Consider the following 122,070-nt stretch of genomic DNA (forward strand, 5'->3'; position numbering starts at 1 on the left):
TAACCAAATCCATTCAGTAGTTTCAGAGGAGAAGATTTTTTAAAGTTAGCAAATATGATGAACAAATTGTGAAAAATTGTCATTAAAGGACAATAACCCCTTAAGGGGTCAATTGACAATTTTGGTCATATTAACTTATTTGTAGATCTTACTTTGCTGATAATTTTTGCTGTTTACAGTTTATCTTTATCTATAATAATATTCAAGATAATGACCAAAAACTGCAAAATTTCCTTAAAATTACCAATTAAGTGGCAGCAACCCAGCAGTTGGTTGTTTGATTCATCTGAAAATTTCAGGGCTGATAGATATTGACCTAATGAACAAATTTACCCCATGTCAGATTTGCTCTAAATGCTTTCGTTTTTGAGATATAAGCCAAAAACTGCATTTGACCCCTATGTTCTATTTTAAGTAACGGCGGCCATGATTTTTGACGGATCAAAAATCGAAGCGCACATATACTAAGGAACAATCATGCTAAGTTTTATTCAAATCCATTCAGTAGTTTCAGAGGAGAAGATGTTTGAAAAATTGTTAACGACGACAGACGACGACGACGACGGACGCCAAGTGATGAGAAAAGCTTACATGGCCTTTTAGGCCAGGTGAGCTAATAATAAAAGCACTTTTTCAGATTAACCTCTTTGTAAATGATCAAAAATTAAGACTTATGATGAATTGTGGATACATTATCATTTATGTAATACTAGCTATATATAGCTATAGTATTTATGGAATTTACAGATATCATACAGATATAAAGTATTTAAATAAACCACACATTTTACATGGGCTTGTTGGCAGATTGTTGAAACCATCAAGTATCAACCAAAATAAGTAAAATACTCAACCTGTGCAGATGGTTTTATTACTGGAAAATGTTCAGTAACAGCTGATCTGAAAGTGGCAAATGAGGCAACGCTTGGAGATATATCATTGTATCCTTCTCTTGGACTCAATGGTGGGGTCTGAAATAATGTGGAAATTAAAAGCTACATATCTGCAACAAAGAATGCCATTATAGGTACCCTCTTTAATTAAGGATTTGTAGAGTAATATACTAATCCTTTCTTTAAATTAAATCAATAAAAGAAATTTATGGCAAATATCACCTTATATCATCATGATCAAGTTGAAGCTCTTAACCAAAATCAGTGGAATCATCACAAATTATTTTGCATGGATACATCTACATGATTTAAAAATAAATTATCTTTACTTTTAAACTTGAACAAAATATTTTTGATAAAATCAAAAGGTTTCATAGAATTTCTCTTTTTCAAATCAAGAAATAAATATTCTATAAGGAGTTTGATACTATGAATAGTAATTTTGACACTTATTACTTTGACCTTGACCTTTGACTTGCTGTCTTGAAAATCCAAACAGTTCCTCCTTTCAAGTTATTAATTTATTGCTTAAGTTTTATTAAAATCCAGCAAGTCTACCTCCAAAATAAAAAAGGCTTCCTTTCTTTCCTTTACATTCCATCATTTAAAGTTTTGTTCCAATTAAAAAAGGGAAATCCTTAAAATTAAGCTTGTGTTCAAATAAATATATTTTCAGTGATAGCTACCTTGAACTTTGACTAATCCTCTTTACCCTATTCATAAAAAGAAAGGAACCTTCAAGCAGAGAAAAAAGGTGGAACATACAAAAAAAAATTTGTTGATGTTCAATCTACAGAAGCCTCTGCATGTTTATTTCATACACTCATTTTCTAAAATATAAATATTTAATATAAATTAAATCTTTGCATAATAGGTATGGGCACTCATCCATCTTTAAAAACCATGATAACCTTAAGATGTTTTCCCTTTTAACTGTTAGTATTCCTATTCATTTTTAATCTTAATTGTATTTGTTTAATTATTAGTTACCGTGTTCTGTTCTGCCCTGTGAAGTCTTGCCTGTTCTAACTGTGTGCTATTTACATCAACAAATGCAGGTTTGGCCCCTGATGGCTTCTCACTGATGGTCTTCATAGCCTTGTCAATTACTTTTCTCATCATTTCGTTGTGTGTCTTCCCACCGTCTCTCATTCTGTTGCAACTGTAAGTAAGACCTCCATGGAAGTTTTGGTTGTCTGTACTTCTGTGATTTCCATTGGGTGTAGTTGGTCTTATTTTTTTTCCTCCAGCAGTTGTAATTTTCTTTCCCACAAAAGCCATTTCACGTTTCCTTTTAATTTTATTGAATATTTCATTTCCTTGACTGTATGTGAGTTTTGGTATTATAACCCTTCCTGTGTTCATCTTTCTTCCCACCTCTGCATCTCTAACTCCTCCAGATGTCATTGGGTGATCTCTTTCTTTATCAATCACATTGTTGGTTATGATCCTTCCAGGGTTTATCCTACTATCAGAGTATGAGTTTCTGATATTAGGAGCTCCAACATCTTCCATCTCTGTATTTGTTTGTTTGCCTACTGTATTTACCCGATTATTCTTTTCTTTATTTCTGACACCTTGACCTTGAAATCTTCCCATGTCCTCTGTAGCATCCCCTTTGGTATTGTTTACTTCTACACCCATGTCAATATCATTTTCTATTTCTATGACTTCTGGCCCTTTAAATGAAACTGAGCTGAATGGCACGGATAGAAAAGATAAGGTATTTTTCTGTGTAACATCTGGTCTCACCAATAATGACAAGCTTTCATTTGAATCTGTGTTTTGTGATAAATCAATAGGTGAGGCTGGTGGTGCTACAGTAACTTTTTGTACTTGTTTACTTTTGAAATTATCACCACCAAAACTTGGTTTTTCAGCATTCTCATTCTGCAAGACTGACAAATGCTGGACTGGTTGTTTTAATAAATATTGCTTGACTGGACAGCATTGATTAAAGTTCCCATCATATAAAAACTTCTGCTGGCTTATTTGTAAATCAGATTCAATGCAGGGCTGATCCTGTATTTCTACCTGCTGAGCTTCTCTCCCAATCTTAATTTGTTCGGGCATAGCTTGCTTCATATTGTACATAGAACTCTTAAGCATGGGTATGCTTGTTACATTAAGTCCTGTTCTCTTCAAACTACTTTCTATTCCATCTCTCTCTTCGTCTCTTACATCCATATCCAAATCTTCATTATGTCTTGACTGCGTCACATTTCCATTAGTCCTATTATCTTCAATCTCACAATATAGTTCTCTTGTCCCATTAAAGCTTATGGTATAGTAAGGATCCTCTGTTAAAGGTCCAATATTTACAGCACCTTGGTCATTCTGTGATTTCTGAGCTGGGTTGTTGACATTCTTCTCCTCTACAAATTTCTTGTTTCCATTTCCTACTGATTTTGCAATATTTTTGTTCAAACCACCAACCATCTTTTTTACCTTTTCCCTGCAGCTTTTATCTGCAGTTTTTTGCACAACACCAAAGCTCTCCTTAAAATTTGGATCCTTTTTTATCAATCTAGTTATTTCTTTATGCTTCTGAAAAAGTTTGAATAGTGATTCTTGTCTAACACTCAGTTCTTGTAAGCTATGTTTTAATGCAATTTTTTCACTTTTTAATTTTCCACTTCTTTTAATGTCAATTGTTATTTTGTTTCTTTCCACTTTATGTCTTTCTGCTATCCTGATTAGCATACTTTTGATAGCATGGAGTTTTTGCTGTATTATATCAGTATCTGAAAGAGACAAAAGTTAATATCAAGGCATGAATCCAAGGGGACAAAAGGATGTGGAAAAGCACCTTTATGACAAAATATCAAACATTCATAGAAGTTGAAGCAGGGTCAATTATACAGCGAAAAAATAACACTTTGAACTCTAGGAGAAACTCTGATATCAACTTAAGGTGAACCAATAATTTTAATTCTTCATGAAGAATAAAATTTCAATAGTCTTGTATGAATAATTAAGCAAAACCATGAAATATGATATCAACAAAAATACCACCCCCTTTTAAACTTACCATGGAAAGAAAAGTAAAGAAACAAAATGAAAGTTAGTGACAAAAACTAAAACCTGTACCTGTTTACTGTAAATTCAGAAATTATTGCCAAAAATTGTAAAGGGATATATAGATATAGGAAGATGTGGTGTAAGTGCCAATGAGAAAACTCTCCATCCAAATAACAATTTAAGAAAAGTAAACCGTTATAGGTCAATTTACTGCCTTCAACACGGAGCCTTAGCTCACACCGAACAACAAGCTATAAAAGGCCCCAAAATTACTAGTGTAAAACCATTCAAACAGGAAAACCAATGGTTTAATCTATATGAAAAAAACGAGATGCTTAGCAAAAATAAACTCTCATTTTGAATTTTGAAAGCATTATATGGACCATAATTTGCTATTGGGCTCCGTTTCCTATAACTATAGAAAAGTGATAAAATGTGAATTACTGTAAGAAAAGTTGCCACTACATCTAAAGATGCCATTAATTTATCAACATACAAGTGTATGCTACTCTTCCCTAGAAAAAAAATTAAAATATACGAATTTCAAAGATTCTACAACCGTATTTTTGTGTCGTTTCTCGCGTTACTTATTGCTTCCGAAGAGCATAACGCTGACGGATTTATAGATAATCGTCACCGGCAAATTCGTAACTTTTGCTTTCAAATAACAAAGAACATCGACCAATAAGAATAGTGAGAAGAAAATGCCGAGAACTATAAGTATTTATTTAGCAGATGTAAGAACAGTGGCGTGATTTTTGAGTCCGATTTCGTAACGCAATTTTTAGATGATGTAATCTGCTTTGTTGTAATAGAATTCTTAAAAACAATATGCAAATATGAACTCTCGCGAGATGTTCAAACAGGTAAATCCGAGATGATTTATATTCTTGTTTTGATCTTCGTAATAATTAAGTAAGAAAATTACGTTGTCGTTATGTGTTACATTTCACACGAAACAGAAGTCCAGTTATTTATTTAAATTGTTTTTGTCCTTAAGTTCTAACCATTTCCGGTCATACGTGAAACACGTGACTAACATGTGATAACGCCATTACGGCCGGATGTACGAAATACTAGGTCTAAACATTGTTTTTGTTTCCAACGAGATGTTAGCAAACATAATCTGTAGGCTTGTTTCGTCTTGTTTAAAAGAGGAAAATACAATTGTCAAAGAGATTGCGCCGGTGGTCTGTTATTTTTCCAATGTGCATAATGTTACATACGATCCTGTGTGAAAATAAATGCCCAATGACTTGACAAAATCGATTTCATATTTGACAGACGTTAGAACACACTTCGTTTCCCGATAATGACGTGAAGAGTCCTTGGAAAAATCAATCGAAATTACGTCTCTTATCATTGTACCAATGCTCGTTGGATTGATTTAACTTCAGCAGTAAATATTACTGGATATTTTAGGTGAATAAATATAATTTAATAACAAATAAATGTTAATATACCGTTACACTTAGAATGTACAAAGTTGGAATCCTGTCACAGTTTTTAATTAATATTTTTTATTCATGTTCTGCAAACACTTATCAGAAACGCAATAAACTTGTCAAAGGAGAAGTAAACTTTTACCATGCATGACTTGAAAGGAAGTACTTTATTGATTTAAGCCCACTAAAGTAGGTTAAAATGTGGAAACCATGTAGATGGTGTACAGGTCACAAGTATCACATTGTGCCTATTTTAAAGATTTTAATTCCAAGTTAAAAGGTTTTTTCTTTACTGGATTTAAAGAATGTTACATTGCCAATGATTTGGAATAAATTGTATATAACTGGAATATCAAAACCAAATATAAATACATTTTTTTAAACATCAAGATACAACGATTATGGTATCCTGTATCAATGGAGAAAATATGGAAAATTCTGAATAAATTGTACTAATTGTTTTCAAAACAAGCACATATTTAGGAGTTTTATAATACTGTTACATTTAAGATGGATTTTAAGAAAAAGTATACTGTTCAGATTATTTTAAGCAGATTTTGCAATAAAATAAAACTAAAAAAATGCTTTCGGTTTCTTATGGTTTCCTGTCAGGTTTAAAAAAAACTTTAATATAATATTGAAAATAGATTTTAAATATTAACATGAAGCAAGTAACACTAGTAATGGTGCTTATTTATGCCTTTTGAATTATATTGTGCAAAATAAAGAAAATAAAGATTGGTTTCCTGTTTGGTTTCATGTCACGTAAACGGTGAATCAAAATGTATTAATTTTTTTTTTTCACGAAAAACTCAATTGTTCCATTCATACTATTCTAACACCAACACAACCCACAAAATAAAAGTTAAAATTTTAGAACTTATAAAAAAGGATACAAAAAGAAACCAAAGGCCGAATACCAAATTATGGTCCATATTTAAGTAACATTTTCTGTATCATACATAATCTCACAATTATGTTTATCAACAATCTCAATAGATAATAATTGCATGCCATTATTTCTGAATTGACAATATTTAATCATTCTGGTACCTTGTGCAGATGTTCTTGAAACACAGGATAATTTGTTTTGAATTTTATTCTGCATTTTTTCAATTTTACACAAAATGTCTTCTTCTTTTTTCTTGTACTGAAAAAGAGATGGACATGTACATAATATATGCTTTAACATTTGCCAAACAATAAAACCTTAACCCTCCAAGTTAACAAAAAGTTTTTTATTATGAGATAACATAAGGATTAGTTTTAAACAGTAAATTTTCCAATACTTCCCAAATATTAATTTATTTGCATTTATATTTACAAGTCCAAGTAAGCTTAAAGGTGCCATCTAAATCCATTGTTTTCAAAAGTCATATGTAGTCCAAACACATGGAGACCAAGTAGGCTAAAAGGGTATAAATATCTTACCACATGATGTCATCTTCTTTTTTATATATATACACCCTAAAAATGTTGTATAATAAAGACGAATAAATAAATTTGGTGTATTTACTGTCTTCTGATTGGTTTAAATTATTAGTTTTATTTTCAATGTTGTCAATTTTAATGGCGACACGCCCACTCTGACGTTGTGTATTCATACGCCAACATGTGTGTACGTTATTAATGTTAATACGAATGATATAAAAAGTTCTTTGAAACTTATTTTTAATAGAAATTTATTTATAATGAATGGCAATAATTTATTTTGATTTCATTGAACCATAAAACTAATTTTTGACTCTTCACATTTTACATAATCCGCTTCGCGGATTATTCAATGTGAAGAGTCAAAAATTAGTTTTATGGTTCAATAAATTCAAAATAAATAATAGCCATTCATTAAATGTAGTTCAGACACACTAATTATCCAGAATAGTACTAACATTGTTATCATTACTGTCATTGATGTCTCCTAGAGATGATATACTTGATGTTGACTGAGAGGCAACTAGATTTCCTGAAATAAAATATATTTTGTAAATCTAAACAAAAAAAAGGTAATGGGAACAATTAACAGATGTGTCCAAATTTCACAGAAATATAGCAATGCTCAAACTAAATAAACAAAAAAAGAATTAACTCTGAGTGGGAAATTTCTATGTGAGGGGACATAACTCAAAATGGTTAAAGCTGGAAAGCTGGAAAATAACATTTTTAAATACAAGGAATTTATCATGGTCCTTTCAATGCTTATTTGGGAAGATTTCACACCTTAGTCAGATTGTATGGGAATCATTTTGCTATGATGCTCATTGTGTTAACTTTTTTATATTGAAATTGAGAGAACAGACTAAAAATGCATGAAATATTTGCCACTGAATGATTATAAGTAAAGAACAATCAACCTTGATGCATTTTGTTAATCTATTAAATAGTCCTTTGTACATTTTAGTTTGCATTTTCTTATCTTGATATGAATTGAAATCAAGATTATAAGCATTATCCAAAAATAAAACATTGAATACAGGCCAAGATGAGGATATTTACAAAAAGAACCAGTTTGAACAAATGCCATACAGTAAATAAACTGTCCATATATATTGAGCATAATATACTAGTCTAAACTCCTGAAAGATACCTTGATGCAGGTTAACTTCACACTGGTTCATCTGTGTTTCTAAACCCGGCATACATGTTTCCTGTGACTCAGTAATGATCCCAGGACTTTCCCTCACTCTATCTGGACTATGAGCTCCAACTGGACTGTTTGGTATAAGGCTGACACTCCTCCCATCAAAGGACTCCTGTGAAATAAGTTTTGTTTTCTTTCCATCAGACTGTTGGATATTATCATCTACGGGATCATTCCTATCATTAATTTCCTTTGAACAGCCATCGTCTGACGAGTTAGATTCCATATCTTTGTTTCCATTTAAGTTTTTTCTTCTATCAACTAGAATATCTGTCCATTCATCTACCTTTTCATTAAATGGTATTACAGAAAAATTTAATGTGTTGCTTCTGTTGTTTGTTGTAAGCAATGACTGAGAGGCTGAGCTTGCATTAGAAGCATTATCTTCCTCAAGCTCCTGTAAGAGAATTTACTGAAAATTCACAATTTATTGTGCATTTTATTATTTCAATGTTTTACAAACAAGTGAAACTGCGAGCCACTGCTCACTGATGATACCCCCGCTGCAAGTGGATAATATTAATAGTGTAAAAATATGCAAGTGTTCGGTAAACAGGAAGTTGTAGAGTGATGAATCTGAAAACACATCACACAGTATAGCTGACTTATATAAATCCTGAAACCAAATTTCAGAAATCCTTGTATTGTAGTTTCTGAGAAAAATGTGACGAAAATTTTCAACTTGGCTATCATGTGTAAAATCATAGTAACAAGTGTTCGGTAAACAGAAAGTTGTCAAGTGATCAATCTGAAAAAATGCGACGAAAAATATTCATGGGATGGACGGAATGACTGACAGACTGACGGAAGGACAGACAGAGGTAAAACAGTATACCCCCCCCTTTTTTAAAGCGGGGGTATAAAGTGGGGGTATAATGAATAAAATTGCTATTTCAGCTATTCCGATATAAAAAAAAGTGCAAACAGGTATATATTTAGGATAATCAGAATGTGAGTTCTTGTTATTGCAATACTCACCCAGTCCAAATTAACAAAAACCTCCAAATAATTTCTGAATTTATAATATTGCTGTTGCTTGAATTTCTGACATCATGAAAGTGGATCAATCTGACAAATTAACAAATACTTTTATGCAAGCTGCTGATTACTTTATTAATTACCATTTAAGACCAAACACTGTTTGTCTGAGCTGGTTTGTCTAGTACAAAGCATGGATAACATGCATGCAACATTAACATACATGTTTTTGTCCTGATATCCATGAAATACTCGACACTGGACATCCTTCCATGAAAAGCATTAAACAGACTATGTTTGAATACATGTAATATCTTAATTAAAACATGCCCTTTTCATATATTATTTTACATGTTTAATGCTGTGTTCAGGATTGGCGCCCTGGCCTTTTGAAATCCTAGTTTGAAGACTGATTATAGTTTGAATATATCTAAGAGTATTCTTACCACATTCTTCAGACTGGCACATTTGATATTCCTCAAAAAAGTAGTTGCTATAGGTATGATTGGAGAACAAATTTCTGCTGAAACACATATAAATATTTTTCAAAATTCAGAAATTATTGTCTGCATTTATTATTGCAATTTTATCATTTAAGACTAAAAAGTGATTTAATTTCTGTTTGCTTTTTAATTCATACAAAAATTTCATAATGGGCATTTAAATTATTGCGATTAAAACCCTGTCACATTTTTCACAATAATAAAAACACCTAATAATTTCTAGATTTACAGTATAACACTGTGCATGTAATTAACTTGAACTCAAAATTATAATGCACAGAGATTTTTTTCAGCTTTTCTTGGGATTTTGTTCCATATTTTTTAAGTAATATCTAAAATTTCCTGTATTCAGTAAAACATGAAATAATTTTTAACACTTTTTAAATGGAATAAGTCACTCAAAAGCCACACAAACAAACTCAGAAGTGCTTCTAAATGCAGTATATACCTTAACAGAGTGAATTCTTGATGATGGTTTCAGAAAAACATTAGAAAAATTATTTGATTTAAGAAATTAAATTTTATCAGGCATAATTTATGTTTATTCTTTAAGCTTTTATTATTACAAATGTAACAGTAAAAAGAATTGCTGATAAATTATATAAAGTTTCTTAACTTTTTTTGGCCCTATTGAATCACCAGCTACTACAAATAGAAAAGGCAACACTTTTCATCCAATTATCTTCAAGAATAAATGTTTTAGAATACAACTTAAATTGATAATGGAAATGGCTAACGTGTCAAAGAGACAACAACCCAACAAAAGAACAGAAAATACCTAAAGGCAACCTATAGGTCTTCAACACAGCAAGAAAATCCCGCACCAAGGGGCAGGCTTCAGCTGGTCCCTTAACAAAAAATATGTGCTAGTCAGTCAAACTGTCAAAGTGGATGTAACACTACACTCCAACTCATATAAATGGACTAAAATTAAAAAAAACATACAAGACTAACAATGGCCACCTTGAGTTAGTCTAGAGGCTCCTGATTTGGGACAGGTGCAAACATGTTGTAGCGTTAGCAGGATGTCAACATGACATATCTGGTAAATTCAATTTTTTGTTTGCATAGAAGGTTGACCTTAGAATTATTTTGGAATCTATAAAGTTTAACTAATAATACAGTCAGTATCAATTTTTATTCAGTACCAATGACCAGAGAACATGCTGTACAAAATCCAAAGACCAAGTCTCCTTATATACTGATACAGAGTTTGTTTTGACCAAAATATGATCTTCTAATGAACTTTGTGATTAAGTGTTTTATAGTATACCTGGTAGTAACTGTTCATCTTTCAGGTGGCTGTAATCAACAAGACAAAACTTAATATAAGGTTAAATTGTATATTTTTCTGATAAAACGGTTGGTTCCATTTTTTTAAAATTTTGATATTTTTATCAAAGGGTCAAAGTAAATACTTTGTCAAAATTTCAAGAAAATTAAACGAGCCAAATTAATTTTAGTTTAAGTGTTGGGTACCACCTTAAAGTCAGGTACATTCCAGTTTAAAATGAAACATAATATAAAATGGATAAAACAAACAATACAAATGTATAGCTTGACATGGAAATCAGTACAGATTCTGCTTTATACCTTTTTAGAAAGCCTAAGATCACCCTCAGTCTTTGGTGGGGCTTGTTTGTTTAGTCTTAGTTTCCCATGTTTCTATGTATAGTTTTTTTGAAAATGTTGTATATATTGTCATCATTCTTCTTTGTGGTCATGTTGAAGCACTGTTGAAGGCCAGGTATTTGTTGGGTAATGTGGCTCAGGTCTTCCGTCTTGGATTTTGAAGTAGCAATACATGTATCTAGATCTTTAATACAATCATGGCAATGTGCAAATTTTGGTAGTAGAATGTCATGAATGTAATTCATGTGTAAGAGTTTTAAAATTAATATAGAAAGTTATGTGTTTTATCATATTTTATGGTGTATTTTTTTTTTATCACATAAAATTGGATTTTCCAAGCATAATCTATAAAAAATCTGACAATTCAGCACAACCCGTCTCAAAAAATTCTATTGATTTTAGTAAAGACACTCCACCCCAGCCACCTTAAGCACAACTTTAATCCAGGACTTTTAGCTATGTAAAATGTTTTAAAAAAATTATTTCATTAAAAAAAAAACATTTCCAGAGGTGAGGAGACAGGACACAAAGCATATTTGTTAAGTCCTTGGCCATTACCTTTCTTGTTTTCAGCAACTTTCCTTTAAAAATATGACCTTCCTTGATTGTAAAGTGATTTATGCGTTAATAATTCAGCTACTTACTGCTGTAAAGAGGGAATCATTTCTGTTGAAGGATCATTAAATGTTGAGTTCGTAACTACTGAATCATTATCGGAATTGTCAACATCCATTTCAAAATCTCATCTTCTGCAAAGATTGAAATAAGATAGAAATATCATTTTCACAGTGGATCAATTTTATTTAATTCTAATCATACATTTTAACAACCTAGCTGCAATCAAATTATGAAAATACTTGAAAAAGACCCAATACATTTGTACCTGATATTAGACTACTACCAGACTACTGGTAAGATTAATATCAAAATGATAGGAAAAGTAGGAATGTTTTTTAGTTTATATAGTGAATTTTAAAAAGCTATTTTGATCTCTTTTCATAGAGAATAAAAGTTTTTTTTATTTATGAACATGTGGTTTTTTATGCTTAAAGAACAAAATATCAATTTTTCATTTTTTGGGGGGCATTTCTCTTTAAAATTGATAACCAGGTGAAACTTCTTAAAGAATAGATACAAATATTTATTGTCAATAATGTTGGTATACATCTATATGTGGGTATCTTTTCATTCCAAAATACAGTACATGTACTCACAATAACATATCTGGTAAATTTATGTTTTTTTTTCTTCTTCAAAAACTGCCTTTTTCAAATTTATTCAGCAACAAATTAAACAAATTTATTTTTTATTCCCATACAAGTTTCTTTGTTTTTTAAACCGCATGTTGTATTTCTTTCCCCTCTTACTTTCAAGGGAAATGGACAATTTGTTCCCCTTCCCTTCTTTCCCCCTGGTCCAAGAAAAAAGGAATTGACATTTTCTAATAAATAATCATTAATAAAATGCTATACTTGATCATACTTGTTTATTTTTCTTGTTTTAATTAGGCCAATTACATATATGAGGCTATGAATAGGTCACAATTTATAAGGATATTTACATCAACATTATTGTGTCAATTATAAAAATCATTGTAATAAATTACTTTGCTCTCCTTTTGTGGGGAAAAATTTGGTTGATTATCATTATATAGGTAATCATTGAAGCATGATTGGAGCAGGCCCCCTCTTAGGTCAGTCAGGGGGCCCCCCTTAGGAAGGTTCTGGATCCGCACCTGGATCTTACAAGGATTTTAAGGAGTTTAACATGAAATTAAAATATTGTGCCAAAAGGTAAGTCTCGAACAGGAAGCAAAGCCAAAAGAATATAGATAAAAGAATATAGAGGTAATGAAATATTAAGAAAATATTGATTGATTGATGGTTGTTAAATGTTCAGTGGCAAATATTAGATGCTGTAGGATGAATATAATACCATTATACCATGTTTTTGCAATTTAGATAATTTTGATAAATTTAAATATTTAATGAACTGTTCGGAGACTGATATTCTCACCAGATTTCTTATATATATAGACAAATGTATTTTGATTAGACATTCATCAGTGGGAATAATTGCATAATATTGAAGTTTGAGTTCTTTCTCTTGCTTGTTATACGTGTCAAAATTGTCGGCTGTTATGTTTTATTGTTATTTTGTTTTGTATATGTTTTTTTATATGTGTACACATGTTTCAGCGATGATCCTTCTGTACTGGATTTTATACTGAATAAAATTAGTAAGTTTATAATAAAGATCAATTGGCAGGAAAATATTTTATAGTATAAGGTGAAACAACAACAAAAAAAAGATCTGGAAATACAAATACAATGATGTGAACCCCCCCCCCCCCCCCCAAAAAAAAAAAGAAGCAAAAAAACAACCCAACTTAAACTTGCACATGCATCTCTAGTCCAAATAATTATGACGTCTTGAAAGGCTATTATATTTTTTTTCTTTGACGCCTTACATCGACGTCGAATGCATAAATGTTTTGATTTCAAGGTATGCCCCCCCCCTTTTCCTCACAGTCCGAGATTACTCTGCCAGACAAGCTAGGACTGTCCAGCCCAGCTCAGACTCTGATATAAGACTTCATATTTTAATATTTACATGCATGTTTACGATTTTATTTCTTGTGCTTCAAGGATTTTAAGGAGTTTAACATGAAATTAAAATATTGTGCCAAAAGGTAAGTCTCGAACAGGAAGCAAAGCCAAAAGAATATAGATAAAAGAATATAGAGGTAATGAAATATTAAGAAAATATTGATTGATTGATGGTTGTTAAATGTTCAGTGGCAAATATTAGATGCTGTAGGATGAATATAATACCATTATACCATGTTTTTGCAATTTAGATAATTTTGATAAATTTAAATATTTAATGAACTGTTCGGAGACTGATATTCTCACCAGATTTCTTATATATATAGACAAATGTATTTTGATTAGACATTCATCAGTGGGAATAATTGCATAATATTGAAGTTTGAGTTCTTTCTCTTGCTTGTTATACGTGTCAAAATTGTCGGCTGTTATGTTTTATTGTTATTTTGTTTTGTATATGTTTTTTTATATGTGTACACATGTTTCAGCGATGATCCTTCTGTACTGGATTTTATACTGAATAAAATTAGTAAGTTTATAATAAAGATCAATTGGCAGGAAAATATTTTATAGTATAAGGTGAAACAACAACAAAAAAAAGATCTGGAAATACAAATACAATGATGTGAACCCCCCCCCCCCCCAAAAAAAAAAAGAAGCAAAAAAACAACCCAACTTAAACTTGCACATGCATCTCTAGTCCAAATAATTATGACGTCTTGAAAGGCTATTATATTTTTTTTCTTTGACGCCTTACATCGACGTCGAATGCATAAATGTTTTGATTTCAAGGTATGCCCCCCCCCTTTTCCTCACAGTCCGAGATTACTCTGCCAGACAAGCTAGGACTGTCCAGCCCAGCTCAGACTCTGATATAAGACTTCATATTTTAATATTTACATGCATGTTTACGATTTTATTTCTTGTGCTTCGTTTATCAACATTTTTTTTTTCATGCTAGGTTCGTCGTGAAAAACAAAGAATTTAATACTGATTAAAATATTTTCTAAAAGATATATATAACGTTAAACTTTACTACTGAAAACCCTAAATGGTGATTAAAAATTAATCATTACCATCGAGCTGATCAAACTCCATACAGCGTTATCGTTCGGGTCATACTTCCCTTTCTCTACAAAGAAGCGTAGCCAGATGTCACCACTGTTTCGGAGTTTGCGAGCTGATAGGCGGTAACTTTGCGGGATTTATTTAGTACAGGGAAAGAAACCAACTAGACGTTGCTAGATCCAAAAACCGCTTACAATGACGTCACACGGTAGACCGCATAGTCGAGGTGCGCATGGTAGTGATTAATTTATACAAATGATATCATAGGCTATCATTGGCGGATCCAGGAGGCTGCCCCCCTTCTGTGGGAAATATGGTTGTCACTTGATTATATAGGGATCACTGAAGCATGACCAGAGCGCCCCCCCCCCCCCCCTTTGCGGTCATTCACGGCGTGACCGCCCCCTTATGAAAAGTTCTGGATCTCCCACTGGATTTACCTATATAGATATAGGAAGATTTGGTGTGAGTGCCAATGTTTACTTTACACTACACATGTATACACCTGTTGAAAACCGATATCATTATGAAACACGTTGAAATTATTATGAAACTAAGGTTTCAACTCCCTGAGGCAAAGTTGGCTTTAGATGAATTTGGCTATTTATTTTAGGTATTGTTGACATATAGCAATTCAACTATTTTCGGTAATTATACATCTTTGGACTTCAAATGTTTGGCTTTGAGCGTTCCTGATGAAGGTAAATCCAGAAAAGCGCTTCGGATGCAATAAATTATTTAACGTGTGGTTTTCCATTTATCTATTCTTTAAACAATCAACCGTAAACGGTACCATTTCTACCAGTGTCTACAGACGTTTCCTTTTTTTTTAGACTTCTTTAAAATTTGTTAAATATTTGTTTGTTTTTATTGTGATTAAGATACTTGTGGTACTTGTACAGCCTGTCATTATTAATTGTGATATTCTCATAATTTTTATTCTTGTCTTTCATTTTTGCTAATGTTTTGTCTATAGTCCTCTCTATATGCCTTTTGGTGTTATTTCAATACATATAATATAGTGTGGCTCTGTACATCCCATTCTTGTGTTATTGTAAAACTTGTTTGTTGCTTGTCTTTCAATTTTAGTATGTTCTAAATTTGTTTATATGCCTTTTTATGTTTCTTTGTTACATATATGACGTGACCCTGTACTTTTACATCCCGTCATTGTGTTATTCTACTATTGTGAATTTGTATATTCTTGTCTTAAATTTTTGCTAATATGCTTGGTCAATATTACTTTTTGTGCTTCTTTGAAACGAATAAGAAAGTTTTATTAAGACCTTTTTACCGAATATAGAATAACATAAACACACATCATACAGACAAGATTTATAACAGCAAAGGCATTTTGAAATACATGCGAAACCACTACAAAATACATATTTAAACAAGCCAAAGCTGAAGCACAACCAAAATTATGCACAACTAAAATTAAGCACAAATAATATATAGCTGACATGCAAAAATAATACGATAGAGCAACTTCTAAAATATGAAAAAGCTTCATGCAGAACAACAACATTTGAACCATTCCAATAGATATAGGAAGATGTGGTGTGAGTGCCAATGAGACAACTCTCCATCCAAATAACAATTTAAAAATTAAACCATTATATGTTAAAGTACGGCCTTCAACACGGAGCCTTGGCTCACACCGAACAACAAGCTATAAAGGGCCCCAAAATTACTAGTGTAAAACCATTCAAACGGGAAAACCAACGGTCAAGACTGTTTAAGGCTCTTAAATTTAGAAAACAACTGTTTTCAGTCCTGAATACTCAGGTAGGATGTTCCATAGAGTAGCAGCTGCAAATTTTAAACTTTTTTTACCAAACTGGGTTGTTTTTACATGTGATATATCCAGTATATTATCTATAATGAGTTTATTTACAACATCTGAAAGAGTACTTAAAATCTTTCACATTTTTTAAATCGTGTAAACAGACAGGTGCTATTTGTTTTTTGTTTTTGTTTTTTGTGATTAAGATTATAACACAATGTTGGCTGCTGTATTTTAGACTGACATAATACATGTGTATGTCTGTTTGTTTTTTTTGTTCACGAATCGTTGTAAAGTCCTGCCTGCAGTGAAGTTAATGTAATGAGTTTATTTAATACTACCTTACGACAATAACGTAGTCATGGGCAAAAACATAACCATCGGCCTAATGTAAAAGAGTCTTCCAAATCTAGATCACCATTTGGGGGCTTTGATGATATTCTTTCACATCTTCATCATCCAATAGGGTTACATTACATTAGATCTATTATTTTTTCACTGCCTGTTAATTTTCTTAAATGTTTAAGAGATTATGCAATTGAAAAAGGATGCACCAGACTAGCCGGTAGTATTTGTGATGTAGCTCTTTTCCGTCTTTTCAAACAAGTAAGATCAGAACCTTTACACGAGGAAAAGAGGAAATTCCTTCCTGTTCACTTTACAAATAGAGGCATTGATACAATCAACATCTGAAACGTTCTACATCACAAGGAGGTAACTTCTAAAATTCCTATTTATTTTCAAAATCAGTTTGTTCCTATTGTATCCGGCAACAGTTATTCAAAAACCATTGCACCTAAAATATTTAACTATAAACAAGCATAATCTTTTAATTACCAAACGTGACTTATTCCCGATTGTGACTGTTTTGCTGAATGTGAATTCGCATTACTATAAGACGTGTTTCTGTACTTGTTTATCCCAAATTCATGTATTTAGTTTACATGTTTAATGTTATATTTGTAATTCTCATCGGATTTTGTCAAATGTGTTGTCGTCCTTTTATTATATTTAGGTGTTACGGATAGAAAAAATAATCGACGCCTTTATTAATTATATTAAATTTTGAACGATTATTTACGTTTGAAGTTGGATTCATAACAAACTGGACATATATATATTACAGTTAATTGCTATTAATAAGTATTGCTATATGCATTTTGTTTAAATGAATTATCAGTGATTATCAGTATTTAGTTCTAATATAATCTTAAATCAATCCTAATTCTATCTCACTTTGATAGTTTTTCATATATGACGTCATGATGTTTCTAAATTTCATGAATTATAAATTCAAATGTGACATAACGTTTGTGCCGTTTCGCCATCGTATGTGACGTCACATTTTTTTAATTACGTTGACGCCTGGACTGATTCGGTTGTGTCTATTCTGTGTTAAACTTTTAATAGCATTATGTATTCGGGTTCAGTTTTCTGTAATTAGTTAATACTTCAGTTTCATTATGTATATCTCTTTCATATTCATTTGTTAAAATTTACTGTTTGCAATAGCATGAATTGTTCTATATAAATAGGATGTTCTTATCCCGGGCATAAAAACAATGCCGTATTTGGCAAAACCTTTTCAACTTTTGATCTTCAGTGCTGTACAACTTTGTACCTTTTTCACTTTCGATCTTTTATATCTTGGCGTTATGTATTCGGGTTTAGTTTTCTGTAATTAGTTAATACCTCAGTTTCTTTATGTTAACTCTTTCATATACATTTGATAAAATTTACTGTTTGCAATAGCATGAATTGTTCTATATAATATGAATGTTCTTATCCCGGGCATAAAAACAATGCCGTATTTGGCGAAACCTTTTCAACTTTTGATCTTCAGTGCTGTACAACTTTGTATTTTTTTCACTTTCGATCTTTTATATCTGGGCGTCACTGTTGATTTTTGTGTGGACAAAGCGCGTTTTTATTCCCCTTTAAAAGTGTCCTGTACCAAGTCAGGAAGATGGTCATTGTTATATTATTGTTCGTTTAAGTGTGTGTTGCATTTTAACGTTGAGTCGTTTGTGTTTTCTCTTATTTTTAAGATATTGAGATAAGACGTGGCACGGTACTTGTCTATCTCAAATTCATGTATTTGGTTTTCATGTTATATTTGTTATTCTCGTGGTGTTTTGTCTGATGCTTGGTCCGTTTCTGTGTGTGTTACTTTTCGGTGTTATGTCGTTGTTCTCTTATATTTAATGCGTTTCCCTCGGTTTTAGTTTGATACCCCGATTTTGTTTTTTGTCCATGGATTTATGAGTTTTGAACAGCGGTATACTACTGTTGCCTTTATTGCAGGATTTTGACCTAGAACAATACCTTTAAAAAACCTACGACATGTGACTGTTCCCACTCGCCTTATAATTTAATTCCCTCTGGTTATGTTATAACTGGGGATCTAATAGCTTACCTATTATAACTTGTTATTTGGATGGAGAGTTGTCTCATTGGCACTCACTCTACATCTTCCTATACCTAACTTAACATAATTCAGCATGACAATCTCCTAAAGGTGACGTCTCATGGTCTAGTCCAGCAGCTAAGTCCAATATTTTGGGACAATTGATCACTTTATGGTAAAAGCATGAAACATGAAAATGGCCGACAAATTCAAAATGGCCGCCAAAAGTCTTATTATCAGAAACTATATCGTGTATATCTAGAAAGCTATTATCAATCAACAAATATTTATGCTTTGCAAAACTTTCAGGATTTCAGGTCATCAAATTCTTGAATTACATACTTTTTTTGGGGTCTTTTTAACTTTTTCGATTCAAGCGTCACTGATACGTCATTTGTAGAAGAAACACGCGTCTGGCATACAGTAGTTACCTACAAGTAATATATAAACCAATTTTCGGTCATAGTTCTTACAACATGGCTACTGAAAAGATATTCAGGATATCAAGTGTAGAATATGACAAACAAACTAAATCAAATAATATTGATTGGGCAAATTGCATCCTATGCCAAGGAATTGTAGATGAAAAACTTATATGCCCATTTGATTCTAAACGTCTCAATGTTGGTGCTGGTTATCAATCTTTAGCTGACAATATTAGCAAGTTTCATGAATTACGATTGATGCCTGAAGGCATTAATGTGTGCATTGAAAACTTAGATGAGGGATCTGGAATAGCATAGTCTTTCATTGACCAAAAGGCATGTTGGCACAAATCTTGCAACTTAGAACTGAACATGACAAAGTTGAATAGAGCAGAAAAACGAACCTCACATGAGAGAATAGATAAAAAAAGCAACCACATCTAAAAGAAAACTAGACATTATTAGACCGTTGGTTTTCCCGTTTGAATGGTTTTACACTAGTAATTTTGGGGCCCTTTATAGCTTGTTGTTCGGTGTGAGCCAAGGCTCCGTGTTGAAGACTGTACTTTAACCTATAATGGTTTACTTTTTAAATTGTTATTTGGATGGAGAGTTGTCTCATTGGCACTCACACCACATATTCCTATATCTAAAGCCTTTCAGTTAAGTCCACCAGTAACCTGTGTGCTTTTTCTGTAATGAAAATGGTCAAGAAACCCTTCATGAGTCCTCAACGTTTGGACAAGATACACGTGTGAGAGAATGTGCAGTAAAATTAAATGACACATTGTTACTTGCAAAGTGAAGTGCTGGTGATCTTATTGCACAGGAAGCAAAGTACCACTTTAAATGTTTAATTTCCTTATATAATCGTGCATCTTGAATTGCAACGAAAAATGATAATGTCGAATCTAAAAAGGAAAGTCAAATCCATGGTATTGCATTTTTAGAACTAGTCTCTTAAATAAATGAAACAAGGTCCTGGGATGAGACCATAAGTGTTTCCAAGTTGTCAGATCTATATAAACTTTATACGGAAAGAATAGCATGTCTAAGTGCAGATGTTTTATATCTCGAGTTAATAAAACACGACTGAAACACAGAATTGTATATAATTTCCCTAACTTAGATGCTTACAAACAAGGCCTTGAAAACATTCTTGCTTTCAAAGATGATATTGGTCCTACATTGAAGAGAGTCTGCTTAGAAGACTTTGATAATGAGTTTGTCAACATATCAAAAGCAGATAGGTTTGTTTGTAAAGATATTTTCGCATCAAATTCAAAATTTAAAGGAACATTCCCAAAGGGATGTAACAATAGGACAACTTCTGATGTATAGTTGTACAAAGAAACTATCCAACTGTCACATGAATGATCATGAACCTCCAGTTTGTGCTTATTTGGGATTTATGATCCACTGTAAAACTAGACAACGTGATCTTGTGGAAACTTTCTTTGAACTTGGAGTGTCTGTCTCCTACGACCGAGTGTTAGAAATGTCTACTTCCATGGCCAATGATGCTTGTCTTCGTTATGTCTAAGAAGGTATTGTTTGCCCTACCAATATACTACAAAATGTGTTTACTTCATATGTCATTTATCACAATCCAAGCAGTATCTTGTTAAAAAGATTCATTCCATGGTACAGGTATATCTTTATTCCAACATATTTCAGGGGATGTTCAAGGCGTTGTTCAAACATTTGACAAATCTGAACCCATGTTGAAATGCCAGTCAAAGAGAGTGTCTCTTTTATCAGAGAGTTATTCAAATCTTCCACCAGCTGTACTAAGATTCAGTGAACAAGATATCCCGTTAGTTGAAGGAGAACTTTCAATTGATATGTCCTTATTCCCAGCTGCATTAAAAGGGGAGTTCAAATAGCTGAACAGCTGTGGATAGGATTTGGCACTGGAAGGAACTTCCGATATTTTTCAATTCATGGATTGTGCCTTGCTCTAGGATCATTGAAATTGAAAGTCTTTCCACTGTTCCATTCATTTACCGGTTGTGACACAGTCTCAGCTTTTTCTGGGAAAGGTAAGAAATGAGCTTGGGACACATGGTCCGTATATATCAGAAGCATGCAGGTTATTGAGAATCCAAATGTAGTGGAAATTTTAAAAGTGTTTAAAAGTAATAGAACGATATGTTGTGCTTTTGTATGATCGGTCTAGTACAGCTAATATGGTGAATGAGTTAAGAAAATAGTTATTTACGCGGAAGACGAGAACAATTGACAATATTCCTCCAACACGAGATGCACTTCTTCATTGAACATACGAAACGTACAGCTTACCAAGGTAGTGTTATTTGGGGCATTTATTTAGTTGCGAATCCAAGTATGCCATGATCCGATTTATTTGGTTGGCAAAAACTTGATGGTACCATTCTGGTCTGTGCTTGCTGAAGTTTCAATGTCATGCATGTTAATTCTTGAAAGCAGCATTATGCAACTGCTCACCGGACTGTGAAAGAGAAATTGATTGAGACTCTGCTTTCTTTTGTTTTCCTGCATTTGTATCATATTTCAATTATAATTTTAATCTGTTGTTATGTTAAATAGTTACTTGTGAGTTTTTCTTTATTTCTGATCTCATTTCTAAAAAAAATAAAAGAAATACTCTTTGCACTGATTCAATACTGCAAATGTTGGATTTTTTTTCATTTCTGGAAAACAAGTTACCTGTAACTGTGAAAAATATGAACTCGTCAAAGACACCGTTTTGAGTTGTATCGGCCATTTTTATTTCATAGTTAATGTCACCTGTTACAATAAATAATAATATGTTCGTTTATATGTGCTTGTATTGAAATAATTGATCCATTATTTTTTAATTATTTTTATAACATATTTAAAAACAAACGTCAAATTTTGACATGTTAAACGGCGCCATTTTGAAAATATTATCTATGTACCCAGGTATTAATGATACATTGTTGGCCTTTGTCGATATCAAATAATCAGTTTCACGCATTTGGTAACTTTCTATCACACAATGATGATGTATACATACGAATACTGTCAAACTTAGACATTTTGACGCGCCATTTTGATGATTTCTGTATTATAAGGTTTAAACAAATAATAATTGACATATCTTAAGTTTGTGACATCTTCTGAACTCATTAAAATTGGAATACTTCATCAAGTGAATTATGTTATACTTATGTCGGCCATATTGAATTTGGCGGCCATATTGGATTTTTTTTTCGTGGCTCCATATCTGAATTTTTTCTATACCCCTAAATCTTTCATTATGTCAAGTTTCATGCTTTTACCATAAAGTGATCAATTATTCTGATATCCGCTGGACTAGTCGTAAGTTTAGAGAACCCAACACATCGATTGGAACCATAACCTCAAAATAATTATGGATTCTATTGAGGACTACGCTAGAGCATGGGCTTAACGAGAAGTTGAACTGAACACTTTGTCAGAATGGGTCAAAACTATCAGGTCTCTGATAAAACATCGCATTCATAAGTTGAAAAACTGTTTGAATGATCGATCAAAGTTCGTTTTCAGAGACAAAGAGGCTGTTAAATGAACATAACATTGCACACCAAATCGGAGGACTAACCTTGTTTGTATTGGATACATAAGCTTCATAAAATTCCGTACAAACAACGGTATATTACCGGCTCATTTTCATGTTCCACTAAATAATTGTCCTTTTAATTTAGATTGACTTAAATTCTGTCCGCAGTGAAAGAGGGTCTTTATAAATACTGTGAAACTGTTTACTCGCGTAGTGTTGATTCTAAAAAATTCTAAAGAACTTCCGGATAATTTCAAATCTCGGTCTTTTTCTGTGATTAGTTCTATCAAAACTTTTGATTTTTCATCCCTGTATACCACCATATTCTTTGTGAAATTAAAAAATCGCCCGAAAGAAATAATCCACAATGCCTTTCAACACTAAAATGGTAGCATACGCTATAAATTTGTTACTTTGGAATATTATAAGGCATATTTTGTTATGGTGAAAAACAATCGGGTAAAACATGCTACACCGAAGAACAAGTGATCAGTATGTTGGAGTTTCTTATCGATAACATATTTGTTGAATTTGGAAAAATTTGGCAACAAATTGTCAGCATTCCATGGGAACGAACTGTGTTTCTCTCCTTGCCGACATCTTTTTATTTTCATATGAAACGGAGTTCCTTCAGACCCTTGTCAAACACAAGAAGATCAAAGAAGCCAGATTATTTAATTTCACTTTCAGATATATTGATGTTGTTCTTTCCATAAGCAATCCAAACTTTTCAGATTTTGAAGTTTTGAAGTTATAAATTCCCCCCACCTTTAATAGTAGCAAAATACCAACTTCACCTGCATATGGGATATATATTTTCCCAACTTATTCGATATTCAAAAGCTTGCAGCTCATACTCAGACTTTCGAAAACGTCACTACTGTCTGAGCAGAAATTTGATGAACCAGGGGCATGTCAAAGAACGTCTAGTCCTTTGTCTAACAGTTCATCGGAAGGTAACAAGTACCAATTAGTTGGTATGGCCTGAAAGTGGTTGAAAACTGAAATGTACTGACAGCAATGTAAATTTATGGAAAATATTGTTTATTGTTTAGCAGTTCCTATCAAACTAACTTTATCAGAAAACTGAGAATTACAAAGTGTTGATTGATTGGATGTTATTAGTAAAGGCAACAGTAGTATACCGCTGTTCAAAACTCTTAAATCCATGGACAAAAACAAACTAAAACCGAGGGAAACGCATTAAATATAAGAAAACAACGACACAACATTAAAATGTAACACACACAGAAACGGACTAAGCATTAGACAAAATCCTATGAGAATAACAAGTATAACATCAAAACCAAATACATGAATTTGGGATAGATAAGTACCGTGACACGTCTTTTGGAAGTACACCACTAATTCATGGTCCCATTGCTTTCTATGTTAAATTCCTCCGTTTCAAAAAGGCACACCTCTTTTATTTTAAGTTCAAATAAAGTGGCAATCATTGCATTTCAAAGCAACACTTTATAGTGTCTTGTACTGAAAAAATCAACATACCTTGCATGGCATGTAAGAAAGAACTGGTTCCCGGAAGTTCAGATGTACCAAAACAGGTACTTCAGATCTGACAAACAGACAAAATGTACCCTCTTTTTAACATTTAAAACTAAAAGTCCAAAAGTGTTCTACAATGATCACCAGTCCTTAAGCTTTCATTTGATACCAAAAATACCTAAATATTCTACATATTTTGAAAGTTACACTCATGCGTAGGAACTATTTTGTGTTAAATATGTACTACTTTCTGGTATGTGCTTTCTGGCCGGGCCTGAATTAGTGGTGTTACACCTTATACAAATGTGAATTCTTACTCAAAAATAAGAGAAAACAAAAGACATAACGGAAACACAACGTTAAAATGTAACACACACAGAAACGAACTATAATATAACAATTGCCATATTCCTGACTTGGAACAGGACATTTTTAAAGGAAAAAATGGTGGGTTTGGACCTGGTTTTGTGGCATGCAAAATCACCCTCTTTTATGGACATGTGAAATATAACATTAAAATGACAACACAACATTACCGGACTACAATATAAATAAATAGGAGAACATAATTGGCAAAGAAACACACGAATAATAGCTTACAAAAGGCAACAAGTTTAAAATTTTAATACGCCAGAGGTGCATTTTGTACACACAAGACACAATCCCAGATATAAAAGTTTGAAAGCTGAAACAAGTACAAAGTTGAACAGCATCGAGGACCAAAAGTTCAAAAAAGTTGTGCCAAATATGCCCAGGGTTTCTGTGAGGTACCAGAACATTCCTATTATTTAGAATGATTTATACTATTGCAAACAGTAAATTGTATAAAATTACTATACAAAAGATATATGATAAAACTGAAGTATTAACTAATTACAGGAAATAACCGAAATACATTACATAACCCGACGAAATGCAACACATCCGAATAAGTTAAAACCTCAACGCCAAGTGACGTCATATTTGAAATTATAAAAAATGTCAAAGAAATGACGTCACATTTGTCAAATTTTAATTTGTAAAACAGATCATCAAAAAATGAAAAATGACGTCACATTAGAATTGCCATGAACTTAGGGAAAGAGCATTTATTTTTCTTATTGTAGCACAGTTTCGTAGAGATGTTCAAATTCCTAATGCTAGAGAAGGAGTTTTAAACAAGTGTGTTATCTCATCGTACCCAGCTACATCTTTAGTTGCCTGAACAACTGTACTGAAATGTGTAGGGTGTACAAACTCTGATAGTTTTGAGTCTTCCTTCTCAACAAGTTCCCTTAGTCTTATCAAAAGTCTCCGTAACCCTCCCAATATCTTAATTGGTCTGAATCATGCCTATCTTTTTTAGAAAGTTCTTCTCCTAGCTGTATACGTAGTATCATGAAATCTCTTTTCACAACTTTTCCAATATCGTCATTCGTAAGACTTGCTAGTATCTGATCTAATTCAGATGTTGTTTTTGTTGATTTGTTATTTTGAATTAGCAGACTTCATTTACTAACTACTCTTCCTTTTGTTGGTTTGTTTTCAGGTTTCATTACACATCTGTTCCTGTGTTTCCAGATATCCCAAATGAACATAATACCCGAGCCATTGGACACATGGAACATAATCTTCCCAAATATTTTCATCAGATGGAAAATACTTTACAACCAGTTTGTCTTTCCCTTCTTGCATTACTTCATTATTGTGTAAGTAGTTGCCTAAATTTCCAAGATTGCATATCATCTTTTCTATTTAACCTTATCTTTTTCAATCTCATATTTGATAACCCCAGTTTCTTTACCATGTTTTTGCAATGAGATGTCATGGTAGTTTTGACTGCGGTTTGGAACAGTATGGACATTATCTTTTATCATTAACATGGTAACCATCTTCTTACCACGGGTTCCAATTATTGTTATGAAAATCTTCTCATTTTCTAAATTCCAATCTGTGTCCTCGAACTCTAACCATCTTCTTACCACGGGTTCCAATTATTGTTATGAAAATCTTCTCATTTTCTAACTCCAATCTGTGTCCTCGAACTCAACTTTACAAGATATATCAAAATTCAATGTTAGCTTATCGATAATCATCTGATATATGTTTTCTATGCAATCTGATTCAGGGTCGTCCTCCTCACTCTTGGAGTTCTCTTTATAGTCAGAGTTATCCGAATTGTCATAATCTTATTCATCAGATGACATGGTATCTGAAAAAACACCGGTTTAAAAAGAAAATGTTTTTTTTTAAACCAGTGTTAAGCACAACTGATCATAAACAAGATTCCAACAATCATTCAAAACAAAAGTATGGCAAGAGTTGTTGTAGACCTCAAACCAGGTTATCTTTCATTACGATTTCAAAACTACGCCAGTTTTTAATCATAAAATAGGCTTGAATAAAATCAAGGGATCACACACATAAATAGATGCCTACTAAATGAGGGCATGAGGACATATTCATTTTAAAAAATTGCGCAAACATGAACTTCTATGGCCAGTTATAGATACATTTCATATAACACAATCCAACTGACAGACACACGATAGATCCCTACTAAATGAGGACATGTTTAGTAGAAACTTTGAGGAATCTTTAATTTTTACAAGAAGACGGTTCTCATGCGTTCAAAGTGCTCACCTGGCATTTTCACGAAAAGACTTTACAGTTTAAGGGAACACACTACCCATACTGATGTACTTACTCAAAGAAAATCAGCAAGATTGCGGAAAAAACACTTGTTTCGTGAGAAGTTCCAGAATTGTAAGACATAAGATACAACAGCTATTGCATACTTTCACTGATCTTCCTTGTAGTTTACGTCTTTACAGATTATATTTGAAATTGTCACAAATAACTCGCCTAAACAACCTCCGATGGTAATTCCTCTATAATTTGAAGGGGCGTCTTTTGAACCACTTTTAAATTATGCAACTATTTATCCCTTTGTCCAAAATTTTGGTAATTTCCTCAGTTTCAGATACTAATAAATGATTTTTGAAACAAGGATGCAAGTAAATTTGACTGGATCCAAGACTTTTCATTTAATTTTGAGTGAAAACCATTGGCTTTTTATTATATTTCTGTTTACTAAACGTCTTTTCTTTTTCTGTTTTTGAGATCAAATTATCGAGTTCGGTAAACTTTTTTATATTTTTTCCATATCTTTCAGCTTTTTATTTTTAAACATCACAGAACGGATTGGTCTCTTTTTAATTAAGATTTTTGAAATAAGAAAACCAATAATCTGAGTTAACCTGAACATACTGAGATGTGGAATTCTCACAATTTGAATCTGACAAATCAAGAGGCAGTGCCCAATATTGACGTGAAATCCGATGATCGTCTCATAAATTGTATAATAAAGGTATTAATATATTGTTGATGAATATAACGTATCAACGTTCTAAATAATTAACGATTGTCTATAAGTATAGATTCTGCGTACTGACTTTGTTTAGCAACTTAATACGTGTTATTGTTTTCGTTTGTTGGTCTTTCTTATTATTACTTTAAACTTACTGTTTGCTCTGTTTTTGGTGATATCCATTTGACGTGGCTCTGTACTGTGTGTTTGCATTATCTTTCATTGTTGCTATGTTTGTGTGAATTTTCGTGTTTCTTTTATACATATGACTTGGCTCGGGAATTAATCAAACATCTTGCTAATGTGTAAATAAACTCATCATAGATAACAGAACTAAAGGAGTAGGTGCAGTAAGACCCCTTTTTGGCCCCAAAATATAGCAGTTTTATTTTTTTAAATGTATACTTTTAGTTATTTATTTGACAGTAGAATGCTTCTGGCACTGCTTTATAAATATGGGCTGTGTTTGACAATACAATGCACATATAACAGGTACTAGAATAATTAAGTCATGCTAAATTACTGAAATCTTCACAATTTTAGCGTCTTAGTTATAATTTAGACGGTATCCATCTTAAATGAAAGTGGCTGCATTCGTGTTCATTCTTGATATTGAAATGTGAGTTATATTTGATGATAAAACATTACATATATAAAGGTTGAGGATGAACACGGATGCGGCTACTTTAAATTTTTTTTACAAAAACCATCTGAAAAGTGACAATGTTTGGCATATTTGATAGATTGTTATATTTAAGCTAGAATCGGGGCGTTTTTTAATGAGTAAATCAGTTAAAATCTTTTACTTATTGAATCAACTAAAAATAGACACTTAAGTGTTTAAAAAGTGTCTAAAATATTTCGTCAGATGAAATTTAAGCCCAAAATTGGCCCTTACCGGACCTACTCCTTTTGTATATAATTGTTCTATTATTACAATTTTGTATTCTGGTCTTTTATATTTACTAATGCTACGATATTTGCGCTTTAGTGTTTCTTTTAAACAAAATTTCAGAAGAAATGCACAATAAGCATAAAGACAAGCGACAAGAAGGAAAGGTTAACTTCTAATTCACATTCTGCAAAGAATATGCCTAAAGACTATTATTTTCATACTTGAAACGACAACATTATTTTATATTTTTACCTGTGTGACGTTTAAAATTCTGACGTCAAACGAGCGATTCTACGCTGCGTTCAATGTTAATATGCCAGATGATAAGGGACTTTCCGTTTTAAATACAGCGTGGTTCTGTACTTATAATTGTGCTATTCTAAACCTTGTTTGATGCTTTCTTTCATTTTTGCTTTGTGCTTTGTCTATACGCCTTTTTTTATGTTTCTTTGTTACACATATGACGTAGCTCTGTACTTATACATTCCGTCATTGTGTTATTGTACTATGGTAGATTTTTGTTTTCTTATCTTTATGGGGCCTCGGTGGCTGAGTGGTCTAAGTAGTTACTACTGTAATTACTGGCCAATCAACACTAGGTTGCGCGTTCGAACCCCGTTCGTTCGGGTGCGCTCGACTCCGATCTTAACTGACTAGGATGGTCAGTTTTCCTATCGAAGGTCGGTGGTTTTCTACGGGCACTCCGGCTTCCTCCACCAATAAAAACTGGCCGCCACAAAATAGCCTAAATGCGGAGCTTAAAAGTAGCGTTAAAGCACCATAAATCAAATCGTTTCTTATCTTTTATTTGACCTAATTACCCTGGTTTATGTTTAATGTTGTGTTTCTTTGTTATACATTTGTTTGTTTTTTGTGATAAAGATTATAACACAATGTTGACTGCTGCATATTTGATATATTTACCTATTATGTTTGTTTATTTTGTTAACGCATCGTTGTCAATATAACGGAAATTGATGAGACTGTCATACAAGTGTGTGGTTTAGCTAGCTATAAATAGTTATCAAAGGTACCAGGATAATAATTTAGTACGCCAAACGCGCGTTTCGTCTACATAAGACTCATCAGTGACGTTCATATCAAAATAGTTATAAAGCCAAACAAATACAAATTTGAAGAGCATTGTGGATCCAAAATTCTAAAAAGTTGTGCCAAATACGGCTAAGGTAATCTATGCCTGGGATAAGAAAATCCTTAGTTTTTCTAAAAAAGTAAAGTTTTATAAACAGGAAATTTATAAAAATTACCACATAATTGATTTTCATGTCAACCCCGAAGTGCTGACTACTGGGCTTGTGATACCCTCGGGGACGAACGTCCACCAGCAGAGGCATCGACCAAGTGGTGTAAATAGTTATCAAAGGTACCAGGATTATAATTTAGTACGCCAGACGCGCGTTTTGTCTATATAAGACTCATCAGGGACGCTCATATCAAAATAGTTATAACCCAAACAAATACAAATTTATAGCATTTAGGATCCAAAATTTCCAAAAAGTTGTGCCAAAATACGGCAAAGGTAATCTATGCCTGGGATAACTTAGTTTTTCGAGAAAAAAAGTTTTATAAACAGGAAATTTATAAAAATAACCACATAATTGATATTAATGTCAACCCCGAAGTGCTGACTAAAACCAGGTTCAATCCACTATTTTCTACAAACCTAAAATGCCTGTATCAAGTTAGGAATATGGCAGTTGTCCATTCGTTTGAAGTGTTTGGGCTGATGATTTTGCCATTTATTATGGATTTTCCGTTTTAAAATACCCGTGGTACTGTCTAATCGATCAACAATGTAATATTGCCTATGAAAATTGAGACTTTTAATTGAAGGATAGATGTATTCCAGGTATTTGAAAGCAAATGAACTTTTGCCAACGATATTTCGTGCCTCAAACTTCCATACATTTTCTGTAATGGGCCATTAAAATCTTGGATGATAAGCTTGAAATGAAAATAAAATGGACCATTATCGAAGATATCTTGTATAGAGTTAAGTGTTGAGATTGTGTGTGGCAGACTCACTATAGTTTTATGCGGATGTGATTCAAAATTTATATAAAAAGTTTCTTTTAACGAAACATCATAAAGAGGACTGTCACTAGATGATGCATATTGAGGATGACTATATATACCTGCATATGTCTGCGTTAACGCCTATGGACAAAAATGACAATTTCTAACGCATTCACTGTGCTGCAGTAGGGACTTCTCGTTTTTATATAGTTGAAATCGTTGTTTTTTTACGCTAAACATTTTAGGACCCTTTATAGCTTGCTATACGATGTGAGCCGTACTTTTAACCCATAATGGTTTTCTCAAAGATTACAAATTGTGACTTAGCTCATGGGCACTCATACCCCATTTTCTTATACCTATAAAACAACACCTATATTAAAGAAAGGAAACATTAGATAAGTATCTATAAATAAATCTTTATCAGTATAACTATTTTGATGTTAAATGAATAATATCAATATAATCTGAATTAACTATAACAATCGTAAAGGTTAAAAGCTAAAGAACTTCTGTTTATAAGTATAAAATTTCAAAACAATAACGCAGGTTAATAACATATTTACTTATCAACCGTTAGTGCATATATGCTTCAAAAAAGAATAGTACTATACGTGCGATATAAACTGGTCAATAAAGACAACAGCAGTATATATCGCTGTTCAAAAACTACAGTTTTACAGGTGACGAAGGTAAAGTAATTACAATAGAGGCTGTGTGTTTACACCCCCCCAATAAAAAGCAGTTCGATTTAAAAATGATAAGTTTTTAATTTTCTGATCCAAAAAAATATCTCGTGTTAGTTTATTTTTCGTAGACCAAGCAGTGTCGTGGTCTACGAACGTAATAGTCAGTCGATTTAGAAGTGTATTAGTTTGGCCAGGGGCTCCCAAATCTAGACAAGGTTTAATGTCTGACTTGCATTCAGGTACTAAGATGACTGTTCATACGTTTGTGGTATATACCAACATGAAAAAAATACACTTTTTTATTAGAGAAGTTATTTGTGAAACCATCATCTGTTATAAAAATTCAATAGACAGTTATTTTTTTTTTATTGGAAATAACAATGTGCTGTCCAGTCTGATTGGAGTGCATATTTTTGTAACAGTGCAAGGTCGTGTATAAATTTTATTACTATAGTATCTTTGACATATGAATTCAAATTATCCGAGGTCTTTGTCAATTTGGTTAATAATAAGAAACTTATAGTTACAGACTCCACCATTTCTTGCCCATAGCAATATGTGTCAATGTTTCAAAGTAAACTGTTGCCATTTAATGCAGTTAGAATAAACAAATGATAGATTTAAAATAGAAATAGGTTAAGTTTAAGAGTCCAGATATTTCAAATACGAAGAATAAAAAACAATTTACTTGTACATGCCTTGTGCTAAGAGGAAACGCAACACATTCCAATGTTTCAGACAATTTACTATGAACATTGGAAATTCATGAATGTATATTTTTATTGAAAGTGTTATTGATATATCATTACAAAATCAGATCATTAAAAAATAGACAATACAATATTAAATTTATATTTGAAACTAGAACCATTATAAAACATATAAATATGTTTGAACTATTGAACACAACTTATTTAAAGTCATATGGAACGAGTGAGTGGGGAAAAATAATGTTTGTCCAATTCTTGAACCAATGCATGTATACATCATAAACTTAGTCCTCTGTGCACGATTTTATCATAATTTTCGAAAATATATCATATAATCGCCAATTTTTTTTCTCTCTGTTTGTTATGATTGCACAAATATGGCTGCTCATTAAATGCCGAGTTTTGAAGCCGAGTTTAACCGATTGTCACCTTATAGTAAACAAATCACAAAAAGCATGGGTATTGATAACGTGTTTAACATGTATAATCAGATGTTTGTTTATTTCAATGACGGATCCATGCGTATTGTGGTCACCGGATTTTTTCGAGGAGGGTTACGCTCGGATCACTATGCATACGGAAAATATGTCGGCAAATTGCTTCCTGGAAGCAAGCAATTAAATATAAGTAAACTTCTTCTAAATGTGGACAAATTAAGGAATTTTCCTCAGAAAAAAGTATATGTAGTCTTCATAAGTTGTATAATGAATACTATTCCTTGAGTTATAAAAAAACATATTGCGTATTTTTTTTAATTTGAGGTTTCTTATGACTTTAATGTTATCTCTTAAAATTTTGCTTTTTTAGGACTAATACATAATGCTCGAGAGACAGAAGACTTCACCGTCACTTGTAATAAAATAAAACATAATTATAATCATTTTAATTTTACAATAGTGAGACAGGATCTCATATCACTAAACACTTGTATGTCATTTTCAGTTTTTACATATATAGTATCTTCAACCTGCAGTTCGACTGATACAACGGCTGTTCCTGTTCCAGCAGATGTATTGCCATCGCTATCATATGTTATATAAACTTTTGCTAGTGTGTTGTTGTTTCTGTAGACTCCAACTGTGGCAATGTTTGTGTCTGAAAGTACCCAAGAAGAAATTAGGTAAAGACCTTCCTTCTGACAGGTAAACTTTCCACTACTTCTAAAAGAAGATAGGTTGGTATTGCCTATTTCGGTCCGAATATCGTTGAATTTTATAACATGACCTGCTGAATAATACCTGTTAGAATTGTCACACGCAGTCATTGCCACTAAAAATATAACATTTTAAAAATATTTATCAAAACAAGTAAGTACTCTCATCTTATCATACAGATTTAAAACGGGAAAACTTTCTCTTTATGGAACTTCCATGGATGTATAAAAACCAAATAGTTGAGCTATGACCAAAGAAAACCAAAAAATTATAAAAATAAAAACTATGGAAAGTGCCTTTTAAGTAGCAGTCCAGCTAAGAATCATGCAAAGGGTGATACATCCATAGTGAAGGATATCCATCTACTATAGTTTAATTGATTCAACTTGAGGCAAAAATAATATAAATGGCAATTTGCACACAAAAAATCAAGCTGTTGCTATGGAAACGGCTGTTCTTAGCAACAAGGTGTTTAATGGCCTTAAATACCCAAAATTTGTATATATTTTCTAATTGGAAAAAGTGCAATACTGATGAACTGTATGAAAAGTATATACCAGATCCTTCAATCTATAATGTTCAACTTAAATAGGAAACATTTGAAAAGATGGATGCAAGAAGGGAAACTTGGTTACCATGACAACCAAATTAACAAATATTTTCAAGTTGGAAAATTGTCAAAAATTCGAAATTTTCAAACTCTATTATCTCCCTAGACCCTGATGATAGAATTGATTTGTTTGATCATTCTATTTCAGTTGACTCTTGTCTAAAACATATCAAAAATAAAAATATGTAGCCTAGTACAGAATTTTTGTAAAAATGTTGATCATGTCGTCACGTTTTTTACAATATTTATGCACTTTTTTTCTCAAAAATGATATAAATAAGCTTTCTATAGACAACCTTATTTACTTTTTATTGCTAGTTTAATGTGAATAATGTTTTTGAACCATTTTAAAAGATAGTCTGTTGCATTTTGAATCAAAAGCATATATAATTTTTGTGAATATGGACTTTTTAAGGTAAATACGATACGTTTTTTTGAGAAGTTGATTTTCAGGTTCATGAAGAAATTTAACTAAGTAGAATGGTACAAATTTATGTGGCTACACTTATTTAAAACAACCTTTTCTCAATAGATGAATTGAAAAAAGAGCATGTCTTTACATCTTAAGAATCAATTGCCGGAGGGGGGGACTTTCCTGAAATAACTTAAATTCATCAGTACTTGGACGTGTCAGAAGCATCATTGTTTTTAATACAAAATGGAAAGATAACCAATTGTCATACAAGTGGCAGGTTAACTTATGCTTGCTAAATAGCTAGGTTTGACCCAACATTCTCTTTGAATGATATCTGTATCATGCAAAAAAAGAAAGAGCAGATCCTTAACCCCCCCCCCCCCCCCAAAAAAAAAAGGGGGAGGTCTAATTCAGAAAGCAGGATATATGTTGTATACTGTTTAGCGGAGAAAAATTACACATTTTTTAATAAGATTAACTATATAATAGCAAAGTCAATTCATGACTTACTTTGAGATATTATTTTGTCTGGGAGACGTAATTGATGCCCGCACAGATGCATAAGTGTTATTCTAAAAATAACTTTAACATGTAATCCCTTATATCCTAAAAAATGACTCCCGCTGGTATCTCTCAGAAGATTAAAAATCAAACACTGACCACATGCACATCTTATATATATATGAACAAACAGAAAACTTCCTAGATTTCAAACTTTAAGATGAGTTAAGCTGAAAAACTATGTACCCATAAAGGGACGAACATGGGTATAACAATATCCCCCCCCCCCCCCCCCCAAACGTTCAGTTGCAGGGGCATACACATATTTATTTTCCATGGTATACGCCATCTACCCAACACAGGACGATTATCTGTTTCTGATTGTTAGTTTTTAGAACATCCAGTGGCAAATATTTCATGCGTGTTTCTGACAATTAATTTTAATGAAATATGTATGATAAAAGAACGACACTTAGTCTTTTTTTAACTGCAATATGTGCAAGCTGACAAGTTGAAAGACTCCACAAGAAGAAAAGTACCTAGACCAAAGTATTTTTCTGACTCCTAACAAACATTATTTAGTACTTATATTTGCTTCTACTCTAAAGATTTCAAATACTCTGTCTTGTCCCAGCTGGAGATGGAGGTAAGTAAGTACCCGACAACTCTCAAAATTATACACCTTCTAATACCTTTGGTCTCTAGAGGTGAGGTGTCTCATACCACATCTTCTTTTTTTTCATAACATATATTTCAACTCATAACACTTAAGATGCTGACCAAATATAGAATTCTGTTAAGTAGCGACGAAATTATTATAAGAGTAATCATGGCCATAAGGAAGACTAACAGAAGACGGATTTACAAACGTATGGACAACGTTTAGAGCACCTTGCCAAGGGTATGATTTTTGAAAAATGCACAAAACATGAGGTGAATTTTGAGGTTTAGACAGAAGTTTATTCATGCTGTTTGGGTCAAATTACAATGTAGTTAAATATTTGACACAGAAAGCTAAAAAAAACATTACTTATTGTTAGATCTGCAACTTCAAAACAAAGTCGATACCTATATTTTAGCATTGCACAAGCTTGTGTTTTTCCCTGACTGTTTAAAACGTCTAGATCTGTCCACTAGATTCATTGGATGTGTACTGTAAGTGTACTGACTGATATTTTAGTCTTTCATACATATTTTTGTACTTATTGTTATTGGCTATAGTCTAGCTCTTAGCAAGTGAGTATTCTCAGATCTGTACTTTAAATACTGATTGGCAATAGATATAATTATATTTTTTAAACTGTACACACTGTACCAGTGACCAGACTTCGACCGTTTACTTTCAGTATCAAACAAATCTCTATTTTGTTGGTGATGACTAGGCAGATGCTTTATCTTTCAGAAATGACATGATATTTGGAAAATAATTTTTTCGGCTTAAGACTTATATGATCATATCATTATTTGTTTGGTTCCACTATGTTCCTAAAATTTGAAAGTGCTATTGATGAAATTGAGTGAAATATTCTGACTAAAATAAAGTTATTTCAGTTTTCTTGCTTTGACATTAGCGGTCTGATAATTGTATCAATACAATTTGTATGGTATTCAAAAATAATTGTGACATATTTGTGTTGTTGAGTTGCTGTCTCCCTAGTGTATACTTCAGTTGTTAGGATTATCTCTTTTTCTTTTCTACATACCTTCTTCATGTTCTTGGTACCTTGTAAAACTGATGAGTTATCAGTATTAAGGTTGTTGGGAATAACATTGTTAAAAAAGGGAGCCACATTTTTTTGTATTAAACCAAATACATGTATCACTCATCTATTCAAACCATTGCCTTTCTCAATTGGCTTTGTTGTTTCATGATAGATGTGCTTGTGTTGTTTGTTTTCTGTTTCATTGACTTATACATTACAACCCACATCTCCTTTCTTTCATATTGACTTGATTTTTTTATTAGTTGTTAGTGGCTTTGAACTAGCTGTCAGATAACTGCAAGTACTCTCAGATCTGTTCATTGTGTCTTTTTGTGTCTGGATGTATAATTACCCGGCCACGTTCACTTGTATTTATGTCTATCTGATGAGTTAAGCCTTTTTCGACTGATTTTTATAGTTGGTTCTTATGTTGTACTGTCATACAACTGTCCCAGGCTGGGGGGAGGGTTGAGATCCCGCTAACACGTTTTACCCCGCCACATTATTTGTGTATGTACCTGTCAGGAGCCTGTAATTCAGTGGTTGTCGTTGGTTTATGTGTTACATATTTGTTTTTCGTTCATTTTTTTTTACATAAATAAGGCCGTTAGTTTCCTGGTTTGAATTGTTTTACATTGTCTTATTGGGGCCTTTTATAGCTGACTATGCGGTATGGGCTTTGTTCATTGTTGAAGGCCGTATGGTGACCTATAGTTGTTAATGTTTGTGTCATTTTGGTCTTTTGTGGATAGTTGTCTCATTGGCAATCATACCACATCTTCTTTTTTATATTGAAATAACAGCAAATGCCAAATGGTGACAATAGCACCTTTGGTCAGTTATGTAAGGGGGTAAGGAACAGCCAAGTACATTAGCTATAGCTTACAGCTGGTATTGTAATTGACTTTTCTAAAAACCCATTGCAGTATACAAAAGTCATGTACAAAAGATTATTCAAAACAAGAGGAAATGAAAATATGTCTTCTCAAAAGATTTATTATTCATTTAAAAAGTTAATATTTTGATATATTTTCAAAACAATGTGAGCAAAAATCTTTAAACATTTAACATTATATATTTATATATCTATATATATTATATTCAAATATCAGGCAAGTAAACTTTCAGCTTCATATTTTTTTTGTAATGTTTGCTTTGTATCTATAAGAATTTATTCTTTTAATTCTTATTCTGTGTTCTTAAGCTTCCTTCAATCAATCCCTCAATGTTCTGTGTACTGTAAAATGTACATCATTTGTAGATAAAGACAAGCAAGCACTTTCTCCAACAAATCACTTCTTCCTCTCACATGAACCAACATTGTGTGTGTGTGAAACCTGAAATAAAAGACAGAATTTCCTATTATAAAAGAATAAAGTCAGTGCATAATGTATTTATGTAACTCCCCTTTAAGATATATGAAAGTAATCATGAATGGGAAAACAAATATAGCTTGATCAAATGTAAAGAGTAGTAGATTAGAAACCTTGGTTAGCAAAGATGTTACCTAATGAAAACTGAAGAAATTTATTAACTGCTCTCATTCTCATACATACATGTATATACATACAATCTCCAAATTTAGAGAGAAAGTTGAGAAAATCAAGTGATGCTTGAAATCCAAGGATAGATGTACAATATTTTACATTACAAAATTCCTAACATGCTTTTTAAAGTTCATTGCAAACATGAACAATGTATAAACCAGTTTTTTTTTTTAAATATTAAGATAAATGTATATGCTTTAATGAAACAATTTCACTGTATACATTCATGACATTGTAGGTACATGTACACATGAATTGCTGAAAAATTGACCATCAGTTTTATAATCCATTTATTATCTATTTATTAAAAAAATATCACTTACCTTTTTCAGTACTAGTTTTCTTGGTAGACTTGGTAACACTGGTTAGAAATACCTAAAAAATAAGACATAAAATGTTGAACATAATTTACATGTACATCATGATCAGTACATATATATATAACATAGCAAATACAAGTTTTCATTTTGTTTAACAATGTTAAAAGATCAGGATGATTTTCAATCAGTAAACACAATAATTTGTAATTATAACATTTATTACATAACAATTAATAGAATTTATAACATACATGACATATGGGGAGGTGGCTTTTAGTATTTAGTCATTAAAAAAATGTCATTTGAGTGGTCATGGTATAAATTTAATAAAATTTCAATCAAACAGTTGTAAATCTCTCCAACAAAGAAAGGTAATTTAAATTAGCCAGATTTTTTTTTCCCCACAAATTTTAAAAATAGCATCAATTTTGTTGCTATGTTAGATGGGTAGCAGTTTATTTTTTTAATTTAATGACAGGTTCTGAATTTCATATCCATGCACAACTGATGTACATTATTAGGTATTATCAGACCTGTAACACTGTTACAGAATAAACACCTCACTTGATTTAAATATTTTTTCAAAAGGGATAGAAGGTACCTTTGTAGCTATTTTATTTGTTTGTTTACATTTATTTAAAAAGGAAAAGTTGGATGAGGGGCATTTGATACAATACATGTCATGCATGTTGTTGTCAGAAGGGGTAACCCAAATATGCAAAACTTCAAGAAAATGATTTAAAACTTTGACTCTTTGATATGATTATACATGTAATGTACATATATATAAATTTATTGTACATGTAACTGGTAACTGATATGTTTTTTAGTTATTTCTTTAGAATAAATGCAAGTAACTGTTAGTGTTACCAGAGACATATAATACATGTATTATATGTCTCTGGTGTTACTTTACATTTTATTTTATTATATTATGGCATGTATGGTCTGAAATATAATTTGGAGATGAGTGAGGTTTTGGCAATTATAAGATTATTAGGCTATACCCCATTTACAAAGTCAGGCTAAATCATATACATCATGTACATGTACAAATGTACATGAACATTTTAGTCACATTTTGCCAATTTACCCTTTTTTGTGTGTGATCATGGTGCTGGTCAACTCCCACAAAGTTTTAAGAGGTACATGTAGTTTCTAGTACTTGTTTTGAGATGAAACATAGAAAATGGAGGGGTTGGGTAATGATTTAGAGTGTATAAAACATTTGTTTTAGTTACTGTATGTAACAATAAGTTACATCATTATTATTAGACCTTTTACTGCACTCTAATATCATTTGAATTCATTATCTCAATATAAATCTATCCTCCATAAAAAAGAATATTTAAATTAAATTAAGTTAGTATTACTATTACTTACTATATATAGCTATTACTCCATGGTCTAGGGATCTTTCTGTTTTTGTCATGCCTGGATACTCCTGTTATTGCTCCACCTTTTCACATTGATAGAGGTGCATACACCATGTACAGTCAAGACAGTCAAGGGAAAAGCCACACATACAAAAATGTCTTTAGAAGTTATCAAGATACATGCTCCATTGCTTGATCATGCAGTCATGGACATTGACAATGATATTGTCTATGTAATCTTGGTACTTCTTTACAATTCATGAGTTGCTGTCTTATTGTCTGACAAGCTGGTCTACGTTGGGATGTCTTTTATCATGATACAGTCCTGATAAATTGAAAACTACAACAGGAATTCTCAAGCTTCTTTACTGGCATCGGACTCGGTAGCATGGTATACACATCAACAAGGCAACATGACATGCCACTGGAAAAGTTGTGAAAGGACTCGCCTTTGTCTAAAATTGTTCTAAAATATTTCCACATCATGCACAGTATCTTCTTAAAGAAGATATGGACTCACGTAACAGGGAAAACGGAATAAAACTGTGTAATATCTAATGAAACACAGCAGATGCAAAATCTTTGCAAACAGGAAATGAGTAATTGTAAACCTTGCAGTTCAGGGGTGAATTAAGAAAATATAGTCTTTATACTATTTATTCCTTGTAATTAAATAGGAAGCACTCTGTATTTTCATAAAAAGATAGAAAATAGTACAGCTATGTTTAATTCTATTAAAATAACGACTTTGGATATTTTTCCAGTCACATGGCAACTGTTGTTATGTAAGAGAAAGTAATGTTTCTTGAAAGGAGTTATCTCCCTTAGACCATTTTAAATAAAAAAGAAATCAAATTTACTCAAAATCAGGACTAGGCTACATATTTTATTTTTTGATATTTTTTAAAGAAAATTATTCTCTTTAGGTTGCATATAAACATTTTCCTTAAAACATCCGGTCTTAGGAGAAAATAGTGAAATTCTTATACTGCAATAAGAGGGGAAAGTTCATATTTGTCCAATATTCAATAAAGCACCAAGAAAAATATACAGTGTTCAATGGTTTAATATTACAAATTTAGCTCTTACTTCACAATATCTTTCAACACAAAAAGTATTGTGGATTTCTGTGATACAGTGTGTATCACTATTTCATCATTTTGCATGATTCTTAGCCAGACTGCTACTTAATGTGTCTGTCATTCTATATAACTAATTTCAATTTAAATGGAAACGTGTCTAGCATTACTAATGTTTTTGCAAAACGTTTTTGATCAGATGTTTTATTTAATATAGATTGATTTTTTAAAAAGCATTTTCTCAAGTGTTTGTGTATACATTTATTGATCAGTTCCAAAATGGTTTTATCTTTTGAAGTTAAAATCATTTTTTTCATATTTAGATGCATTTGAAGGAGTTCTGAATGTTTAGGAAATGTCATTAACATTCGAAATACTTCCCAAGTACATATACTTCACTTGAATGATACAAAATGGTACATATTTACTATACCTTTATCTCCATTATAACTGATCTGATATTCTAGATTAGTTAATGTTAAGTTCACATTTCTCTTTAAATCTTCCAGCATCCAGTCTTGACGTTTCTGTTTTTCTTGGGTCATGTTGTGGTTTTTCTGTATAAGGACTTCGATTTTTCTATTCAGCATATCAAGAGAAGCGTTTTCGCGGTTTTCAAAATAATAAAACTGTTGAGCAATTGACACATTTTGCTCCCTTAATTGCTCTAATGTATCTTTTTGTCCATTGACAGTTAAATTGTATAGTGCCCGAAAGTCTTCTCGTCTAGCATGATCGCTAACACTCAGAGCATGCAATTCCGTATTAACAGATTGTAACTGGTTCTTTACAATGGTTACATCACGCAAAGGTTGGATATTTTTTAAATTCCTTAAATCCGTTAATTCCTTCTCATGTTCAATAATATTATTTTTGCACTGTGCCAGTTCCTTGGTAAAATTCGTTTGTATCTCATCAAGCTTATTTTGAAGATGAATATACTTTACCCAAAGTTCTTGATATTTCCGCTCCAGTTCCTGTGTGCCGTTTGCTGCGTTTTGTACACTATCGTGTTTGGTTTTATTTTGCAACGAAACAAACATTTGTTGCATCTGTGACGTCAATAGAGCTAACTTTTTGTCTACATCATGGCGTAAATCGGACGTTTCCTTATGATTTTGATCCATCCTATTTTGAAAAATTGTTTTAGCGTCAAAGAAATCGGAAACAGTCAGGTACGTCTCTCTTGGTTTCTGTGGATTGTTTGTGTCCAACAAAAATCCAATGGTGAAGGGAAAAAATAGGATAACAAATATTTCCCGAAACATCTTAACGACTTATCCTTTGAAAAACAACCCAAAAAACTCTTCTAAAATATTTTATCTTTTATTATCATTTATGAATAAATAAACCTTTGATATTGCACATGTGTAAATAGTTTGATTAAAATTACAATATGTTGTGTGATAAAACTTTATCAAAGATCATACAAAATTATAAACATCGGCGTATTACACTTTCGAACATTATGTACCATGTTCTTATTTTCTTATATTACATGTGTTTATGAACCAAAAAGAAAATGCCTGCAATTTAGACGAATTCCGTCAACAGATTACTATTAAAAAGTAAAATCACAAAAATTCTGAACTCTGAGGAAATTTAAAACGGAAAGTCCCTAATCAAAGGCTCAAACACTTCAAACGAAGGGATAACTACTGTTATATTCCTGACTTGGTACAAGCATTTTTTTCTTATGTAGAAAACGGTTGATTTAACCTGGTTTTATACCAAGCTAAAACTTCTCACTTGCATGACAGCGCATCAAATTCCATTATATTGACAACGATGAATAAACAAAACAAACAGACGTAATAGGTAAAAATGTCAAAAATCGAGATATAGCAGTCAACATTGTGGTATAATCTACATCACTTTAAAAACAAACAAATATGTAGCAAAGAGGCACAAATAGGCATACAGATTGGGCCGTTGGTTTTACTAGTTTCAGTGGTTTTACACTTGTAATTTTTGGGGTCTGTATGGCTTGCTGTTCGATGTGAGCCAAAGCTTCGTGTTGACGGCCGTACCTTCACATAATGGTTTACTTATATCAATTGTTCCTTAGATGGAAAACTGTCTCATTAACCGGTGAACCGATGGAAGAACCGAATTTGGAATACAAAAAATGCTAACCAGTATCTGGACTTTTTTCATTTTTTATAGATTTGATATAAATGTGTATTGAACAATCTCATTCATTAACATTGCATGCTCGATTACGGTGTTTATATTTCAAAACTTGTTCGCTATGCCCGTGTCTGTTGTGACGTTTTTGATTTTAACGAACGCAACCTATGTATTACTGGTAAATTATTAAACCAGGGATATCGTTACCATAAATCACTTAAAACCTTTACTAAATTTTTCCATAGATATAAAGATTTGGTTTTGAAGTTTGGTTGTACATGTAGGAAACTCATTTCTAACGGAATAGCACATCCTCATTTTTACAGAAATGTTGTTAACCGTGCCCGGAAATTTAGAAATGATCCATGTAAACTTGTTGCTCCTTTAAATAAACTTATTCTAAAAGGTTATCTATTCAACACTGTTATAAGATCATTGAATATTGTTCGTTCTTATGTTGTACTGTTATACCACTATCCCAGGTTAGGGGAGGGTTGGGATCCCGCTAACATGTTTAACCCCGCCACATTATTTATGTATGTGCCTGTCCCAAGTCAGGAGCCTGTAATTCAGTGGTTGTCGTTTGTTTATGTGTTACATATTTGTTTTTCGTTCATTTTTTTACATAAATAAGGCCGTTAGTTTTCTCGTTTGAATTGTTTTACATTATCTTATCGGGGCCTTTTATAGCTGACTTTGCGGTATGGGCTTTGCTCATTGTTGTAGACCGTACGGTGACCTATAGTTGTTAATATTTGTGTCATTTTGGTCATTTGTGGATAGTTGTCTCATTGGCAATCATACCACATCTTCTTTTTTATATTGATGTTCATTTAATGATTTGAAACATGTTAATTTGGGTTGGTTTTTTTCTCCATCCGTCAGATTGTCACCTGACAAGTATCTAATGGCTTCAAAACATTGAGGAAATCGCAAAAACCGAAATGGGAACGAAATTGGTGGGTGCTTCCGCTATGGATTCACCACATGTCATGCGAATCCACACTCAGTCAATATAATGCAATCGTAAACAGAAGAAAGTCGGCGAAATTACAGAAGATACCACTATTCTGATATATAATTAAAGACGACTGCGAAAATATGTAACTACAGGTTGCATTTCTGTAAATATTGACAAAGCAATTTCCCATATGAACTCCATTTACGGCTAAAACTGTACCACTTTTACTATGCAGTTTTGAAAGTTCCTTTACGCCACAATTTTTTTCAAAGGTCAAAATATAGGGCTGTGCGGCATATTTTCCACGTTTATATGTCCTGAACTTCTCAGAGTTTATTAAACTAACACAAATTTTCTTAACTACCCCTGCCTTGAATGAAAGGTTACCACAGATTTCAATGTAAACAATGTGCAAATGATCATTACTGGTAACATTCCCATGTTTTGTATTTGTGAGATGGAACACAGAGAACATAACTGGGAACCAGTATGAAAACAAAATAAATTTTCTATGAATATTCAAGATCTCCCTAAAAGAGGCGTGTTTTGAGCAACTGCTATATTTACAAAGTGCAACCTATACAGACATTTATTCAAATAGAAAACTCTCTTAAATCAGTTTTTCTCAAATGAGAATTATAGTATTAAAGAAATCAATTTGTATACTCTAAGTTTTTCTTTACTTTGCATTTTATATCTCCTCCCCCGTTTCAATTTTTTAAAGAATTTGAAAACAAGACTTTAAGAGCAATTATCTGTAACCACCAAAAGAAATTCTAATAGGGTCTGGCACACATGGTCTCAGATTTTGATGAAACTTATATGTAATAGTCAGTACCTTACATAAAGGCAATAACAGGCAACAAATTGTTCCGAATTATTCCGGTTGCCATGGAAACCACATATGTTAATTTTAGCAAAAGAAGGTCATATTTTAACTCTAAAAAAGTGAAAAAACGACATTTTGCACTGTTTAGTTCTTTTTTCATTTATAACATAACCTTTTTTTCTGAATAATATAATACAAATGACCTTTAAGCTGTTTAAAATTCACATATGATTTACATTTACCATTATCAATTATTCTGCTACCAACTAGTAAAGATATGGTCAAATGGCAAATTTGGATTTCAGTGAAAAATGCGTAAATACAGGATATTCAAGTGGATTTTTTTCTTAAATGCAGCGTCTCCCAGTTAAATGTGAGATATATTTAGAAAGAACTTATAAAGGGCTTTCAAATTATGAAATAAAATCAATTAAAATTATTGCCAGCTAACCCTATTTGCATATTTTCTGATAAAAAAAATACCTAGAACCTGTTTAAAACTGTTTTGATAACATATTGAAAGCATATCAGAATACTATAAATGTAATGTTTAGCAGTCAATCATTACAACATTCAAGATTATATAAAGTATCCAATCCAGCCTCTGTCTCCAGTCCACATCTTACTGTATGCCTATATGTCAGTTAAAGAACACATTTTCTGCCTCAAATGGTCAATTTAGAATTCTTGTCACAACATTATCATCTGTAACCATATATCTGACACAATGCAGCTAATATATATACTAGAATTATTTAAACAAAGCCATATTTGAAATAGTTGTATGTATGCAGATACCAGTCTGAGATATAAATTTACTTAAAATTTTGTAGAGATGACTGCTTACATCTGATTTTTGCATAACTTCCAAGCATAGTTATTGTTATCAAGAACTTTAAAATCATAAAATCATAGCATTTACAAGTAATATTATTTGTTTTATGACCCAAGGGGTAGGCAATTTTCTATGTGTTTTGCACCTGGGGCCTCAACTTTCCTAAATCATTCTGCTGTTTCTAGAAATTTGGAATATTTAGTACATATTCAGGATAGAACACACTACTGTAAGTTTTCTTGAGATATTTTTGTTTTTCTAGCTTGTATTTATTATGCCGTGGTGACAAAAAAGCAGATTAAGGTGTTGCGGCTTACTTTTGGGTTATCGAAAGGACACAAATACCCCATAAATAATATTCAGGCAGGATCTATGAGTTTCAATGACTGTGAAGAGTAAATATAAGCACTTCTTAACAATTTAACTTACAAATAATGCAAATATTATGAATCAATTTTGTATCCAGGACTTTGAGTAAACTATGTAAACTGTGAATTTAAGGCCCAGGATTCTACCAATCTTCATTAAATATTTATAAAACTTTATATTTGAGTTCATTTATTTAAAATCTGCGAAATAAAGCTAATTTGGTTAAATTCTTAATGTTCCCCTTTTTCACCCTATATAGTGAGTTAAGACAAAATCACATTGGCTCGACCAATCAATGAGGGATGTAAGCTGTAAAGTCGCTAAAGATGGATACTCATAAAATACTTCTTCGGATAGACTTTTTTCTGTTTTTTGTAGATTAACCAGGCTGGTTTTTCAGGAAAAAAATGATAAAAGGAATTCGTCAGCGTTCAGTTTTTCAGGATAAAAGTTGTGCCAAAATTGCCCTATTTTGCTAAGATAATTCATGAAAAATAACAGACTTGTGTAATTAATAGTGTTGTCAAATCGTACACTTTTGCCTAGCCGGTTACTCGGATAATCGTTCGACCGATTAACCGGTTAACCGGTAGTTTTAAGTTGTCGTTTGAAAGCCTTTTCAATAGTACCATACATGTACACATAGTTATAAGATGTGGTAGAAGTGTCAATTTGACAACCTTTCATCCAAGTCATAATACTACGATTAAAGAATTGAAGTTTGTCCTTTGGCATTATAAGGCTTGTCTGTGAGGATTCCAGGAGAAGTTTGGTTTTTGATAAACAAATACGCCGTATCAACTATAGCATTTGTACCAACTTCAAATTGAAAAATATATTAAAAAAAAACGTCTTGATCCCGTAGAATTGAATTTTTCTGAAACCGATCATTGTTTAATTTTCTCTTGTCTTCGAAAATAATGTGGAGCGTTTCAATTTGAAATAATTAATTATAAAAAGAAGAAGATATGGTATGATTCCCAATGAAACAATTGTCCACAAGAGACTAAAATGACACAGAAATTAATAACTATAGCTCAACATACGACCAGTTTCTTTACTGTGTTTGCTTGTTTCTTTAAGCATGTTACTCGTACTATCACGTATACCTTGAGTACATTAACATTAGTTTGCATTTCACACTTTTTAAGGCAGCATTTCGTTTAAAGAAAGACTAAACCTTGCACTACTGAGTTTACACATTTAGATGTTTACACAATATTAGATCAAAAACGAAATAATGAACTAATTGGTAAAATTTAATCGCATCTCTGATTTAAAGTTATTGTTAAAAAAACATGTTTACAGATCATGTTTCTTTAAGGTCCTGCCCCGAGCTCTAATTAATTTTATGTATTTAGGATCAACAATAGCAATCAATATACTGGACAATTGATCTGTCAAATAAATAACTACGACGACATTTTTTAAATAAAACATAAATATTTAATGATTTCCATGCAAATTTATATCAAAACTATTAAAATTGAAAAAAAGTCCGGTTAACCGGTTAGCGTTTTTGGTATTCGGTATTCGGTCGTTCGACCGGTTAACCGGTTAACCGTTGACAACACTAGTAATTAATAAATAAAGGCAACAGTAGTATACCGCTGTTCAAAACTCATAAATCCATGGACAAAAAACAAAATCGGGGTAACAAACCAAAACCGAGCGAAACGCATTAAATATAAGAGAACAACGACACAACACCGAAACGTAACACACACAGAAACAGACCAATCATCAGACAAAACACTACGAGAATAACAAATGTAACATGAAAACCAAATACATGAATTTGGGATAGACAAGTACCGTGCCACGTCTTATCTCAATATCTCAATAATAAGAGAAAACACAAACGACTCAACGTTAAAATGCAACACAAAGAGAAACGAACAATATTATAACAATGACCATCTTCCTGACTTGGTACAGGACACTTTTAAAGGGGAATAAAAGTGGTGGGTTGAACCTGGTTTTAAGGCATGCCAAACCTCGCACTTTAATGGCAAAGTTAAATATAACATTGAAATGACAACATAATATTACAGGACTACAATACAAATAAATAGGAGAACATATTAGACACAGAAAAACATGATTAATAGATAACAAAAAGCATCAGGTTTAAAATTCAATACGCCAAAAACGCGCCTTGTCCACACAAGACTCACCAGTGACGCCTAGATATAAAAGATCGAAAGTGAAAAAAGTACAAAGTTGTACAGCACTGAAGATCAAAAGTTAAAGGTTTCGCAAAATACGGCATTGTTTTTATGCCCGGGATAAGAACATTCTTATTATATAGAACAATTCATGCTATTGCAAACAGTAAATTTTATCAAATGAATATGAAAGAGATATACACAAAGAAACTAAAGTATTAACTAATTACAGAAAACTAAACCTGAATACATAACGCCTAGATATAAAAGATCGAACGTGAAAAAGGTACAAAGTTGTACAACACTGAAGATCAAAAGTTGAAAAGGTTTTGACAAATACGGCATTGTTTTTATGCTCGGGATAAGAACATCCTTATTATATAGAATACTTAATGCTATTGCAAACAGTAAATTTTAACAAATGAATATGAAAGAGATATACATAATGAAACTGAAATATTAACTAATTACAGAAAACTAAACCCAAGTTTATCACAAAAAAGACACACATCCGAATCAGTCCAGGCGTCAACGTAATTAAAAAAATTGTGACGTCACATACGATGGCGAAAAGGCAGAAACGTTATGCCACATTTGAATTTATGAAATTTAGAAACAGCATGACGTCACATATGAAAAACTATCATTCAAAAATGAGATAGAATTAGGATTGATTTAAAACTATTGACCTTAATTTGCTTTTAATTGGTCTTGCTTTGTCTCAGAAAAGAAGGGACGACGTAGATATATGTACTTTGTCTTAAGGAGGGAGCGTACATTGTAAATAATCGCTCTGATTCAAACAAAAAAGTACTTTGAATCTAACATTATCAATATGCTTCATTTCCTTATATCAACATATTTGTTACGTCATGGATATAAGGTGTGCTTTTATTCGACTTGTTCTTTTATTAATGAGGGCGACTTCATACAGTAGCTTCTTATGAATATCGAAAAGAAGCTAGCATTATACATTGTTATAAAAGTTACCAGGATTATAATTTAGTACGCCAGACGCGCGTTTCGTCTACATAATACTCATCTGTGACGCTCATATCAAATTATTTATAAAGTCAAACAAGTATAAAAAGTTGAAGAGCATTGAGGATCCAAAAATCGCATGTCAAAATATTTATAAAGCCAAACGTGTACAAGTACAAAGTTGAAGAGCATTGAGATTCCAAAATTCCAAAAAGTTTCCGCTATCAAGATGATGGCCTATCATTACATATCTTAAAGTTTAACGACTATGTTGAACGGATATATCCCATTGAACTTGAAAAAAATGATACAACAGATATATACAGTTAGATAAACTCATCTTAGAAACTAGGATTAAATTCTGTATTTACGCCAGACGCGCATTTCTTCTACAAACGACTCATCAGTGACGCTCGAATTCAAAAAAGTTTAAAAAAGGCAAAATAAAGTACGAAGTTGAAGAGTAAAGTCTGCCTCATAGTTTGACTTTAATCTAGAAATTGACACGATAATCGGATAAGAATAAAACTTTGTGACCAAGCATTTCAAGTTCACAATTATGAACTTTCCATTATTGTGTAGCAACATTCATGTACCGCCTGCACATAAACTATATATCTCCGATGAACCTAATATCATCCTTTCGAAAAATTAACGGACGCAATTACGAGTTGGTGACGTCTGGCGTACTAAATTATAATCCTGGTACTTTTGATAACTATTGGACGCTCTGTTGAATTTGTTCCACAGATGCCCATAGTAATTTTCCAATTGTCATATCCATAATATCGTCCTCTGTTCATCTATTGTGACCTATACCAATTTAGACTTTTCGCCGACGGTGTACCTACATGAGCAAACCATATGGAATTGAAATTACCTATTGTATTTGGTGGGGGTCATGTGGTTTTCTCTGGTTTTATGTTTTTTTTTAACTGTTGTTCGTCTTTTTGTTATTTTTTCCATTTTAGCTATGGCATTGTCAGTTTGTTTTCGAGTAAATATATCCCATTGGTATTTCCCCCCTGTCTTTTGTCCGTAAGGAATTTAATCTCCGCCAATAAATGTAAGTGTAACAACCGATCACAGAAGCCACAATTCATAAGATAAGATGAAGTTAACAAAACAGGACAACAAGAAATTGTCGTCAGAATCAGGACAATAAGGATTTGAAAGAATAAAAAGCTTTAAAAACTTAACCAAGGGCAATATGAATAGTTATCAAAGGTACCAGGATTATAATTTAGTACGTCAGACGCGCATTTCGTCTACATTAGACTCATCAGTGACGCTCATATCAAAATATTTATAAAGCCAAACAAGTATAAAAAGTTGAAGAGCATTGAGGATTCAAAATTCCAAAAAAGTTGTGCCAAATACGGTTTAGTTTTTCGAAAATTCAAAGTTTTGTCAACAGGAAATTTATAAAATTACCACATTCTTGATATTCATGTCAACACCAAAATGTTGACTACTGGACCGGTGGTACCCTCGGGGGCGTTTCGTCCACCAGCAGTGGCATTGTAGTTATCAAAGGTACCAGGATTATAATTAAGTACTCCAGACGCGCGTTTCGTCTACATAATACTCATCAGTGATGCTCATATCAAATTATTTATAAAGCCAAACAAGTATAAAAAGTTGAAGAGCATTGAGGATCCAAAAATCCAAAACTTGTGCCAAAGACGGCTTAATATGAACAGTTTTGTTTGAAGTGACGTTTATAGCTATGTCTAAAAAAGCTTTGCCTTTACACACAGAAAATGTTTCTGTAAGATTTAAATATGGATATAGCATGTCAGTTTAACAATACATATATATCTACAATGGTAAGTCATGTGAGATAACAGTAAAACATACTGAAATCATACAAGTATTGACTTAATCACTAAAAGGACCAAGACGAATAAGATACAGTGCTTCAATGAACTTCGAGGTTTTTTTTATCAAATAAACTTAGGTGGGATCAACCATCGTATTTTACCGGCGTTATATTAAATTTAATTACAATATATTTTATATTACAATGCCAGTAATGAGTTACTTATAAATATTCCGTATCAACTTCATAAATAATACAGGCTCGATGATCTTGAAGTATAGATTCTGTGTACTGATGTTGTTTATCATCTAAATACTTTTTATAGTGTTTTTGTTTGTCTTTTTTAATATTACTTTTACTGCTTGGTCTGTTTTGGTGATATTCATTTGACGTGGCTCTGTACGTATGCACCCCGTGATTGTGCTACACGTTGAGCACGATGTTCCTACAACTCGACGTTTCACCAATATAATGTTTTCTGAAATTTGTAAGTCGATTAAATAAATGTGTAATTTTCATTCGTTTTTTTTTTTTTTATTTATTCTGTCTCTGTTATTTTTGTGATGTCTTTTTACCATGAATCACCTCATGTTGTGGAGATGTACATTTTTAAATTTGGTAATATTCTCCTGGATCGACCGTTAATCGGTTAATATAATCCTGGGTTGTATTATTTCAACGAAGGAGTTTTCGTCGTTGTTTGCTATAAGTCTTCCAGTTACCTTTATCTTGACGAAAAGGTCCGATTTCGCTAGTACAGGGATTAGTTTCAATACGACAGTTATAACATGGGTAGCAGGACAAATTGTAATTAAAACATTTTGAAGACTTTCTCTTTTAATTTGGTGAATGCATCTTACTAAAAGGACGACTTTAAATGATATCTATTTCGTGGCATTTCAACAATTTATCGAACAATTCGCCATTTACATATAGACGACACATATAGACGACTGTCTTGGTGGTTCTTTATTGTCTTTGCAAAAGTTAAAAATATCATTGACCTTCTGAATCAAACATTTGCCTCTTTCAAGAATCAATTGATAAAGCTTAAGGTGGTACCCAACACTTCCCCTAAATTAAATTTGACTCGTTTAATTCTCATTTAATTTTATCAAAGTATTTACTTTGACCCTTCAACAAAAAATAAAAAAAAAATAAAAAAAATTTGAACCAACCGTTTTGTCAGAAAAATTACACTGGTTATATAGCAGATTGACAAACACCAATTTTAATCATTGAGAAGCGTAATATTCTTTTTACAGCACAATGTAATTAAAACGTTTAGCTGACTTTACAGAGTTATCTCCCTGTAGTGTTAGGTACCACCTTAAAACGATTTATGAAGATACGATACAAAAAAATTATCTGTGTCGAATCTATGTTCCGAGTCTGTCAACTTGCAAAATTACTTTTTTTGACAGCCTTCAATATTTTTCTCTAAATTTCACCACACAATTTGTTTTAGTTATATATTTCAGGAACACATTATTGAAACAAGTTTAGCACATGTACTTCAATGTCGGAAATAAGCGATTTGAGGATTTTTGACGTTTTAAGACGTTTGAACAAAATGGCTACCGTTTTGTAGTGTTTCGTAGCATTTTATTTCTTTAAAGTGGTACCTAACACTACAGGGAGATAACTCGGTAATATCAGCTAAACGTTTTAATAACGTTGCCTTGTGAAGGCATTGAAAAGCTTCACAATGATCAAAATTAGTGTTTGTCAAACTGCTATATATAACCAGTGTAATTTTCTGATAAAACGGTTGGTTCAAATTTGGTCAAATTTTTTAATTTTTGTCAAAGGGTCAAAGTGAATAAATACTTTGTCAAAATATAAGGAAAATTAAACGAGCCAAATTGATTTTAGTTAAAGTGTTGGGTACCACCTTAAGGTGGTACCTAACACTACAGGGAGATAACTCTGTAAAATCAGGTAAACGTTTTAATTACGTTGCGTTGTTTAGGGAATATTAAAAGAGGGACGAAAGATACCAAAGGGACAGTCAAACTCATAAATCAAAAACAAACTGTCAACGCCATGGCCAAAAATAAAAATGACAAACAGAAAAACAATAGTACAATAAACAACACGAACCCCAACAAAAACTAGGGGTGATCTCAGGTGCTGCGGAAGGGTAAGCAGATCTTGCTCCACATGTGGCACCCGTCGTATTGCTTATGTGATATCAATGATCAAATTTAGTGTTTGTCAAACTGATATATAACCAGTGTAATTTTTCTGATAATTTGGTTGGTTCAAATTGTGGGAAATTTTTATATTTTTGTCAAAGGGTCAAAGTAAATACTTTGCCAAAATTTTATGAAAACTAAACGAGCCAAATTAATTTTAGTGAAGGTGTTGGGTACCACCTTAAGACCCAAACATGTAGTTAATAAAACAAAATTCTAGACATTTTGTACTTTTTGTGTGTCTAACTTTTGTTTTAATAGTTTATAAATTATTTATTGAAATATCAGTTAAAAAACATCGCATAAATTGCTTTTACAAATGAAATGTTAACTTGGACAAAATGACTTACGATTTAAAAACGACTGTAAAGAGAATTTTTATAGAATCTACTTTTTTGAACTCACGAACAATGAAGCAAATGTTTGTACTTTTGCTAGATGCTGTTATTAGCTTACTTTTTGAAGACACTTCCTGCTATATCTACTTTTAAAATTTACTTTCAGTCGTTGAGTCAACGAAAAACGTAGTTGGACATTTTTCTTACTCCAGCTTTATTAGCAGCCACCGAGTCAAATGAAGTTTGAAAAAATAACACCTTCAATGCCACGAAAAACCTGACACATGTCGTTGGTCCCGCCAAGTTTCACGATGATCAGAAAATATACCAAATAGGGTCACTTTATATAAGAGTTAAAACAGTTATTAAAAAATGTAACGTTGGACATCCGTTTATTTCACGTAGCATTGTTAATTTGATCTTCAAACAATACTAGATATTACTAAGCATATGGCCAAGAGCTATAAGAACATGATTGAAAACATATACTGAGTTTGTTTTTATAGTGGTAATTTTTGTGTTTTGTTTTGCAGCCGAAATTTCGAAGATTCTCTTTAAAATCATAGGAGTTTTAGGAACAGCGTGCGCAACGTTATATTATAATTTTTGTATTCATATTTGATATTTGCTAATGATTTGTCTATATGCCTTTTTTCTTTCTTGTATACATCGGGTTGTTGTCTCTTTGACACATTCCCCATTTCCATTCTCAATTTTATAATGGTTTTTTTTTAGAAGAAATATATACAATCAGCATATAGACAAGGGGCAAGAATGAAACTTTAAGGTAAACTTCTAAATATGCTGCAGAGGATATGCCTAAAAAGGAGCTACAAAACTATATTCTTTTTATACTTTTCGTCAAACGCGCGATTTTACGTCAGAGTCAATGTTAATCAATGTCTTATAATAATTTGGTCCGAATACTTAAAGTCTTTTAATCGTTTATTGGTGGATCAAACATACATAAATAAAATTCAAACAATGAATGGGGTTGTTTAATTTGATATATGCCTTTCTGTGCTTCTTTGTTACATATTTCCTTTTTTTAAGTAATAATGATTATTTCACTATATTGACTATCCCTATTTTTGACATGTTTCCTTGTTAGATCTATGCCTGTTTGTTTTGTACATAAATCGTTGTCAATATAATGTCATTTGATGCGACTGTCATACAAGTGAGAGGTCTAGCTAGCTATAAATCAAAACAAGATTTAATCCACCATTTTCTACATAAAAAATGCATGTACCAAGTCAGGAATATGACAGTTATTGTATTCATATTACATTCGTTTGATGTGTTTTAACTTTTGATTTTGTCATTCGATTTGGGATTTTCCGTTTTGAATTTTCCTGAGTTCCGAATTTTTGTGATTTTACTTTTTATTACTATGCTGAAGATACCCTTCGAATTGAATTAATAAAGGTATCTACCAAGTGGTAGTAATAGTACTAATTAACTAATTGTATACGATGCGCATTTTGACACTTAATTTACTTAAAGTAATGCTCGATGCAAAGTAATTAAAGATTCGAAGATTAATAAATGCGTTGAAGAGGTGATAAATCCTAAATACCGAATGTATACTCGTACAGTCTTAAGTAAAAAAAATCACCTTTCTGAAATTTAGTTGGCATTTCATACATGTCATATAAAAACAACTTTTTATTAACATTTTAAGGAGAAATTTAAGGTCAAAAATATTGCAACCTGATCCCATGCTATATGAAATTCGATAATACCAGTTCTTATTAAATTTCAACACAAATGTGACATTAATGAGAGTATATATAGTATCTATATACAAGGGGCTAACACAGGTGTTCTACAAAGTGAAGATGAATTCAATAGTCTTCCTGTTGACGTTCAGCTTAGGTTTTGTGTCTGTTTCTTCAAAGATGTGTGACGACTATATAATCACCAAACTGGAACGGGCGCTCAAGGACCTAAGAGATGATCTTCAACAAAGTAAGACAGGTTATTTTAATGTCCTCTTCTATAGAAGAAAAAACGTAAACACGTATATACCTTTTTGAAACCCTATAAGAATTGTATCAATTAAACTTATGTTGTCGCAAGAACATATTGACATAGAAGACCAAATATCTAAGTTTAACATGATTGCTTTATGGTGACTGGTCAAAATAACACTTTTATTGACCATTCTGTATTTTGTTTACCATGTTTACTAGTGGATATTGTATTAACTGATATAAGATTGTCTATTTAGACTTATATATATTACTTGAATTGAACTTTCATGAGAAACACAATATATGCCACCCTTCCGGTGAACCTGGGATCATCCCTGTCTTTTGGTGAGTTGTTTACCCTCATGGCGTTTGTCAGTTTGTTTCCAACTAATGAGTTTGAATGTCCCTTTTGTATCTTTCGTCTCTCTTTAAAAAAAATATTTTGCAATACAAAATTTACACTTGTACTTGCACAAGTAACATTTAAAGGGCCAATTATTATCACAAAAAAACGCACCACTGTTTCGTGTACTAGTATTTAAAAAAGCTAAAAATACTGTTTTTCTTTGAGTTGAGAATTTTTTTCAAGAAAGACACTTTTAATTATTTATTTTTAAAATCAATCAAAAAGTATTCCTACTTTATTTGGACTATCAATCTGATTATAAAATAAAAAAATCGTTCTCTGAAAAAATTTTATACTCTTATATGTGCAAGCACGCGAGTTTATTTGGGTTTGAATTTTTACTAGATGGTTTGGACAATAAACTTTCGTTAATAACAAAAAAGTATCTGATCAGTCTGTTGTGTCTGGCATACACATAAAGACTGTTTGAAAATGTTTACATTCTCTTTATGTGACCTATAGTTGCTTACATAGGTTTTTGGTTGAGAGTAACCATACCACATCTCAGTCTTATTTTAAAATGTATTCTGATGAAAGTTAAAAAGTTTGAATATATGTTATTTCAATCATAACTTAGTATGGAATTCAAATATAAAAGTGAAAAATATTGATATCAGTTTTGGTAGCATGTGTGTTTCGTAAGATATTTTTTTCATTTTAAGATATGAATAAAGACATTAAATTTGGTCCAACCTACATTCGCTGGGGAAGAAAACAATGTCCAAAGAAATCTTCATTGATATACGACGGTGAGTTTCCTATTATCAGTTTTTCAAATAATATTATAACGGCAGAATTTTTTTACATATGTAAATCAAACGGATCCTTAGATGTAATCGGTAAACTGAATAATGATATAAAAGTAATAACATCATAGTATATTCATCGACAGAGAACAGGAACAGTGATCATGACCTCTTTGTCTTTATTGGACAGTTTTCTGGACAGCTGTCTTATTGGCAATCAATCAACATTTTCTTCTGTTTATATTAAAAGAAGAAAAGGAACATATGAATTACTTTTGTTCAGATATATGAGGGCTTAAATTTTTGTTAGTTGATATGGCACTTGCTATTGCATTTGTGTGCAAAGGTTATTGGAAAAAGTATTTTAAAACGCATCAAACTGTCTGCAAGTATTATACATGGTATTTGTATGCGAAATACGGCAAAAATCAAAAGCAGAAGTATCTGGTGTCCAAATGGCATAAAAGGAAGTATATATATCACGAGTTTCATACTATCAGTTTAAACAACTTCATAGATATGTGAAGTGAAATCGTTGTCGTCTGTCATATAAATTTAAATAGACCACACTTTTTTGTCATTTTAGACTTTGAACTTTGAAATTTTTAGGTTACATGGCTGGGAAAAAGCAGAGTCTCAAATTAGGAGGATCTAATTATCTATGCCTTCCAAAAAACCCAGAGTACACAAATCTGGAGTCTCCAAATATAGCAAAGTCCTTGTTCGGTGTTGAGACCGACATTAATGGTTTTTATCCAGATATTGCGAACAAAGATGCATCTTGTGCCGTCTGCATCACGAAAAATAAAGCCTCGGTTTTGATGATACCTGGTCGCAAGTCATGTCCTGCAGGTTGGAATGTTGAATATTGGGGTTATTTGATGACGGAAGGTGTGCAGACAACTGAACAAGTTTGTGTAGATAACAAACCAGTTGGTGTTCCAGGAGGGGATAGAGATAATGGGGACTCTGTCGTTTACTTGGTTGGAGGAATGTGTGGATCACTTAAATGTCCTCCCTATGTCAACGGGAAACCTTTGACATGTGTTCTATGTTCAAAATAATTTAAATAAATATTTAAAAGTACTTATTTTCAGTGTAAATTGGCTTTATTGCATTTCAAACTAGCTAAGGCTTCAAAATAAAGACCGTACTTTGGCCTATATAATGGATTTTCTTTTTCAAATTGATACAGTACTTATACAATACATCCCGTCATTGTGTTATAGTTCTATGGTAAAAAATATGTATTCGTGTTCCTTTTTGCTAATGTGCGTTGTCTATATATGACTTTTGTGTTTCTCTGTTACATGACGTGGATATGTACTTATACATCCCGTCGGGCATGGGCGGTGACGACACATCTTCACGGAAATAAGATCAATGCCAATACAAATGCATACCAAATATCATTGATTACAAACATATTTTAAAAAAAAAATGATGACACTGTCGATGTCGAGAACAGCACGCGCATGTAGGCGAGACAAAATTACAAAAATCAGGTTGTGTGTTTAATTATAGAAATTTTCGACTTCCTCTCGCAAAACTGTGTATTAATAGGGCTGAAATTGTTACTTTGATGTAAAGTTATCTCATTGGCACTCATACCACATCTTCTTAAATCTATACACGATGGTCTTGAATAAAATTGAAAATGAAAATTGAGAATATGTCAAAGAGACAACAACCCTACCAAAGATCAGACAACAGCCGAAGGCCACCAATTTGTCTTCAAAGCAGCGAGAAAAGTTCTGCATCCGACGATGGGCATCAGCTTGCCCCACAATAAAAATGTGTACTAGTTCGGTAAAAATGGACGTCATACTAAATTCCAAAACATATTAATAAACTAATATTAAAAATACATACAAGATTTACAAAGATCAAGGGGTTCCTAACTTGAGCCAGGCGCAAAAACGCGGCGGGATTAAACCAGGGCCTTTCTATACTAACACTACAAGTAAAGAAAGTCCCCGATTAATATAAAAAAGAAGATGTGGTATGATTTCCAATGAGACAACTATCCACAAAAGACCAAATTGACACAAACATTAACAACTATAGGTCACCGTACGGCCTTCAACAATAAGCAAAGCCCATACCGCATAGTCAGCTATAAAAGGCCCCGATAAGACAATGTAAAACAATTCAAACGAGAAAACTAACGGTCTTATTTATGTAAAACAAATATGTAACACATAAACAAACGACAACCACTGAATAACAGGCATATTTCGTGAAGGTTTGGTGAAAAAAATGTTTAATAAACTATCTAATTGAAAGTTATAACAGTTTCCCCATATTGAACAACATTAATATAATTGAGGTAAAACGTAAGCTTTATACATTATTTATCTAGCTTTGTGATTTAATTATTGCTTTATCCTTTTAAGTAAAGAAGAGTTAGCTTTTTTATTATTATTATATATTCAATATGAGAAGACCAAGATAGTGATGCATCAACAAAAATACCTAGAACCTTTTCACATGTACTTTCTTTAATTTTTTGTCCATTTATTGTAAAATTTGTTTTCCGTTGATGTAACTGAAAGTATTCTTTTATTTGTCCTTATTGATATTACTTAATATACTGTTTAGTCTGATTTTGATGGTATCCATTTAGCGTGGTTCTGTACTTGTACATCCCGTCATTGTGTTATAGTTCTATGGTAAAAAATATGTATTCGTGTCTTTCATTTTTGCTAATGTGCGTTGTCTATATATGACTTTTGTGTTTCTCTGTTACATGACGTGGATATGTACTTATACATCCCGTCGGGCATGGGCGGTGACGACACATCTTCACGGAAATAAGATCAATGCCAATACAAATGCATACCAAATATCATTGATTACAAACATATTTAAAAAAAAATGATGACACTGTCGATGTCGAGAACAGCACGCGCATGTAGGCGAGACAAAATTACAAAAATCAGGTTGTGTGTTTAATTATAGAAATTTTCGACTTCCTCTCGCAAAACTGTGTATTAATAGGGCTGAAATTGTTACTTTGATGTAAAGTTATCTCATTGGCACTCATACCACATCTTCTTAAATCTATACACGATGGTCTTGAATAAAATTGAAAATGAAAATTGAGAATATGTCAAAGAGACAACAACCCTACCAAAGATCAGACAACAGCCGAAGGCCACCAATTTGTCTTCAAAGCAGCGAGAAAAGTTCTGCATCCGACGATGGGCATCAGCTTGCCCCACAATAAAAATGTGTACTAGTTCGGTAAAAATGGACGTCATACTAAATTCCAAAACATATTAATAAACTAATATTAAAAATACATACAAGATTACAAAGATCAAGGGGTTCCTAACTTGAGCCAGGCGCAAAAACGCGGCGGGATTAAACCAGGGCCTTTCTATACTAACACTACAAGTAAAGAAAGTCCCCGATTAATATAAAAAAGAAGATGTGGTATGATTTCCAATGAGACAACTATCCACAAAAGACCAAATTGACACAAACATTAACAACTATAGGTCACCGTACGGCCTTCAACAATAAGCAAAGCCCATACCGCATAGTCAGCTATAAAAGGCCCCGATAAGACAATGTAAAACAATTCAAACGAGAAAACTAACGGTTTTATTTATGTAAAAAAAAAATGAACAAAAAACAAATATGTAACACATAAACAAACGACAACCACTGAATTACAGGCATATTTCGTGAAGGTTTGGTGAAAAAATGTTTAATAAACTATCTAATTGAAAGTTATAACAGTTTCCCCATATTGAACAACATTAATATAATTGAGGTAAAACGTAAGCTTTATACATTATTTATCTAGCTTTGTGATTTTATTATTGCTTTATCCTTTTAAGTAAAGAAGAGTTAGCTTTTTTATTATTATTATATATTCAATATGAGAAGACCAAGATAGTGATGCATCAACAAAAATACCTAGAACCTTTTCACATGTACTTTCTTTAATTTTTTGTCCATTTATTGTAAGATTTGTTTTCCTTTGATGTAACTGAAAGTATTCTTTTATTTGTCCTTATTGATATTACTTAATATACTGTTTAGTCTGATTTTGATGGTATCCATTTAGCGTGGTTCTGTACTTGTACATCCCGTCATTGTGTTATAGTTCTATGGTAAAAATTGTGTATTCGTGTCTTTCATTTTTGCAAAGATGCGTTGTCTATATATGACTTTTGTGTTTCTTTTTTACATGACGTGGCTATGTACTTATACATCCCGTCGGGCATGGGCGGTGACAACACTTCTTCACGGAAATAAGATAAATGCCAATACAAATGCATACCAAATATCATTGATTACAAACATTAAAAAAATGATGACACTGCCGATGTCGAGATCAGTACGAGAACTGTCTCTCGGAAAACTGTATGTATTTATATGGCTGAAAATTCGCCTGTTAAATACTATACCTTTTCGGACTTTTAAAACGTTTTGCATGATATACGGTTTAAGATATGATAAGCAGGACATATTTTCCATCATGTTATTATTGTCATAAAAAATTGTCCATGACTCTGTCAAAATATCAAGTCTTGTTCCGCCTGTCAACCTAAACTGTAAATGGCTACATGGAGTAATCTGTTGCTAGATGTAAGACTACGAGGCAAAGTGGTATATAGGGTAGAAAAATCAAAATCGCAAATTATAAGCATGCAATTTATCAAGTACTTCACATTCCAATATTCCACTATTTTCAAAGGCCTTATTTGCACGACTTATTATCCGGTTTTTGTGTGTACCAAGTGTACTAGTAAGTAGAATACATAGTTAAGTAGTGTAACAATAGCTTATAAAGGACGAAATAATTCTTTGCTTGTAATGAGTTATGTGCAGCTTCGGAATCCAGTACATGGTTTGAACTTTCATTGTACAATGTATTTGGTTCTGCTTAGAAAAGAATCACAGATCTGAGTCTGTGTACTTTAAACTGGATATGAATATACGGAAATTTTCATGTCACTGTGGGAAGACATTTCCAGTGTAGATTTAAAATTGAAATTTTCTGATATAATAAAAATATAATTATGTTATAATATAAAATGTTAACTGGGAGTAAGGACCTACATGTAGTTCTTAATTGAGATCCTCATACTATGGAAAGCCAACGGGGTCAAACTCAGTCTTAATTCGTAACTTGTAGTTGTGTAATTTCTAAATTGTTAATTCGTAAATTGTTAATTTGTAAATTGTTAATTCTTAAATTGTTAATTTGTAAATTGTTACTGTGAAATTCATAATGCTTAATTGGTAAATTGTCAATTTGTAACTTTTAATGTACCTTTGTATGGAAAGCCAACGGGGTCAAAATTCTTAATTCGTAACTTGTAGTTGTGTAATTTCAAAATTGTTAATTCGAAAATTGTTAATTTGTAAATTGTTACTGTGAAATTCATAATGCTTAATTGGTAAATTGTCAATTTGTAACTTGTACCTTTGTAGTTTCAACATTCTTAATTGGTAAATTGTCAGTTTGTTACTTGTAACATAGACGTTGCGCACGATATTGGTGTCACTTTGGAAATGTGGGTTAGATGGCGGGTTAATCAAATTCAAGCTCTTATCCTATACAATAAATAGTCATGTTATGCATATCATTCGAAAGGAAATAAACCATAGAACTCAATAACATAGATGAATTTGTGCTTTGTGTATTTTTTTTACGAAAAAAATGCTCATTTCGATGCCTATAACGTCATTTTAAGGGTGTCCCGCTGTTACAATTTTGTTTTATGTGCGTCTTTGAAATCCCAGTGCGGATTCATTAGTAAGTAGAATGGTTTAAAATTTTACAACTATATTGTATACATTTAACGTTAAATAAAGTAATAGACGTTTTTAACTATAAGAGTAGAAAGATCGTCAGAAAAGTTTAAATAAAAAAGAGAAAAAATGTCCCAATTTGCTGCTCAACCCGTAAAAAAACTTTCGGTCTTCAATTTCATAATATATAACATACGAAAATGGATTTTAATAATATCAGAAGAGTTATACATGTTCCGAGGAAGCTATCTGAAGTCATCATTATGTAACTGCGGTCTTATTTTAAAAACACCGTCATTTTCCCCGTGTCCAATAAAATGTCCCGATGGACAAAATAACACAAAGAATAATTCAGAGGCTTTTTATCCAACGAAATTCTACTATATCTCAAATTTTTATCACCTGTTAACTGATATGAATGGAAAATACATTTAATTTTCTTTAAAATGATATGATATGTTCTTTTGTTTGAGTTGCAGGTAGAAAATCGGAAACGATCTAAGATGTCCAATGAAATGTCCCCGTACTGTAATTTGACGTTCGCTTTATAATAACGTTAAACTGTATACGACTTTTCTTGCATATTTGCCATAACATAATTTCATGAAATGGTCTGATCTATATAAAATAAAGTTCTCGTTCAATATGCATTTAAATGTAGATCTGCATTGTTTCAAGGATATAAGATGTCGAAATATTTAACTCGGATATTCCATAAAAACAAGGTCCCGGAGCTATAACAAAGGGAAAACTTACTAATGACCACACCCCCACTTTATAAAAGCAAGATACATTGAAAAAGGAAATGCAAACAAAAGTGAGACCTTCTTAATTTTACCCCTCAGCTAAAAAAATTAGGCAGTTAGTTTTTCTAGTCTTAATTGTTTTACGTTGTCATTTCGGGGCCTTTTATAGCAGACTATGCGGTATGGGCTTTGCTTTTGAAGGCCGTAAAGTGACCTATAGTTGTTAATTTCTGTGTCATTTTGGTCTCTTGTAGAGAGTTGTCTCATTGGCAATCATACCACATCACTTTTTTTATATATATATATTTCAATCATTTAACAAGACATCAAATTGTTATTTTGTGTTATTGTTGCATCTGTAATTCTTCGGAAAAAATAAAAATTGTTCATTTAATTAAAATTTTGTTCAAATTCAATGGAATTTTGTATTTGGACCGGCTTGAAAAAATAAAACCATATAAAGAAGCAACTTCGAAAATCTCTGTACTTTAAGCGACATTTCACATGAGTAGAATATGAGGTCAACGTTTAAAACTTTTCGTGGAACAACTTCAAAATCGTCTTTTTATTTGGAACGTCGTGTAACGCTAAGTGGCACCAATAACGTGCGTAACGTCACAAGGGTACCCAAATTGCACCTATTTAGAAAAAAATAGCAACAAAAATCTTACAAGATTTCCTAGAGACTAAACAATTTGTATTTTTATGATTTGATACTATGCACATCTTTCAACACAGGAAAACATATTTAGATATACATAAAACGTTCATAGTTTTTATCAACAGATGGACTGTTTACTGAAAAAAGCAAAATGTACGAAAACGTCACCATGCGACGTCATCAAAACGTCATCTTTTTAAAATTAGCAAATACAATATATTATAAGTATCCATTTCGTAAAAATGAAGAGTAAGCATGGACAAATATCCAATTGTTCAGAATATTTGAAGAAATTAAACAAAAGCCCGGTTATTAGACTTTTGACGATGTGAATCTAAGCATGGATGCAATTTGGGTACTCCTCATTACAGAATCATGGATAGTTTGGAGGTTGATTCAAACCCATTTTTCAATGACTCAATATGGAATATGGATTAAAATTTAAATTGGTGTACCTATACAATCAAGAAGGATAGGGCTACAAAATAAACACAGTATGGACATTTTTTTCTTGATCATAAAAAAACGTAGGTGAAAAAACTGTCAAAATAGGTGCAATTTGGGTACCGTCACGTTAACTGTGCAATTTCATAATGCTTCATTCGTAAATTTACGAATTAACAATTTAGAAATTACACAACTACAAGTTACGAATCGACAAGTTACGAATTAAGAATGTTGACCCCGTTGGCTTTCCATAGATAGATCTGTGGGAAAAGTTTCAAGTTATATTCCTCACTGAGCTGCCTTTACAAAATACTTGACAGTGGTAACGTTAACAGTTTCATATGGCATCCACGAAATGAAATGCAATTTGTTTTGTTATTGTATTCATTCAACCTGCGGCTACTTTTTGGAACTCTTTTAAAAATAGTTATGCCCCGCATATGAAAATTCGAAAAGGTCAAAATGTCAAAACTACAGCACATGAGAGGTGTGTCTGATGTAACCAATGAAATCTTGAGAAAATGGTCCGAGATATAACTACCCACTTGTCTTTGTATAAAGTGAAAATATGTTTCATAGAATCCCAATGAAGACTTTAAAAAAAACTTAAACAATTTTGTATTCCTTTTATTAAGTAAAATAATTCGTAAACTGTAACATTCATTCATTCCAAGTTGTATGTATGCACTATATTTTACAACTTAACCGGAAGTCGCCGTAAAAATATTTAGATGCAATTTGACTCCATAAGACACGTTGTGAACATCAACAAAACTGTACTCTGAAGTAGAAAATGGATTGCGCCGGTGACTCGGGTTGTTTAGTTCCGCCAATCAAATGGGAACCACAATGTTCTGAAAATACAAAGATAGACAAGCTTAGGAAGTTGATCAATGACAAATATTCAGTGAATTTAAGTGAGTGTCAGAAAAAATCTCTACTTTCATTTTGACTTTTTCGTCAGATTATCTTTACCAATAAGCTAACTGTAGTTGACTGTTGTCTTCATCAATAAGTGATGATCAATATTCATTAATCTAGTGTATGATTGAAATATAAGACAAAGACGATGATTTTGTAACCGAAAACACAATACTTATGTTTTTTAATAAATATATATTTTTTTTTATTTTGTTGGATTGCTGTCAACTATTTTTTTTTAACATTGTGTAATAATAACCAGTTATACATGTACATAAGTTGAAACACCCTTCATGGTTGACTTCACATTTGTGTCCTGATCAACAACAAAGTCTTAAAAGACCATACAATTATGATTGTTTTCTCAACATAAATTTGTATATCTTCTATAATCTCACACCAAATTTATGAAATACATTCTTGGTGTAAACAGAAAGTCAAGTAATATAGCTGTAATGTCAGAGCTTGGTAGATTTCCTATGTATTTTACTATAATTTTATCAATGTTAAAATATTGTCATAGACTGGAACATTTGACAGAAGGACTATTATACAAAAAATGTATGATGCGTTTATATGTTGTAAACAGTTATATAGCTCTAATGTAAATACAGGGTATTCTAGTATAGATTATATTCAGAGAGAAATTGAATTACCAAATTTTGACCAATCAATTGGTTCTTTATGTCAGTATGTTAAAAATAAACTATGTAAAAGTTATGTCACATTTTGGAATAAACTGAAGTATCAAACAATTAACTCTGAAAAAGGGAAGCTTGGTACTTATTTTTCCATAAAAAAATGTTTTAATAAAGAAAAATATTTAGAATTGCAGGACTTCAAAAAAAGGCAGTCAATTTGTAAATTAGGCCATAATAAATAATAGGTTTGTTTGCCCAAACGCTACCTACCCAAAAAAAAGCTGCCTACTCAAATTCTTTTATTGTCCTGATTTGAAGAAGTTTTTTTTTTAATCAAATAGGCATGAAGACTAATAAACATCTGATACTCCAATTTCTTTTTTTGAAAAAAAAAAAGAAAATGCCTACCTACCTACCCACTGTCTCAACCTTTGGGTAGGGTTTGGGCAAACCAAAATATTTTTAAGTGTGCTCACTCTTTAAAAATTGAAACAGACAGATATTCAAAAAAGCATATAGAAAGATCTGAGCGTCTTTGTACTAATTGCTCACTTGGTAAAGTTGAAGATGAGCTTCATTTTTTATTAGAATGCCCTCTTTATGATATTCAAAGGGACGATTTTTTTCAAGACATTTCTAACAATTGTTATAATTTTATAAACTTAAATAAATCTTCTAAATTTGTATGGCTCTTGACCCAAGAAAATGTTACTCTTATGGAAAAACTGGGTTGTTATATTTGTGACTGTTTTGAATTAAGGAGATCAGGCATGAGCACTGACATTAAGTCAAGTAAATAATTTGAAAATAAATACATATACATGTATAATGTAATTTTATTATTCTTTTATTCACAATATATATGTGGTTTTTAGCTTGATTCTGACCAATGCTTATATTCCAATTATATATGTATATGCCTCTATTATTGCTGTTGTTACTAATTAGGTAAATCAATTGTATCTGATTTTATGCCCTTTATGGGCCCTGTAATTTGGGAAATAAAAATATTCTATTCTATATTCTATTCTATTCTATTCTAAACACCCAGGCGCAGATCCAGAGGGAGGGTTCCGGGGGTTGGAACCCCACTTTTTTAGGATGATCAATGCATTTGAATGGGGACATGTAGTTGGAAACCCCCCTTTGTCCTGGGTCAGGAACCACCCCAGGAGGATTTTGAAAATAAATAACTCAGCCTTGATAATCAAAAAAATAAATGGTTTGTGGTAGTTTGAAAATAAATAACCTGACTTGCAATGTTTTGAAAATAAATAACTCAGCAGGTCTATAGCTTTTTGGGCCTTCAGCGGTTCCAAAACCCTTCAAAAATTTTTTGGCCTCGATCCGCTCGGCTAAATATGTTTGACAATACTTTAAAAGGAGGCTAGGTAAAACCAAACTATATTAACTTTAATACTATGTATGTATGCAATATTGCTTTGGAATATAAATGATTCATTTTGCGAAGAAAATTATAAAATACTTTTAAATCTAATTATACCAATTGTCTTTTATAATATACTTATTACTATGTATTTGGTCTTTTGTGGATAGTTGTCTCATTGGCAACATACCACATCTTCTTTTTATGCGACCGCAAATTTTGAAAAAATTTTCGTCGTATATTGCTATCAATTAGGAATTAGGGGCCAAAAAGGGCCCAAATAAGCATTTTCTTGGTTTTCGCGCTATAACTTTAGTTTAAGTTAATAGAAATCTATGAAATTTTGACACAAGGTTTATGACCACAAAAGAAAGGTTGGGATTGATTTTGGGAGTTTTGGTTTCAACAGTTTAGGAATAAGGGGCCAAAAAAGGGCCCAAATAAGCATTATTCTTGGTTTTCACACAATAACTTTAGTTTAAGTCAATAGAAATCAATGAAATTTAAACACAATGTTTATGACCACAAAAGGAAGGTTGGTATTGATTTTGGGAGTTTAGGTCCCAACAGTTTAGGAATTAGGGGCCAAAAAGGGACCCAAATAAGCATTTTTCTTGGTTTTCGCACCATAACTTTAGTATAAGTAAATAGAAATCTATGAAATTTAAACACAAGGTTTATGACCATAAAAGGAAGGTTGGTATTGATTTTGGGAGTTTTGGTCCTAACAGTTTAGGAAAAAGGGGGCCCAAAGGGTCCAAAATTAAACTTTGTTTGATTTCATCAAGAATTGAATAATTGGGGTTCTTTGATATGCGGAATCTAACTTTGTATGTAGATTCTTAATTTTTGGTCCCATTTTCAAATTGGTCTACATTAAGGTCCAAAGGGTCCAAAATTAAACTTAGTTTGATTTTGACAAAAAATTAATCGGTTGGGTTCTTTGATATGCTGAATCTAAAAATGTATTTAGATTCGTGATTATTGGCCCAGTTTTCAAGTTGGTTCAAATCGGGGTCCAAAATTAAACATTGTTTGATTTCATTAAAAATTGAATAAATGGGGTTCTTTGATATGCCAAATCTAACTGTGTATGTAGATTCTTCATTTTTGGTCCTGTTTTCAAATTGGTCTACATTAAAGTCCAAAGGGTCCAAAATTAAACTTAGTTTGATTTTAACAAAAATTGAAATCTTGGGGTTCTTTGATACATGTACTTAGATTTTTGATTATGGGCCCAGTTTTCAAGTTGGTCCAAATCAGGATCTAAAATATTATATTAAGTATTGTGCAATAGCAAGTCTTTTCAATTGCACAGTATTGCACAATGGCAAGAAATATCTAATTGCACAATATTGTGAAATAGCAATATTTTTTTTTAATTAGAGTTATCTTTCTTTGTCCAGAATAGTAAGCAAGAAATATCTAATTGCACAATATTGTGAAATAGCAATTTTTTTTTTTAATTGGAGTTATCTTTCTTTGTCCAGAATCAACTCAAATCTTTGTTATATACAATGTATATTCATTTTTTACTACCAACTGATAAATTAAAATAATCTTTACCCATCAGTGATAACAAGCAGTTTTTTTACATCTTAATATTTTATGATGTATTTAAATGAGTAGTTATTGTTGCAAACTCCATTAGAAATTTAATTGAGATTAATTTGGAATAAGGGAAAGGGGGATGTGATTAAAAAAATTGGGTTCAATTTTCTCATTTGAAATGAAATTTCATAAATAAAATTAAAATTTCTTCAAACATTTTTTTGAAAGGATTAATATTCAACAGCATAGTGAATTGCTCTAAGAGAAAACAAAAAATTTAAGTTCATTAGAACACATTCATTCTGTGTCAGAAACCTATGCTGTGTCAACTATTTAATCACATTCCAAATTTAGAGCTGAATCCAGCTTCAATGTTGTGTCCATACTTGCCCCAACCGTTCAGGGTTCAACCTCTGCGGTCGTATAAAGCTACGCCCTGCGGAGCATCTGGTTTATATTTGTATTTCTTTTGTCCTGTCTCACTGTGTATTATCTTAAAATGTTTGTTTATTATATTGTCCTATTGTACACAAGTACAAAAAAAATGTATGTGTCTGGGGTTATGAATGAAATCTTGAATCTTAAAATTTCTGCAGGGGATAATGATCTTTTCTGATTAAATGGTACATAATGACTTGCTATACATGTATAACTCATTAATTAACAAATATTTTTTTAAAAATGTATGTTTTCGAATATCATAAATATAGTTGTGAAAATGAATAATCTGTCCCTTGCTTTAATGAAAATGAAAAATCTTGCTTCAATAATGCAGAAATAGAATAATCTGTCCTCTCAGTTTACAAAAATAAATAACCGATCAAAAACAAATCCTGTTTTTTTGGCACCAAAGGGAGATAATTTGGAGCTTTTTCAATGATTTAAACATTTTGAAAGTGATCTTGGGCCAAACCGAATCGATTTTATTTGGTTCATTTTTGTACCGTATCATAAAGTAAAAACTAATAGTGTTATAAATAAAAAATTTGTAGTGAAAAAACAAATGTTTAATTTTTTGCTGAAATTTTTGTACCCACGAGCTTCTTCAAGTTAAAATTGAAATTGAAAAAGGATACTGTGGATTCATTAATTTTCGTGGGTATCAATTTTGTGGATATTTAAATTAAGTAGTTTTGCCAAAGTCTGCATACAAGCCTAGAAAAAAATTTGTTATTCATTGTATATTTGATTCATTATTATTCATTCAATGGATAACAATTTTCGTGGATTTCGTTGTTAAATGCAATTAGGTACATAAAACATGTAAAATCATATTTTCAAAGTTTATATATCGATGAATAAAGATAATTGTTTGTTAAAAGTAGCTTTTTATTTATTTTTTACGTAAACATAGAGAGTCAAAACAGTCATGATAAATGTTATTGATGCTTCTGATAGAAAACTATTGACCAACATGCACAGCATGTGTCAAAGAGACAAGAACCCAACCATGCCAGTTAAAGAGCAGAAAATAGCTTACGGATACCAATGGACCTTTGATTTAACACAGCAAGAAATCCCACACCATGAGGTAGGCTTCAGCTGGCCCCTAAACAAAATTGTGTACTAGACTTGTTCATTAAAAAAACATACAAGACTAGCAATGGCCAGAGTTTCTGGGTCAGGCGCTTACTTGTGGTGGGGTTAAACATGTTTTGTGAGATCTGCATTGAAAACACAGAATATAACAACCATGACAACTACTTTAACAGTACAAAATAAGTATAATAAAACATTTGTTTAATATAACGAATTAATAGGTATTTGTCAGTTGCATTGAAGGATACCTATTAATTTGTTATATTAAAAAAATGTTTTATTATACTTATTTACACTTTAATGAAAATGTATCAGCTAATTTGAGAAATCACACAAGTTGAGAGGTTACCGTAGTTGCCCATAAAAATTTGATATTACAATTTTAAAAGTTTGATGTTACATCAAAAAGTGATTGTTGCTTGATGTCTGAAGGTTTTTTTGTGCTGATCTATGGTCATTCCAAGACAGCCTTTAGACTGCAACATTGGACATGTCAATCATTGTGTGGTAAGCAAGAGGATATAAAATCAAACTTTGGAAATTCAGTAACTGATAGTACATGTACATGTAAAAAGAAATTCTTACAGGATATTTTAGTGATTCATATTTTTATTGCTTTTCAGAAACATACAAAGAATTTCATCAGTGGTCATGTGACAATTACAGTGAATTCTGGGAGGAAGTGTTCAAATTTACAGACATTATATATTCTCAACCCTACTCGCAGGTATTTTAAATTTATGAGAGAAAATGTTTGGGTAATATACAAACAAAAATAAAGCGCACACTAAACATGCTAAATAACAAATAAAACCCCATAAAACATACATGAAATATCAAAGTCAATATACACCCTTCATAAGTAAGCTTGGTTCTTGGTGGCAGAAATGTCTTAGTAGTCCTATTACATGTACTGGATCACTGACCTGTTAACACTGAGTTAAGACTACACTTGACAGGTGCATTTGTTTCCAACTAGGATTGTCAGTTTTCCTGCTGGAGGTCTCTGGTTCTCTCCTGACACTCACAAAGAAAAATTAAGTCAAGAAATAGTGATGAATTTGGAGTTAAAAAACAATCAATCAATCATAAGAAGCTAACTTTTCTATATCAATGTGATAGGTGTTGCATAATGTTTAATAATAAAATTTGAAAATTAACAATTTGAATTTTTGCAGGTTGTTGATGAAGAGAAAAACATTGCAGACATACCGGAATGGTTCTCTGGGTGTCATCTTAACTTCACAGAAAATATATTACGATACAATGATGACAGGGTGGCAGTTTTTGCTACAGGTAAGTGGATCATAAACATTAAAGATTATTTAAAAATTTAAAAATAAAAAAATAGAAGACATCTTTACTTTAGCGAATGATATTCATCATAATAACAAATATTAATTTCGGGGTTCAGACAATTATATCAGAACAAACAATCAGTTATTTCTTTAACCGGCTTTGATTATTGACATGGGCATATATAGTATACAAATCTGGAAGGTTCAACTAAGTTTTAACTATTTATTTTTTTAGGAGAAGGTCTTGGTGTATCTAAGATGACTTTCAGACAGTTGAGAGAATCAGTAACTAAATATGCAACAGCACTGAAGAAAATGGGTGTACAAAAAGGGGACAGAGTTGTTGGTATGTATTTGAAGAAAACAGGGCACATACACGTATCAAAGTGAATAAAATATCAAATTCAACAACTTTCACAAATATTTAATTGCATCAACACTGAACTATTACAATAAAATTAATATGGAATTTCAAATTTGAAAATTCATCCACAGAAATTGTATGTTATTTAAAAACTAACTTTTTGCAAATGTTACATTCAATTTTAAAAATGACTTTATTTCATAAATTGAAGTTGGCAAAAATAATGCATCATAAGCTGATGGACTATGGCTGCTGATATTGTATTGTAAACTGTAACTATAAATAAAGAAGATGTGATATGATTGTCAATGAGACAACTCTCCACAAGAGACCAAATGACACAGATATTAAAAACTATAGGTCACCGTACGTCCGTCAACAATGAGCAAAGCCTTCATAGTCAGCTATAAAAGGCCCTGAAATGACAAATGTAAAACAATTCAAGCGAGGAAACAATACTGTAGAAACTTATCGAAAATGCATAATAAATATTGAAGAAAACTTATTTTCATTAGGGTACATACCAAATTGTTGTGAGGCGTTAGAAGCTATGTTAGCTGTGGCCAGCATTGGTGCTGTGTGGAGCTCTACATCACCAGATTTTGGTGTACAGGTAGTGTAGGAGATATTCAGAAATGATTCAAAGAACTTTGAAAAGAAAATAATGGCTTCTCTGTATGATATGTTTATACCCTGCCTAAAATAGCAAAGTAGCATTATGTTTTCTGGTTTATGTGTCCATCTTTTATTTTCTTCCCACCATGTTTGTCCTGTGTCAGATAAAGTTACCATGAGTATCGATCACTGCAAATATAAAAATAAGTAGATGTGATATGATTGCCAATTAGGCAACAAGAGAACAAATAATACAGAAATTAACAAATATAGTTCACCATACAGTCTTTAACAATAAGTCAAATAAAGGCAACAGTAGCATACCACTGTTCTAAATTCACAAATCAATTGAGGAAAAACAAGTCCTTGTTGCAAACTAAAACTGAGGGAATAACACCAAATATAAGAGGAAAACAACGACACAACCGGAACACAACACTAAAACGCAACACACACAAAATCAAACTATGATATAACAGTGGCCATTTTCCTGACTTGGTACAGGACAGAAAAAATGGTGTGTTGAACCTGGTTTTGTGGCCAGACGAACCTCCCGCTATTATGACAATTTTATATATAACATTAAATGACAACACTACATGACAGAAATACAATACAAATAAATGGAAGCACATAAAGTACAGAAAAACACAACTATAAAAGCTATCAAAGGTTACCAGAGCCATATATAGCCAGCTATAAAAGGCTTCAAACAAGAGAACTAATGGCCTGATTTATGTACAAAATAATAATAATAATAAATTAAAAAAAAGGAATACAGCAACAAATGTATTGAGAATAATGATTTGCAAAATGAGATTAGCATATGATGATAGTTTTAGTGTTTTTATCTTGCAGGGTGTTTTAGACAGATTCACACAGATCAGACCTAAAGTTATTTTTAGTGTAAACGCAGTCTGGTACAATGGGAAAATACATAATCATTTAGATAAACTTGCACAGGTTGTACAAGGTAAGAATTAAGGTGATACATAACACTGCAGGGAGATAACTCTGTCATGTCTGTAAAAATTAACTGAACTTTTTACACATGTTCTACATTGTATTGTTAAGGAAATATTAATCTTCTCAATGATCAAAATAAGATTTTGTCAAACTGATATATATCTAATGAAATTTTTGAATAAAGTGTGTAGTTCAAGATTTTTTTTTAATTTATGTATGTGTCAAAGGGTCAAAGTGAAAATTTTAAAATTACAAACGAGCCTAATTAATTTAAGTCAAGGGGTTTGGTAACCTCCTTAAGTTGCCTAGTGATAATTTTGAATCCAGACAATGTGAAGATCTTATAGCTTGTGAAGAGAGCATAATGAATACTCAAATATCAAGTTTATGCTAAAATGATGTAATATAGTTGACTTAATTTTTTTTTATCTCATCTAAAAGTCATATGAAACTTAAAATTATAAAAAAAAATGATGCATATGTTTTTATAACTTAATGGTTAGTTTTTATTATAAAACTTATATAATTTGTCAAAAATTTTAAGAAATAACTTGTTTTTTAATTGCTTGCTTCCAGTAAACAATTCACCAATATGCATGTTTCCGTATACAGTGAACTCAGCCTTACCTTTCTTGTAAAAATTCAGTGATTGCAATATGTATGGATCTGTCATTGATAAACATTATTTTATTGTACATATTATACATGTGCTCAATTTCCATGCTTCTTTGTTGATTGTTTACTAAAAAGGTGACAATCAGTTAACTACGGTTTCAAAACACAACAATTGATTAGCTGCCATGTTTTCACATCATAACAGATAAAGAGAATTTCTTTTTTACGATTATAAGATATGAATGCGTAAACAATAATAAAATCATGCACAGAGTCCTAAGTTTATGGTATATTGTACATGCATTGGTTCAAGAATTGGATAAACATTATTTTTCACCAGTCACTTGTTTCATCTGACTTTAAAAACACTTTATATCCATATTTATCCACACAATGAAAATGGAAAATAATCACACTTTAATAACAGATAAAAGTAACATTTAACAATACAATTAAATCTTTGTTATTTTTTCCAGGTTTACCAGAATTAGAGAAAGTTGTTGTGATACCATTTGTACCAGATGCATTATTTGATTTGTCTAATATAAAAAATGGGTAAGTTTGTTGTTTATTTTTTTATCATGTTAATGAGTATAATACCACTTTCTCCACAGTTTTATTATACATAACCAAAGATCATAAGGGACAACATCTAAAGATCAATGTAGGATAAAAAAAAACTTAAATCAAATAGTTTGGGGGTGGGTTGGGGATTAAAATTGCTGCAAGTTTTGTTTATCCAAAATCAATTTTTCATATATCCATATTTGTCAATCAATTTTCCCAAAATTAAGTTAAGAGAAGGGTGGATTTTAGTGAAAAAACATTGTGAATTAAGATTTTTATTTATCTATTTCACTTGTCAGTAAGAATGGCATTTGTGCCCTTTTAAATGCCTTCAAAAGAGTAAAGATTCCATTTTGAAACGGATTTTTGTGACAAAAATGTTGGTTATTGATTTTGGGATGTACTGCGGCCGGGTGGCAGGGCGGGCGGCAACCAAATGTTGTCGGTGCATTTACTCATTAACTGTTCAACCAAAGCTTTTCAAATTTTAATATATGGTTACAGACAACAAAATGAAGGTCAAGTTCAATAATGACGATTTTGACTTTTACCGTTCAGGAGTTATGGTTCTTGAAAGATTGAAAAATGGCTTTTCCAGTCGTGTCCGTGCATTTACGCATGAACTGTTCAACCAAAGCTTCCCAAATTTATGTATGTTGTTACTGATGACAAAATGGAGGTCAAGTTCAATATTGACGATTTTAACTTTTACTGTTCAGGAGTTATGGTTCTTGAAAGATTGAAAAATGGCATTTCCAGTCGTGTCTGTGCATTTACGCATGAACTGTTCAACCAAAGCTTCCCAAATTTTAGTATGTTGTTACTGATGACAAAATGGAGGTCAAATTCATTTATGACGATTTTGACTTACGCCGTTCATCAGTTATGGTTCTTATGATATTGGCAGGATACAAATAAATGTTAATAAATCCCGTTTGCTATCGTTGTAACAGCCTCTTGTATCAAGTATTATGTCAATAAAGTTATTGTTTGATAATGCATGTTTTCTTTAAATTTAGATGTGCTTTAAAAGGTTTTTTACCAAACTCGGATGAAGTAACAGAATTAAAATTTGAGCAAGTTCCATTTAATCATCCCCTGTTTATCATGTACTCCTCAGGAACAACTGGTGCTCCTAAATGTATGGTTCACTCTGTTGGGGTAAGTGTATTATAGACACATCAAATAAAGTAACAGTAGTGGCACATTTTTATTGTTTTTCAGTATATGATGCAAAATTATTATTATTTAAGGAGGTGTACTGTAATTCATATTTACATGTTTAATACCTTCTTGAAAATGCATATATTATAAACCTCTGTATATGTTAACAACCACCAGTCAACCTATAATGTTGGGGTGCTAGCTGAAGTTCTTATTTATGTTATCTCATTAGCAGCTACTATTTATTCAATCTTGTTCATTTTAATTGGTAAAACCGACATTATATTTTCTAGGGGACATTACTTAAGCACATGGAGGAGCATGTGATACAAAGTGATATGGATAGAGATGATATTATGTTATATTATACAACGGTAAGTACAAAATTATTTTTGAAATTCATAATACCAAATATTTATGAATTTGGTTTCACTTTATGCAATTTCTAGAACAATAACTATGCACAAAACGTGTTTTATGTGATTTATCATTCAATAGAAAAAGCTAGAAGATTGCTTATGTTACTATGTAAAACAACAGATAGAAGACAAGGATTTGAACACTTCAAATCTTACATGAAGATGGCATCATATGATAAAGACAGAAAATAGTATAATCTAAAACTAGGGTAGAAGCAAAGATATTATATATTTATTTTTTTTAATTATGATCAGAATGTAAATTTAGAGAAAGGGGTTGTAAGATAAGTAATCCAGTTCAGTGGCGGATCCAGAAATTTTCATAAGTGTGGGCCCACTGACTGACCTAAGAGGGGGCCTGCTCCAGTCACGCTTTAGTGATTCCCTATATAAGCAACCAAATATTTTCCCAAAAGGGGGGGGGCCCGGAACTCCCGGCCCCCTAAATCAGCCTCTGCAGTTGTCTATATAACATCCACCTCTCTAAGACATTTAAAACAGACATCTATTCAAAGGTTTATTTTCATTTATTTGATTTAATATACTTTACATGCAAGTTCAACACTGTATTGATGGTCATAGTATCCTATATATTGTGACCTAATTATAGGTTGGTTGGATGATGTGGAATTGGTTGGTATCAGTTTTGGCTGTTGGAGCTGCTATTGTTTTATATGATGGTTCACCTCTGGTACCAAAAGATACAGTTCTGTGGGATTTGATAGATGAAATAGGGTAATGTTATTATTATTTTTTCAAAAAATTATATAATGATTTGACCAATGATTGATAATCATTTAGCTCATATGAACTAGAGTTTGTATTAGATTATACACAAAAAGTTGAAAAGGAAGGTTAAACATAAATTAAAAGATGTGAGATTAATCGTAAATCAACAAAATATTGTTTGAATTAAACACAATTATGTTCTCATTCGTTCCTTAACCGAACATTAGACCGTTGGTTTTCCCGTTTGAATGGTTTTACACTAGTAATTTTGGGGCCCTTTATAGCTTGTTGTTCGGTGTGAGCCAAGGCTCCGTGTTGAAGGCCGTACTTTAACCTATAATGGTTTAATTTTTAAATTGTTATTTAGATGGAGAGTTGTCTCATTGGCACTCACACCACATCTTCCTATATCTATATAGCTACACTGAAAACTGAGCTTCGAATGAATATATACTGTAGTTTGATAAAAAAAAAGAAAACTATTCCTGCTTTTGAAATTAGTGCAACTTAAGTTGTAACTTTACAATCAAAATATAACATAAGTTAAAGGTCCAATTTGAACCAATGGTCAATTAGAGTGAATAAACAATCACACTTGAATGTACAAGTGAATACGCAATGGAGTCAGGTGAATTAGATAACAGGGATAAAAACATTTAATGTGGATTGACTAATTTTCATTGATTGAGGAACATTGTATTTATCAAGGATATTCATTTTTAGCATAAAAACATACATTCTCCATTAAACTTTTAAATATGTTGGCTTATCAATACTGCTGAAATCCAAGAAAAGGTTTGTTGTGTTTATCGAAGTAAGTTTAACATTGATGTTCATTGTTAGAATTTTAAAAAAAAGTTTTAACATAGACACTTTCATGCTAATTAGCCTGTTTTGAATATCACGAATAAAACAAGATTTAAATACCCCAATGGTCAAGTAAACAAATAACACATGCAAAGAATGAACACCATTTGCGTGTATGGTCTTGAGGAAACGATGATTGTCCGACGGAAGGGGACAATAATTGGCTGACCTGTTAAGAGAGAGCCATATCTCTTGCACGTTAAAGACACCCTTGTAGATTTCGAAAAAGAGCAGGCTAATGCCGCTACAAGGCAGCACTCGCACCCGCAAAGTGGAAAGGGATTAATATAAGTTGCAAAACTTGTTTTTCAATCCACTATAATTAAATATGTTTAAACTAAAGAATGAAAAAATAACTTGTATTCCATTGAATTTTGATATTAAAGCAGATTTTGATCATTTGAATTTCAGGATAACATTTTTAGGAACAAGTGCCAAATGGTTAGCAGTAATGGAGGATAGAGGATTAAAACCAGGTGAATATGATAATTAAGTATCCTGTATAATAATGTACCATATAGTATTAAAGTACTTGACTAATTTTCACAAGAACCAGGTGAGCTGTTACAGACATAATTTCTTGATTGAAAAGTACTTTTTACCAAAATCGAGAGAAAAGATTTGAAATTAAATTTGACATATAAAATTGCTTTTGTTTTTAACCCATAAGATAATGAAAATGAACCTCACAAAAAAATATGACCAAATAAACAATAAAATTTCAGACATTTCTACATCTTATGGTATCTATTTTATAAAAATTGCACCTAAAGTTACTTGGTAATATTTTTTTGAAAAATATTTATTTTGGTTGAAATGATAGGACATTTTTTGAATGAGGAACTGACTTTTGTCCTATGACTGTACATCACATAGAAATGAGTTTGATTGAAACAAAAATGAATTAATATTTGCACTTTTAATTATATTTTTTCTTACTTGTTGATTTCATTGTTTTTAAAGGTAAAACACACAAACTGGAAAGTCTGAAAGCCATATTATCTACTGGATCTCCATTAAAACCACAGTCATATGATTATGTATACACAGATATAAAGAAAGATCTACTCCTAGCTTCTATCTCAGGTAATATATTGCTTACTAATTTATTGAATTGTGTTTATTATATACTTTTAATCTTCAAGATGTAATGCTGTAATATATGATTGATTGGTGTTTAACAACAATTTTAACATGTCTATAGCTAGTATATTGCTATTTCTTTGTGGTTAGCTTTTATTGGTGAAGGAAGCTGTACTGATGATAAACTTTAAGAAAGATCAAACAATTGACAATTTCTGTAAAAATTGTCTTTTTTTGAAGTATAAAAATAGAGATTTTACTGAAGATATATTTTGAAATAGACATTTACATAAAGGTGGTACCAAACTAAAATTAATTTGGCTTGTCTAATTTTCATTAAATTTTAACAAAATATTTACTTTGCCCCTTTGACAAAAACATTAAAATTTAAAAAAACTTGAACCAGACACATTATCAGAAAAATTTGGTTGGATATATAGCAGTTTGACAAACGACAAATTTTTATCATTGATAAGTTTCATATTTTCTTAACAAAAGAACCTGATTAAAATTTTCAGCTGATTTCAAAGAGTTATCTCCCTGTAGTGTTATTATACCACCTTAACATGTGTTTAAATGAGTATAATGCTGTACATCATCATACATTTTAAATAAGTGAATACTTTTCTCTATTTGTGTAGGTGGAACAGATATAATAGCCTGTTTTATGGGTCAGAATTGGACTGTACCAGTATATAAAGGAGAGATCCAGGGTCCTAATTTGGGCTGCGCCATAGAAACCAGGGATGAAGAAGGTAAATATATCAATTCATTCTTCAAGAATTAGTATTTTTCCTTCCTTGAGGAACCTGCATGATTTTGAAATGGTAGCTCATTGGTTAATGTTCAATTCAAAGAGTAATTAATTTTTCAGTTGCTTGTTTTTAATGCACACTTAGAAAGCTGAAATATATTAAAAAGTTTGATGTCTTTTTTTTTGTTTTTTTGGTTAACTAAAGTCATAATGGGTTCTTAGTGTTTTGTTCTATAGATTAAATTGTTAAATAAGAAGTAAACACTAAATATTTACAGAGCCATAAGGCATACGCTTATCACACCTAATAGAAATCCCTCAAAACTTCATATTAAATAAAAATATTTATTTTCATTTTGTTTGCTATAATATTTACTAAGATATATATTACAACCTTAATTTGTTGTAGGTAAACAAGTCTTTGATGAAGCAGGAGAACTTGTCTGTACCAAACCATTTCCATCAATGCCTGTATTTTTCTGGAATGATCTGGATGGAAAGAAGTACAAAAAGGCTTACTTTGAAATGTTTCCAGGTATTAAACTTGATATAATATAAATAATAATATAGAATATCATCATTATTGGGTACCAAATGTTTTGATTACAAATGAAGATTATTGTATATATAAGAACATTCATGTATAAAACAAAAAGGGCCCAAAACTGCATGCAACAATGTATATGAGTAAAATTTACCAGATGTGTATGGAAATTAAATTGAAACTTGAATAAGAAAAGACTGAAAATGATGAAAAAATCAAGTTCATGATTTATATTAGATATTTGAGAAAATTTAAAAGATAATTTTCAATGTTTAGATTTGATGTTATTTGTTTATTAATTGTAGGTGTCTGGGCACATGGAGATCATTGCTGTATCAATAGTCAGACAGGTGGTATTGTTATGTTAGGAAGAAGGTAAGAAATATGATAGTTGACAGATTATATCTCTTTTAAAATAATAAGCTACTAATGGCAAAATTGATATGAATATTTTAAATTTGCACCAAAGTCATTTTACATGTGCATTCGAATAAATAAACTCATCATAGATACCAGGACTAAATTTAGTAAATACGCCAGACGCATGTTTCATCTACAAAAAGACTCATCAGTGACGCTCAAATCCAAAAAAGTTAAAAAGGCCAAATAAAGTACGAAGCGATAATACCACTAAAGTAAGCCAATGTATTTTATTGCAGAGGAAAACCAGAAGAAAAGATGAATTTCAGTCCTCGAAACAATACTCAGAATAAACTAAATATTGAATAGCACAAACTCTTTAATAACATTGCTTGTTGATGATCATCTGTATTTGGAATTAGTTGTTGCTCCACTAGTGACACCAGTCATCGTACTCATGTCAAACAATTCCTAGTGGCACCAGTCATCGTACTCATGTCAAACGATTCCTTGCCCATTTTAACAAATTATGACCAAGAGTATTACTTGTTTTGTAAGAAACTGAGATCTGCTATTATAAACAAATAATGAACAAATATTAATAGAAAACTGATCAAATTGTTATTTTAGGGAAAAGTCCAGTTTTATGAATTGAACATTGTAGTACTAAAGGAGTGCCTCAATGAGGATAGCATTTTTTTACTTTCTTTTTTGTTAGAGTCTGATGATAATACGTAATAAGACCCTTCACTTGCTATGCTTTTATAAGTATTAATGATCAGATGACCATCATTATTAACATCTATTTCAGTGATGGTGTATTGAATCCTAATGGTGTTAGATTTGGTAGTGCTGAAATCTACAATGTAGGTTAGTAAGTCTATAATAAGTTAACAGTATGAACAATTTACATTGGACATGCATGTCACAGCAATTCTTGTCCTTAAACTATAGTACCATAATTGGGCTTGTATATTTCCCACTGGCAATTTGTTCTCGCCCCCACGAAAATTCAGGTAAAAAAACATCTACATGTATTATAACCTTGCTGGCTAAAGATACTGGAAGGTTTTGGTTGGTCACTGCCCTTTACTATTTCATTTTACAAAATAATGTTTTCCCAATGTAAAAGTAGGAGTAGCCATTTTTGTCACATGATTTAGATGCAGACATATTAATTGTAATCAATGACTTCAAGTAATATAACAGATTACGGGAACAAAAATCATCAAAGATATCTCGTTTATAATTTGGTATGCCTAATGTGAATTCATCTACATAAGACTCATCAAATAAACTTCCCCACCAAAAAAACATTCCACTGTTGAAGAAATACCCACACCCCTATAGAGTTTTACTAGCTCTGAAGTCAGCACTTTTGTATAATAAAAAAAATTGCTGACTTCAGATCTAGTAATACTCTATAGGGGTGCGGGTATTTCTCCAACAGTGGAATGTTTTTTTGTGGGGGAATTTTATTTCAAGCAAGCAGCTTTTATTGCCATACAATGATGGCTTAAAAATGCATTCCATTAAAATATATTTCCTTATGTTTAAAGATTTATTAAGTTGTTAAAAAAGAAACTAAAGAATATGTTATACTACATTTTTCACATGCTCTACACTGAATTTTGTCTAAAGCATTTGCGAGGTTATGTAAGTTCTGGTTTGTACTAAGATTCACACTTACATTACAAACTGTAGATCTACTAGTTAAAGGCATTGCTACATTGGTATACATCATACCAATATTGAATATTCCAGGCAGTTCACTATATCATTGGGATTATATTTTATTTTGCAGTTGAATCCTTTAAAGAAATTCAGGACAGTGTTTGTGTAGCACAAAGGAAGAAGGATAACTCTGAAGAGAGGGTTGTTCTGTTTGTCAAGATGGCCACAGGAAGCAGTTTCTCCAGTGAACTGGTTACCAGAATTAAGACTTGTATAAGAAATGAACTAAGTGTTAGATATGTACCAACTGTTGTATTACCTATTGATGATATTCCAGTAAGATTTATTTATGTCAACCAAACTATTAACCTATTCTTATATCTTTAATTATACCCCCGCTTTGAAAAAGGGGGTATACTGTTTTACCTCAGTCTGTCCATACGTCAGTCAGTCCGTCTGTCCCATGAATATTTTCGTCAATTTTTTTTCAGGAACTGCAATGCCAGGATTTCTGAAATTTGGCTTCAGGGTTTATGTAAGTCAGCTATACCATGTGACACATTTTCAGATTCATCACTCGAAAAATTCCTGTTTACCGACCACTTGTATCATTTTACACATGATGGCCAAGTTGAAACTTTTCGTTGCATTTTTCTCAGGAACTACAATGTCAGGATTTCTGAAATTTGGTTTCAGGGTTTATATAAATCAGCTATACCATGTGATGTGTTTTCAGATTCATCACTTGACAACTTCTTGTTTACCGAACATTTATATATTTTTACACTATTGATATTATCCTCTTGCGGCGGGGGTATCATCAGTGAGCAGTAGCTCACAGTTACACTTGTTTGTTTTGTCTTGGCTATGCAGTAATTGTACTGAAAGCTTACTACAAATACAATTCGTAACTTTAACATTTTCATTATATTGGAATAGGGGATAAATATAGGGATGTGGTATGATTGAATTGCCAATGAGATAACTATTGATTAGAATCTAAAAGATTTGGATGTTAGAGCAACTATAATACACTGTACCACCAAACTTGTGTAATATTACATACCTATTTATTGTAATACATATATTGATTTACATGTTTGTTGAGGTATATATGTTTAGTGCTTTGTTTATTACAGTACACTATTAATAGTAAGAAGGTTGAGGCAGCTGTAAGGAAGGCTATGATGGGCGAGGAGGTTGTACAGAAAGGAGCTTTGGCTAATCCACAATGTCTAGAACTCTATCAAAACATCAAGGAACTACAGAATTACTGACATTCCTCAACAATTAGAGATGGGAGTTATTTAACTTGTATAAACATTTCATAACTGTAGGAACTATGTATTAAAGAATAACTAATGTTATTTCACAATTATCAGTAGAAATGGGAAACGGTAATTACTTAACCTTTGTGGGCGACCTTTGTAGATGTATTATAACTAGTGAAAACTTTACTATTTCATCATGATAATGATTTTGTAAAAGAGACTGTTATACATTGCTTTGTATTTTTTATTTTGTTTTTACCAGTTATCTTACACAGTTATCTAGATCTAACAGATAAGGCATATAGTTGAATAGACATTTTACTTGCAAATAGTAGATTATGTTTACAATTGCAGTGAAGATAACTAAATAAATTTGAATCAAATACTTGTAAATATCTAGGTATCAAGAGTAGATGGGAGTTACCACAGGGTCATATGTCTGTTCATCTTCTAGAATGTGTCCTAAAAAGTACAACCAGGGAGAAACTGGGTATTTCCCCATTCAATTGCATTGATCGTCAAAAAAATGGGTGTTCCAACCCCTAGAACTCCAACCCCTGGTTATTCCATTGTTACTGTAGATGCAGACTGCCATAATCTAAAAAGACAGCAGATCTTAACGCAAAACAACATTGCAAGTAAAATCTGCTAAAATGTAACCCTGAATTATTTGTGACAGAAAAGACTTTTTTTGTGAAAACAGCCATGGATGTAAGCCAACTATGTAAGATATCTTGGCCACTGAGGTCTTTGTTGTAAAAATAATATACATTATCAATGGACATTATTGAAATAACAATTTTAAAATCATGCTTGGTTAAAAATAGTTCCAATAGTTGTTGCTAATTACATGTATTTGAGCTGTGTCATATTTGTCATATGTTCAAGGTCACTGCTGATCAATATTTATTATAAATTGTCTCATTCATATCTTTGTTATTATTTTTACATTTTTGACTGTCCTTTATCTGTGATATTTGTATACTAAATGTATTATTAATGTTGTAACACCATTTTCATTTTATCTAACAAATTAAGTTTGCAAAGATTGAAGTTTTGGATATATCTCATCATGCCCATAAAATTCTAAACCTGCTGTATAGTCAACGTTCAACAAAAAATTATCTGATGTCTATTTACATCTTTAGAATTTTAAGAATTGAGTCGACTCATTTAATTATTTAACACAATAATGCTATTAGACTAAAGGGAATATATAAGTTTACATTTTGTCTAATAAGCTATGACATAAATATGATCATCAGCAGAAAGTTCTTCAAATTTAATGTTATAAATGTACTAGAATTTTCATAATACATGTACCGTGTGATTTAAAATTAACAGTTTGGAACTTTATTTACCTTATAACACAACCAATAATAAAATCTACTACGACAGCCTCATTGGTAAGTCCCCGTGGAAGAACAATGCAAATATATCTGCTGTTTCAAATCAATGGAGATAATGAGCAATGTATATCAAAATGATCAAACTCATTTTATTTTTTGCTTATATGCAAGATTATGGTGTACTGTTACATTCCGTGCATTAGTTTCATATCTTGAAATCTTATCAGATTTTATACTTAAATCATATATGTTTATTTATTTCTGTTTTGATGTGATTTATAGTACGTAAATTCAGAAATTAATGCGAGGTTTTTATTATTGTGAAAAATACGCAGAGTTGTAAATGCAATAATTTAAACTCACATTTTGAAATATTTTATGTGAATTTAACTGGATTTTTTCACAAAATGTTAAAATTAAAATCGCATTTTTAAGTCTAAAATGACAAAATCGCAATAATAAATGCATGCAATAATTCCTGAATTTACAGTATTTTGTTTGTTTGTTGTTTTATTTTTTTATTATTTGTTTATTGTTTACATTGAAATGCATGTTTCTGATTCTATGACAATCTTGATATTTATATGTTTGCTGTATTTAAAGTTATTAAATAGAGGTTAATATTATTATTGATAGGGTATGACAAATGTACAAAATCATGATAGCTGTTGCAATCAGTCAAATCATAAATCAATTGTTTCACTTTCTTGGATTCTTAAAAATGGTTCAAAGCCAATTACTATCAATGGTTTCAGCTGCTTTAAAATATTTCAGACTTTATAAAATGATCCTATATCCAGAAGGCATACATGTTCGTGAAATTGTTCAAAAGTGTAACAAGAAAGGTATGTACCGGTACCTCAGTTTATGAAATCCTGTATATGCTCACATGTAGCTTCAAGTTAGAGAAATACTCAATGAATAGTGCTTATAAAATTATTTAAAGCTTACATTTTAAAGGTCAAAATGGCCTGATAAGCTTGCATTTGAATATATACATGAATGATATTGAATGTGTGACAATCACTTGTAATTACAAAAATTTGCCAAAAATATCATTTATTTAACATTTTTGACATTTGTATATTTGAATGGATCTGAACATTTTTGTTGGTTTCAAAATCTTCTTATGGTATTCATAGTTGAAGAAAATTAATATTCCAAATATTTATCAGAAAGAGTTACATTCATTTAAATTTTTGACATGTTTTTATTTAAACGGACCTGAACATTTTTGTTGGTTGCATAATCTTTATATGGGTATTCATAGTTGTAGACAATAAAGAGGTTGGACAGACTCTTTGTTTGGTTATTTGCCTGTTATTGATTGTTCATATGTCCAGACAATACAAATGTGTATGGAGTGCTGCAACTACTCTTATAAGGATACTTTTGTGTCTTATTTCATACTCCTCTAATAAAGAAAATTCTGGAGCACATACCGTATAGCAGGTTGTTTTCTTAGACAGAGTCAAATTTTCAATTGTTTTAGCAATAGAACAAAATCGCCAAAATAAATTCCGCCAATTTAAAACTGCACATGCAAAGGTATTTATCAAAGTTTTGAATCCACCAAAAGAAGAACAGCCAAAATATTTTGATTACCTCATTCAATATAAATCGCCAAAATAACCCGCTATTAGATCTGTCCATCCTTCTGTGCTTCTGAAACAATTGTTTTCCAGATGATAACATTCCTTCCTTGGTTAAACAGAAACTTATCAGATGGAAAGTAAAGGGAAGGGGAAGAAGTCTTTTGAATTCAAGGTCATGGGTCAAAGGTATATTCATTGTTCTTTTGGGGGATGGATTGACTATGAATTGTGAACTTGTACAACACTTTAATACATGTGAAAAATGATCAATAATAATCATAAAATTGAAAATGGAAATGGGGAATGTGTCAAAGAGACAACAACCCAACCATAGAACAGACAACAGCAGAAAGTCACCAGTAGGTCTTGAATGCAGCGAGAAACTCCTACACCCTGAGGCATCCTTTAGCTGGCCCCTAAAAAATATCTATTCTAGTTCAGTGATAATGGACGTCATACTTAACTCCGAATTAGAACACACAAGAAACTAAAATTAAAATCATACAAGACTAACAAAGGCCAGAGGCTGATGTTTATTTGTTCCTCTGCTATAAAATATTTGGATTAAACAACCTCTTCTAACCTGTAACCCAGTGCAACTTAAAAACCAAACTGTAAAAGTCAGTCCAAAATGGCTTTGTTCATCAGGATTTGAACAAAGCACAAAAAAGAACTAACATAGACAAAAGTATACTAGTACTTTGAACCCATAAAAATCTTTTCAATTCTCTGAATAAATGTGTAGTTTGGGAGCATCAGTTGGCAGTACATGCTTTACATTTGTATTTTATTCCTGTGTTAAAAACTGTCCAGCCTTTTCATGCCTAGCTTACGATAGTCCGGTGCAAATATTTCTGAATAATAGTAGTGTGAAACCAGTACATTCTTAGGTTAACGTTTTTTGTTATGGTAAGTAACCATGACTTTGTCCCAACACCAACCTCAAATGTTGTACGCATGTGCATTAAGGATGTGAACTTTCTATATCATAAGTCAAATAATTTGTTTGCCCCTTATGTTATGGTTGACCGAATATTGAATAGGGATGGCAGAAGCAGGGCATTGTCACAAAATCTTGTTTGATTGTTCTGATGTAAACCACCTTGGTTAATGCAATGATTGATCTTTATGTCTCACTTCTCTATAGCTACTAGAGTTATTAAAAAACAGCATGATATTTTCATAGTATAAGTTTTTCCAAGATCTATATTTTTCATTCCCAATATTATTTTTTTCATGGACCCTGAATTCTTTCTTTCTATATATATATATCCATATTTAAAAGTCAAAAACAACAAAATTAAAATTGCTAGTTTAAGCAAACTAAAAAAAGTTGCTTAATCATTACAGATCACAAACATCGCTGCATTGAAGACCTGTTGGTGACCTTCTCCTGTTGTTTGTTCTATGGTCAGGTTGTTGTCTCTTTGACACATTCCCCCTTTCCATTCTCAATTTAAATAAACTCATGAAATGGTAGCTCTGATCCTGGCACTGCAATGCTTGTTCTTGAAAAAATATTTACGAATGCATGTATCAATATTTAACTTTTATTGTTTTATGTACTATAACAAGAGTGCAAACGCTGAAATGTCTCGACTTCTTCACTAACTATTGATATTATATTGATAATCCTAAATATAAAGGTTACTTCAACTATCACATAAACTTTACAAGATCCAGGAAAATGAGGTCATGGTCATATGTTCCATACCAGAAATACATGTACACCTTAAAATCATTCAATACACTAAACATAGTTGACCTATTGCTTATAGTTTCAAAGAAACAGACTTGACCAAGAAAGCTAAACATTAACCTTTAAACCATGAAAATGAGGTCATGGGTCAGATGAACCATGCTAGGCAGACATGTTCAGCTTACAATCCTTCTATACAACAAATATAGTTGACCTGTTGCTAATTGCTTAAGAAAAACTGACCAAAACACAAAAACTTAACACTAAGTAATGAACTGTGAAAATGAGGTCACGGTCAAATAAAACCTGCAAAACTAACATGTACATCATAAAATATTTCCATATGCCAAATATAGTTAACCTATTACATATAGTATAAACAAACAAAAAACAACACCCAAAACCTTACTTTTGACCACTGAACTATGAAAATGAGGTCAAGGTACCTTACTTTTGACCACTGAACTATGAAAATGAGGTCAAGGTCAGATGACACATGCCAATTGGACATGTACACCTTACAACCATTCCATACACCAAATATAGTAGGCCTATTGGATACAGTAGAAGAAAAACAGACCAAAAACACAAAAACTGAACTAAATGTATAACCACTGAACCATGAAAGTGAGGTCAAGATAAGATGACATGTACATCTCACAATCCTTCCAATTACCAAATACATGTATACAAGACCTATTTCTTATAGTAATTAATATATGGACTTGACCACCAAAACTTAACCTTGTGTCACGGCACCATTTGTAACGGAGGGGGTCGGGACGTGTAGCGGCCAGTACTTCGCCCCTATTCGACCATTGGGATACCTGATATCAGATTATGGCTGAACAACAGACAATGAATCAAACGAAACTATATTTTATTCACAAAAGTACAATAATTGCATGTATTAAACAAAGTCGGATATAAACAGGAGTCAAAAATAGAGTAATTATTTCAAAGTTAAAATGAAAATGAAGTGTTCCCAGAGCTAGCCTTAAAAGTTAAGTAAATTTGCTTCGCGTTGTGTTTTAAAGTAGTGAAATTTGCACCATAAAGGGGTGACTAACTCTGGCGAACTGCACCGAAGTGGTGGCTAACTCTAACTCAAGTGAACTGATACAGTCCGGCGAGTATTTGGAGGCCTGTGCAAGGCCGACTCCGACTGAATATCAAATGATATTCTAAACTTGTCATTAAACAGGGTAACTTTAACTGAAACGGTACTGAAGAAAAGTTGAATAAATAAATATTCATAAAACATTATAAAAACATCGAAAGTTAAATACTAAAACAGTTAAATTAACAATCCTTACTTTTATCTTACTGTGTTTAAATAAAATTAAACTTAAAATAAACATTTCAATACTAAATAATTAATCTGTCCAAATTAAGGGGAATTAACCTAGGCAAATCAAGGCACATCTATTGCATTCCTCCCCCCTTAGGACAAATATTAAAGAAATTAATATTTGGGAAAAAAATATTTAAAATAGATGTGTTGAAAACAATAAACAATATAAAACAATGCAAACAAAATGTCAATTAATGTCACAAAAATGTCAAATTAACACACGGCCCAGTACAATAATCCATAGCATATATATCCAACGGTAAATTGACACAGCATATGTACAGCATTCCACAAATATTCCTTCAAACGGAAACGGAATGTAAATACGGCTAATCTGCATGGTTCAAGTTGTACCAGGTATAGTCCACCAATTGTTGATCTCACAAAAAACACTTTTAATTTGTTTTTTCGGGTTCTTAAAGTCCATCGCTGTACCAGGTTTAGTCAACCATTGTAGATCTCACAGAATCACGTTAAACATGTGATCCCGGGTTCAAGATGATCAAACGTTGTACCAAAAGTAAGAAATGTGTTCTCGATACAAGAACGGCTTACTTTATCAGCTGGTTGTCTTCACACATAAACTAACTGCCACTCAATAGATTTCTGCCATGACTTTAAAAAGTCACAAAAGGAATACCATAACCCAATGAAACAAATTTATAACAATAAAACTTGTTCAGAGAGGTTAAAAATCCAAATAAATGAGCAAACTCATAAATAAAACTATTCCAACAAGAAACTAAACTACAATCTACACAAACCAACATCCAAAGAAAACACAATCTAATCAAACAACGTTTTTGAGGGTGGTTTCGATAACAAAACCGGCTCATTAACGTGACCAAGAAAAACAACAAAATTCAATCAAAACTTTGTAAAACCATACCTACTAAACAATATCAACTGACAAAATAAGTAAAATACTAAATATACAAATAAAAACTAATAAAACATACTATATGAAAACTTTAACTAGCTTATCCTTCACACAAGAAAACTCATCCATGCTAGAAATCAAATAATCAGATAAAGAACTTTGCAAATCAGATGGAAATAAACTTTGAACTCTTTTGACAACTCTACATGATTTTTTCACATTCTTATTACATGTATTAACTGAGGTAGAAACTGTTTTTTCTGGTTCAACAACATGAACAGAATTGACACTTTTATTAACTTTATTGGGACACTTAGCTCTGATATGTCCAACTACCGAACAATTAAAACATTTTCTAACTTTAAACTTCCTACAAACCAGCTTCTTAAGAACTTTGACAATTTGATCAAAACCAGACTTCAAACAACTTAAAACTAAACTTTCTTCCCTTTCCTCAATTTCACATTCAACAGGTTCAACTGTCAACTTAAAAGACTCAAACTCTGTAGCCAAAAATATAGCATCATCAAAAGTTGCAGGATGCTTAAAACGAACAAACTCTCCCATTTCCTTCCCTAATTTGTCAATGAAAATGTCCATACCAAAAGGTTCCATACTATGGAAATTATCTGGATATGCACGATGGCATAAAAGTTTTAATCTATGTCCAAAATCAAACACAGATTCATCTGGCAAAATTGTACAATTTTTCAGTTGAAATTTATAAAAAAGTATCCTTTCCTTAAGATTAAAACGTTGCATTAACAACCTTTTCAAAAAACTGTAGCTTTGCAACTGAACAGGAGTAAGAAGACGTAAAATAGTTCGTGCTTCTTCTCTTAAATTTATTACTAACTGAAGAGCCATTTCAGAAAAATTCCAGTTATTCCAAAAACTAACTGCTTCAAATTGAATAAAATAATCTTGTACATCAGCACTAACACCGTCAAAAGTACAAGGTTTCTGTTCAAACTTTATCATTTTAAAAATCAAAAACTTAAACAAAAAAAAACGATTGTTATAAAAATATTCAAACCAAAAACTGAGGGATCAGGTATCCTGGTCACGGCACCATTTGTAACGGAGGGGGTCGGTGACGACACCTCCCGGGACGTGTAGCGGCCAGTACTTCGCCCCTATTCGACCATTGGGATACCTGATATCAGATTATGGCTGAACAAGACAATGAATCAAATGAAACTATAATTTATTCACAAATGTACAGTAATTGCATGAATATTAAACAAAGTCGGAAATAAACAGGAGTCAGAAAACTTTCTTAAGCGGAGTTCAAAAATAAAGTAATTTCAAATGTAAAATGAAAAATAGAGTGTTCCCAGAGTTAGTCTTTTAAATAAAATAAGGTAAATTTGCTTCGCGTTGTGTTTTAAAGTGGTAAAATTGCACCAAAAAGGGGTGACTAACTCTGGCGAACTGCACCGAAGTGGTGGCTAACTCTAGACTCGATTAGTACTAATATTAGTTCCGGCGAGTATTTGGAGGCCTGTGCAAGGCCGACTCCGACTGAATATCAAATGATATCCTAAACTTGTCATTAATCAGGAGAACTTTAACATAAAAGGTACTGAAGAAAAGTTAAATAAATGAATATTCTTAAAACATTATAAAAACATCAAAAGTTAAATACTAAAACAGTTAAATAAATAATCCTTACTTTTATCTTACTATGTTTAAACCAAATTAAACCTAAAATAAACATTTAAATACTAAATAATTAATCTGTCCAAATTAAGGGGAATTAATCAGGCACATCAAAGCACATCTATTACACTTGTTTACTGATGCATGAAATGAGTTCAGGGTCAAGTGAAAACTATCTGACAGGCATGAGTACCTTTCAAGGTATGCACATACCAAATATAGTTATCTAATTACTCATAATAAGAGAGAAATTTAAAAATCTGAACTTTTTTTCTAGTAGTCACTGAACCACGCAAATGAGGTCAAGGACAATGGACATGTGACAGACAGAAACTTTATAATATAAGGCATATAGATACAAAGTATGAAGCATCCAGTTCTTCTACTTTCTCAAATATAAAGATTTTAAGAAGTTAGTGAAAGCCTCTGCCGCCCAATCACTATTCCTATGTTTAGCTTTCTGCAACTAAAGATGCAGGCTCGACAAAATTTATATGACCTGCACAGACAATTTTTATACAACACAAGTGATAACTGCTTTTTATCTTGTTTTAGTATATAATGCAGGATTAAAAATTTTAACTGCTTTGAGTTTGAATTTATGGTTTATGTGCTTTAGCATACTGCATGAATACATTGTTTTAGTGCTTTTTATTTACAGATCCTACATTATATGCAATTACGCTTAATTGTACTCTTTAAAATGCATGAAATGATTTGTTGACAAGCATCTATATCTTTTTAAATGTATATGTTTGACTATATTGTGCATGATATGCTTTTCGTTTTTTTAAAATTTGCAATAGGTAGTGTCGGTTTTTAAAGCTCATCAGAGTTTATGTTGTACTTTTTGGTGTATGTAACCCTCTAAATAAAGCTCCATTGCATGTCTCTTCTTTTCTGTTATCTCTTAACCTTCTCTCATTCACATTTATATATACTCAACTTCTCATTGATTAATTATAAAGAAGAAGATGTGGTATGATTGCCAACAAGACAACTGTCCACAAGAGAAAAATGACACAGATATTAACAACTATAGGTCACTGTAAGGCCTTCAACAATGAGCAAAGCCATACCACATAGTCAGCTTTTAAAGGCCGCGAAATGACATTGTAAAACAATTCAAACGAGAAAACTAATGGCCTTTATTATTTTTATAAAAATGAACGAAAAACAAATATGTAACACATAAACAAACGACAACCACTGAATTACAGGCTCCTGACTGTGAACAGGCACATAAATACATAATGCGGCTGGGTTCAATATGTTAGCTGGATACAAACCCTCCCCTTACCTTGGACAGTGGTATAACAGTACAACATAAGAACGAACTATAAAAACCACTTGAAAAAGGCTTAACTCATCAGATGGACAAAATTACAAGTGGATGTGGCCAGATAAGTACAAGTCTACTTAGTTTTTATACTTTATTATTTTTAAACCTATAATAACATATCAAAAACACATATTTCTGGCATTTCAAAACTTGTATAGTATAAATGTTTTCTTCCATATATTACTTTTATAAAATTATAAAGTATAAAATCTACATTATGTTGGAATATTTTAAATGCTAGCATAAAATAATTAAACACATTTACGTTCTGCAACTCCATAACAACATTAATAACACATTCTGCTCCAGCACAATTGGCAAAGTATATTAAAAAATAAATCTCATTTCATTAACTTATTGCAAGATATGTGAAAATGGCACATGTGATTCATATCCTCCAAAAGAATTGATTTTGGAAATTTACATACCAACTTATCCCTACACTGAGAAATTAATCTAAAAAACGGAGAGAAAAAATAATAAAGTTTCCCCAACCCCTTATAAATGTTTTAGGTGATAACATGTAAAATTGGAAAAAGGGACAAGATTTAAAAATTATTCAAATTTGGTGAACAAAGAAACAAAATGAAAAATAGAAAATTAAAATGATATCCTTCAAAGTTCATCCTTTCCTTTTTTAGCTTTTTTTAATAAAAGTTTGAATGATGTTAAAATATTCAATCTTGAGCCTAACTGTTCTCTCTTCTTATCACTTATTTTTCCATCTCTAATTTTTTCAACTCTTTTTACTTCTTCCGCAATGAAGGATTCACCTTTTTCCAAAACTTTTTTCATTGTTTTAACGTAAATCTCAGCTGATTTTTTCTGAGATTCTTCTTTCAATTTTTCAGCAGCTTTCTCCACTTCTGTAACTACAGCTGTCTTTTTGTCATTGTCAGCTGCATTATAAAAGTTGGTGACAAGTTCATCAAATTCTTGTAAACAATCTGGAAGTCCTAACCAAAGGCCTGAAAATGAAATATTTCTATTTGAGTTAAAGAAATGAATAATGGTTCAATTCACAATATTGTCTTTTTTTCTTCTCCGAGTTCAGTTACATGTCAATTCCTTTTTCAAAATGAGTATATATACTGTGGATTCATTATTTTTCGTTGGATACCAATTTTCGTGGATTTCGTGGGCACAGTCAAACCACGAAATTAAATATTCAACGAATGATAATTTTTCTATAGGTTTGTATGCAGACTTCAGCAAAAGCAAGAAATTAAATATCCACGAATATGCACGTTTTTCTTAATCCATGAAAATAAATGAATCCACAGTAGTTTGATTTCCAATCAGACAGCTGTAGCAAAACTGACCAAAGCTCAAATGATGTGGACATGTTGAAAAAATTGTATATTTAATACGTAATACAAGTTGCAGGGACATAACAAAAAAAACTTCCTCTCCTAAATACAATGAGAAAAATGTTTTTTTTTACAGTTTCCAATAAATATTTGTTATGACAAAAAGTGACTTGAAACCAGAAAATGGGAACAACCATTTATCCTCAGGAAAAACATTTTTTTTCCCATTTTCACATTAAAACAACACTTATCATTAGTGGTTCATCTTAAGTGAGCTAGCCTAATCACAAACTTATATATTGTTGAAAATTGCCGCTTAAGAAATTCCTTTTTAAATTAGTTCTGTACATGACAAGAATGATGCAACTGCAAACTCTACCACCGAAAGCTTAAGCCTCAATATATGTATACAAGTTTTACCTGCTTCACTCATCAAAAATGATTTAATGTCATTAGCATTTTTTGTATCTCCTTTGTATAGGACACCTTCAAGGTCTCCATTCAGAAACAATCTGTAAACTGGGAATTGTTCCTTTATTACACCATATCTTTCTGCCAAGTCTAGATTTTCTTTCTCTCCATAATCTGAAAATTTAAATTTAAAATCAAATTAGAAAACAAATAGCCATCTCTGTGACACTATTCCCAGATTACTTGGCACATAGTGAAACCAAGGTGTGCAGCTTTTACTCCACAATATTATACCTATGATATTATGCTTTTACAGACTAAAAGAGGAAAAGCTAAACATTTAGTAATAATTTTACTTTGATTGGGTCAAACCCTTTTTTCTGGATTTGTGGAAATGACTGGGTACTGACTGTGTGTACCAATTCCAACAGTAACACTCTCCTGAGCAGTCACTTTATGTTAAATCTGTATCTACTGCAATAAGAAAACTTTAAGAAACCAAAAACCATCATAATATACTATAATATAAACTCAGATAAATTCATGTACAGTAGTACTTTCAATAAGTACCGTATTAGAAAATTTACAGGATAATAGTCCAAAAAAACCATTTCTTTTCTGCTACAAATTTCCACATTCTTCATCTACTCCAAGATTTAGCCTAGATACCCATATATACACATTTGAAATAAATTTGATTTTGCTCTACTGGATGTCTGATATATATTATATATCTTACCTGATACCTGTATCTCGGCACATAAGGCATCGTCCTGAGACATAGTGGCCTCCACAACTTCTTTAAAGGTATCTTGTTTATCTCCATATGGATATGTCTCATCAAACTTAACAAGGACTGCTTTGTGGTGCTTCACAATCTGAAGAACATAAATATATTTAATATAGTATGTATTCTTGGGCTTTTTATTGTAACTTTATTCCAGATCTAGAATACACAAGTGTTTGTACATATTTCCATGACAAAAATAATTCATCTGTAATAAAAACTGTCATTTAAAATACATCATGAACTACCTTAAAAATTTACAAGCTAATGAAATTAAAGTTGTTCACCTGAAAATCATGATTATCATACCTTGATTTTCAGGTTAACAAATTTAATTTCTGTAAAAATACAATTTTTAAAGGCAGATTGAACACTTTTAAAAGATTTATCATGTTCATGATGATAATTCATTTTTTTTTTATTATTATACTATAAAGATATTTATTTTTGTAACTGAATTGGTAAATGCAAAAAGCCATCAAAGTTCAATCTAATGTAAATTTCCAGATACATACTAAACTCATTAAAGAAGTACCAATGACCTTTGACCTTCATCGAAGAAAAACTACAAATAACCTCCAATGAACTGTCTTGACAACTTATATATATTGATTATAATAACCTGACTACAAATACAACAATGTCCTATGAATAGTAATGTATCATACTGTATGTAAGACCCTCAATTACAATAAGTACAAAGAATTGTAATTTGACAACATTTTACCATAAAATCCTACTTACCTTTGTACAATATTTTCAATGTTGTACAATTTAATTCCAATATATGTAACATGCTTTACGCCTGTTATTGATTATGACATATGGTAATTTATCAATAAAGAAAACATTTACATAATTTTGTAAAATTTGTTATTCTTGTATGACTGTAGCTTCATTTCTTCAATTTTCTTCCAATTTATAAATTTATATTCAAATACCTCTGTATTCAGAATGTGTATCTATCATCGACATGATAGACATATCAAATTTAATAGGCTGAGGTACTATCTCAATTATAATTCATAAGAACATATTCCAATTGTTGATACAATTTTCAAACAATTAAAAGTGATCATCTGTAATTCCTGATTTTTTTTCAACAAATCAGTCATGGGTCCATATTTATAATTCATAAATACAATTTTGTGTACATGATAAAATAGTTTTTCACTATATTTTAAAAACTGAATAGTTTATAGTAAAAGTATAGACCAAGCACACTTTGAATGGTTTTACAACCCTACAAGAAAATTCCTATTAAATAAAACATTACATTGCTAATACTAGGAAATTACATGTGTGTCAGGTAAACGTGTTAAATCAAGTATTTAATTTGTTTAATATTGTATTTTATAGCAATTTCTAATATATGTGTACTTGAGGAAACACACAAAATATATACAATAGTATTGTACACGATTTTATCATCTTGACTGGTAAACACCAACCATGTGGGATTTAAACAAGAGTCTCTCAAGAGCCTGAATCGCTCACCTTAATTTTTGTGGTTAAATCTCTCATCAATGATTATTTTGGCTTTACAATTTATTTAAATGTTCTTTGAATTGTCCTATTTTCTTCAAAAGCAAAAAAAAAAATCATTTTCTCCTATGTTCTATTTTAGCCATAGGAGCTATGTTTCTTGACATACAAGGAAATAAAATATAAAATTTATACTAGATACTCTGAAACTCGTTTAGCTTAAGTTTGGCTGAAATTGATACAGCAGTTTCAAAGGAGAAGATTTTTCAAAGTAAGTCAACATGATGAACAAATTGTGAAAAAAGTCTTTAAAGGGCAATAACTCCTTAAGGGGTCAATTGACAATTTTGGTCAAATTGACTTATTTGTAGATCTTACTTTGCCTAACATTTTTGCAATAATAAACAGTTTATCTGTATCTATAATAATATTCAAGATAATAACCAAAAACTGCAAAATTTCTTTAAAATCATCAATTCAGGGGCATTATACCTGCAAAACCAGTAACCCGATTCGGCTGAAAATTTCAGGACAGGTAGACCTTGACCTAATGAATACTTTAACTTCTTGTCTTATTTGCTCTAAATGCTGGAGTTTTTGAGATATAAGCCAAAAACTGCATTTTAACCTGTGTTCTATTTTTAGCCATGACAGCCATGTTTTTTGACGAAATAGAAAATAAAACAAACTTTATTTTAAACACCCTACTGATCATTCAGTTGAAGTTTGGTTGAATTTGGTTGAGTAGTTTTAGGGGAGAAGATTTTTTAAAGTAAGCAAATATGATGAACAAATTGTGAAAAATTGTCATTAAAGGACAATAACCCCTTAAAGGGAAACTTCGCAAAAAAATCAAAAATTGATATTATGTTCATTCTGTATAAAAATGCTCAAATTCATAGATATTAAAGTTTTATTCCGCTAGATAAGTGATCACCACCGATTTTAAATTTAGAGTATCAATTCTTTGCGATCCGCCATCTTGTCTTCTTTCCCGATAAATAAAAACGATATGTCTATAAACCACAAAGAAACAAAACTACAGTAACCGATGTAGTCGTAATTGCGTGTCGATATCTTGTCAATCGTACGGTTGTTTTATCCGACTAACTAACTTGATACGGAAAATATTCTTACTTTTTTTAAATTACCATGGTCTGTTGTTTTTAAACTGTTGATATTGGAATTAGGTGAAAAGTCAAAGTTGAAATCATAAATAAGTGTTCCGTGAAAATTGTTTTCGAAAATCTAATTTGTTCATAATTCTTTAAAGTAATAAACTTTTTTCAAATATATTTTGATCTTCCCTCATCTGATCACAAGCATGGCTAAAGGTATTACTTCCAAAGGTATTGTGAGGGGTGTGAGGTGACACTTCCAGGTATTCAAGCGATTTCCTGTCGGACTTGCAAGTTCATGCATCGTTTCACTTCTGCAGGTATTGATGAGTGTACACGGCTGATAACTTATAACTTTCCATTTTGAACTATCAGATGTATAATATACAACTCTGTCTTACTTGTCATTACTAAACTCATACGCTTGTTTATAAATAACATTTCTGGTGTAAAGAATATAATTCATAAAAATATAAATAATACCCAAAAAATAAGATTTGATGAAATTAAAATCTATTTAAATATTTTTTCCAAGGGTGAATTTGGGAAAATGTAATATATAGTCATTGTCAATAGTGAAGGACAGATTGGAACAGACCAGAAATATTGATTTAAAAAAATGTACACACTTGCCGACGATTCGTTTATACGACTGGATAGAAAGTTACGGAACTATAGCGCAATTTAAAATATATACATGTATACATTGAACATAAGAAAAAAACATACATTTTGAATAAATAGGGGTAAAAGTGTTGTAAATAGACTAGTCCACGTATGCCAACAGTATGTAATCATCGAATGTCGATGATAGACTATTGTATACCAAAAGAAGAAGAGAACCAATTTGATTTAAATACAGGTCGATATATAACTTTTGCTTTGGTTCATTGAAGCTGTGGACCTAGGAAAATCACAGATTTATATTTCAATAAGATTGTTCTCGAACAAAGGAAGGAATTAGTCATCACAATTGTTATATATGCCACTGGACGAACACTAATTATCCCCAGGGGATGTGAATATTTTGCTGGGAAACTTTTGAGTATCAAAGTTTCAAATTAATTTCGGGATTTAATTTTAAACACGATAAAACGATGTGTGTCTAAGGTGAACGCCACAAGAACCCTGTAATACTAGTACGAGAGTATAGCATGTAAACATTCCTTTTCAATAATATGGTTGTAATGGAAATCTTTTCATACAGATTGACAACTCATCGTCCGATATGCATGTAATATTTGCCACATGACGCCCATAGTTCTTTCTACCATCATCACCTTATTCTTTGATATTGCTGTAAACATCGATGGTTCACACCCAAACAAAATGGGAGTAATGGACCTTCAGAGCTTCTCCGTGTTATACACTTGTGAAATATAAAGACGAAATTTCTGTATTGAAATGAATCTACATCTCACAAACAGGATTTTCAAATAACGATTTTGAGTTATCACCTTACAAACCAATATAAACGTATGGCAAGATATAACCATGAAGGAATTTAGTTTTTGTCAGACGCAAGAACTCATCACTTTATTATAATTTCAAATATCAAGAACAAGCGGTCGATGTCGATAGTCTGTTTTCTAACTGTTCAGAGTTAGACATGTCACTTGTTCATTCTTGGAAGCCTTCATATTCCCCTTCTAACGATGGGAACTCTTTCTGATTGTGTTGACTATAAATGCTTGTATGGTAAATCTGTACAAGCGGTTGCATTTCCTCTCCTTTCCCAACAAACAAACGAACGAAACGCCACTAGTCTGATTTCTCTGGAGCTCATCCTCAATGGCTCTTACACGTCAGGAAACTTACATGTATATACTAATAATGATTGTTTCATGAACAACGATGTATGGACGAACTATTATAAATTCGTCAATATCAGTTATGCATGACTAAAATATAACTTTTATTACAACTACTGTATTACTTATTTGGATTAATGACGGCTATCATGTTCAACATTGCGCAAATATTATCATAGAATTTAAAAAAAAATCCTCAAAAATCCTCAAAAGAAATAATGCCTTAGCTTAGATAATTGGTATTCTTTTCACAAAAAAATCGTGTAAATGATTCAAGTTGTCAAATGAATTTAATTATGTAAGAATAAAATTTTAAAAAGAAACTAAAAAAAATCATGCATGTTGTATGTTGTTTTTTTTTGTCAATTAAAAACTTTAAAATTGCAATAGTTTTATTAGCATTTAAACACAGCCAGATTTGAATACAAATTAAGAAATTCCGGTAAAGTCAATGATATCAAACAGATGTACAATGGTATATCAAATTGGGTAATATTGCATTTAGTTTTCATTAAATATTAAAACTACTATTTTTTGCTTCATATTTGAATCTTTACGCCAATTGCCGCTAAGAAAGTCATCAAAAATTGTTTCCTTTTATACACTTTCGGAATTACGAATCTGAATTTTATTTTCAATTAATTTACACAATTTAATTATTGTATCTTTATTCTCATCGTGTATTAAATCTTAGTGTATTTACATCGTGACAGCATATACTCTTTCTAATCCTTTCTGTTTATCCTTTTCAAATAACAACATTTATACCTGTGTACGCTTGAACTCACACCTGCGGCTAAATATAGCTATAAGGTAAACGAATTGACCTCAAGCCGAGAAATATACAGTGACCTTTAAAAAATAATATACACACTCTGCTCACACATTAGTTGCATTGAAATGATTATCAAAACAATAACGGTAAATAGAACTGAAATATTTTCAGTTCAATATCAGTAAAAATGTTCAATAAATATTTTATGAAAAAAATCTCAACAATAATTAATTAAAATTTCAAAAACAATTACTAGAGATAATTTTATAGGAGTTTAATTCAATCAATACAAAACGGTACATATATGCATATTCATTTTCGTTTATTCTTATATTGTGGTTAATAACTTCGACCATTCGTCAGATGTGCGCTTTTAATTACGTATATTGTCGATAAGCTATAAGAGTTAAACAGATTTTATTTTTTCCCAGAATTCAATAAATCGGGCTAATACGTCACGACCCACTCGAGAATTCAACCAAAAAAGTTACAAATACTTGATTTTCTCCGTTATTAGAAGGAATATAAATTTAAAACTTTGCAAATGTGTTTTTTATGTTAAGATGAACATAATTAGATGATAAGTAAAAAATTGCGGAATTTCCCTTTAAGGGGTCAATTGAATTTTGGTCATATTAACTTATTTGTAGATCTTACTTTGCTGATCATTTTTGCTATATACAGTTTATCTTTATCTATAATAATATTCAAGATAATGACAAAAAATTGCAAAATTTCCTTAAAATTACCAATTAAGTGGCAGCACCCCAACAATGGGTTGTTTGATTCATCTGAAAATTTCAGGGCTGATAGATCTTGACCTAATGAACAATTTTTACCCTATGTCAGATTTGCGATAAATGCTTTCGTTTTTGAGATATAAGCCAAAAACTGCATCTGACCCCTAAGTCCCAGGCTAAAAAAACATGGAATCCAGAGGTTCAGAATTTAAAGAAATTTAAATCTGGACATCCTGAAATTTGAAAAAAGAATTCTGTGATCCCAAAAGGATCAATCCTGAAATACCAAGCTTAAAACACCCGCTCCTCACGGCTCCTGTAGTACTGATAAAGATCCTATCCACCCTTGTAGTAGCGGGTTAAATTGCAACTGGAAATCTCTTTCCCTATAATCAAATATACCCTGTTTTTTCATTGGCATGTCAAATTTCCCCGTCTTTCATCCCAGACAGCCTTATTAACAAGACCTTCTTGTTTTATTCATTGTTAATCTGTTTAAACTGTTTTCATATGAACTATCATGAAATATTTGCCACTGGCATTAAGCAACAATCAATCAATCGATCACAATGTCACAGAGACACAGATGGTAGAAAATTCACATATGAGAGTCTTAACTGTAGAAAGAATAGGGCTTGCATTATTTTTTGATAAAATTGACAAGTTTTTGTACTATTATCAGACAGTCATCTGTGACCAGAAGCCGGTGTTGGGAAAATGCTGAATAATGATTCATACATAAATATTTCTAGTCAATTTTACCTTTTCAAACACCCCAGAGTTCAGCTGGATCGATCCTTTTACTGTTTCTGTGTTGCCAATTGCATTTAAAGCAAATAACAGCAAAAAACCAAGATAGACTTCTGCTTTTGGTTCCATGCTTACAATAAGATGATGTGGGCCAATGAGAATGTTCGCTTTATAATGAATCGTTTGCCACAACACTTATTTTGATTGGTTCTATTTTTTCTGATTTCTCTAGAGTCATCTTAAAGACGATTGATTTTCGGAAGTCTGGTGTTTTTACATTGAAATTTGTAAACAATGTTCTGTTTCAGCATGTCAGTTTAGCAACAACAACAAAATTACGAAGAGTAATGTAATGAAGAATATTTGTGTACTTCTTAATAGTTGTTAAGTTAAATTTGTAAGTCCCTGGTTCAGGACACTCAGTCATTGTACTAACTTACTGTCAAAACCAGTGTCCCTACTCTGAGACTACTAACTTATACTTAGTTAACTTATACTATAGTAGTCTCAGTCCTACTATACAGTACTGGCTGGTGTCCTAATGATAATTTATGACTGATCAGTACATTTTTGTTTCTATAAGTGCTGGAGGTCCTGGGTTATTCTTAACTTGCCGCAAGTTGGGGTGTTGGATTTTTTTTTAAAGTATGGTCAGATCTAGTCCAAATAATTATGACGTCTTGTAAGGCTATTATAATATTTTTCTTTGACACCTTACTTCAAAGTAAGGCGTCAAAGTTAAAAATTATAAAAGCCTTTCAAGACGTCATAATTATTTGAACTAGGTCAGACCATTAATTTATTTTTCATACATCATATGAATATGTAATACCCATATCGTCTTGGTACCTGTTTTGACGCGTACCAGAAATGACGCACCAATTTAGTTTTGGGTTTTATATTTCTAAACAAAAGCCGTGACGTAATTGATAATTACTATTCTAAACATGATGGTGAAGGCTATGTGACTACAACATAGATGCATAAAACTCTGTTCAGAAATGTTATTATTGCTTGAATTATTAAAGATAGTGCAATTTCCGCCATTTTATTTAGGTCAAAAACAGTCTACCCTTCCCAAAACGATTATCAGTCCTAAATCCACTTTGGTCACAAAAATATGTAAGCGCAAGCTTCCCCAGTTTGTTTTTTTCAAATCATGTGACTGTCATGTGACCGTCATGTGACATGGTTTTACATTTAAGCGGGAATCACTGTAGAACAAATGATCATCGCTTATATAATTCTCTATGGTTTATTGATTTTTTTTTATTCGTTGTATGAAGTATACATTGATAAATGTATTATTGCCAATGTTGTTTTATGAATGCAATTACTTCTTATTTTCAAGTATATGGAATATATATGTCACTTTGATAAATTTTGAACAATTTAAAATTAAATTTGAAATAAAATATAAGTTACAATTAAATAAATGAAAAAAATTGTGTTGCTATCAACATGATCATAAATTTGTTAATAAAATTGAATTTGTTGAATAGTGATAACTTTAAATTATCCGGATTGAAGCATTTTTTCAAACATCAGGTACGTGCAAGTGGTTTTTACTGGTTTGTTTACAGTGCGTCATTACTGGTACCCATCATAAGTTGACAGTCCGTTTGTAATGTTAGCAAACATGATTTTTATTGCTATTACTGTTTCAAAATTAAACTGTTTAATGATTGAAATATTTTAACAAGTGATCAATCTTTCATTCTGTTCCATTTTTCTAATTCTTTTAAATGGTAGATTAAATGTAGAGACAAACACAACGTTAGGTGCGTCATTACAGGTTCCTCGGGGATACATGTATATGATGTACCTGCCAACTTTTTAAAATGCCCATGGGGGTTTTACATTAAAGATGTTTTTTATAGTCCTACAAAACCTTCAAGGGGGCCTTCAAATATATTCTATTGTGGGGTGGGTTTTTTTTTTGGCTTCTTCATGCTTTAAGAAGCTCATAGCCATTGTTGAATTAATTGTTTTCTTTAAAATAGTGGACAAAATTGCTCTTACAAAATTCCCATTTGGGAGCCTGCATGGGGGAAATCACCACAAATAGTGACAGTTGGCGGGTATGAATTCTTAATAGTACGAAAAACCCATGAGACAAGGATACTTATACAGTATAGTGATTTTCTCAGGTACCAAGCTGGTACATATTGTAAGTTATGGCCTCTTGAAAGGCTATTTTAAAAATTTATGTGACACCTCCATAAAAAAATAATTAAAATAGCCTTTCAAGACTTCATAATTATTTAAATTAGTACCAAGCCAGGACTAGTGAGTTTTAAACTACATGGATAGTTTTGTGGCCTTGTTTGGTTTAAATGGTGCCTGACTGACCTGCAGAACAATTTGATGATACCCTCAAGGGCCCTCAATTTGTCTTTTCACCCTGAGGAGCTCATTGGTTGTCTAGCAGTACTTAAGTTTCATCTATCATAATTTCAGACTTTTCAGTGTCATAACACTCTTGCTGTGTTGTGGCTTGGGATCGTCCTTACCTGTAAATAAGTTCATGTAAATATGTATAAAGGTGGTGACACATCTCCAATGATCTTAAATAGGTAATACACAGAGCACTAGGGGTACAAAATGCACTTCAAATAATGATCTATGTACAATGTACATACATGTACACACTGGTTGCATAATAAAAAAAAAACCACCTTACATCAGCTTTAAGTTGAAGTACTATACCTGAATACTAAATTATCTGTCTTTTGGAGTAGTTAATTAATTACCAATAAAATATCTTATTGAATATTGCACACATGAAACTAGTTAATCCCCACCATATTTTGTGTCGTTATTCAGGAGATGCTTTGTTGTCAAAAAATACCAAAGGTTCATTGTTTAATATTTTGTTTAACTTGCTATATACAGTACATGCATATGCAAATATTTTGATATTCTTTCATGATAAACACAGGCTAAATACAGAGTTTAAGCTCAGATTTTGAGTGCTTTAGTCAATTTTGTGCACTATCAAATCCAACCAAAATGTTTCAGACTGCATTACATTGTATGCATTCTCAGAAAGAAATTTGTTTCTTATTTTCAGATGAGGAGTTGATACCAACTGTCACCAACATGATGTCTACTGGCAGTGATTCTAATGTCACCTTGTGGGTTAAATCAGAGCTTTTTAGTTATGGGGCTCTACCAATAGCTCCTCATCCCAGACTAACATTTAATGTAAGTCCTTTAATATGTTTAAAATATATATAAAACTTGTAATATACTGAGTCTTTTGGTTTACAAACATACATGTACACAACTCACACTCACTTTTAAATTTTTAGAAAATATTTTCCACTGTAATTACTGGACCAAGTTCATTATAGATAAAAATATTTGTAGCAACAAGAATATTCAGTAAAAAAAGATCTACAAACACATGCATCATGATCACCAAAACACAATTTTGTCATGAATTTATCTGTGTCCATTGTTTAATAAGCATATAGACCAAGGTGAGTGACACAGGCTCTTGAGAGCCTCTATTTTCAATTGCTTGCATTAAAAAAAAGATATTTGAAAAATGACGAACAAACACAACTGTGTCATTTTGAAAGAATTTATTTCTTATAACTAAATGTGTAATAAAACCAATTTGAAAAAATGAAGAGTAAGAAAAAAAACTTGAGGTAGCTATTTGCAAGATACATTGTATTATTAATAAAAAAAAGTTATGATATAATTCATTATCATTTATTTGTATAGGTACTCCACTTTAGATATATCTTTACACATAATATTTCAGGCATAGTTTTCTTATTTATTCACTGTTTTAATAATTTTGTAGAATTTTGTTACCATAAATTTCTTTCTATCTTTGTAGAATATAAAGAAAATTGTCATATATGCTAAAAATAAAGGAGAGTCTTGTTTTCCAAAAATAAGGTATGAATATTCATTTGTATACATTCTTTATATTTTAACTTTAATATACACATGTATTCATGGGGAAAAATATCCACTAAGAAAGGAGAACAGAAAGGAAACAAGGACTTTTATATATTTTGTTGTCTCATACTATCGTACACTTTAATATATATATTCTTGTGAATTAAGCTTTTTTATGAGATTTTTTATTGTTGATGTTAATGTCAAATGATTACTGTTTATAATTTATAGTTGGGACATCCTTAACCTATTTACATAACATTTCAAGACATTAAAATTCTCTTCTAAGCAATTTTATTTTTTTATTACAGTTATTCTGTATGGAGACACATAGCTTGTAACAAACTTCTGTTGACAGAAGATCTAGCATGGATGTAAGTAGTAGCAGTATGAAGGAAGAGGTTTGGTTAGAAAAAAATACTTAAGTGCCAGTCTTTGTAACAATCTGCAATGTAGATGAATTTCAAACATTGCTGAATAAAACCTGCCCCTCTAAAGATTTTATTTTTAAGTTATCCTCATCCAGAGTAAGAATTTGTTTGTCGAGACAACTTTTGGTTAGAATGATAGCAAATTGCTTGATTACTCCCCTTAAGGGGCTCACGGGTCTAAATCATTTTTTTTATTTAATATAGGATTTCGCTATATTTTTCTAGAAATTATATTTATCTAATACTTCATAGAAAAATGAAATAAAAAAATGGGATCAACATTTATTTACGCTCACAATGTGCCTTCGAAAGAAGCATACATTTTTGTTAATGTCCTTTTTTTTCTGTTGATCTAATAGGAGAAATAGTGTTAATATCGAAATAATAAAAGAATAAATTACAGAAATTGCTAAAATTTTACAATTACAGCTTATTCGAAAACATCAATAAAAATAATAGGTCACCGATGAGTTAAAAAAGATATTTCAATTTCAATGCCAAAAAATAGCATTTTTGCATCAAAGGGAGATAAATTGGAGCTTTTTCAATGATGTCTTCATTTTAAAAGTCACCTGGGGCTAACACGAATTAACTTTTTGGAATGATTTTTGTACCATATGATAAAGTAACAACTACTAAAGGTAATAAATAAAATTTGTTATGAAAAATAAATGCTTAATTTTTTTTCTGAAAATATAATACCCGCGAGCCTCCATGATTATAAATTTCTAGTGTATTTTAATCAAATCATATGTTGATATTTCAGAACAAGTAAAGGAAATTTCAGGAATTTCTACTTTTCCCTCAAATGGACTAAAATTTCAGGCCTCAATGAAGAGCAAAATTAATGTGACTGAATGATAATTATAACACAACAAAATATATTTGTAAAGTCACTCGAAAGATTGAAATAATGTTATTTAAAAGTAGTGCAGTTCTGTGTAAATATCGATTTCCTTTTCAAGCTGGACAGAAAACTCTTATTGCTTTAAATAGGATCAATAGAAACAAGATTTGACTTTATGATATTTTGTATCTGAATCATCTGTATAATTTACATGTGTTCAGTAAACTCCTACCAAGCAAATAATAAAAAGAAATTATATATTGCAATTGGTAAAATCTTTTTGTCCAAATAGCAAAGAGAATGAGGCTTTACGAATGTTAGATTTTTGTATTATCTTAGCAAAATTCAAATAGTCCATTTATAAAATATGATATTAATATACATATTTGAATGTTGATTATTTTAAGGTATTTCCACACTTGCCATTTGTTTAGTGAAGACCTGTCCCCTGTTGAGAGGATGGAATGGGATCAAGAAATGTCAAATTGCTCAACGAAACAAGAAAGAGGTATGGTATTTAGTCAATTTTATCAAGTTTTACTTTCATAATGAACAGGTATTTTCATTAAAATCCTTTAAAAAATGCAAATTTTGAAAATTTTGAAAGTTGTTTAATAGATTATGATTATGATTTTTTTTCTAAAATTTAAATGTAATTTTATGTTTATTTTCAGATCAGCTGAAATCCAGAGTAAAAGTGAACACATTGAAATTTGTTTTGTATTTATATGTACAACAGATACATAAAGTGTCCTTGAAAGCTTCACTTGTGGCTGGTGATGAGTATCCTTTGAAAAACAATTTCTTGTCAGTTTTATATTGTGTGTTTGCTAAATATCTGAAGAGGCAAAATGATAAACTTGAATGATATTAATAAATTCCCTACTGATCATGTATATCAAGTTGAATAAGAATAAAAGGTAGATGTGGCATAAACAGTAAATATATTGTTCAAAGAGATAGAAACCAAACAAACACAGTTAGGTGGCTTAGGCCAAAGAAAATAATCCAATTTAAAATGGAATACATTTTTTGTACACTTATTCAGATGATAACTTTAAAATTATGTAGTAATAATGATACAGGCAGACATTAGATCTCATCATGATCTTTTGAAGTTTTCATCATTGTATATATCTAATTTATAGGCTGTCTAATTTCATCTCTGTTTTAACAATCAAAAGTTGATTGGGGAAGTAAATTCATATATGCTCTTGAAAAATGATAGTGCTAACATGGATAAATGTTTCATCTAAATCTAACTTGTTGAAATTATGTATCTTTCACCTAATTGGTTATTGCAGTGATTCAATCATGGATAAGCCGTAGCAAGAAACACAAAGAATGAAAACATGATTTGATCAGTAATTTTGATCATAGATATAGATTAAATCTGTGGGGAATAGTTGTCTCATTGGCAATCATTTAACATCATCATGATTGAATATACCAAGTTATTAGAAAATAAAGCATGTAAAAATATTATTTTATCTTACACATTTTTCATTACAAAACTGTCATAACCTTAAAAGACCAAATATGGCCCTTTTTAATCCCACATTTTCCGTAACCACAATAAGGAGTTTACTGGCAACTCATGTTAGTTTTGATTTTGAATATGAACAAAAGGAAAAAGGAAATGTGGGATAAACATAAATGAGACAGCAACTTAACAATGCACAAAAATACATCTATGAATAGCAGTTTTATCTACTGTAAATTCAGAAATTATTGCGTGCATTTATTATTGCGATTTTGTCATTTTACACTTGAATGCAATTTTAATTTTTACGATTTTGAGAAAATTCATGCTTAATTCAGTTAAAATATTACAAAATGCGAGTTTTAATTATTGCGTTTACAACTCAGTTGCATTATTCGCAATAATAAAACCCTCGCAATAATTTCTGAATTTACAGTATATGATATGACATTACAGTAGATCTCTTTACAACCTTAACACTGCATTAGATGGCCCACAACAAGAAGTAGTTCACCAGATCTGGATGGTACAGGGCGATCTACACCAAGAGGAAATAAAGTGAGTCTTTGTATGATTTTGTCTCGTCTTTGACATGAGTCTCAGCATCATGCTGCAGAATGTTATCATTATCTGGCAGCCCAGGCCATATAAAAATAACAAATCTATGGCTTGAATGAATTATTTATGTTCCAATAGGACAATTACAGTAATTTGGAAAGCTGAGGTGAAGGTAAGATTGTTGTGTGTAAGTCTATTTTCCCCCCTGAAAGATAAAAGTTTCAAATTTTAAATAAATCTAAGATTTGCATGAATTATTTCTTGAATAACCCCTATAAAAAAATGTGTTCAACCCTTATTATTCTTAGTCCAAATGTTTGTTTTTGTTGTAACTTGTATCTGCGAAATAGATTTTTGAGGTATTTTGTTTTTGTATTTTCAGACTTTAGATGACCACAGTCATTTGGTATATATACAGAGCAATATGCATGAAATACTGGAACTTCTCGTAGATCCAGGTTAGTTTAGTATCCTGTACAATATCAACTTGTGGTAGGTCTGCACATCTTCTATCACCACTATAATATAGGTGGAGTTTTGCTGTAATATCAAAAGAATTTGTTGTTATATCCTCACAAACATACAACACAAAATGCAAACACATGTAATAGAAGAAGTACAAAAATGTGCTATCAATGTTTTAGCATACCACTGAACTACTGTTTTTCAGTTTTTTCTAATTATGCTCATAAGATATTAAATGAACAACAAACTTTTCATATTACTACCAGAGATTTTCTGTTGAATAGCATTTTATCCTGATAATTCAATCTATATGTTTTTTCGAATTTTTGTTTGAAAATTTATTTAAAAAAGACATAACAACTGCAATCAAAAAGTAAAATCATACAGATTCGTTTGTAGGATATTTGAAAATTGGCTCCTATCAGAGATAATATACAATTGTTAAAAGCACAAATGTATTCATTGCTTGTGATTAAGATTAAGATTTTATTATAAGGCAATATGATATAAATTAAATTTATTTTTTCAGAGTCTTATAACAGAAACAATCCATCAGAGTCCTTGGTTTCTATACAGGCATTGTCAGCAATAAGTTTTCTCATAGCTGGTTCCATTGATAAATGCAAGTAAGTGGTTAAAAAAGACAAATTTCTTGAAAAAGCTTTTAATCATTTGATCCCAATGAACTGCAACAGCATACTTCATCACTTAATAAGACAGTGACTTTAAAATAATCTGTCAATATTAAGATAAAGAGTAATGACCCAAAACTTTGAAATGTACAGCATCACACAGTAATCACAAATATCTGACTCTCCAGAAAAAAAAGATATGTACAAAGAAGGAAATAACACATGGTCTACATAGCCTGATTGGGTAGAGGCACACATATGAAGTGGAGTTAAAACATCAACTTTTGCCTATCAAAACCATACATTGTAAAAATACACCCTATAATAAACCTCCAAAAATGGCCATACAAACAGGGTGAAAACTTATGGAAGGAAATGAAAAACAGGCATAAATTTAATAAGCAGGGTTGAAATGTGCTTGCTTCTACAATAAGTTGGATGAAGTAGTTAGTTGATTACTGCCCTTTAGAAAGATTATGACATGTTTTCAGATTGGTTAGGACAGGCTGTGTTTCTTTCAAAATTTGCGTGAGCGAATGTTTGCTAGTTGCCTTATCCCATTCCCCTAATCTTTTATAAATGCCCATCAAATATTTTGATTAAGATTGATGGAAGTGTAAAATATGATACTAATAAAATTTCCTTATGTGTTTAGTTTTATAATAATAGTTGTATGTTTGTAGATCCCTTTTACCTATTCAAGATATAGCAGTGTTACAAACAGTGCAGCATAGAACAGGTTACTCAAAGGTAAATTAAGCACCAGCAACATTACAATATTCATACTACTTATCATATGTTCAAATCAACATAGGCCTATACATTATACGTAAGAAAGGCATAATGATTTTATATATAAAGCAAATTAAGTTGTCAAATTCTAAAATTATATAATTGTTTGTTATGTATTGGTAAAGTATACATTAAGGACATGAAGTCTAAAATTTCTATTTATATATAAAGAAGAATGAAACTCAAATGACTGCATAAATTTCCACAGAAATATAATTTAAATCAATTATTTTATAGTGATTTTAGTTGGCTGTCTCATTGACATATACAGCCATCCCTTGTTCACCATTGTGAAAAAGCAACATTTATTCTAAAATTCATTAAGATAAGACTCCTATTTACAAAAGTAAGTATGTCTATACAATCCGAACAAAATAATAATAATGAAATATGTTTTGAATTGTTCCACCCTAGGTCAATATTTTCTTTACATTTCAGCTAACAAAAAGTTTTACCCTAAGACCTTTACAGCTATGGATAAAGGATTGTTTGGTTCAAAATATGTTTGGTATATCAGCCTGTATAGCAAGTGGTCGTAGATTGTCTTGGGCAGGAGCAGGTTTGTGAATTATAATTTTGATATATAAGACGAGTACAAAGAAACTACTTCAGCCATAATCTTATCATAGAACTCTTCAAAATTGATTACTGTGAATTCATTAGTACATGTTGGGTACTTATTTTCAAAGATTTCCAGGGTAAATGTTCAACAAATTAAATTTAATCTAAGAAAATGTATGCTCATTTTGCAAAACCACAAAATAAATATTTACAAAAAAAATCCAGGAAAAATTGGTACCAACGAAAAATAAATGAATCCACAGTAATTATAATAATACTCCAAGCTATATGTAATTGGCGATTACATTGAATAATTTTTAAAGGGGAGATAATCAAATTGAAATTGTGTTCCATCCATTAATGATGTATTATGAATTTGATACTTATAGTCCAGTCAAACTAAGATTTAACCTCAAACTAATTGCAACAGAAAATGTTTTAGTTCTAATCTATAGTATTATGCCCTTTATATACACAGAAAAAAGTCCCCAAAAATCTAACTTGAGGAAAACTCAAAATCAGCATTTTAAATTTCCTATGGAAATTAACATTGGGAGGGGAGATAACTCTTGCAAAAGTTAGTCTTTTTTGGTCAGATTTTGGTTATTTTTCTTGAAATTTATGTATAGTATGATAATTTGATGGGGTTATAAGTTTGTATTTGACTTAATAATGTAATTTTCTGCTCATGAAATGAACAAAACCGAAGTGTTATGGGTAGTTTTATTTTTTTCGTACATTTTTCTTTAAAGAAATTGAAAATTTGTAGCTTTATAACCATTTTAAAAAAATAATATGAAAATTTGGTATTGTTTATATCTGTATAATATATTTTTTCAGCAACTTACTTATCTTAAGAAATTTTAAACCACAGAAAGAAGAACACATGCTTAATTATTTTTAATAAATTTGAGATTCTTTACCTTGACATGTTGAAAAATTCAATAAATGGTCAACTAATAAATTACGAAATCTAGATTATAGCTTGTTAAAATATATGAAAACACCTTTAAAGTTGTTTGTTATACTCTAAAGACCTATAAAAAATCAAGAATCAATACATTCTGATAAATAGAAGCGGTAAAGTTATAATTTTGTATCAATTTGTATTGATATTTCTGCCTTTTTTGCAAGAGTTATTTCCCTTTTCAATGCAAATCTCCATAGGAATTTTAAATGGTGATTTTTTAAGTTTTCCTCAAGTTAGATTTTATGGGACTTTTTTCTGTGTATATTTGGGGTATAATACTAATGATTAAAACTTAAAAATCTTCTGTTGCAATTACTTTCAGGTTAGGGTCAAATTTATGCTAGATTGACTGGACTATTAGTATAGATTATAAAAGGTATATTGAATGGCTGGATGGTGCTAATAACAGACTTATCAGAATCATGATATATCAATGTAAAACACTCAAATATCAGGATCATGATATCAGACACTTTTTCAACAAACAGATAACAGATCAAAGTTTTAATACATTGACATTTTTTTTAGTTTCTAGTTGGAAGTTAATGCTAAATTTAAAATTATTTTGTTAAAATTCAACTGTTTGTTTCTTGTTAAAGACCCTACCCCAGTTTATATCTAGAAATAAAGCATACACCTTCAATGAAAACTAATTAATAGATATAGATAACCATGTCTTTAAGTCCCCAGTACCCAAATAATCCTACACAAATTCCAACCAATAAAAGTGATTTAACAGTTAGTTCATAGAAAAAATAATTAATACAGATTTGGAAAGGGTTCATACATAAATGGTCAACAGAAAATATCAAAATTATTGGTCAGTTAAATAGATTACACTAAATCCAAACACCCAAATCCCCAGAAAAAAATAAGATATAAATGTAGACAAAGAACACATGGTTTAGAGATAAACACTATAAGAAATAATTTTGGTTTTTTAGGAGAGGAAAAGGATGTTAAATCAGAAACAAAGAAAAGAGGAAAAATAGCCACAAATGCTCATGTCGTGCCAAAAGAACACATTAAAGGGTAAGAATGCTAACAGTTTCAGAAATAATTGATATGGTTTTTGAGGGGAAGGCATTTTTAATATCTTCACCATGCAAAAATAATAAATAAGAATAATGTCCTTCTTTTAAAGACAGTTATTTGTAAAATATTTATAGAACCTTCTTTCTGTCCATACAGACATCTCTTGTAAAGATTTAAAAAAATATTATACTACAGCTTAGAGAAAATTCTAATTTACTACTGATTATGTTCATGATTTTATTGAAAGCTTGAAAGGCCATCTTATCTGACAAATAATTTATATATGGTTGATTGAAAGTATCGTAGTGGTAATCAATATTCTCTTTAGATCATCATCTATAGATAGATTTTCAATCATGTTATTGATAAAAAAAATTCTGTTGAATCTTTAAATCTTTTTAAGAATTATTTCATAAACTTAACTTTTCATTTATTTAAAAATAGGAAAATGATTTCTTTATAATTAAAAGTTCTTTTATTAAGATATATTTTTAATTTTTTATAGAAACAAAATCATAATAATGAGTCAGGTCAGCAAACAAACGATTGGACGAGTAAGTATTGATAGTCACATCTGTATTATGAACTGACATGTATACTATATAGGTTTCTAAACAAAAGAAAAGTTTTGAGGGCCAAATTGACCATGAATCATTTGCACTAATTTGAAAAAATATCAATAAAACTCCACACTTTCCCTTCAAATAGTTCCTTTTCATAGATAATGGAGCTACTGTGGATTCATTTATTTTCGTGGGTATCAAATTTTGTGGATTGCTGAAAACTTGCATATTCACGGATATTTGATTTCATGGTTTTGCCAATCTCTGCATACAAAGCCTATTGAAAATATGTTATTCTTGGAACGTCATAATTTGTGGTTCACCTGTACAAACGAAATTGGTATCCAACTAATATTAATGAATCCACAGTATATGATGAGAACTCATTTGAAAAATGACAGAATTACAAAAAATGTGGACTGCCTTGACTCAAGCTTGCTTGTAATAAAAAGCACAAGCTTTGAGATATAAATATGCAGTTTATTTTTCTGATTAATCTACTCAATGTTAAATGATTATATTATGTGATGCTCATGATTAGGCCCTCCATAATTTCCATAAAAGTGATATTTCATTCCCCATTCACACATTGAAAAACTGGAATTACATTGTTCATCCTTTTATAACATATTAATTAACTTATGTTTTAAGGAATAAATTGATATTTGGGAAAAATAAACTGAGTTTCTGAAATCTAAATCATTGAGATTCTAATGGATTCAAATGGATAGTTGTCTTATTGATGATCATACAACATCTTATTCCATATGAGTTTTACTTTTTCATAATTTTCACAGTCTCCCTTTTTGAAAGTTGATTATACCCACAGCATAGAATTTTAGTCAATAACTGATAGTGAGTCTGTAAATTATGCATGACTTTATACATGTGCAACTTCTTGTTAAATTAATGTTAGTCATAGTCTTAATTTTTTTGACACAAGGAAAATGAAACCTAAAAGAGATAAAATATTTCCTTTTTAATTGAAAGCCATGGGATTTTATAATCTAATCAATTATAATTTTTGAGGTTACAAGTAACATAATTATTGATAAAATTAATTTTTAAATTTTATATTTGATTCTGTTTGATGATGTTTTTACATTTATATATAATTTACTCTTTTTTTCTAAATTGCTTACAAACAAATGTTTTTTTGTAAAAATTCAGTGGATATCAGAAGCTAATTGTTTTTTCTCTCTCCACTATTTCAGAGTTCCAATACATTAGAGAATAGCAGTGTGAAGATACACAGATGTCATTATTCTTACCTTTATTTACTGTCCCCTCTCAGGTACGGTAACTAAATAGAATTACCATAATTAGAAAATAAGTAAATAGTATTTGTTAGCAGTTGTACTTACAATGGCAGTTTTCATTTCCTTAGAGATTATTTTTCACTGCACCTTCAGTCAGTTCATTGACTTTGAATGTTTTGCAAAGTTTACCTATTAAAAGTATTGTCATTTTAGTTTTAACATTTGCATTATACTATCTAAATTACAGACAGACTTGACATATCTCTGTGTCAACAGTTTATTGAAACATTGCTAAATGTAAGTTCTGTATTTATTAGATGGCGATGGTGATGATTGACACATAAAGTTATCTCCGGGATTGGGTATTTTTAAGCTCAGGATTTCAGGATTGATCCTTTCAAGATCAAGGAATTCATTTTTTGAATTTCAGGATGTCGAGATTTAAATTTCTTTGAATTCAGGACCTCAGGATTTGATGTTTTTAAGCCCCGGATTTCAGGATTAAGGACCCCTCTAACCCCACCCCCCTCAGATATTAGTTTTATGTTTGGATGTTTCATTGATAAGCCTTCCCATAAGTAGTGATCATTAAAATATTGCACAAAAGGCACATATTTTATCTATAAAAAGAATAATTAGTGACTCAAATAAAAAAATAAAAAGACCAAATAAAGTACAAAGTTGAAGAGCATTGTGGACAAGTTTTTGTTAAATGAAAGTCTGGGAATTATATCACATTACTATTTCCTGAGTCTTTGTAACAGTTGATTAATACATATGCTGAGCAAGGATTTTGGAATGAAATAGCACTGATATTATATTCTTTTTATATTGAAAAAAAATCATACTATAGTTACATAATTTATTGTTTTCAGATCAGTTACAATAGAAAAATGTAGAAGTACAACTATAGTTCTAGGACCTGTAGAAACCACAGTCTATCTAAGTCATTGTGAGAAGGTTACATTGATAGCACCCTGTAGAAACATTATGATCAGGTACAGTAATTTAAAAAAAAAAACAGATTTTTTTTTTTATTTACTGGGTAAATTTGTGGTAATGGCTATTTGATAAATAGATAAAGGATACAATAGAGAGGTAGAAGATGAATGTAACAGACTTTCACTAATGGGACAACAGTTGATATTGTAAGGGGTGCAAGGGGAGGTTTTGTGGATTTGATATTTATTTTCATCATTTGCTAAGCATCAAAGGTATGTGCCACACAAAAAAAATGTTTATTTCACTTTTGTACACTTTTCTACTCTGCAATTTGTGCTGTAAAATATTTATTTTTATCCTGTCTTGTCTTACCAGGTCAGGTTATTTATTTTCAAAATCCTCCTATATAATATTTGTTCTATTTTTCCAGCGGCAGTACTCTCTGTAGTTTATACACACTTACACCAAACCGACCAGTAATACTAGGTGGGAATGACACAATACTTCTAGCTCCATATCACACATTCTATCCTAGCATTGAGGATCATATGAACAAAGTAGGAATAGGGAATTCTAAAAACCTCTGGGATCAGCCATTATGTGTTGGTAGGTATTGGAAAATTCTTTATTATACAAGCTGTGTTTGATAGAAATGGACCTTATTCAATTGAATATAAAAACATATCATATGTTACCTATTTCAGGTTGAAAATATTGCAAAGAATGTAAAAAAAAATGGAATTGAGTTGACATAACTACCCTACAAAACAGACAGAGTTTCATCTTTTATTTCAAATTTGAATGTTCCAATTTCAATCAAAGTCTTATGTATGTACATGTATTTGTGTACATGTATAAGGTTGGTTTCTATCCAATCTATCATCTTATATTGATCAAAATATTTTACAACTAAATTTGAACAAATATTACATTTTCTTTCTCAGAAATCCTGTCTTTAGTCAATTTTAATTCAGTGAAACCAGTATTGTCAATTAGTTTTGACTATAATGTCATGTTTATACGGATAATCTCATTATTGTCAGTATTGTAGTTTAAATTGTACATTAGGGAACTAGTGACATATTTGATATACACTGTTACCTTTGGGTTAATCATCCTTAATGTTTTCTGCAGGACCAGACCACAAAGATGAGGGACCAGTATGGGAATTGTTACCTGTTGCAGAATTCTTTACCTTTAACATACCATTTGAAGTGGAAGGAACAACTACAGTATGTGTTCATTTTCAGATATTTAAGAATGTTTCAGATCCTAAATTCTTTTAGTTTATTTAAATGTAAAGTCTTTTCTGAATTAAGACTTTCAAGTTGCAAGTTTGATGTATTTAAGTTAAAATACATCAAATTTTACGATTAAGAAAATACATATAAAGATCCTGTGTCCAAGATTTGCTTACAAAGGTCTAAAAATGCGTCATTCGACTTTCTGTTATAAAATTAACTCAGAATCCTCTGGTTTTGTCGGAAATTTACACACCCTACAATATACAAAGGCTGAAATTGTATTGCTGAATCTGTTGCCCCTTGGTGAAGCATAGTTCACTTAGTCTAACTATATTTCTCCATCTTGTCCTGTTTTTTGCTAGCCTCTACAGATCATGCCACATATACCTTCTTTCTGCATCTCAGCTGCAATGTTCATTCTCCAGGTGTAACTTGGTCTGCCCTTGCCACTCATTTGCATTGCTTCTTTAATAATTACAAGAACAAAAAATAAAATGGAGTGATGTCAGATACTTGTAAGCTGAGTCTGAACACTAAACTGATGTGCAAGTATTGGTGTATAAAAAACTCTTTCACTAACATTCCAACTTGAAAAAAACAGAAGAAATTGTGTAATGGAGGCATATTATTTTCAATAGAATCTGTAGATTCTTAATAAAATGTGGAAATAAGCACTTTTGTGCTTAGATAAAACAAATGATTTACACATTGCAGGAAAAATTAGTTTTAAAAATAAAGAATGTTTCAATGCATAGTTTTGAGAACATAATGTATAAGATAATTTACCTTTAATTAAAGAAGACAAACACCACTTAGAATTTAAATTCCAGTCTGATAGTGCTAAAGATGCGACAAATGATTATTTTACTTCTGTAGCAAGTGATTTTGTTTGTCTACTTTATATTAGATTTTCATATTTATTTTATTTTCTAGAGCATTCCAGGAGGACTACCAAATAAATATCAGAAAGCTGTGACTCAGAGACAGAAACAAATTGACAGCTGGCAGAAAACTGTAAAAGATGCTGGACTGAATAAACAGCAGAGGAAAGAGTTCCAGGAATTAGTAGAATCTAGGTTCCATGTATGTATTTTTTTTTTGGGGGGGGGGGGGGTTCTTCTGACTACCTAGAAAATTATGGGATAAAAACAATCTAAAGAATTTCTATAGTCCTTGCATTTATAAAAATTGCAATTTTAAACTATTTTTCAGCTAGATTTATCACATTAATTAAGACCTGTTTTAGAGGATTTAAATTTTCTGACACCACAGGTTAAGAAAAAAGTTCAACCCTTGAACAGAAGCCATTGTCAATTCATGTATTGCTTATATTAGTCATATGAAAATTAAAAAAAGGACTTTGTATTTGATATTTAGAAATATATTTAGAAATTGAAAGTGTTAACAGACTGCCAAAGCATACTTAAAATGAACCGTCTAATTTTAGTATAAACGTTTGCCTATAGAAGGAGGTTATAAAAGCAAGATGTTGTATGATTTCCAGGCGTGGATCATGGGGGGTCAGGGGTTGGAACCCCCTTTTTTGGACGATCAATACATGTGAATGGGGACATGTAGTTGGAACCCCCTTTTTGTCCTGGGTTAGGAGCCCCCCCCCTTTTTTCAAGTGGCTGGATACACCCCTGATTGCGAATGAGACAACTCTCCACAAGAGACCAAATGACATAGAAATTAGCAGCTATAGGTCACTGTACAGCCTTCAACAATCAGCAAAGCCCATACCCAATAGTTTGCTATAAAAGGCCCTATAATGACAAATGTAAAACAATTCAAACAGGAAAATTACCATGATAATATGCTTATATACTAGTTAGTGATATATAAATATCCAATAAGTTTATTTGTACACCTGTATTTAGATATTAACATGTCTGATTGTAGGATAACTTCTATATATTTGTAGGTATGGTTAGCAGAGACAAACTACAAAAGAGAACTGGATAGTTTAGTTGTACCACCACCATCAACAACAACATGAACTTGATGGCTGCTAATGGATTATTCAATTATAAATTATGGCATCTTCAACAACTTGAAAAGTGTATAACAGCTATAAGCCTCATTGGTGCATATATACAACAACAGCAGTCCAAAAACACAGATATTGAGTGTCAATTGTTACTTTGACCATTATGTTAAGAACAGTGCTGTGTTTATTATAAGGTTGTGCAAGAAATTCCTAAATGAGAAACCGTCCATTATATTTATATATTTTTCTGCCATCATATCTGTTAAATTTTTACAATATATCATTATTTATTTTTTAAGGTTCATGTAATGTCCAAATATTACTAGTTTCTTACAATTTTTTACTGATTTGCTTGCTGAGGATTTTATTTTCCCAGGAATTGATTACTTTAGCCATATTTGGCACACCTTTTTGGAATTTTGGATCCTCAATGCTCTTCAACTTTGTACTTGTTTGACTTTATAACTATTTTGATCCAAGATCCACTGATGAGTCTTATGTAGAGGAGATGTGTGTCTTGCATGTTAAATTACAATCCTGGTAAATATACCCCTCGATAAAAAATTTAATCTCCTACTTCCATTAAGTAGATTTGTCATTTTCTCTTATAAATTTTAAATATTTCTTTTGTTTTTTTAAAAATATCACGCTATCAAGGATATCTGAATGGTTATCACCTATGTATGGAGAACATGGTAAATATATTATTTGTGTCTCAGTTTTATAGATCTCATGACATGTTATTAATATTATGATTCATAGAAGTATGAGTAATTATACTGTGATAGATGTACAATTTTCTGTCTCAAGCTCTGTGTTGTAAAGTCCAGACCAAATTTGTAATCTGTACAAATCTTGTTAACTTGCAATGTGTTAAGCACATTAAAATTCTACTGTACTTTGTAATGTTCTAACTTCAAAGCCATTACACATTGCACATTTAATATAAAATAATAGTTTATTTTCAACTGAAATACATACTTCCAGGTGAGGGATTTTCTCGATCAATTGGAATACACACCTCCTGGTGATTATTTTCTCACCATGTCAAAGACCCATTGTTGGCCCTTTGCTATTTTCTGTCGTTTGGTTGGGTTTTTGTCTGTTCGACACATTCTCTATTTTATCCAGTAGTGACTGGGACATTAATTATGTTATCCTATTCAAGCATGCATATTGCTGTTTATTCAACACACTAGTGTGCTGTAAACAACTTATCAGGGTACTTCTGAGATGGATTGTTGCAAGGCATGACATTTATGGAAAACAAGAGCCTTTCAGTTAAAAGTATATTAAACATTACATTTGCGTCCAAGTCCTTATGGATTAGTTGCGGAACCACAAGTAATAAATAAATGACAAAAAAACATAAATTTTGTCAATTTTTTACATTAAAAATTTTTATTGGAGAAATAAAACCAAAAAATCACTGAAAAGCTCTGAATGCCTTTTTATGAACTGTCGGCTTTTCAACTAATATACATACTTAGACCCTACATAATATGAAAAAAAGAAATCTGAAAACAGTTGCAAGAATAAACCAGACAAACCATGTACCCATGTTGCTACAGGGGCAAATCATTATGCCAAATTAAAATTTGTGATTGGTCATAAAATTTTACTCAAATTAAACATTGAATGAATTTATTCAATAATTAACAACATTTTATGTATGTATATATATATATAATAACACTTCTGTAACTATGTAAATGGAAAATGATATGCATAATTTTTTTTTTTGCTTTAATTTCTTTC

At 31.4% G+C, this 122,070-nt stretch overlaps 6 protein-coding genes and 1 long non-coding RNA gene across 9 annotated transcripts in view; 3 read left to right on the forward strand and 4 right to left on the reverse strand.

The window, feature by feature from the left end:
- Positions 1-1,720, reverse strand: part of LOC134727701 (ankyrin repeat domain-containing protein 31-like) — a 5,829-nt gene extending 4,109 nt beyond the window's left edge. Inside the window, exons 1-2 of the mRNA XM_063592083.1 lie at positions 1,715-1,720; positions 876-971 (exon numbers count right to left, since the gene is read on the reverse strand). Of these exons, the coding sequence (XP_063448153.1) occupies positions 876-971; positions 1,715-1,720 (102 nt within the window). The remainder of the gene's footprint in view (positions 1-875; positions 972-1,714) is intronic.
- A 114-nt stretch (positions 1,721-1,834) lies between these two features.
- LOC134727702 (uncharacterized) lies at positions 1,835-9,249 on the reverse strand. Its single transcript, XM_063592084.1, has 5 exons — positions 9,199-9,249; positions 7,944-8,394; positions 7,249-7,322; positions 6,413-6,509; positions 1,835-3,637 (listed from the first exon to the last, which is right to left on the reverse strand). Exons 1-5 carry the CDS (start codon positions 9,247-9,249, stop codon positions 1,869-1,871), a joined length of 2,442 nt encoding a protein of 813 aa, XP_063448154.1. The 3' UTR covers positions 1,835-1,868.
- Positions 9,250-37,628: 28,379 nt separating this feature from the next.
- Positions 37,629-40,435, reverse strand: LOC134681938 (uncharacterized). Its single transcript, XR_010100726.1, has 3 exons — positions 39,769-40,435; positions 38,389-38,440; positions 37,629-37,855 (listed from the first exon to the last, which is right to left on the reverse strand). It is a non-coding gene; the product is annotated as an uncharacterized LOC134681938 (long non-coding RNA).
- A 16,082-nt stretch (positions 40,436-56,517) lies between these two features.
- LOC134727703 (short-chain collagen C4-like) lies at positions 56,518-57,663 on the forward strand. Its single transcript, XM_063592085.1, has 2 exons — positions 56,518-56,602; positions 57,209-57,663. The coding sequence occupies exons 1-2, from the start codon at positions 56,518-56,520 to the stop codon at positions 57,661-57,663; spliced, it is 540 nt and encodes a 179-aa protein (XP_063448155.1).
- Positions 57,664-64,970: 7,307 nt separating this feature from the next.
- LOC134681008 (acetoacetyl-CoA synthetase-like) lies at positions 64,971-84,005 on the forward strand. The gene is made up of 18 exons (XM_063540352.1): positions 64,971-65,142; positions 70,888-70,991; positions 71,443-71,560; positions 71,798-71,908; positions 72,442-72,539; positions 73,400-73,514; positions 74,599-74,677; positions 75,709-75,850; positions 76,147-76,227; positions 76,883-77,007; positions 78,280-78,344; positions 78,832-78,954; positions 79,593-79,706; positions 80,115-80,240; positions 80,555-80,624; positions 81,421-81,479; positions 82,414-82,619; positions 83,423-84,005. The coding sequence occupies exons 1-18, from the start codon at positions 65,019-65,021 to the stop codon at positions 83,558-83,560; spliced, it is 1,998 nt and encodes a 665-aa protein (XP_063396422.1). The 5' UTR covers positions 64,971-65,018; the 3' UTR covers positions 83,561-84,005.
- Positions 84,006-93,512: 9,507 nt separating this feature from the next.
- On the reverse strand, positions 93,513-102,802 carry LOC134681010 (endoplasmic reticulum resident protein 29-like). Its single transcript, XM_063540356.1, has 4 exons — positions 102,635-102,802; positions 95,896-96,034; positions 95,166-95,330; positions 93,513-94,403 (listed from the first exon to the last, which is right to left on the reverse strand). The coding sequence occupies exons 1-4, from the start codon at positions 102,749-102,751 to the stop codon at positions 94,051-94,053; spliced, it is 774 nt and encodes a 257-aa protein (XP_063396426.1). The 5' UTR covers positions 102,752-102,802; the 3' UTR covers positions 93,513-94,050.
- A 56-nt stretch (positions 102,803-102,858) lies between these two features.
- On the forward strand, positions 102,859-121,210 carry LOC134681009 (TBCC domain-containing protein 1-like). 3 transcript variants are annotated; one of them, XM_063540354.1, is made up of 19 exons: positions 102,859-102,971; positions 105,696-105,829; positions 106,476-106,537; positions 106,852-106,914; positions 108,226-108,326; positions 108,493-108,601; positions 109,790-109,859; positions 110,242-110,317; positions 110,854-110,950; positions 111,640-111,706; positions 112,187-112,307; positions 114,224-114,311; positions 114,820-114,868; positions 116,092-116,171; positions 117,012-117,134; positions 117,509-117,684; positions 118,213-118,310; positions 119,256-119,405; positions 120,247-121,210. In XM_063540354.1, exons 2-19 carry the CDS (start codon positions 105,725-105,727, stop codon positions 120,319-120,321), a joined length of 1,710 nt encoding a protein of 569 aa, XP_063396424.1. In that variant the 5' UTR covers positions 102,859-102,971; positions 105,696-105,724; the 3' UTR covers positions 120,322-121,210. The 3 variants fall into 3 exon arrangements, with proteins under 3 accessions (XP_063396424.1, XP_063396425.1, XP_063396423.1); XM_063540355.1 differs by having other exon boundaries at positions 102,861-102,966; XM_063540353.1 differs by having other exon boundaries at positions 102,892-103,019.
- The last annotated feature ends 860 nt before the right edge of the window (positions 121,211-122,070 follow it).

The sequence above is a fragment of the Mytilus trossulus genome, chromosome 8 (genome assembly GCF_036588685.1).
Source record: "Mytilus trossulus isolate FHL-02 chromosome 8, PNRI_Mtr1.1.1.hap1, whole genome shotgun sequence".
NCBI classification, from domain to species: Eukaryota; Metazoa; Mollusca; class Bivalvia; order Mytilida; family Mytilidae; genus Mytilus; species Mytilus trossulus.

Bases quoted from the DNA above. Each gene is read 5' to 3' on its own strand.
- LOC134727702 (XM_063592084.1), bottom strand. From the start codon at position 9,249: ATGGAAGGATGTCCAGTGTCGAGTATTTCATGGATATCAGGACAAAAA. The intron at 7,323-7,943 runs GTATCTTTCAGG...ATTTTATTTCAG, and splicing joins TGAAGTTAACCTGCATCAAG to GAAATCTAGTTGCCTCTCAG. The intron at 3,638-6,412 runs GTACCAGAATGA...TGTCTCTTTCAG, and splicing joins TTCAAGAACATCTGCACAAG to ATACTGATATAATACAGCAA.
- LOC134727703 (XM_063592085.1), top strand. From the start codon at position 56,518: ATGAATAAAGACATTAAATTTGGTCCAACCTACATTCGCTGGGGAAGA. The intron at 56,603-57,208 runs GTGAGTTTCCTA...TGAAATTTTTAG, and splicing joins ATCTTCATTGATATACGACG to GTTACATGGCTGGGAAAAAG.
- LOC134681008 (XM_063540352.1), top strand. From the start codon at position 65,019: ATGGATTGCGCCGGTGACTCGGGTTGTTTAGTTCCGCCAATCAAATGG. The intron at 79,707-80,114 runs GTAAATATATCA...AATTTGTTGTAG, and splicing joins AGAAACCAGGGATGAAGAAG to GTAAACAAGTCTTTGATGAA. The intron at 80,241-80,554 runs GTATTAAACTTG...TATTAATTGTAG, and splicing joins TTACTTTGAAATGTTTCCAG to GTGTCTGGGCACATGGAGAT.
- LOC134681009 (XM_063540354.1), top strand. From the start codon at position 105,725: ATGATGTCTACTGGCAGTGATTCTAATGTCACCTTGTGGGTTAAATCA. The intron at 108,602-109,789 runs GTATCCTTTGAA...ACACTGCATTAG, and splicing joins TCACTTGTGGCTGGTGATGA to ATGGCCCACAACAAGAAGTA. The intron at 119,406-120,246 runs GTATGTATTTTT...ATATATTTGTAG, and splicing joins TAGTAGAATCTAGGTTCCAT to GTATGGTTAGCAGAGACAAA.
- LOC134681010 (XM_063540356.1), bottom strand. From the start codon at position 102,751: ATGGAACCAAAAGCAGAAGTCTATCTTGGTTTTTTGCTGTTATTTGCT. The intron at 95,331-95,895 runs GTAAGATATATA...TTAAATTTTCAG, and splicing joins TGCCGAGATACAGGTATCAG to ATTATGGAGAGAAAGAAAAT. The intron at 94,404-95,165 runs GTAAAACTTGTA...TTTCATTTTCAG, and splicing joins ATTTTTGATGAGTGAAGCAG to GCCTTTGGTTAGGACTTCCA.